The sequence below is a fragment of the Sylvia atricapilla genome, chromosome 3 (genome assembly GCF_009819655.1).
Source record: "Sylvia atricapilla isolate bSylAtr1 chromosome 3, bSylAtr1.pri, whole genome shotgun sequence".
NCBI lineage: Eukaryota > Metazoa > Chordata > Aves > Passeriformes > Sylviidae > Sylvia > Sylvia atricapilla.
Window position 1 is genome coordinate 43,031,132 of NC_089142.1, and position 129,953 is coordinate 43,161,084.

The 129,953-nt window shown below is 40.4% G+C and overlaps 1 protein-coding gene across 2 annotated transcripts; it reads left to right on the top strand.

The window, feature by feature from the left end:
* Positions 1-31,973: 31,973 nt before the first annotated feature.
* Positions 31,974-113,294, top strand: LIN28B (lin-28 homolog B). Of its 2 annotated transcripts, XM_066315190.1 has the most exons (4): positions 31,974-32,178; positions 33,178-33,365; positions 72,684-72,868; positions 110,345-113,294. In XM_066315190.1, the coding sequence occupies exons 1-4, from the start codon at positions 32,169-32,171 to the stop codon at positions 110,715-110,717; spliced, it is 756 nt and encodes a 251-aa protein (XP_066171287.1). In that variant the 5' UTR covers positions 31,974-32,168; the 3' UTR covers positions 110,718-113,294. The 2 variants fall into 2 exon arrangements, with proteins under 2 accessions (XP_066171287.1, XP_066171286.1); XM_066315189.1 differs by lacking the exon at positions 31,974-32,178 and having other exon boundaries at positions 32,965-33,365.
* Positions 113,295-129,953: the final 16,659 nt, after the last annotated feature.

Genomic DNA, 129,953 nt, shown 5'->3' on the forward strand with positions numbered 1-129,953 from the left:
ATAAATGAAGAGCAGCCAAACAAGTTCCTAGGAAAAAAGTTCACCAAAGACTGTTAAGCACCAAGTCCTGGATACAACTTTGTCTCTAAAATGCCAGTAGACCAGGAGAATATATCAAGCATCACTATATGTTTTACATTCACTTTAGCAAATCACAATGATCATTGCTTGAGACTGGGATGCTGAGCTTTGCATTCAAATTACTAAAATCTTTCTTATTTTTGTCCAGTCTATAATATAATCATCCTGGTTAATTAATGTTCATTAACTAGAGTTTAAGTATGAATGAAAACCCAAATTAGTCTTATCTGAAAAACTCTTTGGTTTGGATCTTTGGACTGTTTAAAGTGAAATAACTTTGAAGAAGAATGATAGCAACTCAGATAACTGGTCTGCCAGATATCCAAGATGTGCAAGGGAACACATGCTAGGGATAGTTTTAAAAGAACAAAGTTTCCATGCCTGTTGTTAAATGGATATAATATCATTACTGTAGCTCAGAGCTGGATTAACTTTGGATATACAAAAATAACTTCAGCAGCTATGCAAGGTGAGTTTTGACTCTGGAGATTAGTGTGTCACAGGAAGAAAAGATACTCTCTCTAATGAAGTCTCTACCCACAACCACGTCTCAGAAATTAATGAAGTCAGGCTGACTAAGCTCATGATTCTCTTCAGTAACAACACTGAAAAAGGTTGACATTATGTAGCTCTGGACCAAATTTCTGCTAAATAAGACCCTTAGTAAGTGAATTATGGAAAAATGGGAATCAATATAGCAAGTTCTAGGTACACGAAGTCACACAGATTTTACTTTATATTCTGACAGATCTTTAAGCTGAGCTATGAGGAAAAAAAAAATTGCCCTTTTTTTTTCTATCTTTTTATCATCTTCTTTTTTGTTAATATTTTCCCTTCCTTCCTTCAAACTCTCAAAGTAGATATGTTTTTGAGCCTGACAAGAAAAACACTACACTATGGAAAGCTATACATGCAAAAGGCATGGATTTAGCTTAGCCTCCTAAGAATTTGGCAAATGAGCTTGTGCAGATTGGTATTTTTTACATATTTTTGTCTCTGCAGGATATAAGTTTAAATTAATATTGCTGTCAGCACCACCATGGACCCAGTTAAAGGTCCACACCAGCTCTTGATCAGCTAGGATTTATGGCCTCAACTTTCTTTTGAAAAAATACATACAATTACTGATCCGTCAGTCCACCATGGAGCATACTGGTATACTGCATTATGATGTACATTAGTAGAAGATACCTTGACGGTATCTTGAAACAGTAATCTTATTAAAGGGAAAAAGAGCATCTTAAATATACTCCTATGAAATTTTGATTTCCAAATATCTCATTAAACCTGTCCTTGGAATGCTGGAAGCTAGTCCTGCAGTTTATTCCCTCCTTGAGCTCATTTATATATTAATACCTTAAATAATCATATTAGAAATGCATGTGTGGGCCAAATTATGTGCCCACTGGTGCTGGGGACAATGCAATTTACCATCCATGAGGTGGAAATGCTGGCCAATTCAGAGATCAGTGGAAAACAGTGCAACTGGCATCACTGCCTGAGAGGAAAACTAACAGAGATACAGAAGGGCAGCAAGACAAACACTGTCCTGCAAATATGCAGACTTCTGAGCATATTGACCTCCTAAAGACCTTCAATTCCTTTGCATCTCCCTTGAGCACATGCTGTTTCCTCTTCCATTCATGGTCCGTGCTGCATAAATCAGTAGCCAACACTACAGGCTTGTGATGAACTCAACAGCACAGCTGAATCCTCCCAAACACACAGGAAAGAGCTGTCTGTGAATAGTTTTTCACATCCTTTTTGTACCTCAAAGACCGAGGTAAGAAGCCTTTCAAGTGGTGCCTTGTAGATATATGAGTTTCTTGGAGGTGGATTGAGATGAGACAATTCAGCTGAGGAAGATAACTCATCCTATTCTTGGTATATAACACATGTTTTTCAACACTTTCCCACATAAGTCCAGCTAATTGACAGGTTTATGTGCAGAGATAATAACACAGGTTGATTTTTTTTCCTTTTATGGCTGATCTTTTTTAACTTGCTTTCCATCCAGTTCCATTAACAAAAGTTTAACTGATCAACTGCACAAGGCTAGTTTCTGGTGTAATGCAGGGAAAGATGCAAGCAGAAAACTTCAGAGTTTTGATGGTGTGAATTTGAAAGTGACATTTCACACCAAATAAAAAAAAAAATCAGTAAATTTTACCAAATCTCCAACCTTCTCTTCTAAAGTTCAAAAAAATTTTGAGGAGAGGTTTTTTGTTTGTTTTTTATGAATGGGAGCTGATGACCAGTTCCAAAAGTATGCAAAACTGTAATGCTGTGGAAAGGACAATAAAGCAATTTCACAGCTATGAAACAGATTATTGGTCACCAATTCCTTTCCTGTTGACAGTGACAGTTTGGTAGTTGAAAAACCCAATTCCTGTAGGTTTTTATGGATAGGTGAAACAGTTATTAGGCAGCAGCAGGACAAAAAAAATCTTTAACACTCCCTTTGCAGAAAAAATAATTGAAGTCCACTTTCATCTGTGTAATAAATAAAACGTTGTCTTTAGAAAGAAGGGCTGATGGAATTTTTTACTCCAGATCATCCTCTTCTCTGGAAGCTTGCTCTGTCTCTGTCTTTGATGGAGAAAGTAGAGCCCCCAGCCCTTTCTTACCTACTTCAGCCAGAGTGCTGAATTGTACTAGGGTTCAGCTTGGTGGTACTCTAAAGGTCAGGACATAATCTGCGATGTAGGTCACATTTGCCACATGAAGTCAGCGGAACAATGGTATTTTGCTCCATGAAAGTTTGCCTCTAACTATTTTGTTGTCCTTCATGCACATAGTAAACGTGTATGTCCTAAGTTTCATTTTCTTCATGCTCTATTATGATTTTGTTTTGAGGTTCCAAAAGGACAGGAGAATTGGTATGCTGCTAGATCTCTTCTGGCTACATAAAATTTTTTGGACAAAATTAATTTATTAGCAGCTTCTATGTAGTTTGCTATCATTTACATAGGGGTCTGCAGGTTTTTCAAGGAACAGACTAATTTTTTTAGTACCAGTGAAAGTTGGTAGGAGTGTCCAATTTCATTTAAAATAAAATATAAGTAGGAAAGGGATAAAAGATGATTTAATTTCTTCAAAGTATATTAAAAGATGGCTCTTCGGTTGCCTTGCCAGTTCCTGGGGTAGACATGTTGGAAGATGGAGAGAATAGCAGCATTGTTTAATGGAGTCTCTCAAGAAATGGGACAATGAGCTTTATACAAAATTTGGACGATGTCAGGAGTGCCTTGGAATGGGGGAGCAAAGAGAAACGAAAGAGCAGCTTCATTTATAGGATTTTTAGTTGCTCCCAGTCTACTTTCTTCTGTGTCAACAGGGATTCAGCAGGAGCATTCATGCAGGAGAGAGCAGGTGACAGGACAGCCAGCTCTGGGAGGGGGCAGTGCTGCCACATCTCTGACCGACATTCCACATACCGCTTCCCACTGAACTCAATTTGTGGTGATGAACTCATTCGTTAGCAAGATGTCAGTTCCTGTCTCCAATCGGTCTATTTGTTAAAATCATTACAACAAAACAAAACCACAACTTTGTGATTCTTCCTGTGCTGTTCCTTGTACTTATTGAAAGCTCTCAGCTTCTGGGCTATTCCATTATCCTTTTTCAAGTAGGTTCTTTATATTTCTTCCATAATGCCTGCAGAAAATATGACAAATTAGATTACTGGTATGCTGTGACTGCTGTTAACTCATTGACTTCTGATACCTTCTTATCAATCTTCATTATTGTTTCGAATTACAAGCTCTTTACTGAAGATTTTTTCCCTCTCTATTTCATGAATCCTTAAAAAAATATATGTCAGGTAAGAAAAAAGCTAGCAAGAAAAAGAATTCACCCCACATAATCTAATTCACCTATTCTCTGCTTACTTCACTCACTTTTTAAACTCTAGGTCCCTTTCAAATAACGACAGTTGTGTATTTGCATGGCTACGGTTCAGCTTTCACATACAGAGCCTGGAGGGTGAATCAGAGCAGGATGATGCAGGTTCAGTTGAAATTCTCTTCTGTTTTTAACAGTCTCTTTATTTCTTAACATAGAGTTAATGAAGGGATAAATGCCTTATCTCTTCCTTTCTTCATTCTTGCTATTTACCTCATCAAAGCTGCTGACTGACTATAAAAAAACCCAAAATCCTTTTTACTTCAGACTTCCAACTGTGTTAGCATATCTGTTTATTTACATGTTTCCAGGTCTGGAAGCACAATAGGATGGTTCTACAGAGCTGAATGAGGCTTGTCTCCTCTTATTAAGTGTCAGTTTATAGTTGAATGGCACAGGGATTTTTAAGGAGAATTAGTTATCCAAACCCAGAAAAGGCTATAATGTAGGCGATAAGGAAGTGTTCTGTATCTATATCATCTACATCTATATCTATATCTATATCTATATCTATATCTATAGGAGTTGCAGAAAATTCCTCGTTATGGTTTGGTTTCCCATTAATTTTCCTCTGAGGGTTCCATTATTAACTTCTAAGTAACATATGTAGCAAGTCACCAAGCTGAAGTACATGAATCCCAGCATTTGTCACCTATATTAAGAAAATGGCATACTGAGGGAGACAGTTGTCTAGGCTTTCTGACTCTTTCTCAGACTGGTGGTTATTTTTTTAGAAAGGCAGTGAGAGTTGTGGTTAACAAATTTTGTGGAAAATTCTTTTCTCTAAAGTCTTTCATTAAGAGATGTTTTCATTCTTGTGCTGTATAAAGTGAAAGTGAGGGAATTTTATTCCCATCAGAGAAAGAATTTTTAGCAGGCAGATTAGATTCCCCAAATTCCATTGTACAATTTAGTCTTAATTTCTGAATCATTAAAGCGAGGTTAATATTTTTGTAAGTACCAAAAATAACTCACTGGAAGTATGCAAAGTGACAAGCAGCACTGATACATTGCGTAACACATACAATTAAAAGAGCACTGATCTTACCTGATTATAATCTTTGTAACCAATAAATAGAAAAATACTTCTTAAGCCATCGAAATACTCTTCAGCGATTCAAAGACTCTTGAATTACTGTCATGAAACACTCCAAATGAACACTTACTTGAGATGAACTTAGGGTAATGAATTTTCTTACTATTAGTAAATAAATGTATATGTATCTATTATATATAGATACACACCTATACCTCTATAACTTTGGAAAACCTTCCTTTTTTCAAAATTACATTTTACTTCAAAACAGGTTGAATATTTGCCCAAATTTCCTTGATGTAGGATATTTATCTCATGTAGTTACGGTGGTGTTCATTCCTGTTCTAGTAAGACATCTTGTGTTTGATCTGTTTGTGTTTAGTGCATTGTAAATTTTACAATTCTTTTAAAAATATATTGTACTGTTTGGAGCATTTAACCATAAATCAGATCATAATCTGAGAGTATTGGAAATAGCTGCTGTATGTTGACTTAGTAAATCAGTGGTGTAGAATTTACAACAAAATATGTAAACATATGTACGCACATTTTTTTAACTGAAAGGTGATGAAAGCTGCAGAAACTCCTGCTTATTTTATCAGGTCAGATCTGTGATTCCCTTTGACTCAATGCAAAGCTGAACATTTCCTTAAATGTAATATTCTACACATGATGTTCTCAGATGTTTTCTCAGAGAAACTTTCAAAGTTGATGCTTTATTTACTCAGATCTCTATGATCTTATAGTAAATCTTTTAAAAGTTCAGTTGTTTCAGCTTTGCTAATGGCCTAATTAACCCTATGTTTGTATAATCTAATTCAATTTACTTAAATTTCTAAGGTTTTATTTTATAATAAAAATAGTTTAATGAATAGGCTACTAAGCTGAAATGAAAGATAGCAGCTCACTTTTCAACTCAATCATATAGCCATCAGCAATAACAAGAACATAAATTATTTTAGTCTGTTTTGCCTATCTGTAAAATTAGAAAAACACTTCTATTTCTTTCATGGTTGTCATAAGAAATAAAATTCATTAATGGCTATGAGGCTTTCAGATACTGGGATGCAAAACATACAGATGCACATACAGTAGTAAACTAAACAGCGACAGAAGATGGGTCTGAACACAGGAACTTACTCATCTACATAAATACTGAACCAATTAGGTTTTTTTCTCAGCAATGTAGGGCACAACACACAAGTTGGAAAGAGGAGGCTCCATTTCCAATTATGAGGTTGTACCTGGCCACTATTTGAAATTTAGAGAGTTTTATAATACAGACCTTGGCTACCCCAAGTCAATTGGCCAAGAGAGAGAGAAAGACATGGAGCCAATTAGTCTTTAGATGCACTTTCTCTGTGCCCATAGCGGATGAGTACATTTCCTGGTGATAAAATCAGATCTGCATGCCACAATATACAGTGCATTACTGTTTTATGTGAGCAGATTTGAGGAAGGAAACATTTTCCATTCCACAACAATCACTTTTTGGAAAACTCTCTGGTCTGCACATTGCAAATGCTCAGAAAACAAAGGATTTTCCAATTTTCCTTTATTCTTTAACTGAGAGACAGAGAACAAGATGCCACACTGGTTGCCTCTGCTCCCAAAAATATATTTAAGAGATCTGTCTAAAACCATTGCCTGGATTCAGCAGGCAATTTATTTCTTAGTTGACCAGCTCCAATTTGCATAGTACACTTATCATATTATATTCCACTGTAACAAACTCTACTTGGAATTACCCAAGTATTTGACCAGGTGCGTTCATGTCCTAAGTTAAGAAGAGCTAGAGTTTTTTTAAGTTTCCTTACTTTTGACACAGCCTTACCTGAGCACTGATCTTGCAAGCTGTTCCACCCAAGTGTACCCGTGCAGCTCTGTAGGTTTCACCTAGGTTAGCATTTTTTTACCATAACTAATGTGATATCTTTTACATGGCTTGCTGATTTCACAGATCACAGAATCAAGGAGTCGCAGAGAAAGGAACCTCTGGAGATCATCCAATACTCCTCTCTCAAAATAAAGATTGCAGGCTATTCGGGGCTGGGTCCAGTCAAAATTTAAATATCTTTAAGGATGGAGATTCCACAATCTCTCTGGAAAGCCTATGTCAGCATTTGATCATCTTCAAAGTGTGTTTAAATGGAATTCCCAGTATTTCCACTTGCGTTCATTGCCTCTTCTGTTTTCACTGAGCATCACCAAGAAGAACTTGGCTCTGTCTTCTCTGCTTCTCCCCATTAGGCATTTGTCATACTCATTGATCAGGTTCCCCTGAGCCTTCTGTTCTTCAGGCTAAACAGTTCCGGCTCTCTCAGCCTCTTCTCACACAGCAGATGCTTTAATCCCTTAATCATCTGTGTGGTCCATTGCAGGACTCACTCCAGCATATCTTTCCTGTTCAGTTTGACATCAACCAGAACCCTCATCTCATTTACTGTCATGATGCTTTCCAGATAGGCAGCCTCCCAACATTTGCTGTGGCATGGAATTATTCTTTCCTAGGTCCAAAACTTGTGTCTTCTCCTGGCTGAACTTAGAGGATGCCTCTCAACCCGTTGTTCCAGCCCATCCAGGTCCCCCTGTGACTGTCCCAGGCACTGTGACTGTCTGATCTATCAATCCCTCCTTGCAGTTTTGCACTTGAGCAAAGAAAACGCTCAAGTGCAAAACTTATTATATTAGTCATTTATGAAATTCATCTTTTAAAAGCCTCTCATTTCTCTAAGACACTTGTTAGTCTTTGTGCAGGTTCTTTCTGGGTTTTGTCTCCACAAAAGTGTCTTAGAGCATCTCAACTCTCTCCCTGCAAAAATCCACATCAAAGCTACCATGACTTTTAAAGAGAAAAGGGATATTTTTGTTGGTTTTTTTTCTTCATGTCTGTCCCTTTTTGTAGAATTCATCTCAAGTTTACAACTCCTGTCAATTCTAGGATACGCTCGTAGGATGGACTGTTCTTCAAACAAGATTGTTGCAAGCAAAAAATCTGCCTTCAAGGGTCTTTCATTGCCCAGGAAAGCTAACTGATGCAAGGAAATAAAATCTAAATAAATCCCCTTTCAAAAGTAAAACTGAATCTTTAGATAAAGTCCTGCAGGTTCAAAGGAACTTGGTAGAGACCAAGACTTTGGAAGAGGTATTTTCAGTGTTTTTTAATTTTTTCTAATGCTCTTCTCTTCAATCAGTGTTTGAAGGGAAGCTGGAAAAGGCAAAATCCTAATTCCTATATATGGCAGGTTCTGAAGCAATGAAGGATATCAGTATGTTTGAAAGGGTAAGAAGGGCACTGCAAGCTCTAAACCAGGTCACATATTTTAAATATGCAGTTAGACCAGATGAGTGTTACTTAATTTCAGAGGATTGTCAGTTTATAATCTTTCATTTGGTGTAAACCTTGATTATGCAAGGCAAAAACCAAAACGAGTATAAACCATGCATATGTTAGCAAATATCTTCTGCTTTTTTCAAGAATGACTTGCTTTGTATGCTTCCACTGAAGAGAGTTCAGTTTTCATCTCTCATGAGTGCTTTATCCCTTTACTTCTTTCCAGGCTTGTTTGTTAGCTTTTCCTCTTTCTTCTGAAGAAAGAAAGCTTGATAGGCTTTGCTAATGATCATGCCCTCTACACTAACTATAAAACACATATAATTAACGATGGAAGCAAAAGGTTAAGTAAACGAAAGGTCATGACAATTGAGGCTGATTTCATTAGACAGCATTGGTATGTTATTGTTCCCAATGCAGAAATCTAGGTTTAAAGATAATGCATTCATTAAACTGGGCCACAGGAAATGATCATCCATTTCTGTTGGGTGACCTGCAACTCTTAGTTTAATTAGGTTCACAAGAAGACACTGCTGACAAATAACCTGAAAATTATATATGAATGCGCTTTCATCAAAATTACTCACATTTTGATTCTTCCACATTTACCCATTGAGTAAAATTTCCCAGTATGAAAAATCAGTCTTATATCTAAGGGCAGGAAATTCTCCCCACTGATTTGTGTCAGTTCCATTTTCATCTCTTGGTAACAAGACAGGAACAGGACACTTGGGTCCATGTGTTTTCAAAAAATAATGAGTTAGGATTTGGAAAGAGATGCTTTATCACATGAAAACTAAAGCATGGTACTTAAAGAAGCACACAAGAAAGGTAAATTTCAGCTCCCTACATTAAGGATATGTTGCCGAAGTACAGACAAACTCCTTGGAAAATGGACAGCATTTAGAACTAGAAGGTATATGCTTGGCTACTTAATTGCATATTGGTCTATATAAATTGTAGCACTGGAGGTTGAGAATAATTTTTTGATACCTTCAGTGCCTGCAGTGGAGCTTTTCTACCAATGGATCTAGCCAATATCACAAAGCCTAGTAACTTCAGAATCTCAATCAGCTTATGCCAATGTTCTGTTCCTGAGAGAGAAAAATGTCAAACACCTAGACGTTTTTATTACATTCACAGTTCCTCACTGAACTCTTCAGCTGCTGAGTGTCAGCCCTGCCTTTCTTCTTCTGCCGTGTCCATCTAGCTCTGGCATGGAGTCTTCTCTTCAGTGGCTTCATTAACCAGCCAAATATTACTGCTACTCACATAGTTGGTCCTTCAGTGACTGTCAAATTTTTGACACCCCAGTTTCTCTGCCCTCCTTTTCATCATCAGTATTTCTTCCTGGATTGCATGGAGAATCTTTGCCTCTGCCGCCATTCTGTAGCTAACCAATTTGTTCCCTTTATTTTGAGCCTCAGACATGCCTTTTTTATTTATACTGCAGAATCTGCTGGAAAAAGTTGTGAGATCCTTCTGTCTCCACAGAAAGCTGATTTTCCACTTCCTAGCTCAGCTTTTACTTTGGCCAAGGAGACCTTCTTTTTCTCCTTTCATTCTGCAATTTTTATTTCTGTCTGTTATCCATCACATTTTTTTTTCATTTCTTGGTTTTCTACAAGAATAAATAAGTAGGATTTGTGAGGATCTCCATTCAATGCTTCCTTCCCCACTTGTATTTTAGCTTGGACTCTGCCTAATTGAAACTTTTCAAATTTCTTCTGATAGCAAGTACAATGGGACTTAAACTATACTGACTTTTAGTCAGAAAAAAACCCTCAAAATTTATTAAAAAGCCATTCTTTTATGTCCATTGTCTTATTTATTTATTTATTTAAAAGGGTATGGGAAATATGAAGGAAGACTCTCCTGTATCAAAGCAGTCTCCATTTGAATCAGTGTCACTTTCAATCAGTTCACCCTTTAGCAATGTGGTTTATTTCTGCAATTAACCTAGGGGTGAATTCTGATTGACTGAAACTGAAGTGGCAGAGGTAAGCCAGGAGTGAAACAAAACCTTTTGAGACAATATTTTTGACTAGTTTAAGCCTTGCTTATCAATTAATGTTTCATTCTTAAAATTCATGAGTAACAATAAGAGTGATGCTGCAAATGAAGGCTTGGACATTATTATTCTAGTTCCATATTATTCTAGTCCAGTGGAAATGCAAAGAAGCTCTTTCTAAACCATGTTAACTTCTCTGCTTGGTTTTACAATATTCAATAGAATAGGGAAATGCTGACCTAACTGACTGTAATTAGTTCTTGTGATTGGACCAATGGTAGATGAAGAAACAAAGTAAATGTATAAGCCAACTGTGGCTTTCCACCCACAGATGCATGAGGCAGGCACTTTCTCCCTCTACGCCCCCAACTCCAAGTAAGCATTTCCTTTCTTCACCACTGTACACTTTGAAAAACGTTCTGTAATGTTTTTCTACGAGCTAACAATTCCATTTTTTGAGCCTGCAGTTCCCAAAGGAAACTAGTTCAAACTCCTTAAATCAAGCTGCTATAAGGAGCCAAACAGTTTCAGCTGAGGAAAACCACATCCAGTGTAATGCAATAAAACCCACAGATCAGTCTCAGTCATAATGTAAAATTTATTCCTAATGTTAACCTAACATTTTCTTATTATTGTTACTCTTAAAGGCTACACATATTGATTGAAAAAGCATTAAATATTAATTGTTAATGAAGTGCATGTCCCTGAATTCCTAAACCAGTATTTGAACATGACTGTCATTGTTTTTAAGTAATTGTTTATGTGTGAAGATCTTGTACAGCTTCACCATAAATCCCTCATCCTGCCTCAGGCTCTTTGCTGTTGCTGTTGATGAGCATTATATGAAAATCTCCATATTACTCCTCCTTTTTAAAAAGTGCCATAACCTCCACTCTGTTAATTATTCTGAAGAGGAGCATGCTGAAACCTTTCTGTTTGAACTGACTCTGAATCCTGGATCAGAAATAGAACAAACATTTAATAACTTGGTCGGAACTACCACTTTGGGTAATCAGCTGGACACAAGGAGACTTGAGTCCTTATTTCCTCCCTACTAACTTTTTCTTTAATGGTAGCATAATAAAAGATACAGAAGAAATTCAGAACTGAAGCCACTCAATTATGAGTCTCATTTTTAAAGCTGGCTCTTAAAAAGGGAGCCCTCATAGTAGACACTCCCCTGCTCCCCTCCTTCTCCACTTCCCCTCCTCCCACCAAACTCATTGTGGGGTCAAGGCCACATCTCTACCAGTGAATAAAAAAGTCCAGGGCTCATTTTCAGCTTCCCTGTGGCTAACTAATCCGGCACATCTCACAACCATACAAGAGTTTTAACCAGTTGTTCCAAAAACCAGGCCAATAGGAATCTGCATATTAGGGCTTGAGTTTCTCCTCTGCTAGTTCCTCAGCCACAGCCTGGCACCTATAGTTTTGATGAAGCCTGACTGGCACTAAATTGCTTCATGGACTATGCACAACCAGTGCTCTGGCATTTGCCCTGGCCTTGTTCATTTTGCTAATTCAGATGTGGCCAGAGAGTTTCCATATCTCTGAGCAAGCAAGTCAGCAGTGAGGACTTGGGCACAGGATTTTCCATCCATGAAACAAAACATGATAGGAGGAACAGATAAACTGAGAACAGTAATCCCTTATACATGGTTTGGCAGGGGCAAAATATTTGTCCTCTGCCTTGATGTAAAACCAATATCTATGTGAGACATACATGACATGCTTATTCCCATTAATAGGAAAGGTCAAGCCAACACTTTTTTTGGAGCTGCATGTGTGGCCTTGGCCTAAAAAGCAGAATCTGTGTTCACTGCAGGGGTTCACAGCTTCCTTTTTGGTTCGGTCTTCCCAATGAATTCATCTCCAGTTGATGTTGTGGCAAGTTTTTGGATGGACATAGCTCAATTTCCGCACCAGTTTAAACAAAAATCATAAAGTCAGCTTTCATATTAGTGTATGAGTCCCTGAAAAAGGATGGAAATTACTGAGCATTTGAAGAAGGCCAAATATCTGTTGGCTTGGAATTAAGTACAGACTTGTAAAGGTGGCAAATACTGGCTTAGAAAAGGTATGGAGAGGTAACAGTTAAAGCTCAGCTTGGCAGAGCACTCTGAGTTGCCTGTGTAAAAAATTGACTTTGCTGCAACTAAATAATTGCCTAATAAGCCATTTTTGATAAAATAATTTTCTCTGATTACCATATTGAATGTTCGTGTGCTTAGATATCTGCCTAGGTTTGCAAATGGAACATTCTTGAGAATCTCACATTAAAATTTAAAGCTTCATAAAATGCTGCATAATTTTCACACGGCCACAAAATAAAGCAGAACAGCATATTTTGGCACAGCTTTTTCAAACAAACTTCTAAAGAAATTACTCCCTTTCTTTGGCCCCACTGGCAAATGCAAATAAAATAGGAAGACACATGGAAAATAAGAAACTCCTCTGTTACTAACATATTCATTGGATGATTTAAAAAATCAAAAGAAACCCAAGGGTAAAGGAGACTAATGGCTAAAAAGAGGACAGAGATGGTTCTGTAACTGCACTCAGCCATCAACAGCCAAGAAACCGTTTGGACTATGAGCATTTCTGGGGGAAAGAAAACAAGACCCTCACCAGTGTCCTTCTATAGCACATCATATCAGTTCTGCTGCCAGCATGCAGGGACCATTTAGCTTCAAAACTGCAGTAATTTCTTTTGGTTGAGTTTTATAGCAGAACTTGATGTGGTTTTAAAAAATATATCTACTAGTCAAATGGAAAAAAGACAAATGCAAGACCAGAATGAGAATAAAAAAAATAGATTATTTATTTATTTATTTATTTATTATTTTAAACATAGTCTCCTGAGATCAGAGCTGTTCCAAGGGGCAAAAAGCTAAGTCTTTAGCTTAGGAAACTGGGGAGCAGAGGCAGAGTCTCGCTGCCAAGAGCATCTCAGTCGTATCAGTGTGTCCATTGGCCAGCACAGATTAGTCCACAATATGTGAAAATGAGTTAATGAAGATTAACATTACTGTTGGCTGGAAGAGCTGTCATACATATATTCAGGAAGCAGCAGCATCTCTCCTGTTAGTTGTGAGGGGCAAGGGCAAGGGCCGATTAGAAAACCTTGAGAAAAGGTAATGGGCAAATAGGATGGGCTAAAAGAAGGAAGAGGAAAAGGGTCTGAGAATGCAGTGGAGGAGGAAAAAATATTTTGAAGCATTTAGGCAAAATGTGGATTGGGATGGCAGACCACTTTCACAGGTCACTTTAGGGAGAAATGCCATGGCTCATGAAAATGCCTAGGACTGTTTAATTTGCAGAGGAAGAAACAAATTCTCAGCAAGTTGTTAGGGGAAACCCTATGAACAAGACCAGTGGAAAAAAGCTGAAAGAAAAGAGAAAGTAATAGGAAAAAAATTAAGTGTGGTGTTTTCACAGTCTGTTTGCTGTGATTTATTGAAGGAATTCAATTCTGCTTATGTTCCATATATAATTTGTTATATGCAAACTTGCTATAAAATTAGGTTACATCATATTCCAAAGGCACAGCAAAACCAAGCATATGGGGAAGATTCTTTTTCTGAAAAAAAAAAAAAAAAAAAAAAAAAACCAAAACAAAAAAACCACCAAAAAACCAAAACAAACAAAAAACCCCCAAAAACTCAGCAGAAATAGCAGGTAGCAGGAAGGAACTCTTCCCCATCTGTAATAAATAAATAAAAATTAAGTGAAAAAACAAGTTCTGACCATGATTTGGTTCTGTTTGTTTTTCAGAAAAGATTGTGTAGACCCAAACTATTAGCCAAATACAAGTTGCATTAAGGTAATATAGCTCCGTGCTGGGCTACATTTATACATACAAATATATATATATATATATATATATATATATATATATATATATATATATACACAGAGTATGCACCAAATGTTAGGTAATAAGTAAAATATTAGGACTCTAGATAAATGCAGGTAGTTAAAATCTCATCTGTGAGACATGAAGCAGCTTTCTACGGCTCTGCCTAGGTAAGTCGAAGTGAAATGCTTTGGTCATTTGGTCACTGGAAGACCCCCTCCTGAGCCATGGAAATATCTCTCTGTTCCACACAAAACATTTCTGAACTAAGTAAGGCAGAGTATTTGAAGGCTAGAGACATTCCACAGCTGCTTTAATCACAGGCTAAGATCACATACCAAATTCTGTGTAAGGCTTTTTCTGTTGAAAGGAAGTTATAAAGCTATGGATGATAAGTAATTTAGTGCTGACTTTGCACTTATTTACACTAAAAAATGCTAATAAATTCTTGAAAGCCTAACTGTACCCTCAAAAATTAAATCTACAAAGGAAAGCTCAAGAGTGGGAAGTTCAAGGCGAGCATACTAATGCCGAATGATAGAGAATGCATGTGAACTGGGCTTACTACAGACAGCATTTTTATCTTGTTCTCTTGAGGAAATGGAATTGCATTTGCTATCCATCTCTTTGTTCTTGGGAAAATTTTGAACCCTTTTCACAGTTTCAGCTCAGTTCAACATTAAGGACCCAGAAATACTATGTGTCATGACAAAAACCAGCAGTCAGGAAAATGAGACTGCTAATCAGTGTCCTCTCCATAGGGAAAAAGATGTGACTTCACCATTTGCCTGCTGTTTGACTCACCAGTTGGTTAATCCTCAGCACATGTGCCTGGTGAGGAACCACACCACTGAGAGCCATCTCCATTTTGCTAGTGCATGTGGAAAGTGGTGACTACTGGAGCCTACGTCAAGTGGATTGGTAGGAAAAGATGTGGAACACTGGTCCATAGCTAGCCAAACCTTGTTAACTCTCCTATTTGTAGAACAACAAACAATATACCCTTGGGTAAAGTTGACACTGGCTATGTGTAAACTACCGTTGGGGTATTCAATGGATAAGTCAGGACAAGCTAGAAAAATAAAACTTTGGCATTTATAGTCTCATGTGCCAGTAAAGGAACCCAATCATGGTGCAAAACTACTGAGAATGGACAAGTTTTGGACACGCCAGTTGTACAGTGGGAATCCTGCCTGCTTTGTGGATGTGGACTGCACACCAGCACACTCCCCACCTGCAGGTGGTGGCTGCTGCTGGTTTAAGTGCTATTAAGATCGTCCACACAAGGACATTAACATTTGTTTTGATGGAATTTACACACCTTCACACATCTCTTCCTTTGCACAGAACTTTTGTTTTATTTGCATGTGCCACCCTGCATGTGCCAGCGGCAGATTTGGGGGTGAGCGACAGCGCAAGAGGACAGGTCCAGGTCCTCGGGGTGGCAGAGCCGGACGCAACCACAGGTGCCAAACGGCCTCCATGATGTGCAGCCAAGGAGGCGCTTGCGGGAGGAGGCTGTCGGCTGGATGAGGCGAGCGGGGCCCTCCGGGCTGGCCCCGAGAGAAAGAGGCCCCCGCCGTCGGCGAGTGTCGGCTCCGTGGGTGCCGTCGGGCGGCTCCCGGGGGCGCGGCCGCCCCGCCCCGCCCGCCGGCTCCCGCTGCCCTGGAGCGCCCCCGCGCGCAGCCGCCGGTGCCGCCCGCCCGCGGGGAGGGCGGCGGGGCAGGTGCGCGGCGGCTGCGGCGGCGTGAGCCAGCGCCGGGGCCGTGTCCGCCCGCCGCCGCCGCCCCTCCTCGCTGGCTGCTGCTGCCGCCGCCTTCCCGCCGGGAGCACCGGTTCCCTCTGCCGCCGCAGCTCGCTTTCTCCTCCTCCTCCTCCGTCCGTCCTCCCAGTGGCTCGGGAAGGCAAAGCCCCCCGCCGGGGGCGCCCGTCGGTGGGTGCTTGCCCCCCAGCCCCTACGCTCGCCTCGCCACCGCGGCAGCCGCCGGCACAGCCCCGCTCAGCCCGGCCACCATGGCGTGCGGGAGGTAAGCGAGTTCACTTCACCTCTTCCTTCGCGGGTCTCGCCCTCCCGCCGGCGCCGCACCTGCCGGGGCGCCGGTGGGCGGCCGCGGGGAGGGGACGGCCGGCGGATTTCTCCAGTGCCGGAGGAAAAGTTGCGCTGGGCGGAGGCGGAGCGGCGCCGCATTGTTGTGTGTGCGGGCGCGGGTGTTCCCTGCGGGCGGCGGCGGGGCGGGTGTACTTCCGGGTTCGCACCTTTCTCCCTTCGCCGCCGCCGCCGCGCCCCCTCCTCCGCCGGCCGCCGCTGCCCCCGAGCCCGCCCGCTCCGACCCCGCCTGTCCGCGCCCGAGCCGCCGGGACGGGGAATGGGGGCGCCGGGCCCCGCCGCCCGTCAAACGCGAACGACGACGGCAGCCGCGGTGGAGGAAAGGGTGAAGGGACGAAGCCGCCCCCCGCGCCGAGCGGGGCGCGGGGCGCAGCGCCCCTCCTAGAGCCGGCGGCGGCCGGGGCCGAGGCGCTGGCCGCGGGGACGGTGCGACAGCCCGACGCCAGGGGGCGGCCCGCGCCCCGCCGACAGCCGCCGCCGGATGGCGGTGACCGCCCGGCGAGCGGCCGCGGCCGGGCGGGGCGGGCAAGGACCGGCGCGGGGCGCCCGCGGCCCGGCGGAAGGGAAGGCCGGGGAGGAGAGCGGACTGACGGCGGGACGGGACCCGCCGGGCGACGCGGCCGCTCCGAGGCGGCGGGGCAGCGGAGGATGGGGCGGAGGCGGCGCGCCCCGAAGGGTGCGGGGCTCGGCCGCCCTGCGGTAACCACCGGCGGAGCGGGCGGGGGCCGCGTGTCACGCGCGGCGCCGTGTGCGCGGTGCGGGGGGTTTAACGCGAGTGGCGGCGGGGCCGCCATCTTGGATAGCTCCCGCCGCGGCGCGGGGTCGCGGCCGGGCGCTGCCCGCCCCCGGCGGCTGCGGGCACAGCGGCGGGGCCGGGGGCGCGTCCCCGCCGGCGAGGGGCCGGGCGGGCTCTGCGGGCGCCGTGACGCCTGCCCCGCGGCTGGCTCTGAGGTGTCAGCCAGGCGCGGTGCGGGACGCGGTGCGGGGGAGAACAAATAAAGTGCCGAAATGCCTCCAACACGCCTTGCTCCTCCTTATCTGGTTGCGCGCCCGCGGGACCGCGTGGCCCCTGCCTCCGCCGCGAGGGTACGGCCGCGGCGTCTCCGGGCTCCGCGGGCAGCGACCGTGTCTGAGCACCCGCAGCTCCACTCGGCTGTTGTGTTATTGTAGTACACCATACAGCGGGTCAGATAACCAGCTATCGAATGGGAACATTAATCTAAAAATATGTCAACAGTAGCAATGCACGCATTTTGTCCAAGATACAGTAAAATATGCAATTGGCGTATCTAAATAAATTGGAAAACTCTAAGTTAATTTAAGGTATCTTTTAGCTTTAGCATGAGGAATTACCCATTTTAATCTGATAAACATATTACCTAAAGAGATTTGATTCGTTTGCTTGTTTCTCTCTTACCAGTTGTTAGCTTCTTAGTGATGATGAGTAAATGATGCACGATGGTCTTGCAGTGATGGGACAAAACAGTAGTGCAGACTACACCGATGTGTTTACAGACTTGACTCCTTTTCCTTATGTAACTGGTCTTGCTGTTGTTTTTAAATAGGCCGTTCACGGGGCTGTGTTTTTTTCCCACCTGTTTTGGAATTTCCCATTTTGCATAGAAATTGCAAGTATGGAGAAGTGTCCTGTTATGGACAATTCATCAGACACTAAGAAAATAGTTGCAGCTGAATTTGGTCATAGTTAATTTAAATGTACTTGTATATACTTCTAGTGATATCTGGTTATAACATTTTACAGAAGTGCAGTAGTGCATGTTTACTCTTAGACTGATACCTGTATGCTTCACTTTGCAAAACTAAAAGTAATTTATTTTTTAAAACACGCTACTGAAAAAAAAAAAAACCCACAAAAAAAACCACACAAAAAAATCCCCTTAAAGCTTCAGAGGAGATAACAGCGACTAGCTTGTTTGGGAAATTATTTGTAAGATATGCAACTAAGCCATAATTCTTCAAAGGATGATGGTTTCTTTTCCCCTTTGGTATAAGAGTACTAAGAATCAATGTTGAATTAAATTATGCCCTAAATTATTAATACAGCAGGAAGTCAAGTTTCCTTTGCTGTAGTCAGATGAATCATGTATGTAATGGCAAAAGTAGTGATGATACTTGATGTTTGTCCCTTGCAGTAGTTAGAAAAATGCAGCTGTACTAAAAACTCTGCCTGTGTGTGTATATGACAAAAGTAACTGTTTTCTACTCGGTTCATTTAAAAATACATTCTGTAAAGGACATGTGCTCACTTTTATCGAAACTTTTTTTTTTTTTTAATCAATCTGAAAATGTATTAGCTGGCATGTACTGAGAATTTCATCAGAGGGATGACGGTGATACGTAAATGAAGAAGGAAAACCCACATGCTCTCCCTCCTAGGCCCGAACAGCTTCAGTCTAGGCCATTTGCAGGATGCAGTGGTAGGTCACACGCAGTGTTCCATGTTGCATCCCCGAGCACAGAGGTGAATTTTAAAGCCCAAGCGGTTGAGCCATTTGTTCCTCCTCTTTTTCTGGTTTGTAACCCCGCGGCAGCGTTTTGTTTCAGCGGCAGCTGAAGCGCGCAGCGCGATCCTCGGGCAGAGAGGCGAGAGGCACCTGGCGTCGCTCCGAGCAGGGCGCTGGGCCGGGAGGCAGCTCCCAGAGGAGCCGCTGTCCCCTGGGCGGGGGCCGCGCGTCCCCCGTGGGCAGCGGGGCCGAGGGCTGCGGGCGGGCGGCGCGGTGACCCGCCTGCTGGCGCGGCGCTGTCCGCGGTGCTGAACCCCGCGGCCATGTTATCCCGGCCGGGCCGCCCCGGGAGCCTGCGGGCGCTGCAGCGCGGGGGCGGCGGCGCGGGAGCGCTCTCACCCGCGGCCTGCATGTCATACGCTGTATCGCGCCCGTATCGGATGCTGACAGCAAAATCAGTGGCAAATACTACAGCTTTCTCACACGGAACACGAGCTTCTCCCAGCAGTGCAGGGGTTTTTTTGTAGCCAGCTTGGGAAGCTTAACGTTTCCTATACGAAATGGAAGTGTGCGGGTGAAACCAGCAAGTAAACAGGAACTTGGTATTCGCTATTTTTAACCACAGGTTTGGTTTATGAAAGGACATTCTGAAAGTGAATATCAAAACAGCGTGTCATCAGTGAGAACGAAATAACTGCTCATGGCGCAGGGAAGGTTCAGGAAAACGCAGGTATCTGTTAGCAGCAATGCAAACACAGGCATGGGGTATTCTCCCTTTTTCCTCTGTTTAATAAAGACAAATTTAGAAAGGTGTGCTGTATGGCAGATCTTTTTTTTCCAATGTCACTCTAAAGTGCTGTGACATCTCTACTACATGAAAAAAAAAGTTAAAAGCTTTTTTCATCTCAGAGAGAAGCATTCATTTTCTGTAATTGCACACTGGGTGTTTCGAATACAGTGGATATAATAAAAAGCAAATATGCTCCTCTGGTGTGATGTGTAGAGGCTGAAAAAAAAAAAAAAGACAAAACCAACATGGTATGTTTCATATGGAAGGATAACAATTTAAAAAATATACATTCTGCTTCTAAAAATAGAATTAATTGATATGCAGAATGAATTGACCTTCAAATTAAAGGTCAGAGGTGGCAAACCAGGACAAAGGTCATGCAGCTCATTTTCAAGCAATCAGTTTCTAGTTTTTCATAGTTGAACAAAAGCTTAATTATACAGAAGAGTAAGATCTGTAATATTTAACTAGTAATTTCTAACAGAGAAAGAGACATATTTTTACACAATTCCCTACTTTCTTTAACGTAGTGCTCTTAGGGAATTATTTGTGCTGTTACTGATGCAAAAATGGGTCTGTTTTAAAACATTTAAATGCATTTCTTAAGTTAATAATCCACCATTTGTACTTAGTATTACTGCTGCAGAGATGAGAGGCTTGTGTGCTTTTTCAGTGATTTTAGCCAAGGGAAAACAAAAATCCTGCTCGTGCTATTGTTTCAATGAAGTTAGATTGCAGGTCCATTCATTGGGGCATTCATGCGCATACTTATTATTTCTAGCAAACCATTTCCCCAAGATCCTGCTTTCAGTCTGCAGCATTCTGTATGTCCATATGCAGTAATTAGACAGACCTAATACCTGACTGTTTAACTAGTATGTGTATGTGATTATTATTTTATTATAGGCACTGTCTAAGATTCAATGTTCTAACAATTTGAAGGTGTTGGTTCAGTGTTTATATCAATAATACCACATTTAGACTAAACTGAGCTTTCATAAATATTCTGAAGGTATTTAACAAATATTCTATAGGCTGACCATATACAGGAATGTACCACCTAAGAACAACTACTAGAAATTAAACTGTTAAAATTTGTACGCTAACTCATTAATAATTTTGTATCACATAGTAGGTTTTTGCTTTTCTTTCAGATACTGTATGTTCTGTACCTACTTCAGCTACTGATGTGTACGTTGTTTTAAAAGTTTTCATCTTTTCTTTTAGAGATTGTAATTGCTTTAGTTATATATGTCACTGATGTTCTTGTTTATTTTTTTTTTTTCTGGTTTGAAGTAATGACCTATCTCCACTGAAGTTTTTAAGAAGTGACCATTGTGTTAGTATATTTGTTTGGTTGTCTTAAACAATGGCTCAGTCAGAAGCCATTTACATACATGATTGATATCCACTCCAGTTGAAATGGGAGAGATGTGCCCTGTACTATCCACTCTTCTAGGAAAGTGAATATTGGTGTTTAAAATACAGACTTTTTACCTTCTATGATGTTTGATTTGATTGTTTTAATCAACAGTATGCATATCAGTGCTTGATAAGCATATTACAAAATACAAATTGTGATAAAACCCATCATTAGTAGTGCTTTCAAGTAATAATTCAGTGATTAAAAATAAACCAAAAAAATGAAGAAAGAAGATTCTGTGATTTGTAGGTAAATAGCACATGCAAATAAGACAAAAGTTCTGTGCAAATGAAAATATATGTGAAGGGTGTGTAAATTCCAACAAAACAAGTGTTAATGTAAAACATCTTAGAAAGGAGGTATGAACAAAACATAGTAAAGTTGTTATAAAAGTAAAAATAAAAATTGTTAATAAAAAAAACAAACAAACAAAAAAAAAACTTGTCGTGCTATCAATTTTGAGGGAATGATATTAAAATCCCACTTGGGTGCAGTATTTTTATAACCTAAGTGAAAGTTGTAAGTTGTACAAATACTGAATTCAGCTTGTCATAATATTAATTTTTAATTTGACCTTTAGTAGGTATTTTATTCAGTACTTCATTTGGCGTTCTTTTGTTTGCAAATAGTTATCAAGTGGGGAAATAAAATCTTACTCTTTATATATAGTTTCTCACAGAAATAAATAAAAATCAGTGATCAAGCTCTGAAAATGTTACTACCTCTGCTTTGAGAATTAGGGCTTTTAAAGTTCTTTTCCTTACAAAGTACTGATATGAAGTAATTTAAGAAGCACAAAGAAAAATCCATCTGAAAACATGAAATAAGATCACAAGATAGTTTTCTCATTGTATCATTTGCTGTATAGCAAATCAATGTGTGGCAATTTCAAATGCCCTTGTTAGCAGTAAACCAGGAACAAAATACTTAAAATATGTAGGAAGTAGAACAGTAGTGATCTGTTTTTAAATAGTGTGTTTAAAAAAATCATCTTTGAATCACAAAATATTGTTTGAAACATACCTGGTTTACATTGGGTTTTAATTAAATAATATGATGATTATTTAGTATATGTACATTCAAATGCAGATCATAAGAAATTGCAGATTTTACTAAATCAAAAATACTAAATATGAGAATTGTATATAAGTAATTTCAGTTCTTTAACAAAAATAACCTTACTCAGCATATTCCTTTGTTATGTATTATTGTTTTAAACTATATAAATGATAAATAGTTTTTATTGTAAAAATAATTTTAAGTATAGCAGTAGCATTTATTTTTGAGGAGAAACTCTGATGCTAGAATTGTCAGGCTTTTACTGGCTCCCATTCTGATATTGTGAAATTCATTACTTTTTCTATTGCCCAAAAGAATCGTATTGCTAACAATGATGTAAGTACATTTTACCTTTCTTTGTTCCTGTTCTTACTGTAGTCAAATGACATTCTTACACATAATTAAAAGGTGCATAACTGAATGTTTGATCTTCAAAAACTTCATTTCCTGAAAACTAAGATGTGCTTACCCTCTTTTCTATCAGGAAAAAAGCATATCTGGGCTATTGCCCAGCTGTGTTATTTCCTTGAAGCTGTAGTTACCCTCTTTCAGATTAGTGATAAAAGTGAGTGAAATTAGCAAGACTTAGAAAGACTAAGTTTTAATTTGGTAGTTGTTCAATTAACTTTCTTAAATCAGCATTGTAAAAATATTTTTAAATATCTGGCACATGCTTGCTTTCATTTTCACATGCTAGAAAAATACTGTAATGGTGTACAAATAGAAGTATGGGAGAAAAGCAAAGAAAATTATAGCTAAACAAAAAATTAAATTGTGAGAGCTTTCAACTTTATCCACCCTGTAATTACATAAGAACATCAACACTTGAGTTTACCTTTTTAGGAAATCTTAGTTTTTCTTGTTTATGCATTTCAAAGTAACTATATTGAACCGAATTAAATGAAAAGGAAAAAAATTAGTTTAAACAATGAAAGCATCTCAGGAGGAAATCCATTATTTAGAATTTCACATTGAGGAATCTGTGTAAAACAAGTAAAAGTGTCAGACAACACTCATTTCTGATGTTTGAAATCAAAATACTGTGTGCATAATGCTTCTGTCAGCAGTCAAGAGCAGTAAATAAGGTTGTTTTTTACTGACTGGTTCAAATGACAGCAAAGTTTGTTAATATATCTGACTGCTGTGTGTGTCTGTGTATACAGATACATTTTTAAAGCTCATGTTTTATGCTCTCACTATGCTTGGGTTCTGTCCAGAGTTTTAAAATTTTGTGTATACTTTGCAGCATTCATCCATTTAAGTTTCCACTCCTGATGAGCTAACTAAAAGATCGTTTCAACACTGGAATGTTTTCCCTTATTCCTTTGCATCACTATTTTCTTTTTTGTTATAAAATAAAGGATTGGTGGGTTTTGTTTTCTAGTTCTACTCTGTAACCATCCTTATAGTAACTAGCATTCTTTTAATAAATACTGCTGGCTTTGCTCTGGAAGAAAACAGTCCCCTGGCTACCACTGTGGAAGAAACAAATTTAACATATTAATTTTTCTTTTTAACTTACTTTTGGAGGGAAGCGCATATCTTATTTAAGTGGAGTAACTATTTATGTCTGCTTTACTTTCTTGCAAACAAATTATGTTTCTAAATCCTTTGGCAGCAAACCTGCTTAAGGTAATGAATTCAAAACAATGCATATCTCAAGGAATTCCTTTTAAATAGATATAAACCTGCTGTTATTTTTTACAGATTGATAAGTTGTCAAAAAGCAGACTACATAAACTCTTAAATCTGTCGAATTACAGAATGTGCTACTTGTAAGGGAAGTGGATTACCTTTGCTGGGTGTCTGGCAGTGTGCCTTTAACTGATACGGCACTTTTCATTGTATTTCCTATCCAGCAATAATTCCATATGGTGTTCTCTTGCATTATTTTTCATGCTTACTGTTGCAGTATCCTTCCACATGCTGTGAATGCCTAGATAAAATAAGGATTGCTTTCAAAGCTAGTGACTTTTTCTCTGAAAGCATCTTGCTGTCTAGTACACAGTTCTGCTCAGCAGCATTTATTTACTTGCAGTTACAAACATCATGTCAATGCCAAGATAGTTTCAGAAGTAAATGCCAAAATACTTTTTTTGTTTGTATAGCGTAAGTGGGCACAGGGGAGTTCACCAGGAGCCGTTCCAGAGCCCAAACCTGCTTCCATTTAAATCAGGGGCTGATTTTGTATGTCTTTCAGTAGGATACAGTAAGATACATACAAGAATAGTTTCTCATTTAAACTACCTATTTAAATGAATTCATAGAGTTGAAATGCCCAGACTCTTCTACACTAACTCAGCTTCTGCCAAACTTTAGATGTTGCATCAGGAAGCTTTTTGTAATAACTATTTAAAAAATGGGATATCCATTTTTCTGCTTAATAATCTATTATGGGACCCTCTAGAATATGTGATTAGAAATATGTTACAAAATTACAATACTGGAAACAAGGAAAACTTGAACTTATGCTGTTTTCTGCTAGAGTTTTTAAGAACTGTACTTCCTTCCTTTGAATCCCAACACCACTCCCCCAAATACTTATTTTTAATCCCTTCATAAACTGAAGCAGGCTACATTCCAAAGCCAAGAACGGATCCTTTACTCTATGCTTGCATATTTCATTATGTTGCATAAATAATGCAAGTAAATCTGAAAGACACAAAAGCCACATAGCCACAGGTTGGCAGAACAAAGAAGCAGATACAAGAGATTGGGGTTCAGTGCTTGAAGGTGTAAAAGCAGAGTTAGGTTTAATACTAGACAAAAGTCCACACAATTCCAGTGGAAAACTTACTTAGTACAAAAGAAGAGGAACTGAATCAGCTTGCCAGTGTTGTTTTACTGAAAAGAAAGATTGTACCACCTCATTTTCCAATTTCTGGTGTTGGAAAGGATTCAGGATATTTGACTGTAAGGGAAAAGAAGTTAAAGAAAATTCAGAAAATTCTCATTCTTCGTCTAACTCGCTCACTCCTAGTAGGATATCTTTTTTTTTTTTTTTTTTTTTTTTTGGTATGATAGCAGGATAGCTGTCCACATGTTCTCTTAAATTGGAAAAAAAAAAGAAAACTCAGGTTTCTCTAAAACATAAGAGAACTGAGCTTATATCTAAACAAGTTGATACTGCAACTTGTTTCTTTTTGATGGGTTTTAGTTAACATAGATTATTCAAAGAAACAGTAGAGGGTGACAAGAGGACAAGCTTGTGACAGGTGAGTTTGTGCATGCTCCTATCTATTCATCCTTCATTTGTTAGGCAAACTGGACAACCTAAGTAACAAGAGTACTTCAAACCCAAGGTATTTTCCTTAATGCTTCATGCCATCTGCAGCAGGTTTTTTTCTGTGTGATATTTTTGTTGACATTACACAAAATCAGCCAGGCCTTTTTCAACTAGAGCAAAAGTACACCTTTCATGAAGTTTCAGTCAAGTTACGCATCTGTATTTGTATGACTGATTGATGTTTAGATTGACATCTTGAATTTAATATCATTACAGACTATGTTCTGCAGTTTTATCAGTCATAACTAAAAGCATTTTTCTATTGATAATCATAAATTGGCATTGAGTTACTATTTTGACCGTGAAAGAATCCTGGAGAATTATTTTTATTGGCTTTTCTAAAATCATATACAAGGTATGACTTGTTTGATATGTACAATTTAAGCATAGTAAAGACAACTCACTGGTTCTTAGGTTTCCTACTGCAATTAAATATTGATAAAGGAAAAAACCACGTTCCAATATTCTGCAAATCTGTGTCTTTTCCCTCTGTTATCAACTGCGTCGCTTTCATAAGAGGCTAATGAAAGGGGCAATGCTTTTACTGGTGCTGGGAGGGGGGAAGCAGCGCTTGATTTTTTTCTCTTATGCCTTGGTTATCTCACTGTGGTTCTGATGAGCTAGGTAAGTCTCAAACAGTAGGTTTACAGGTCACTTAATAGAGTCAATGCCCTGGCATTTTATGGCCTCCTAATGAGCCGTTAAACTGGAGATGAGGTAATTAAATACGGTACTCTGGGACAGTGTACTCGGTACTGACTCCAGCTCTCTGATTTTAGGTTCCTCAGAAGACGATGAGGTCATTCAAGAAGGTCTCCTCAGGCTCAGGTCAGTCTTCTCTAGAGCGTCTTACGTGGCTGACAGTGTATCTGTAAAACTGAGGTACTTCAGCACTTCTGTGCCGCTCTCATGAACGCAATCACTGGGTGGGACGGGGAAGAATCGCTAATTTTGTGCACAGGCTTCTTGTTGGATGCAGTCTTGAGTGTTCTGCTTCTGTAGTAAAAATAATAAACGATTACATAAGGAAAGTTTATTTACAATAATCATGTCATATACGTGTCGCAAATGGTGGGATCCCACGGGTTTGTATGCGCGCTGCGGGACCACCACCCCGGCAGAGGCGCCGGTGGGCGCACACACCTCAGTCACTGACCAAACTTTATACTCGTGGAGTTGTTTCCGTGCCGCTGTCACACTGCCGCGACGTACCTCCTCCGACCGCGACGCCTCAGCAGTGCCGCCCGTCCAGCCCCCTGCCCGCCCGTCCAGCCCTTCTGCCCGTCCATCCAGCCCCTCTGCCCGTCCGTCCATCCCCCTGCCCGCCTGTCCATCCCCTCTACCCCCCCGTCCATCCCCTCTACCCGCCCGTCCAGCCCTCTGTCTGTCCGTCTGTCCTGCCCGGGTGCCCGCCGGGGGCGGCGCATGTGCGGGCGGGGCCCCGGAGCTCCCCGCGGAGCGGCGCTGCGCCCCCGGGGCAGGGCCGCACGTCCCGGGGACACCGGTGACCCGCCCGGGCCGCGGGACGCGCTCCCTGCAGCAGCGGCGGACGGCCTGGGGCGGGCGATGGCAGGCGCCGGGTGTTGCCTGTGTGCTGGGGCGGGAGGAGCCGTCCGTGTCACCGGCGGGCTGCCGCAGGTCAGGGCGCCTGGGCCCTTGCCCGTCGGGGAGGATGCGCTGTCCCGCCTGAGGAGACGGGCTGGAGCGAAAGCAACCGAGGCGCGAATCCGCCCGCTCGTCGTCCTGCGCCTGCCGAGCGGGAGGCGAAGCGGTGACACCGGGCCGTGTCCCTCCGCGAGGGCCAGTCCTCCCTGCGGGCGTTAGCCCTTTCAGACGTTCTCCCGCGACGACTTCCAGAGCCTCCTTAAATCCCCCGGGGAAGCGGCCGCTATCAGTTGCAAATCCGCAGCTGAGAGACGGTTAATGTACGTGAGACCACATCCTGCATCCGAGCTCTCCGAGCGAGTGCCTCCCGCGTCCTCCCGCCCGCGGATCCCGCGCGGGATCACAGTAAATGACAGCACTTTCAGGAGTCCCCCGCCGGCACGGCCAGCAGAGATGCACGGACGGCAGGGCGGCCCCGCGCCGCGCCCACGGCCGCCGCTTCTCGTTTAACAGAAAGTGTTCATAAAACTCATGCTTGAAACCGCGCTCCGACCCCTGTTCGAGCAGCGGCTCCTGCGATCCTCTGCGAGGGCTGCCGCGGCCCCATGAGGGCATTCGGGAGCGCCCGCCTTGGGTGCGACGGCTGAGGAGCGCCGGGGAAGTTAAAAAACCGCGCTCCTGCGGCGGGCGGGAGTGCGGGGAGGGAGGCGCTTTCTGCGCCCTGGGACTGCATTTCCCGAAAAGAGCCGCGGTTCGGGACGGGCGCGGTGCGAAGGCGCCTCTATAAGGCCTGTGGCTTCGTACCCCGCAGTCGCACGTCGGGCAAACCCGGTCCGTGCTCGATCCGAGCCGCGGCAGCGCGCAGTTGGGCCGTCGCTGTGTTTTGTTTACCCATTTTTTTTTACAAAATGCATACTTTCTACTATTAATGCTCGCGATTTAAGCGAGGGTAATAAGCCCGATGGGGGAGCTGGCGGCGTCCTGAGCGCCTCCGACCCTGCTGTCCCAAAGGCTCGGGAAGGCACGCCGACACGTCCCCGCTGGGAAGGAGCCGCATTTTCGGGGAAGTGTGAAACAAAAGCCCGGGTGCAAAGCGCGGCTTTAGGGCAGGGTTGCGGGGACAGAGCCGCCGCCTCCCGGGCCCTGACGGAGCGCGGCCGCTGGACGCTCGAGCCTCCGCGCCCGGCGGGTGCCCGACTCTCGCCGTGCCCGGCGGTGGGAACCGGCCTCTCCTCCCGCCGAGCCCCCGGCCGCGCCGGGAGCGGGGCCGCCGGCCACCCCCGCCCTCGACCCGGGCGCTGCGCGGCGGCGGAAAGGGAAAGCGGCTTTGGCGCCCAAAATGTAGGTGAGAGGGTTTTGGCGGGAACAGCCCCGCATCGGCACAGCCTCCGGGCCGTAGGAGCGGCAGGAAAGGCCCCCCTCCGAGCACACATCTAGGAAGAGCCAGTTTCGGTAGAGACCGTGTAGAAAGAAACACGACGGGCATCTTACTCGGTCCAACACCGGCGGGGCGGCGCCGAGCAGCCCAGCCCGGGCAGAGGAGGAGAGGGGGCAGGGGCGCTGCGGCGCCGTGCCTGCCCCTCCTGCCTGCCCGTCGGCGAGGAGCGCTGCCTGTGCTTTGAAATGGGAAGTAGTAGCAGCACCCCGAGCTCTGCTTTCAAGTGTAAAATACGCGTTTTGTTTCAAATGCACGCGGCTCCGTCGTTTGTTTGGATTTTCGTGGTTTGGTTTTTTCCCTTTTTTTTTTTTTTTTTTCTTCTTCTTGTTTTTGTTTGGTTGTTTTTGAGGTGGGGGTCTATTTTGAGAGGGCGAGCAGTGTATTTGGGGAAGGGTTGCGCGGTTTTTGTCTTGTTTTGGTTTTGTTTAGAGAAATAGAAGAAACCGAAGTTACAACATTAAAAGCTTTAGGAAGGTGACAAATAGGAAATCCAACACCACTGGTTTTGGTTACATAGTTTCAAGAGAGCTCTTGCTGTGCATGTAGAAAGACAATGATTCCAGCTTCCTATAATTGTCTTTACCAAAATTAGCATCTGTTTAGCGAAATGTAAGGGTAGAAATAGATATTAAAAAAAAAACACTAAACTATTACAATTAAATTAATTTTTCCACAAACTGAGTTTTTCCGTAGTTTTTTTTTTTCCCCCTCTTCTTCCTTCCCTTCTTTCAAAATGAACTTTGGAAGGATGTTGGTTAGGGTTCTTTTATTTTAGTTTTTTTTTTTTTTTTTCTTTTACCCGAGAGTTCCCAGCTGGCAACAGCTCTCTACCTTCCACAAAACTTGAAAGGCTGATGTCCCTTGCAGGAAATGAATGAGTCGATAACATCTGACACCAGTGACCAGTCCAGTGACCCCAACCTTAATTCCACTAATACTGGAGGCCTGAAAATCTCAGTAAAGACACATTGCAAATCCCACCCCCCATTTTACAAAATCTGCACTTATTTTGCAATCTAAGAAAAATTTTGCAATCAATATATTTACATTCATTTATTTACGTGGTTTTGTAGTCTTTCGTTTATTCATCGAAGAACATATACTGAATTTTCTTTTCACTGAAATTTGCTAACAAGACATTTTGCCCATTTAATTAAATCAATCAAGTCGTTTGTGTCTGTTTGACCAATATTCTAACCTCTAAGGATTTTTTTATACCGAATATCGGTAAAATAAATCAGTCTTTTAAAATAAAGACTTTAAAAACTTTATTAAATGGGTATTTCCTGTCTTTTCGAGGGGAGGGGCAGAGTGATCTTGTATTTTACATATGTGCCATTCTGCCATAAGATATGTAGCCTTGGGCAGTTCAAGTAGGAGGTTTTAGGATTGTTTTCTTCCGGTAGCCTTAATTTCTTGTTAATAACTGTGGTTTCACCTGTATTAAAATCTCGTACATTTATTATATATATTAGATATCGTCCAGGTCATAAGAGCCAAGCATATAAAGTTACTGGAGATTTAATATTGTAAAATAATCGCTATTGTAAAAGGGGAAAAGGAGGTTATGAGCCAAAAGCAGTGGTATGCGTAAGGCAGGTCAGTGTAGGAAGTCGACCTCGCTGTTGAAATAACCTATAGGAAATTTACGGTTGAAGACTGCAAAGGAATTTCAGGATTTAAAGCTTCTGCTCCACTTGCCAGGGTGCTTGTATTTGTACACTCTTACCCACCCTCGCCTCTTTCTTGCAAACGATCACACGGAGCCTCCCCACCTTGGTGTTTCACACAGAAATGAGGCGCTAGCAGGGGAATTGACGCTTTCCTGAAAGGCAACAAAAGGAGTAAACAGGCCCATGGGGGCAAAGGCGTTCCCCTTAATTGGGCAGACTGATCGACGCCACTTCCCAAACAACAGCAAGTGCTTTGCAAATGCATAAGCCCCTTGCATTCAGGTTCTGCACGGATCAGTTTGTTGCCTTGGCTTTTGTTTGTGTGTCCTTGGGATAAGAGAGGATGCTGGGGGGAGGAGGGGAAAGGTTTAAAAGAAAGAGTCCAGGTTTTAACAAGGTATGGGCAACGTTTAAAACACACACACACGTATATGTATATGTATATGTATATGTATATGTATATGTATATGTATATGTATATGTATATGTATATGTATATAAAAATACCACCTGGAGAGACAGGTTAATGCGAGTAGGTGGTTGAGGACAGAATACTTCCGCCTTTACTGTAAAGGAGATGGACAGATGGAAATTAAAACTATTTGTCCCGTAATTGTTTTTCACGTTTATAAAATATCTTAAAAGGTTTTGGCCGAGCGTACAGCAGCGGGAAGGGCTGGAGGGCAGGGCCGGGGCTGTGTACCTGTGAGCGCGGAAGGGGAGTGCCTTTGCAAAGGAGCTGTTACCAAGCCCGTTACACATCACACATTTCTTCTCCGAACTGGATCCCCCCTCCCGCCGGCAGTGAAGACTTAAAACAGTAGACCCTGGTCACTGTTATTTCTCCCCTCTTTGTCCTCTTCCCCCGAGGCTTTTTTTTTTTTTTTTTTTTTCTCCCCGCCCTCTTCTCCAGTAAATCCCTCTCTCTGTCAGTCCTCTCCCAACTGCTGATTGAGGTTCACTCCAATTCTCGGCTTGAAAACTGGGCTCTTATTTAGGAAGTCATTAATCACATCCCCTCCCCCGGAAAGAGATGGCGGAGAAACCTGTGAAGTACAATTCCTCGCCCCATCCCCCTTCCAGAAATGTTGTGAAACGCTAGATCTCCGCACATTCTGGGGCATATTAAGGTGATACCGCGTTTCCGGCGCGCTTTTAATTTGAATGCGAAATTAGTAACGATCCAGTTGCGCGTCTGCCCGCGTTGTGTGCAGAGGGTGCCACAGATGCCTCCCGGCGGTCGCCCTGCCTGTGCACACACGTGTGTCCCCTGTCCATGTCTGCACACACGTGTGTCCCTTGTCCGTGTTTGCACACGTGTGTCCCCGGTCTGTGTTTGCACACACGCATGTCCCCGGTCCGTGTTTGCACACGTGTGTCCCCTGTCCATGTCTGCACACACGCGTGTCCCCGGTCCGTGTTTGCACACGTGTGTTCCCGGTCTGTGTTTGCACACACGTGTGTTCCCGGTCTGTGTTTGCACACACGTGTGTCCCCGGTCCGGGAGCATCTCGCCTTGGTGTGCGTACGCGGAGCCGCCTGCGGTGGGCACAGATACCCCCATCGTCTCCTCCGCACGGCCGCCCCTGCGTGCAGCTGTTGTTCAGTGGGCTGTATCTAGAGACACACGGACCTTCCTACGGATTTCTGCGTGCACGGGAGGGCAGAAACCCCAGAATAATACGTCATCTCGATTTCCCGTAAAGAAGCGTGCAGATTAGCTGTCCGAAAAGGAAGAGGGAAAAAAAAAAAAAAAAAAAGCGCCGTGTTGGAAATTTCTTTTTTCATTCATAAATTATTTTGGTGTGTCAGGCTACTTGAAATGGCGATTGGCTGCTCCTGCCTCCTGCCAACCCCTTAAGGATCCGATGCGAAATTAGTAGCAAGAAAGCATGTAATTGACCGAGTCACGTGTGCGCAGGGGGCCAGAAACGGAGCGAGAGAGACGGGGAAAAATCAAAAGAGGGAAAGCACATTAGACCATGCGAGCTAAATTTGCGATCGTTCAAAATCAGGATGTTAGATTAATGCAGAAGACTACTTCGATCCACAGGGAAAGTTTTCATCTCACGAGTTTGGAGCAGAGGGCCCGTGGGGCAACATGGCCGAAGGTTAATTTTCTTTTTCTATTGTTTTATTATGATTTTCGCTCGCTCGCTCGCTCTCTCCCTCTCTCCCCCCTCCCCCCACCCCTTTTTAACCCAACTATGCATTACCCTTTTTTAGCAGCTCGCGCAAGGGGGCTTTCTCCAAACCCATTGTTACCCAGCTCAGAAACTGTTCCGTACCGCCCACACCGATTCATAACTTGAAAAGCTTTCAGGGGGCTATTGTTTGAATTGTTCCTGTTTGATTAAGCACAGTTGCAGTGGTGGGATGAGAAAACGGCCGTACACCTGTCCCAACTTTAATCGAAAGTTTATTCCAAGGAGGGATGGATACACGTTGGAAAATAGTGGTTTCGGCGCTGCATGTGCAATAACCAGTTGTGCAATCTACCCAATTTTGCTTATTCTCTCTCCTCCACCCCTCCTCGGCCGGCCTCCCCCCTCGCCCCCCCGGTCCTGCGCCTTGCGAGGAGAGACTAATTGAGCTGAGAATTTCTTTTGAGAAATGGGATCGGTCTTAAACCAGCAATATTCAAGTAAAGTATCGCGTTCCGTGCTGTAATGTGGCTGAAAGATGGAGTTAAATGGAAAAATACACGTATGTACAGAAACGTGGGCTGCCCTGGGCTCAGAGAGAGGGAGAGCCTCCGTTCGCAGTGTTTCCTCTCTGTAACCTCCGGTGATTTTATTTTTTTACGTATTTTGGGGAGAAGGCTGGTTTTTTTAGGATTTAGGAAAAATACGTACTTTTCACCGCTTGATTTTCGATTTTGTTTTGTTTGCCCCCCCCCTTTTTTTTGTTGTTGTTTCTTTTTTTTTTTTTTCTTTTTTTTTTTTCTTTTTTTTTTTTTTTTTTTTTCCCTGTTCCGTTTGTAGTAACTCCTTTCTACAGCGGCAAAAGGATGTTACCAGAATTTAACTCTTGCTTTGCATCTTGTCCCTCTCTTCCTTCTTTTTCTGCCCCCTTCCCCCCCACACCCCCCGCCTTTCCCTCTTCCTCAGCAGGGGCGAGTAAAGGTGGAGACGAACCCGGGAAGTTGCCGGAGCAGGAAGAAGAAGAGGAATCCCAGGTTTTGCACGGAACCGGCCATTGCAAATGGTTCAATGTGAGAATGGGATTCGGGTTCATCTCCATGAGCAACCGAGAGGGAAGCCCCTTGGAGTCTCCAGTTGATGTCTTTGTACACCAAGTAAGACCCGTTTTTGTCTTCCATCTCAGCCTGCCACATTTGGTTGAGCTCAGTGGGACTCCGGTTTTATGTGAAGAGAAGTAACCTATTTTTTCTAGGTATTTAAGTACATCTGTAGTTAAAGAGTTGCCTTAGGTAGTGGTTTTGTTGGCAGTGTACAATTTGAGTAAATAAGGTCGTTAGATTGTGCTTAGTCTCTGTGGCTGGTGATTTGTGCAAGGGTATAATGTTTCTTCGTATCTTCATCCTTGGTTAGAAAAGTCTCCTGTGGTTTTTATTTATTTTCAAATGTCACACTTTTAAACGAGGTTTATCATTTGTCACCAGACTGATCAGGAGCAGATATGCCTTTCCTTGGAAACTGTTTAAAATTAAGCTGGGAAAAGGATAAATAAATGTCGGGTTTCATTCAGATAACATTTCAGTACAGTTTTAAACGGTTTACTTGTAAACCTCGAATTACTTTTTAAAAGCTCATCTGAGATTAGTTAGTGAAATTAAGACATAATTATAGTGTTATTTTGCAGTAATTCAGACCTGAGAGTGTCCCTGTGGTGATACTCTGAAGCGTGTATGTGGTTTGGTTGGTTGATTTTTAATTATTCCTTTCTAGGGAGAAAAAAAAAAAAAAAAAAAGTAATCATTAGGTATTCCAGCTAAAAGCAGTGTTTCTGTAAGGCTGTTGGGGAGACAAGGGGTGTATGTTCCATGGTTTTAATTTTAAGCGCAGCACACGGATGGTTTTGTGTTTTGAACGTGGAAACTGGTATGAACTCCTTCATGTAAAAGAGTTGCAGATGCAAAATAGGTACAGAATAATAAGGGAACTTTTTTCGAGATCTGTACTGTGGTTTGTGAAGGAGACCTTCCCTGGTCCTTCTGTAAGTCTCCAGTTGCAACAATGCTATTTTGAATTTCACCCATCTCCTTTGTGATCCGAGAAGAGAAGAGAGGTATCAGGTAAAGAGACCATTTTGGGGTTGGCTAGGGCCACGTTAGGGAGGCAAAAGGCATCTTTTTACGAGGTTGTCCGTTTTCTATGACGTTTGCAGTGACGGTGAAGGGGGTGTTCCGTGATTATATAGTGACTCCCTTTTCATGGTGAATTTGGTGGCCCGGCTTTATTCTGCAGGAACTTTATCAGGCTTTTTTAAAGTGTACACCTTTGATTAGCTTAGGAAAAAGGTGGCTGAAATTTCTAAAGAAACTGCTGCTGTGGCCTGTTGCATTGCAGTGCAGGGTGGACTGGATTTCTGGCCTTGCCTTATATGTGCTCTTGCACCTAAGGGCCTTGCACTTCAGTATAGCTGCTTGCATTTGAAATTATGTACAAAGCGTAGAATCCAGTAGTGAACTCAGTAAATTCCTACACTTCCTGCTTTGTACTGGCATATAAGCTGCTCCCTCTTTGCTGCTGGTTTTTCTCTTTAGAATTGAATGAATGAAACACTTATCAAAGAAGGAGCAGTCTTCCTACTTTTCCATTTTTCTTCCCCTCTTTGTATCCTAGGTCACGAAGTTGCTCACTACAGTTTTGTAAATTTACTTTTAAGATAAAGCCCCCTCTTTCTTAATGTAATTTTGTGTTAATGTATGTGAATTTTTTGCTTCTTGAATAGTAGAAGAGAAATATTTGAAACATAGCAGTACTGTTAATAAAAAACACATTTGGAAACAAAGATATTCTTAGAGCTGTGGAAATAGAGAAGTATTGAACTGCATGATAACCTGATACATTTAAGTAATACTAGACAGAGTTTTCGGTATCATAATGGAAAGTAGTCATAGAAGATAATAGAGTAGTAGTAAATTTGGAAGTCTCTATTGAGTTGTGTCCCCTAAAGGAAGGAAAGAGAAGGAAATGTTAGACAAGTTTGTCTATTACAGTTTAATAATCTACAACTTAGCCATACCCTTGGGTTTCTAAGACAATCACCGTGTAAAATGCAGTGGAAAAATACCATGTTTCATTGCATGTTAACTGTGTGCCTCAGTCATTTTAAGTTTACTTAGAGATACGTCTTACTGAGTGAAGTTACTGTCGGTATTCTGCAGTGAATTGCTCTTGCAGCAAAGAAGGTATATTTCTCATAATTTTCATTCTGATGGAATCTATGATGTGTATATATAAACTTCACCGTGACATGAATCTTCTTTCCATCAGATTTCTATATAATGTAACAGGGAGAACTACTATCTATTGTGTTTCAGAGTACATTTTAGATAATTGATATTGCTACATAGAATGCTTTGTTAGCTAACTAGCTGACAAAGTTCTATTTCTAGCTAGTTCTAGCAGTAGCAGCCAGAGCATAAAAATGTCTTTAAATCTGTAATGCTATTTAACACTGCTGCTTGTACAACAGTCTGTTGCCTGAGCAGTGAATGGACCCTATTAGTTTCATTAATTTGAAAAAAAAAATGTCCTGTGAAGAGTCCTTTTCAAGGCAAAGATGTTAGTTTCTTAATCTGTTGAAACAAAATACTACTGTTCAAAGCTGCTTTAAAAACACTTCATCATTTGAGTGTGTGCAGGTAGTGTTTCATGCATTCATTTGCTTATTCTGCAGTGTTTGTAGCTACCAGTATAATTTTATAGAAATCTGAGTCTGAGCAGGGAGAGAAGCTTCTAGTTTACTTAGTCAAAGTCCTGTCAAAGCTAGCTTGAACCCTGCAACAATATTTTTACTTTCTTATCTTACCCGTTTTTGGTGAAGTTATGCTCAGCTTATGAGATCTTGCTGTGAGCAAAAACTTACTGTATGTCGAGTCAAAATTCCTGTAATAGTTTAAGCTCATTATAGCTAGACTTTTGAGCTTGCAATAAGTTATTTTGCTTTCTTCTTGGAGTTCCCCCTTAGCTATGTGTGGATTATAGTCACATTTTTCTAAAGTCAGTGCTTTGCTAATTGTATATATTGATATATTTTTAGGGGACTGTGCTTTTGTTTGGACTTTTCTTCCCCTTCATCCAATGAGAGTCCCGTTCACAAAACAGCTGCAGTATTGAGTTTTTAACCCTGCCTTTTAAGTCCCTCCTTTGGTGTTAATCATTTTGATTGATCTTCTCTGAACTACCTTCAGACCGTTGTTAGCCTTCTAGTAATGAGGTACCTAGGGTTGGATGCATTATTTAAGGTAGAAACACGTCAGCCATTATATATGTACATCTGTGTTTCTACAGTGTAATTTGGTACACTTACACACGTCCACAGTCTTTTCCTTTTTAGCTCTATTCTGATACAGTTTATATCTTTAAGTCATGTGTTTGAGTCATTCAGGGTCATATGAAAATTATGAGTCCTAAGAACAATTTGATTTTTTTGAACAGAAGCCATGCTCAGTGCAGCAATGTGCCAAGTCAACTCTGTTTCTTCAGGAAAAAAAATGGAAGAGTAGCAGCTATAGTCCTTTGTAACATTTTTAAATCTGAGGAATGTGCACTTAACTGAATTTGGCTCAATATTGTCATATGTACTCTTTATAAGTTGCCATGGAATGAATAATACAGCTTGTTTCTCTTTTGTGATGTGAATTCTGAACCTAGTTATATGTGAGTTATGTGTGAGTGGCTCTTACTGAATTTTAGATCTATTTGTCAAAGGGTAAAGCAGACTGGAGAGGTGAAGTGAGGGAAACCTTTTGTGGTGCACATGAATAAAGGCCTTCAGTGCAAAGAACTCAGAAGAGCTGACGTTCTCATAAAACCAGAAAAGGATGATGTTCGTTACATTTTTTTTGTGCGTTCAAAATTAGACACAACTTAAATATGTACTACTTCTTTTGGATGCTGGCAATAAGGCAAAAATGCAGTATATTCTTTTTTGCACACACTTTGTACAAACTAAGGTACAAACAAGTCTCTCTTCCTTTGCTTAGCGTGAAGCACAGATGTTAAAGATGATAATGAACTGTAGGGTGCTGAATGTAAACAGATGAAATTTAATGTGTGAGTATCGAGGGTTAAAAATTCATGTCTCTTTCTCAATAATGTGTTTTTTCAGGATGGGATGGATTGTTCAGTTTAGATGGAGTTTGTTGGGACCTTGTTGGTTCTGTAGTCCAAAATTCTTACCACAGTAAGGGACTGATACAAGATTTTTGAACTGGGACCTTAAACATAATCATTCTTGGGATCCTCTTTTATGAGATGGGGAGAGGAAGGAAGGGAGGAGCAGCATGTAGGAGCTGGTGTATTTTGTCTTCTCGTTAAAAGGAATATCATTGGCTTGAAATTTTTCACTTTCATCTGAACTTTCTTACTGTTACTGTTGCTACAAAATTTAATAAAAACGGAAAACACCCTTTTTTCTTGCATTGAATCCTTCTGCACTGCACTATCATTTGTGTATTATAAAGATTGCTCTTACTGTTTCAAGAACATAAGAAAAGAAGGAGGAAAAATTACTGAGACTATTTTGACTGTAAACAGAAAAATGAATGGAAAATGAGACATATAAGCAGCATCTGAACAGGCTTTTCCTTTAATGTGACCAACTCTCCTTTTCAATGATGAATCAGATGTCTGTTGTTTGAATTCCTAGTTTTTAGGCACAGTTGAACTACTTTTCCTATGACAGAGTAGGGCATGGCATTTTGCACTCAATGCTGACTTTCTTCAGTGTTTGTTCTTTCATCTAGTGCACCTTTTTTATTTTTCTTTTTATTGGGAGCTTTGAAAAACTATTTAATTGCTCAGGATAACTGGAAGTCCTGAGCAAGCAAGTGGGATCAGTATTTCATTGCTCCTTATGTTTAGTATGACACGTTTGGAGTATAGAAGTCCCCACGCAGAATACGCTGTTACAGACTTGCGGTCTCTGACTGCTGCTGGGGACCAGGCAAGGCCAGCCCTAATCAAAACAAAAGTGGCTAGCAGGATTTAGGGAGGGAGGCTGAGGAAGGAAGCGAACAGGGAGTGAACGTGTGTCTGCAGTGAGCATGTGTGTGGAGGATCCGGCAGGGATCAGACGCGGGTGTCAAAGTCTGCTCCGCAGCCTCAGCGCGTGCGGCATCCGTAACGGGATGGAGCTGCCAGAGATCTGGAGCCAAGCTTTGGCACTCACCAGCTGGGCTGCAGCATGCAGAGCAATGATGGAGACCATTGATTGTGGTGTAGACTGCTACAGCACTGGGATTCTTCTTTTTTCTTTTTTTTTTTCTTTTTTTTTTTTCCTTTTTTTTTAATTTTTAAAAATTTGTTTTGGCTACTGATTAGTGGATAAGTTAGCATAATGTGTGGACACATAGATGGCAAAATACTTCACTGACGGCTTGATGGTTTAAGATGGTTGTCTGAAGAAACTTGTAATTTGGTTATTTGAGTTATGGAGCCACCATCTTCTTAACCTTCCGTATTTCATGTATTTACATCTAACCCCAACACTGTAATAATTTTTTATTAGTAAACCCATACAGTATTTAAGTGAATGACAACACCATTAGACCTAAGTAGTGTTGAGTCAGATCAGACTTCACTGAAGAGTTTTAAACTTTGCACATTGACAAGTAGAAATCACAAGTGGCCCAAAGGCAGAGGGACATCTTTGTCTTAAGAGGTGTTTCCCTCTTTGGCAGAACAGTAAGCTCACCCTTTCCAGAGCATGCGATCCTCCTTTTCTCCAAGACTGAGGAAGTTATGCACTGGGGTTGGGATACTGGAAGGAAGAGGATATTTTGTCTGGGGCACAAACATAAGATATCAAAGCAGATACATGAACCAAAGCTAAAAGGAAATGAATTGTCAGATTGGGAAAAATGTTGTTATTGTTGCTTGTTCTGGTTTGCAAGTACATTACTGAGGCAGTAGATACATTTAGAACTATCCAGAGTTTTGCTTCACAAAGTATACTCCTGTGTAAACATTGCTGAATTAATCTTCCTTAAGTAACCCATCGCAGTAAAGGCCTGCCATATTTCCCCACTAATTATCAACAGAAGCAAAATTAGGCCCACCAGTTTCTACAAAGGTGTACAAAAGTGACCATAAAAGTGTCATTTAAGAATGATCCTAGGAACAAGAAACTAGAGGGTAAAGACATTTATGATGCTTTTTAAAACCAGCCCAAATAAATAAGGACATACTGTTTAAATTTTTAATTCCCTAGATGTAGGAGTGCTTTTTTCCCTTTTTTAAAATCAGCTGAAAGTAACCAGGACTGTTGGAGAGGTGTTATGTGATGTTTGGCTCTTTTAAAAGGACAGTTCTTCAGAACAGATTTGGGCTGGCTTTTGCCTGATGGAAATCACCGGTGAAAGCAGTGAATCCTTAAATTGCTTTTACATCAGCAGAGTATCACTAAACACCTCTGCATGGAAGGTGGGGAAGTGCTTCTGATTGCTTAAGCCTATTCAGTTGAAGAAACTGGTGTCCATGCTTTTCCTCAGATTAGTCTGGCTGGTTCTGACTTAAAATGGAGGAGGGGTTTAACTGCTTGGGAGATGGCTAAAAAGAATTCCAGATCCTCACTCCAGAGATGGCTTTGCTGCTTGTGGAGCAGCTGTAGACTTTGCTGCAAGCTTCACAGTCTCCTGTATTATGGAAAACTGGCACTGAATTTGATTTTTTCAGAACATGCAAAGCTGTAACATGCAACAGTTCAGCAGCTGCTCTGCAAGCAGCCAAATAAGGCTTTGCAGTAGCAGTGTGGGGTGAATAGGTGGAGGCTTAAACTCCTACAGCCACCCTTCTCGGTGGGAATCCTACGGAGATGACTTGACTTTTACATTTGGCAGCAGTGCTGCTGCCTCAGTAAGTTTCAAGAGCTTTTGTATCAGCTCTTCGTGTTGGACTCGATAAGTGCTTGTGGGGCTGCATTGCAAACTCAGCTGCACTTCAGGGGAAGTGTTTGTGTTTGTATCTGATTTTTGTGTCATTTTTCACAGCAGAGAATCCCCATGATCCCTGCAAATAAGGGTGGGCAGTGTTGGCACTATGGAAGGGTGACCAAGGGTGCAAGCAAGCAGCAGCCAGGGTGAGGTGAAGTTATTGCAGCAAAGAGCTGGAAGCTACTGTCACAGAAATATGATGAATGAAACTGCAGTCTCCTGGTGCAAAATAGCAGAGTTCTCGTGTTGCCACCTTCAGCTGGGGATGGAGAGACAAGGAAAGTGATAATGACTTTGCAAGGAAAAGGGCACTTAAGGGTATTGGCATGAGTATAGGCATCTGAGCTCTCTTTGGAAGTGAAATGTTTCAGGAATCCTTCTGTCACACTTCAGTCTTTCTCTTTTTCTTATTTAGTGATTACAGTTCAGTGGTGGCACTAAAATATATTGATTGCAGTTTTTAAAAAGCACTATTTATAAGGCAGACAAAAATCAGGGAATGTTTGATTAATATAAATAATATGTGGGCTTTTTCTTCTCTAGAACAGAAATAAGCATATTTACAGGGCATGTTCTTAATAATTTGGACAGATCTTTTTAGCAGATTGGTGAGGTATAAGTGAAATTAATTGATAATCTGGGACATACAGCTCCTTAATTATTCCCTATGTATGGAATTTCAGCTTTGAAAATTAAATGCATCAACGCCTTTGAGATTGAGGGTTTTAGAATATTCTTATTCTGTTATCAGTGCAGTAGCCAAGAAAATCACACAGTTCCTATTTCAAAATTCTGATCTGGTGCTAGAATTGCATTTTTTGGAAGGAGGAGGGACGTTTGGGTTATTTTTTATCATTATATGTTAATATTTTCACTGTTAAAATTTTTTTAACAAGTAAAATGAGTAAAATTAGTAAGGGCATATGTAATAAGTATTTGGAGTGTATGAATTTGTCTACAAAATCAAAGTAATATTTCGTGACTATAGCAGATCTTGTGCATCGTCAGAAAATGCTAATGTTGTTATTACATTCATAAATGTGTAATTCTCATCAGTTTAACTGATAGTTGCTTTCTCAACAAAGATAATCTGTTCCCAGAGAGGTCTTCTTTTAATAAGCCATGCTAATTTATGGGTATGCAGTGCTGAGAGAATTTCTTTTTCTTAATTGTTTTTGTTATAGTGCCACATGAGACTACTTTAACATTTGTGTTACAACTCTCTGTTTATGGTCATATAAATATATGGACCAAAATAAACCCTGGTCTGAAACTGAATGTAAAAGTGATAGCCATTGTGTACTTGAAGGAGCCCAGAATAAGCATAATTTTTTTCTTCTCTCCAAGTACAAGTGTCTTTAAAATCCCTTAATTGTGCACATGTGCTATAATTTAAAAAATATTTTGTTTCATTTTACAACTGTGTTTTGCAAGGTAGTAATCAAAATCTTGGTTAGTTTTATGGGCCGTTTGTAATAATACAATCTTAGGGGAAATAAGGGGGTTTAAAAAGCCTCTGCTGACCATGTGTAGTAATTTCTAAAAATTCTTAGACTCATTGTACTGGAAATACTAGACATATATAAAAGTAGTAGTGTTGAACATACCTAATAGACCCAAGCTGACTTCTCTAGATGTAGGATTAGACCCCTAACTACATCCCGTATTTAAAATATATATTGTTATCTCACCCAGTTTAATTACGTGGTCTAAGTCATGCAGATCCATATATCCTGAGAATCAGCAATTTTTGACACTAAAGTGGAATAAGGTCCAAGAATTATTCATGAACTGGTTTGCTGCCCTCTTCCCCAGATATTAAACACAAAAGTACATCAGGTGAATGGAAATTTGAGAATTGTTTCAATGGTGAACAAGACCTCTTCCTTCATGCAATGAAATTATGGCGTCTCTTCCCTTTGTGTTGATTAGAGACCTGGTGGGCCAAATTCTGCTCAGTATTCTCACATGAAGTGGTCCTACTGACTTGTGAAACTTAGAAGTGGATGTTAAGACTCTTACATGACTGTTTTTACTGAAACTCTGTGGTTCACAGGCTTTTGTTTTCATAAGGCAGTAAGTGTGCATTTTGTGCTGAAAAACAATCTGACCTGTTCCATGTAGAGTGCCTAAAATGTGGGGTAGCAGACAGGGTTTGGGCCACTGTTGCTTAATTAAAAGTTGACTAGAAGTGATACAACTTGTCAAGTTCATGCATGCATACTATGTTATGTATGTAATTAGTATATACTTTTGACAGTATGCGACTTCTTTCCTACTGTGAATGTATATTTAATGTCTTACCTAAATTCACCTGGCTGCTCATCTACTAGTCTGCTCTGATGCTAAGGTATCAGGCTGACAATGTAGGGGTTTTCCATCTTCCTGTTGAAAAATTGCTCTGTCCCAAATAAGTTCCTCACAGCAGGAGAAAGTGGGAGAAGTATGTCAAATGCTCCCCGTGTGGGAAAGACCCCTTACTGTGGGCAGGTTCTGTTAGAGGTGAATGTCGTTTACCCTTACAGTGAAAGTGTCTTTGGGGTCTTGAACACTTACTGAGCCCTGTGCAGGACCTTTGATTTCTGACAGGGCTGATGGGATGCAGTAGGTATTGGGAGTTTAAAAAAAAAAAAAAAAAACCAAAAAAACCCTGTAACTTACAGTATTGCATATCTGTGCTGACAAAGGGGAAGATGGGAGCCCTACTGTCTGGATCCTTCAGGATTTTCTATCTTCTTGCCAGGCCCTGGTGTTAGGGATGTAGAGATATTACTCTGAGACAAGGGAGAGCACTGACTGGTGGGGAGGAGGAAGTAGATGAACCTTCTGCTCAGGCAGGAGCAAATGGACAGTTCACAGATTTGGAGGCATAGTATAATTCTCAAATATTTGTAAATGCAGTTAGTCAAAAGGTTTCCATTTCACCACAGTGCTCAATGGGTCTCCACTGCAGTGAATACATTCTCATTTGGCTGTGCCAAATCTGCTTTGTTTGCCTGTTTTGTTTGGTTTTGGAGGTTTGTGTGCCTGTGTGTGTCAATTAAAGAAAGCACATTACATTTGTAATAGCTGTTTTACATGAGTCAAAATCACATTTGCTCAATGTTTTCATGTAGCATGTTTTGCAGTAGCAATGTTTTCATGTAGCATGTTTATTGGGTGGGAAATGTAGGGTAGGAGTGAAGCCTGTCAGGAATGCAGGGTTTCTTGTGTAGGGGTCTGTGTGGCTCTGGTATGCAGGCTGATCTTAGGGCATCCTGTTTGTTCTGTGATTCTGGTTTAGAAACTACTGCAACCTGGAAAAAAAGATAAAACAATTTTTACAAGTGTGTTTAACTGGCTTCAGGAATTAGTAATAATTGTTAAAGACAGACATTACTTGAGGGTGATTGATCTGGATGTGAAGCAGATGCATTAATAAACAAAGAAACTCTTCATTTCTGATACTGTAGAGAACTTCACGTGTCACCATTGACTTTACAGCACTAGTCACAAAGAGAGGGGCTGTGGGATTGAACTGTAGAGGATAAGAGAGAAAAGATACTGAAGGTGCATTGTTAAGATGAAAACAATATTCAAGATTTTTAGGCAGAAATATAGTACATCTGAAGATAAAATTTTTGCTTAGACTTACAGGAATAGGATTTTGTTAGTGTTAGTTCCTGCTTTAGTGGACACTTAATGGAGCAGTGATTACCACATCTTTCACTAAGGAGTGCTTAATTATCCTGCACTATAGTCTTATTATCTTCACTAAGAAAGTAGGTAATCAGATTCTTCTCCTAGCAATGCCTTCTCTTTCTCAAGAATTAAAAAAAGTTTACAATATTCCAAAATATGATCTATTAGATTTGAAAATGTTTAAAATGATATAAGATCAAGACACTGATCAGGAAGGTTTCTTTAAATTTGATCTATGCCTACATTGTCTTTAGTAGAAATTAATAAAGACTATTATAAAAAATAAAAATGCATAATCCATGTTATATGTATTTACATTTAGTAACTACATTTTTCAAGAACGCAGATGCTTTTAAAATTAATCTGCAGTTTGCTTTGAGCAGTACCTCTTAATGTTTAATAATGTAATTGGTAGATCCAGATTCCCCAAAGAATTTTCACATTAATCTTCATTAATTTATTTTAATTGAGCAATTACACATTTTTTTCAAATGGCAGATTAATTTATTTTTGTAGTATAGTTTCTTTTTTACTGACGATAATCATCAGTAGTTTATTGGGAAATGATAGCCCATTCCATGCTTGTGTGGGTTTATTGTTAATCTTCACACAGTACTTCTTTGGATGATCATTCTTTAACTGGTGACAGCTGTAAATGGACTAAGACTAGACTGCTGAGGTGGCTACAGTTGGAGCATTTGGTGAAAGATGAATTATTTTTAGTATTCATTATTAGATATTATATTAGATCAATGTTTAAGATTTTCTGTGATCCACGTATTAATATCTTTTTAATGGAAATCGGTGTGTTTTAAAAATTTGTTTATAAAACACTACTATGTTTCTATACTTATGATTTGATTTCCTTTTATCTGAATGTCCATTACAAGGGATCTAAGCCAGCACTGACCACAGTAGGTGTCATGAAATGCATCTATAGTATATTAAAGTCTCTTGAGTGAGCTGATGGCATAAAATGGTTGATTTTGTTGCAGTATTTCTGGTTTTAGGATGATAAATATAATCTGTTTCTTAAATTCTTAAAAACTGGTAAACCTTAGCTTATTTTCTGTTTTCTCCCTCCACCTGATGTGCATTTTGAAAGTACAGGATGTTTTTTCTACATTTAAAGGACCAAATGTTACTAAGAGATGAAATGTTGAGCCAAGTGAAGTCAGTGAAATAGTTGTCAAGGAGTTTCAGTGCATATGCAGTTTGTCTCAAGGATTTTTTTTTTTAATATTTTCATTTGGGAGCTTAGATACTTAAACCAGAAGAACTTGATCAAATAAATGAAAAGGGGGGGGGTTGTGTGTATAAACTATCATTCAGTAGACTTGTTTTTTACTATCTCTGTATTAAAGCTTTGAAATCTTTAAAATGCCTCCCAAACGAATTATATAACTATTATTTGTATGAACTTACCATACACAAATGTTCATCTGAATTTCTTGACGCACATTCAGCAGGATCTTCATTAATTTAAGTGTAGCTGTGCCACTTTGTGGACAAATTTCTGGCATTTCAGGTCTGAAAGAGGACTTGGCCGATTAAATAATTATTTATTGATAGTAGGTGAGAAAATAAAAATGTATATTGATCTGCGATTTTCTCCACTTAAATGAACATGTAGACACTTTAGTACAGGGGGTTTTGTTACCGTTTAATTCCAGTGATTTAACAAAGTTAATCTGAATTTGGATGTCTTTTGAGCATATTGTTCTGGGCACACTAACATCTCACTGCCAAATTTTTAAAGACGATGGACAAAAAAGCAAATTGCTTCCTTTAATTAAATCTGTATGAAAGTAAATTATCAAACAATAAGGCACATGCTAAATACAGAAGAAAGACATTAATCCTTCCTTCCTTTAATAATCGGTTTGTTGAAAAATACTGATTACATTATTTTAACATAATTTTTACGCATTTACTAAACAACATACTTTTGTGTCAAAAGCAGCTGTTAAATTTTGAAATGTCAAGTTTCCATTAATTTGACAAATTTTATTAAAAGCTTTCTGGTAGCAATGTTGCTATAAAAAATGTTACTATTAAAAAAGCTGCATTCAAGCATTAAGAAATCAAATCAGAATAATTAATTTGGAAATTATGCAAAAAAATCCCAATGAAATATTCATTATGAATAGATGCTAATATAGGAAATACAAGATCCCTGAGATATCTGCATACAAGCCTTGTTTTCATCTTCTACAGCATTCCTGCGTGTTTCAGGAAGCAGCTTTAACAATGTAGGTCAGTTCGGATTCTGCTGCGCGGAGGAATGGCAGAGAGTGATGCAGACTTTAAGCGCGGTTTTTTTGTATTTCCGCGTTCCCTTCTGGATCAGCGCAGTGGCACCTGGAAGGGGCCAAAGGAAAATATTCTGGGCCTTAATTTTTCTGCTCGCTGGCAAGATTTGCCAGTCAGCTGTTGACTGCTCTGCCGCGCTGCAGCGGGCGCGGGTGGCGGAGAGCGTGCGGTGTGGCGAGGGATGGAGCTGCTTTTCCTGCCCTGTGGATGTTGTGCTTATGGCGCGGTCAGTCGGCAGCGCTGCCGGCAGGGCAGGTCGCTTCTGCCGCAGGAGCTGTCTGGGGCTGCTGCGGCGATGGAGGCACCGTGGGCTGGAGCGGAGAGTTTGGGTGGGCAGGGGGTGCCGCGGCGGCGCCGGGGAGGGGCCGGGGCCTCCTTTGCGGCGCCCTCCGCCCCCTCCCCTGCCCGGCTGCAGCGGGAGCGGCAGGAATTTGCCCCCTCCCGGCTCAGGTTGCAAGTCCCGACCGAACCGGGGAAGCGAGGGTCAGGGCTATTCATTGCCTATCGCTTCCTCGGGCCATTTATAACCTGGTCCTCCCCGGCTAGCTGACTGTGGTCCAAGGAAGTGATTGATATGAGAGATTCAAAGATTTTATTGCTCTCTAAATACAGTTTAAATGTTCGGTTTGTTTGTTTTATTAAAAAAAAAACAACCCACAAACAAACACCCAAAAAGCTAATTTAGCACACGGTGTAGAACTGGAAATGCTGATTAATATACTTGAGATCAAAATAATGATAGATGAGAACTGTCTAAAGGGCAGCACTGCTGGAACTAATGGGTTTAGTGCTGCGTGTGCCCCACTCCTCTGGCAGTAACACACAGCCAGGCCCTCCACTGGGGTGCTGGCATGGGGCAGGCGGGGACAATCACACTTCCTGTGCTGAAGGACCAGAATCATTGAATAGTCTGAGTTGGAGGGGATTCACCAGGATTGAGTCCAACTTTTAGCCTTGCACAGGACATCCCCAAGAGTCATGCCTGAGAGCATTATTCAAACACTTCTTGAACTCTCTGAGGCTTGGTGCTGTGACCACTTCCCCGGGGAGCCTATTCCAGTGCCCAGCCACCTTCTAGGAGAAGAGCCTTTTTCTAAAATCCAACCTAAACCTCCCCTGGCATAACTTGAGGCTGTTCCATCAGGTCCTGTCCCTGATTGCCAGAGAGGAGAGATCAGTGCCACTGGTCAGCCATGGCCAGTCCACCATCAGCCGTGGGGCACGCTGATACACAGGCAGGGTGAATAAAGGCACCGGGAAGTAAACACTTTTCCCTGGAGCTTTCCACCCTTTGTGGCAGCACTGTCCACACTGGGGAGTGGGAGAGGCCGAGCCGGGGTTCACTGAGCCCCCGCACTCTGCGCCTCTCTGCCCACAGGAGGTGCCGCACACCCGGAGTGCAGCAGGGGCGACATCGAGAGCAACTTTGAAAAGAAATGCGACCTCTCTTTAAGGAGCCATTTGTTTGCTTCACTGATGCTCAGAAGAGGAATTAAACTGAGGTAGTCACAGAGTATTCTGAGTCAGAAGGGACCCGCAGGAGTCATCAAGTCCAGCTCTTCAGTGAATGGCCCATACAGGGACCGAACCCACAACCTTTGGTCTTATCATCACCCTGCTCTGACCAACTCAGCCTGGATGATAAAAAAATTGGACACATCACAATCTTCCATGACCTCTCGGGCTTGCCCTCCTAATGATCAAGCAAATTATACTACTAAATAACGTACCACCTTGAAGCAGGCATATTTACAGAAGTATTTTAAAGGGAATAATTTTTTAGTAACAAATTATTCTTCTTGAATTATTTGGGCTTTTCAGTGGTGTTTTACTTTATATCTTACAATTTCTTTTTAATTTCTGAGTGCTGTGATGTGACAAGACAGAACTTTTGAAAAATATTCAGCAGAATTATCTGCTTTTGTTTATTTGGAAGGACAGCAAAGACCTTAATGCTAAAAAGTCCTTCAACAAGATTAATGATTGCTGGATTCCAATCTTGCAAACACTTGTTCTTTAAAGTAAGACTTGTTCGTGTAAATAAAGGTTTCAAGATTAGGACCTTAGCTATGCAGCATTTTTAACAAAATGGTCTTCTGCTTTAGTCTGTCCTTGGGTGAAGTTCCACATGGACTTGATGGGATATTTTTTCTTTGTGTTACGACTATAGCTTTACTGCTTAAAATACTTTTTTGAAAGAAGAATTGGTAGTCTGTAAGTTTTTTTCTTTATAAAAAAACCTCAAAAAGTAGAGCATATACATACTTTATATAGTATAGATGAAATAGATATCTTTCCTCACCACAACAGGTTTGCTCTAATGTAAATAAAGTCAAGCAATCTTTCCCAACACAGGTCACAATATGTCAGTTTTTCGGTGTCTGTGGGTGAGTTGTGCAAAGCTTTTACAAGTTTTCTGGCTGTAGTTTAGAACGGCATAATTAAAACCAGTATTTTTTTACATTCCTAAATATAAAATGTACTTTCAGGCTGTCAGCAGTGTTTAATGATTCACCCCTCTGGGACTGTCTTTCCTATGGGATGAGTTTGGTGTAATGATACATTTGACTATGATACATTTACTATGTATTGACTATGATGCATTTGTGTCAGTTGCTCCTTCCTCCCCCTTCAGCATCCCACTTGCTGGAATCTCTTGGTTTTTTTCCTGATAACATTTTTTACTTACAAACAATTTTTTTAGATGCATATGTTATGAAAGTTTTTACAGATGACCCTAAAGTTACTTTGATTGTTTCAAAATAGTACAGGGATTAAAGGCCGCTTTACTTTTATTGCTGCCTTCAAATAGGTAGCACGTGCTTTTTGGAAGTGTTTTTCAAGCAGAAGTTTTTAATGTTTCCAGTACAAAGTATGTCACTTTTCTGTAGTTTTAATTAATCCATGTGTGCCTTATATTTACATGTTTTCAGCTAAACACAGGGCTGTTTTACAAAATGTACAGTTCTTTAAATATACATGTTAGATAATTGGAATATTTAAATGATGTTTTGTATGAAGTTTGCCGCTTATTTTAACCTTTTTATCTAAAATGCTTTGTCTGTTTTTAACATTAGTGTTAGATACTGCTTTTACAATGCCAAATGGGAGAAATGCTTTTCACAAATCTCAAATCTTGGAGACCCCAGTAATTGTTGTTCCATACACCAGTGCATAATTTGGTTGATAGACATTAAACATTTCACTGCTGTTGCTGTGAGGGCCTGAATTATTCTGCATGGTTATTTTTAAATTAGGTAAGCATCTCTATTAATCTTGAAGAAAAAATTGTTTACTGAAGATATGATCCATGCTAGGCTTTTGCAATTGTTTGGTTTGGTTAAGTTTCTTTTTTTGCTGGTATTTTTTTTTTTGTGCTGGCTTGTTTGGTTTGGGTTTTGGTTTTTGTTTTTTCTTCTCTTGGATGAAATCCTTGCTTGTTACAACTCTGCAGTTTCATTACTGCCTTAAGCCACGTAACTGTAGACTTCTGCTAGAAGAGGCGATCCTTCCCACCCCTTCCTTCACCCTGGCCTCCTGTTCCCACCCGGACTCCTGTGTCCATTCCACTGCTTTGTAGCTGCAGGAGTTACAATACTAATACAAAATAAGCTGAAAATTAGTAATATTTTTTCCATGTTCAGGTTTAATTTGTGTAACGAAATTCATAGGACTTTGGCTTTGCTGCGTGAAAGATTGAGCTAACTTGAGGAAAGCAGTAGAGGCGTGCAGCCTGAGGAAGTGCAGAATACACCATTTCATTTGGTATAAGGGCAGTGGTGTAGTGTAATTTTTGAGGAACTGAGCCAAAATAAAATGGGAGGTCTTTGTCTCCAAACTTCTTATTGCTCTCCTTTGATTTGACGTGCTAGATAGGAAAAAAATGGCAGAGCGAGACTTTGCACAACTGCATCTCATGGAGCTGCCACCTCTGTTGGGGTGTGCTCACCGTGCCTGTACATTGTATCAGTGCTGGGCTTGGTCTGGCATTCCTTTCCTCAGAAAGAGATGTTAACAGTCCAGTCCTGCAAATAGTGGATGTATCTGCTTCTGTAACTTTAAAAAAAATTGGATGAGTTTCCTCTTGGCCACACGTAATTTGTGACTGCCCTTCTGGTGTGTAATGAGCAAGTATAATTGAGCCATCTGCTTTATTGGGCACACCTTTTCCTTATTAGTACAGGAGGATCATGTTAAGTTCCCTGGAAGTGTCTCCATGATTTGAACTTTCTTAGTAGACTCAATGTAATGTTTATTAACTGATCTCAGTGGCTACTTCAACTAAAACTCAGCCATGAACAGCTTCTTTCCTGGTCTCCAAACGAAGCATGTTGTATTTTGGCTATCTTGAGATTATTTATTGACACAAGCTGTACTGTGACTGGCTAACATGCACTGTACTACAGATAGAGAGTAGTTCTACTTACTGTATGTTAGTGTTCACCCCTGTCACCAAGGAGATTGGTGAGGAGGTAATACAGATGTAAATAAATTGAAGGAGCCTTTATTTATATACATATATTCTCTATTATATGTGTGTGATTTATATATATATATATATATAAAAATTCTGTCCAAGTGATTGTCCTCAGGCAGCTGGGATGGGCAGCATAGGAGCTGTTTTTAATTAAGAAAAATGTATGTCCTGACATTTTGAGAAACATTTTTCTTATACAGAGAGAGATACCACTGATGAATGGTTCCTGTCCAGTAGCAAATCTCTGTGTAATCGCATTTGATCAGGAAAGACAATGAGGTTGTCTTTCATCTGTAAAATTTCAGATGGTTTGAATTTGTAGCTACTTTTCTTATAAGTGCACCTAGTTATTTATTTCAGAAAGAAAAACTGCTAAACTAAAAAACATTTTGTTCAAGTGCAACATGTAAGAGAAGATCATTAGTTTTCAGTAACCTTCATTTATTGTGTGGATTAATGGTTAATTAAAGTAATTTGGCACTTTGTCTTGTAGACAATAATCTGTGCGCCTTGTGCACTGATACTACATGGGCAGTCTAAGCTGATCACAAGTTGCCTTAATATAAGACTGACCAAAGTATGTATGGATGTTTCTGGTACACAGATAAGAATCAAGAGAATATCAATATTAGGCATTATTGTAACAAATTAAATTCTTTGGCAAATGATTCTAGCAAAGAGTGAGTTAAGTGAACAAAATACCATTTATCTTTATTTGTAGGTTGTTCAAATCATTATTGATTTCCAAATTTCAGATAGTTATAATAAGTTAAAACATTGATGTGAAAAGTAAGCAATTTTTTTCCCCAGGGCTTGGGAGAGAGTATGTTGCAAACAAATGAAAAATTGAAGAAGGAATAAGCTGTTTGTGAGAAAACATTTTTAAGATGAGTATCAGTTGTAAAAGTAATACTTGAAAAGCTACTATAAAATTTAAATTTATTTTCCATTTAAAGGTATTTGCATAGCACAGTTTTTTTATTTAACAAAATGAAACAATGTCTACTCTTTCTGAGCAAGCATATATAAATCACTAATTGCACAAGGAAGCTGTATAAACTTATTTTCTTATCCCATCAGCTTAGCATTTGTGAGCCAGCATTTTTACAATAAAAGCTAGATTTCTTTACAAATAGGATATAACCCATGATAAATAAATAATTTCCAAATTGTCAGTGGAAATTTGTGGAGGTTAGCCAAAGAAGAGCTTTTCTTCTAAAAAAAATTTTTTTTGAGTTCTCAGGTAGTGATAAGGACATGCTATTTCATGAGGGCTGAGAAAAATGCTATTGTAGACTGTAGGCATTTCTGCTGGCTTTCCTTCATCTCCTGCGGGTGCCCCTCCTCCATTTTGTTTTCCTTTTTCACAAGTTTTCTGGTTGTGCTCTCTCTTGACCTCACTGTGTGAGCTTGTAGCCACACAGGACACTGGCAAGATGAGAAAACACTACTGTTGGATTAAAACAAGAGCACACAAGTCGGCAAAGGCAGCGAAAGGAGGTTTGCAGATTTTTTCTATAAAATAACACAGTAGTCTTAAAACAGGGCTTGGGTTTTGTACAGATTGTTTGACATTTAATTTTGAAAGATAGAACAGCTATTTGTGAAAAATCCATAAATAGATTTCGTTAAAATCTGTTTTTTTCTTTTGTGATTTATTACAATTCAGAAAAAATAAGACTAGAGAAATAAGAATGAGTACTCTCAGTCTAAAAAGACAAGCAAGCACCAAATAGAAGGATTATTTTCTTTATGTTTTTTTGCAATGCAAACAAATTTTCCCAAGATAAACCTTTGAAAACCATGTGACACAATTTAAATATTAATTTGTCCTTGCAAAAGAATACCTTTTATTTGTTCCTAAGATATGACATCTCTGATCTGAGTATAAATATGCTTTTTTAATTGAGAAGTTGACCTTAACTTAGTATTTGGTAGTAATGATATTTTAGAACCTTATATTAATATATTAAATCTATTTCTTGGCATTAGTATTCTAGGTTCCATATTTTGTAGAATAGTGTGTCCAAATACAGAGTGTAAGCAGAAGGTACTTGTACTTTTGTGATAAAGTGTGGTTATTCCTGCCTAGTGAGTACATGGTGAAGCTCTTCAAAACTGTTTTAAAGTGCTTCTTGAGACAAGCATAAGAAACTTTAATTCCTCTTGTCCTTATGTCTCCAAAGTCATACCCATCTTTAGTTTGATTTACATCTTCCCTATGACAGGACTTTAACACTACCATTTGTTAACCTTGTCATACACCTGGACACCAGGGAATGTGTTCTGCAGTTGGCATTTCATTTCCATGTTTATCAGTCACGGTTCTCTACACAGAGAGGAGAGGCATTCACAAGTTTTGTGAATATCTGATAACAGAATTTCCTTAATAGTGGATTCAATGGCTTTGGGCAAGTCTTTTAAGAGAAAGGACATGTGGCACTACTTTATTTTGCTGTACCTGTGGGTCTGATTTTTATGTCTGGCTACGGATTCAGTTTCTTGGCAACTGATTGCCAGTTATGTTAAAAAGTAGTGCAGAGTTTTCTCTCAGGATCCAGAGATGAGCAAAGAGCACTGCTGAGCTGTGCTGACAGATACCAGGGTACAGGTTCTTGCTTAAATAAGGCATGGGTTAGCTGTATGTAATTTCTGCAAGCACCTGCCTGACCAGTAACAGAAAATCTCCCAGTTAACAAATCAGTGTTGCTCATTCTGTGGGCTTTAAGGCTGCATCTAGTGATAACCACAGGTCAGGGGCAGGCTGAGGCAGTAGAGTGTGATCCTCCATCATGCAAGAGGTTGCACGTTGTTCCCTGCGTTGTTTTCTTTCCCCTCCCCACAGCCACTGCTGCTGCGTTTGGCCCACAGAGGAGGACATTCTCTGGCATCAGTCAGAGCACAGCCACCTTCTCTTTTGGGGCAGAAGTGGAGAAGGAAAGAATGTTGCCAGATGAATGTTAAATTATGCTGTGCTACCTTGCTTCAGAACCAGGGAATGATGCCCAAGCTGTTGATTAGAGAGGCATGTATGTAGACTGAGACTGCAGAGACTTGAGATGGGTGCACATGTGTCTGCCAGCAGATGCTGGTAGGAGGCAGTGATCACCATGTTTGTGGTAATGGTAACATCTTTGTAACTCACATAGGTTTGTTGATTTGTTGAAATTCATTTATCACTGTTAATATTCTCCCCACCTTTAAGTTTAATAACAGATTGCAAAGATGGGTATTTTTGTTCCATTTCCAAAAGGAGTAGGACATAGTAAATTTTAGAAAATGAAAGGCATTACAGTGGGTAGGTAAACCCACATAGGGGTTAGTCTGTACCTGGTTAAGGGTGGCTATGCAATAGGTCTTTCCCTGAACAGGTGGGATAGAGGCATTTGACAGCAGTGTGGTGGCTTGAACTGCAGGTGAAAGTGTCCTGAGCTGTGCCTTGTTTAATGTGATTGAGCAAAGTACTTATGCCATGTGGGAGGTAACAGCAATTCACTCAGCACACGTGCAAATGCCATGTGTGGATGCACTGACTCATGTTAATGTAATTACCTCACTGTAATTGAGTTAAGTACAATTGATTTAACAGTAGTGAAGATGAGCCCACAGTTACAGTCTAAAATGTGAGTACATATTTGATTGTCAGGTTTACTGTTTCTTGCAGGAGGTTGAAATTTTTCTTCATAATACAGTGATTGAAGAATATGCTTAACTTTAACCCCATCCACAGTCTAAGTGGAACTTAGGATGGTAGTTTTTGTTTTCTTGCATGTATTGTCCAAATACTATGTGAGCTATTGATAATACGCCTTTTGCAGAGCAGGAGGAATCAGCACAGTGTGCTCAACACCATTTTATTTATCAGGTGCTCTGTAGGCTGGGTTCTGATACTGAAGTAGAATGTCTTTTCTTGTCATTTAATTGCTTTTTGGGGGATCTCACAGCAATAATTTTTAAAACCCTGCGCCACAAACTTTTCTCTGATCTTTTCTCAGAAATGTTTTCCATTCCTTCCTTATATTAGTTCCTAGCTGCCAAGAAGCTCAACTGTTTACTCAGACTTAATCTAACAGTACTTTCCATCTCTAGTTCAGTACGTTAGCACTTATTAATCCATGATTTTAGGGGCAATAGAAATGTGAAAATGTTATGAGAAAGGAGTTGAAAAAAATTAGTGTCTTGATTGGCTCATCAGTTACTAAGTTTACCAGATCTTAATTGTATAGATTTGGTATATTATGTTAATATAAACAAATTTACTTGCCAGTGAAGTGCGAAGTAAACTTCAAAATTTTTTTAGCGGTACTGAGCTGGTCTTTGTAATTATTGATAGAAAGGTTTTGTGACAAATTCCAAATTTTCCATGAAGTTCATCTGTGTCCCTCTGAGTTCTGACCACAGTGTATGAATACCTAATGAAACATCCTGCAAAAAAATTTTTTTTGAAATTGCTTTTAATTACTAAACTTAGTATCTTTTAAAACTAAATTTAACTGATACTCTTAGGGTCTGATTTGATGTAGTTTAGCACATTTAGATTTGCTGTGTCAGAAGGAGAAGTCTTTCTTTGCTCCTTCTGTGCTGGCCTAGGATCCAGCATAAAGCAGTTTAGCATGCTAAACTTGTTTTAAGAACAAAACACACATACACTTACCTTTTTATTTATTTTTTTATTTTAAATTAAATTAGTGTGGACATTGCTACCTAAATTAGTGATGACTCAGATGATTGCCAAACCTGGCATAGTGGGTGGAGGAAAGAATCTGCATCTCCAGCAGAGAAGAGGGAAAAGGAGGAGGGAGCTTCTCCTTTTTCCTGATGAGGAAATTAAATTGTTTAAATTAAAAATTGTGTTAATGAGTTTAAGTTATGTTATAGAAACATATATAATTTAAGTTGTGTTGTTATTTCAGAAATAGTTTCTGAAAACAAGATATTCTGAAAATAGGATATTCTGTATGTACCTGCATATGGATATCCACATCCTTATCTTTGTCTACACATACTGATGGAATTTTGTAAGATACTATAAATTCAGGCTGCTGTTTAAAGAGACAACTATTTTTATGTTGTGATCAGTTTATTTGCAATGGGTTGGTTGATTTGCTTTTAAGAACTGAAATGTCATATTTGGCCAAAAGACTTGCCTGGATAGCTTCTTATATTAACTGTAATGGGGCAGAAAAATATCAGGGACAAACCCACAATATTCCATACAGCTGTGATTACAGGTTGTTACAGCATAAAATACAGTTAGTATATCTTATAAATCTGAGCACATTATTAAACATATTAACATTTCTTTATTAGAAATTCCACTTAAGCCCTGAAGTTGAAGCATGTTAAGGAAGCTAAAAATAGTCTTGGTGTTCAGATGATTGAGTCAGAAGGTTTTTAAGACTTGGGAGTAGGCTGTATCAGAAATGATGCAGTGCTACTATTTGACGTAGAAAAACCACAGAACAGGGTGCAGCAAATGTTTCTATATATATCAGGTCATTAATAACGCATTCTGGTGGGTGAGAGTTCTTCACGTTTCAGAGAAACACCATTGACAGCCATCTATCTTGTAGTGATAGTTTACATGCTGAGATTTGGTGAGTGAAGCTTCTGTTGGCTCCTGGTTTGAAGCATGGAGCCATTTTGAACAGCCAAAAGAAGATATCTTTTTCTATGAATTTAAGGGCTCTGATAGTTGTTCAAACACCATTAACTGTAATAGAGACAAAGCCCTGTATAATAATCTTTGTATAAACAAACCCAGTGTTTCTGTCTTTATGTTCTACTGGGGCACAAAGGCAGAACACCAAAGGCACCAGTGCAAGGAAAGGGACTCTGTGCGTTGAAATAAACTAATGACATTTGAAGTGAAAGCAATCCAAACTTTTAGCAGGCAAGCTCTGGGCTCTGTATTTACAGAAACTTTTAACAATACTTAAAAACCTGTCCCTTCAGCAAAATTTTTGCTCCCTAAACAGGGAAGCTTCATGTGTTAGCAAGCACTGAAGCAGGCTGCACTGGTAACCTGGTCAGCCTTTCCCAGGATCCCTCTCCCTGGATCCATGACCTGGCTGCTACCTGGCCCTGAGTCATCCTGTCTCCTGTAAAAGGATCCTGTGATGGTCCTGCTCAGCAAGTGCAAGTGGGCTTGTAACTGCCATTATTTGTCTTAAGAGCAGTGATGTGTTAATCAGTGACCAGAAATTGCCTTCAAACAGAAGTATAATTTTTATAGAACTAAAAGCAACAGAGAGAAAGGCATCTTAAAATCACAAGCCACAGAGCATGTGACTGAAGTGCCGTGCTATGTAATTTCCTGGGCTAAGTAACACCCATTTTCTCTAGATGGCTGCGATGGAGTCTCTTTGGGACAGTCCATCTTTCTAGTTTCTGAGCAGGGACCGTGCCCTTTCCTTTGAGAACGACCTTTCTCGTTCTTCAGTGTTAGTTTTTACTTTTTCCAACCAGAAGATCCATGTTGCTTTATCCAGGATCCTAGGATTTGTCCCAGTTGTTGCAAGTGGCTTTGCTGGGCTGTTTTTATGAGAGCACTGCTGGAGAGCTCTCTGTCACTGTCCTGGCCATGTGCTTACTTGACTGATCATACATAGCCAGTTCTATGTCCTTTTCACCAGCCAACAAATGGCTTTGCTACTGGTTTTGATTTTATATGTGATAAGCCTTCACTCTCTATCATATCAGGCAATGAGGAATGGATTGGATAAGAGTTATTTCCCAAGAGAGATACCTGTGACTTAACTATCTGTGAGTACATTCACAGTATGTTTTCTTTGATGAGAAAGAAGAATTTTTAGATGCCCATTTTTCTTCCACGCCCTTTGGAAGACAGGAAAGCAATATTTTTAGTTTTTGAAAGCTGCATTGATGGGAAAGCAGTCAATCCCCATTTTTACTCTCTAAGAAAGCTTCTCACTCACATTAGTTATGTCATTTGAGAAAAAATGCCTAGTCTTAAAGCTGTGCTGTGATATCACTTTAATGATTTTTATTTCATCAATTCTCTTCTAAATAGCTGAATTGAAAATACAAATATTTTACTGATATGGGACTAATTCTTGCATCTTCAGGTATTCCTAGTCTTAGTTGCTTACAGGGGGGAAACCTGAGTTCTTGAGTCTGTGAAAATTGTGTATCTTCCAGCTCTGCATCTGTTTTTATGGTGTCTCTTCTCTATGTATTTAAATGTGCTAACTGCGAGCAGCTGCCCCTCTCTCACTTTTAAAGTTTCCCATGTTTGTTGTTAGCTTCAGGGGCTTATTCCTCTGGAAACACTTGAGTGTGATTAATCAAGTTAATATGTGTTAACTGTAAAAAAACCCAACAATCAAGGCTTTCATATTTTTTGTAGTCTTGACTTTCTATTTTCCTGTAAACATGTTTTTTCAACTTCTTACCTGAAAAATATCTTGCCTGTCTATATAACAGATGTTTATGCACCTGGATACTCTGAAAAATATTCTCATGTTTACAGAACAAAGCCAGCCATAAGAAATCCCACATGCTATATGAACTGCAGAAACCTGTCAGGTGACTAATTATGTCATGGACATAATCTTATGATTTCCTTTGCTTTCTTAAAATAACTGATATTCACATGAAATAGTGGTCACACCTAAGTGGTCTGGGATGTGCAAAAGTACCATGTATCTATAAAGAAAAAAAGCTGGTTTGCTAATTTGTCCTTAAGATCAGTTGAATTGAACAGTTTAGGAAAGTGAGACAAATTATGTCAGATTGTCTCAAAATTAGTCACTATGCTAAATTTTGTATTGTTTTTGTTTGTTTTGTTTGGGATTTTTCTCCTGTGTCTCTGCCCATGAGCACATTTTGCTCACGAGTAGAGTGTTCACCAAGCCTACAGAGTCATATAGCCCTTACTGTTCTTGGAGGAGGTGATTGTTTGTCTGTGGTTCCTTTTCTGTGCTAGTTTTTTTTTGCCAGGGTGTGGAAACATATTCCAAGTACACATCATGCTCATGGTGTCCAGTCTCCTGACCAGCTGTGTCACAGTGCCTGTGGGTACATTGCTGCACAGCCTGCCTGGTCTTCATGCAGTTCTTCATGCAGCCTCATACCCACTCTTGGAGAATCATTCTGTTCTCTGAATGGAAGAGGTAGTACAAAGCTTTGTCATCTTCTTCCTGCTGTGTAAGATGGTTGTCAGCTTCTGGAATTAATGCACTACTTTTTTGTGGATACAGACATTAGTAATGTATTTTTTTAAGCCTTCAAAACACCTAAAAAGCAGATTTATCAGGTTAAATTTGTCAGCGTAGTGAACAGAATTGCAGCATGTTAGCATTTACTAATCCATTGTTTTTTGCAAGAGTTCTACCACAGAATATTTTCTTAGACTGTGCCTGCCTAATTAAACGTTTATTGTGTTATCCAAAATTGCTGAAACATTTTTTCCAGAGGAGATCATAGCATCACATTGATATCTTTTTTGGTTTTGGTTAGTGAAATTCTTACCTGCTCATGTGCCTTCTGTCCTTTATGTGTTCTAGAAGAGAGAATGAGACTCTCTGTTGTTCGTGTTCCCATCTGGCCAAGGCAGGCAGGTCTGCTCACCAGCTTATCCCTGTGCACCCTCTGTACCCCATGGCTCTCGGGCCTCCTCTTGCACCACAGGTGGGGGACTTACAGTGAGAATCTGTATTTCCTGCCTCTTATTGCATGAACCAACAACTGTTAGACCCTGATCATCCCTGTTCTTACCTGTAGTAGCTTTGAGTCCCCACCTGAAGGTGGAGATAGCTTTTGATGGAGTGTGCAAAATCTGACTTTTATTAAAAACTGTGTTCTCCAGCTATCCACGCCTGGTGGAAATAGAGCACAGCTATTTCACATAACAGTTTCACCTACCATCTTTTACCAAAGCCTAAGTCATTCCCACACATTCCCATAGGTGATTGTTCCCGATTTTCTTCCCTGCATCTTCACAGCTAGTTATAGCCGTAACTGGGAGTCAAAGACTGCACAAATGGATGTTGGCCTATGCTCAGGTGAATCTACCTGAGGATAATTTATCTCAGGATAATAATTAGAGCTAATTTAAGGAGCACTTGGTCAGAAGTGTTCTTTCTTTCCCCTCTGGTTTTCTTCAGTGATCCTGCTCACTTCCTCTCAGGATGGATCCCTCTGTGGGAGCTGCTGCTGCAAGAACTGCTGGGCACATGTATCTGGTATAGGTACTGCCTGGATTTAAAAAGCCTTTGTAGTTAAATACTGCAACTTAACTCTTCTGCCATAATGTAGTATGTACAAGAGGCATCTGCAGAACTCAAGTTACTGACAAGTCACGTTTTCTGCCAGCAGGAGCTTCCTAACTAACCTTTATTATACTCTGTAATGGACACTTTATGTGGCCTAGTGTTTAATTTGCTTGCTCTTTGCTGGATTTGATGAAGTTAGGTTATGGAGTTGGCTTTAAATTACATGTGTGTTTTCACATGCTCATACACACGTATATGAACTGTGATAAGGGAGCACTGTACAGTCAAGGAGGAGCACAGAGATGAAACTGAAGCTGAAGTCACACACCTAACAAATTTAACTCTTTTTTTATTTCTCTCACTTTAATTTTTACTCACTTGATTTTTATGATCACATACTACCTGCCCCCTTCCATTTTATAATGTGTTATGCTTTCAGCTACAAATGGCTGCATCATACATAGTAGCCAGAAAATAAATTTTGTATGGTCATATGTCACTGAAAGGAGTCTAGAAAAAGAAATAATGCACAGAATTTATTGTTTCCCACAACTTAGCTGGGTTTCTTGCGTTATAGTTACTATATGGTCTAGCTCTGATTTTAGCTTTTCTAGCTTTTATCTTTCAGACACTCTAAAAAAATGAAGCCTGGAATTTGTTTACTTCTGACATTAAAAGTTCAGGGAGCAGGCCACTTTTATTGGACCTGTAAAGGAGTAATATAGATGGTAGAGATTCCAGGCTGCATTTTGTTTATTATAAACTTCAGTTTTTTGGGGATACTGAGGTGTTGATGTGGGTAGAAAAGAGGAAGGCTGGAAGCTTTCACTGATGTTATGGCTGGCTGTGAGAACAGACCATTACAATAATGCAGCAAAAAGACTGAATGGAAACATAAATATGTTATAGTGAAAAAAAAGCAATTTTATGTAGTTCTAGGTTTTTTTCATATATGAAGTGTAGTGTTTTGAGGGAGAAAAGTCTTCAGTCAGAACTAGGAGGAATACTATAATTATAGCTGAATCTTACTACAGATGGGTACAATAGAAATAAATTTCTTAGAAATTAAGAAAACATAAATACTACAAAGGCTGGTCTTGTGATCCCTTGGCCTTCAAAGGGTATCCTCAAGAGAAAATACTCAATCATTGTTTGTGCTCCCTTTGTCAGCCAGGATCTGTGCCCCTGACAGGCAGGGGAAAACCTGAGTGTGCCACCAGTGCCCTGCAAAACAACAGGCTTCTCGTATTGAAAGAAGGACAGATACTGGAAGGATGTTACTAGGGAGGCAGATAAACCAAAAATGTGTGTTTGGAAGCATTTCTCCCATGGATTGTTTGCCTTACAACTGCATCAGAAACCCAGTCATCTGCCTGGGTTTCATAATGAGATGTGTCTGGCGTGTTTGAGGTGTAATCAACCCACAAAGCAAACACATTCAGAATTAGCAGGCTGATACTTCTGGGTCTGCTCTCCTCCATGAGTGTTGATGGGAGCTGTGTCAGCACATTGCAAGAGGAAGGACTTGTCCTTAAGGAACCCCTTTGTGTCTTTCTGCTGCAGCTGGTCTGACCCTCTTTCAGGAGGCCTCAGAAAACATTTACATTCTTTGCCAAAGCATGCTAAAATTAGGACATAAAAATGACAGATTCAATAATGGAGTCTTAAATAATATTTAAGTAGTCTTGTATTCTCTGCAATCTGAGCTGCAGGCAACATTATTGTCATTTGATTGATGCAGTTGCATGCATGATGTTCCAATTTCACAATTACTTCCTGCCTAAATAAACATAATCATAACCATAGCAATTAAACAGTATTTTAAAAGTAAAGTTTTTCAAGGATTTCTTAGTACCCCCCAATACTTATGCTAACATTAAACAGTTTATCTTTTATAATTAAAATCCTTAGTCTTCTTCCATAAAACTCACTTTAATCTGCCTTCCATTTACTTGAGAAGGGTTTTGCCTTAAATGCTGTTTTCTCATTTTTAACACTGTAAATTCAGAGATGTTTCATTGAAACACAGGTTGTGCCTTTAGTAACAGAATATAGGTTTGATAACAGAAGTGGCTCCAAACCAACAATTTCTGTCAGTTTTTAAAATCCCGCTGTTTAGGGAACTAGTTCACAGTAAAGTTAAAAATTAAATATCCTCCCAAATACTAAGTTAAAAGTGCTGCTAACTTCAAATCATTTTTTGAATTCTCAATGCTATCTCCTCCCACTGCTGTGTGTTTCTAAAATATAGTTTAAGTCAGCCAGTCATTTCTTGTTACATCCAGTTAGACAATTATTACTAGTTTCATTGCTATCTAGTACCTTGATTGTCATGTATTTAGATAATCTGCCACTCCCTTCCCTCAAAAAAAAAAGTGATTAATGTTTGAAGTATAAAATAACCTTGTGCTCATCCAAACCAAATGGGTTCTTTTGTTCAGATATCTGAATACCTAATAGATACTTGTAATCCTGATAAAATTGTATCAAGTGAAAATATAGCTGCCTGTAAGTTGGTAGAACTGACGTCATGCTAGATTATCTAGTTAAAAAAAAAAAAAGTTTAAAAATGGAGTAAATGCATATAACCTGCTGTACAAGAATAGCTACAGAGGCCATAATTAAGGAATCACAGAAGTACTAGGGACCTTGAATCATAAGTTAGGGACTGTTAATATAGTTAATTAAAATGTTCATATAAATGTTGCTGTTAATTTTGCTTTTCTTGTAAAGGGAAAAGGGTTTTCATTTTATAGTACAGATAATGTGAAAATTACTGATCATGCCCAATAAAAATTTCAGCCTTCATATTTTTCAAAAATTATTGCTTGTTTTATAAGCACCAACATTTAAACCCCACCCGATTTGTTAGATATTCTTGTTTTACTCTTGTGTGCACGGCAACTTTTGATTTTAGTAAAGAAATACCCTAACCAGTATTTTATTTGTGTCTTTTGCTTGTATATTGGCATATTAAGTAAATGGAATTAAAAACTAGATGGTAAATACAGGTTCTGACCTCAAAATGGTTTAGCAGCATTGATGTATTGCCTGTGGATGGCTTCTTTTGTGTAGGACCTAGCACAGTGCAATGTGAGTCCTTGGTGGGAAGCAAGGACACCTGTACCATAAAAGTAAAACCTGTATTTTCCCAAAAGCTGGTGAATAGTTCAAGAGAGGCGTCTGTTTACAAGAGAATGTATTTTTTACCTTGGAATTTTGGGCATTGTTACTCTCAGCAGGCTGAAATACCATGCATGTTCACTTACTCCCTCGCTCCCTGGCTCGAAGGAGCTTTCAAGCAGACGCTGTTTTTCTCTCTGAAGAGTTAGAAGAGGTCATTGAAGCATGGAGGAGCTTTGCACTAAAGCACCTGATGGTAGTTTTCAGAAAACATTCTCTGCAGCATGATCTCAGGTTTCTGAGGTGAAGTTGCAGTCACAGTGCTGGGCTGGCAGGCTCCAGTTCTCAGCCCAGGGCCTGGGGAGGGTGGAAGTGATTGATATGAGGACAGTTTTTCAGACTGCAGCCCTAGGTAGCTGAGGAGGAGGAGAAAAAGGAGGTAGGGGCAGAGGTGGACTGCCGGCATGGCCCAAGTCAGGACTGGTGTGTAAACCTTCATTCTGCTCCCAGTACTTGACTGGAAAGAGGGCACAGTTGGCTTCCTGGGGCTTTGAGAACCTGTAGATGCTGTAAGTATCCATCACTTTTTTCACAGCTTGGTTTTGGCTTCAGTTCTCAGCCAAGGCATTGCCCTAGGCCATTCCTTGTAAGGTACCAGCCCTGGTTTTTGGCATTACCTAGCCCTTCCACCACCCTGCCCCTGGCCTGCTGAGGAAATCCAGTTGCTACATTCCATAAGGATCCCACAACCATCCACTCTCTTACCTCCTTCCTTACCACCCCCGAGTCCTACCTCAATTTACTGCTCACAATTAAGATTCTCTTTATCCTGGTTATTAGCCTGTATCTACAAACATAACCTGCTACCCTCACCCTAATCTTCTGTTTCCCTCCTGGACTGCAGAATTGTTGGTTACATCTGTTACAGTACGCTTCAGGAAGAGAGGCAGGTCAGGATAATTGGGTCAGGATAATTTTGCCAAGAGAACAGGGTGAGATGAACAGGTTCAGGACTCCGTGCGTATGCTGATTTGCTGATTCATTTGTTTAAAATGCAGGGGCTTTTTAGTGTCAGCCTGTGGCTCCTGTAGTTCCCCACAGTGTTAGCCATTCTTCTGTTTACCAATGAAGTGTGAACCACCTAATGTTCTCATGTGAGTGGTTACAAAAAGGTGGATGAACTGCTTTCTCAGAATTTTCCTGGTACTATTTTGCAGCTGGTATACAATTTAAAAGTTAAGAACAGCTCCCTCAGAGATGGATGTTAAGGGTCTATAGTAAGGAAACATGACTCTCAGGCCACTTTTATGCAGAGGAAGGGAAAGGTGCATGTGCAGAGAGACATCCTGCTACATCTGAACTGGCAGATCACAATCTGGGCCTAATTAATTTTTAATTATATGCAGTGTCTCGGGATGGTGGGAGGTGGTGAGGAAGGTGGATAAGAAACCTTTATATAGCTTAAACATCTCTTGACACAGAGGGGGTGTCATTCTTGTGCATGGGGGTGTATAGAGGAGCACAGAATGAAGCTCACAGACATTGTAGGGCAGGCATGGAAAATAGAGGTGCTGCAGTGGAAACATGGTTAACGATACCAGAAAGGTGTAGTACATCTGGAGGAAACTGTGGTTTAGGTGACATAACTCTGCCATTGACTCTCTGTTTTCTACCAGAGTACATTTTCAGTACTTGGAAAATGCAGCAGCCTGTGAGTTGTACATTGCACCTTCCTGTGCTTTTGATTTCCTCCTCTGTGGAATGATGTACATTGAAGTTGGCTAATTTTTAGATCTGCTAGGAGAGAACTGTGTTTCAGTATATTCAGCGTGCTTTTTAAAATGAGTCAAGCATAGCCATGCTGTGTTCTGTCCTCACCATTAAACCATTATAGAAGAGATACCTGACAGGAGATAGCTTACCCAAATCCATCTTGCAGGTTTCACTGTATTTGTATCCATTCTGGAAAAAATTAGATAAGTGGACTTGGTGGTATTTATGGATTTTCTGATGGCCCACTCTGTTTTTCTTCTTTCCTTTTTTCTTCCCCCAAAGAGCAGGAAAAAAGGCCTAGAATTCTGTATGATACCTCATTTCTTCATGTAACAGAGGAGCTGCAGGAGTGGCTTGTTTTGACCTCTGCCTTGGAAGGCTGTGTTTTTAACATAGAGAAGATTTGAAAAATACTGTGCCTAGGTGGTCACTACAAAAGTAGGCAGCTCATTAATTACTCAGTTTATTGCACATTGTCAGGGGATGAGGTACACCAAACAATCTGATGATGGTTTTCTGCCCTCTTGGAAGCATCACTAAAATAGAATTAATATCAGGGTGCCTTGGAGAGTCTGGTCAGCTGGACATCAGGGCCTCATATCCTGGAAGAATAAAAAATGGGGGGAAAGAAAGAGCCTCATCCTAATGAAAATAGAAAGAGGATAATCTGCCCTGTTTATTGATTGCATAAAAGGTCATGTTTGTTTGTCCCTAATCTTTGCAGAAAAGAGCCTTCGGGTTTCTGCAAAACTGCTTTACAGCAGATGAGGTTTTGGAACAGAAAATTAAGGTAGTTTCAGTTGCATGAAGTGACTGCACTTGCCTGAGGGTGTGGAATAGCTCAGTGGTGAGTGAAGGAAGGAAAGGGCCCCCTCCTGGGGTGTCTGTGGGGCTCCCAAAAGCAGTACAGGCAGCTGGGTAGCAAGGGAAGGGAGCTTGGAGGTATTTGACCATTAGGAGAGCATCAAGAGAAGAAGTTGCTTCTCAGTGGGGGTCTGGGATTAATAGTGTGAGATTAAACTATCTGAGATTGATAGTGTGGTTTCAGGAGGTCACTGAGGCAATATAAGTGTTGGCGAGGTGCTGCCCAGGACAGCCTTACCTGCCATGGCTGCACATTCACGAGGCTTCTTTTGAGGTGTGCTGGTGGGTTTTTTGATTGCATAGAACAGATTCAGGGAGCAGAAACAAAGCAGAAATCTGGCATTGCCAAGAAGAGCTGAACAGTTTTCTTCCTCAGTCAATGTGAGGCTTTGGTGGGAAAAGTGGAACTTCCCTTTTGAAACTGACTGAAGTGAGTCAATTCTCTCTTGTGCATAGCGTGGCTGATGAGAAAATACTCAGTCTAAGAAATGAGAGAAGAGACTGGTTTGATTTTCATGCCTGGTATTAAAGCACAGAACGAGGAAAATTGGGTAAACGGGAATTGCATATGCAGTAACATAAATGGTCTATACAAAGGAGAAAAGGGTGAAAATTACTAGCAGAACACTAGTTGTGTAGGTGCTACACTAACACAAAATACACTTATTATATAAAGAAAAGAGGGTTAGGTCAGGGAAGAAAAGCGAAAGATACTTTTATTATCCAGGCGCTTTTTATTAGTATACAAAATCAGAACAGCCGATGTTGAATGAGTAACCAGACACAGAAACAGTGAGAACATGGTCAAATAGCATTCATGGCCTGAACACAAATACTTAAAATTATGCAGAAAATTGGTAGGGTTTCATCAATGAAGTTGGCACCTTGGAAACAAAGAGTAGCATGGATGCAGTAGAATCTATTTGGCCAGAATCATTTTGTGAAGGAGTTATGAGAGACTTGTTGTAGATCTCTTGCTTAGATTTATATCAAGACAACATGTCTAATACTATGATATATTGGTGTGTTTTTTCTGTACACAGCCATCAAGAGTTTTCTTACCAAAAGACTAATTCAGAATAGAAGTTGTGTAATTTTGGGATTGAAAGGAATTGCTGACCCTACAGAAAGCATGATTGTTTAAAAATGAAGATAAAACATGAACTGTGTTTACTTGGTTTAAGTTAAATGAGATGACAAATGTTGGTTATTTTTTAAGAGGAACATGTGTTAAATTTAAGAGAACTGTTTGGTAAACATAGGTGAGCTGAAGCACTGGAGACTTAAACAGAGAAAAGGTTCAACTTGAATCCCAAGTAAAGGAAAATTGTGGCAAATTAACTAATCATTCTAGCAGAGACCCTTTTCTTGGTAGGACTGTGGGGTTGAGAAAAGGTAATGCAAAAAAAGAACAAGAAGATTTCTTTTCTTACCAAAAGAAATCTCTTCTTGGAAGTTGTGATGGAACAGAACTGAAAGTATTAAGCTGAGTTAGAATTGATTTATATTTCTTGAAAGTTAAAGCAGTTAATAGAAGTTTCTTTAGATACATTAAATCAAGAAAGAAGAAATCCTTCTGTTGTATAGGGGAGGTGGTTCTGAATTAGAGAGAGAGAGAGCCTTTTGTTCAAAAGTTAAATAAATACCTTTGCACACTTCTCAGTAAGAAAAATAACAGTGTAGGGACAGCGACAGGATGATGAATGGAAACAAGGTTATGAACATGACTACGGTCATGGTAGAAATTCAAGACAGAAACAAATTCCAAGTAAATAAAGGTGTGAAATTGCAGTGTACCAGCTGCATGTGGTTACTGCCTACGTACCAGTTCTTTCCCTACTGTAAAATTACTTGCAGTAGCTCACCCTTTCTCATAAATGTTTTATACTTGTAGTGTACATGGCTTGCTCTTGTCTTAGAGCTGAAGTGCAAATCTTTGAGAAATAGTATTTGGTAGCTTTTTTAAAAGTTACTTTATGTTACATTACACTTTAAAAAAACCCTGTAATGCTGTAGAATTTGCTTTTTTACGTAAAATATTAAGGAGCACATTCTCATCTCAAAAAATTGCTGTTTCCACTCAGTATGCCCTGGAGCTCGTTGAACTTTTCTGTGAATAGATTTAGCTCACTGGAAAAACAAAAATCTATCTCTGTTTCCTCTTCCTCTTATCCTCCCCCCTTCTTTTTAAACTGAGTTTGTTTCCTGTCAGATTAGCGAGTTAAATTGGCTTATGGGGAAGACCAAAAGAAGTGCCAGATTTGGTGCAAGATAAGCCTGTAGGAGCAGGAAGAAGCCCTTGAGGGTCAGCAGGAGCAGTGTTGTTGAGGTGTTTTGCGAGTGCCCAGTCTTCAAATCCTGTATTAGTGCAGCAGAGCTGCACATTGCCCTTGGAGAGGCTGTTGTTCAGGGTAGTGAATTTTTTGTTTGCCTTAGCATTCTGCCTGCAAAAATACATGGCCTTCACAAGCCTCCTAATATGAAGTTTTGGTCAACAGGATAAGTCCTTGTAGCAGTACTTGTATCATGCAGCTGATCCTGTTTTGCATGGGCTTTGACCTAATGCAGGGAAGATCACTAGTATGCATCTAGTGTAAATTGTTTTAATTCTGGGTCCTCTCACTGCGTACCATTGCTTTACTCAAAGGTTGATGGCTCTTGATGGAACTGTACGAGGTTGTTTTGGAGAGGTTTTCTTACAATCTTTATTGTGGTTGGCTTTAGAATATGCTTTCCTTCATGTCTGGATTTAATTGTAGATAATTTTGGAGGGAAAACAGTTTTCTTACTTTGGGAAACTCAGCATACTGGTGGTGTCTGGTCATTGTACTGAGCAATCAATCAATCACTAGATAAAAAGGGGCAGAAATGAGAGATACAGAAAATAAACGCGGTAAGCAGAATGCTACCAAATAACTTTTTCCCTTCCTCCCTCTAAAGGATTTAATGTCTGCAACAGTGTTTGTTCACAGCCCTGGCTAGAAATGGCAAAGTTGTGATGAGGTACTGACTCCTCACACATATTAAAAGTAATGCACACATATCTGAGGCAATCGGGCCCCTGTAATGATCCTTAATTCCAAACTTCCTTTCTTTTGTAGAGCCTGGTGAAAGCTGTAAGCACTCCTTGACACTGCCCAGGAATTGATGCATTTCTTTGGGGACCATTTTACTAATACAGTTTATAGTTGTTAAGTTTTGATTTTTGCTTTGTAGTAGGAAATTTCCAGGAACTTGTGATCATGGAGTTTTCTATTAATTTTTGTTGTTGCCAATACTACTACAAGATTGCCAGCATTTTGGACCAAACCATTGCTTATTACAGAGATGTGTGAGATTTTACATTAGGATATCTATTAAAAAACAAAACAAAACAACCTGACAAAAACAAAAAGCCCCATAAATGGTCCTGTCAAATTAAAAAATTGGAAAAAAAAGCTCCAGTCTGAAACCATTGTATTGACTGCTGGTAAAATAACAGTAAAGTCTCTGACAGCTGAAAGAGAGAAACAAGGAAAAGCATGTTGCTTTTAAGTTTTTCCCTTTGTTTGTTGGCAGTGTGCCCATACACCCCATTCAGGGCTCTAGAAGTGGTTCACTGACTTGAAACTCTGGCAGCTTTTAATTGTGTCACTTTTATTTGTTTAAGTAATGTGAGGAAAATACTGAGCTAGGTCTCTCAACATTAAATTATCAACTTTACAGACATTTTTTTGTCCTGCACTTTAGACAAGGTAAGAGGGATTCAGGTTTTAGATTTGTTTTGCTGGTTGCGAAATGACATTTTTTCACAATGGCTTTGAATTGCTACTGCACCCTCAGAGAATCTCACCGTGAGCTATACATTTGCACAGTAAGTCAGACAGCACCAAATTCATCTCTAACACTGAAAAGCTGTTGAGATCTATTGAAGGAGAGAACTACATAAGTCATTTGAAGTGGGCTTTTTCAATTTTTTTGTTGTTAAAATTGCTCAAAAAGAAAGGCAAAAAAAGTACACCTGCATAACGTGATTTCTGAAAGCATGATTGTTGCTGTACTTAGGCTTTTAAAAATCTCTTGTAAATAGAGTGCTTTGTTTAAAAATCAAGTTCTATTGCTAACAGTGAAATGAGATAAATAAAAACATTCTAGAACACTAATAATGCCCTGCTTAAAGTTATGTTTTAAGCAAGTATTTATTTTGAGATAAAGTAAAAGACTATGTTATATGTATCAAACGTTAGCCTTTTGGCATTTTTTTAAATAATGGTGAAACTCGGGAAGAAAAATGCATAACTCTTACTGAGACTTAACTGTATCTTCATTATGTTGTAATTAAACAAGTCAACAAGCAGCCATGCTGTGTTCAGTATTGCAGGAAAAGAAGGGCTTGTGCCTTTGAGGTTCCCTTGTGATTAGCACCCATCTGTGTTGTACTGATTGTCTAGTTTCGGAACATTCAACTGTGTGCTTATTTTGGGACAGAATACACGTTGTTCACTTCTTTCCTTTCATCAAGATTTCCCTGGTGGCCACTGAAGAGATGTGGATGGACCTAAAGATGGACTCATGCCACAGGCAGTGTCTGTTTGTTTCAGTTGAGAAGTGGTGGTGTCTTCTTTGGGCATGTTCTGAACTTGGATGTTTCTTCATTGTGACAAAGATCCCCTTATCACTACACAGACATTTCACAGTGGAGGGCTTGCTGGAAATAATACTGCCTTCCTGGGTGGCTTGTTTCATTAGTTTATGTACAATTATTGTTCTCCAGTTGCATTAGTAAGAACATGTGCATTTTTATTTTTTCATGCCTTGAATTTTCACTTTTAAAAAATGCCAAGGTAATGATTCAGGGAACAGATACTATATATTTCTTCTTTCATGTATCCCACAGCCCTCCCATGCTATTCTCCCCACCTTTTAAATAGTACTCAACCTCTAGCCTATGAAATCAGCATTTTGTCTTGTGTTTGACAGTGTTACAACATTTGTTGAGAGACCTGAGTCTACTAGAACTGCACAACTGGATAAGCAAAACCAGCCTTTGTCCTAATGAGTGAAGCTGTGTTCTTGGTTACTTTGGCTGCTGGAAAAATTATAAGCACCTGAGCGGCTCAGTGAGACCAGTAGTGGTAGTGTCTTGTGCTGGGTACACTGAGAACTTGGGGTTTCAGGAAGCTGAGGCATATGTGCTTTCACATGATTCCATTAAAATAAATATTCAAAATGATTTTATAGTTTAGTCTATTAGTGCTGTGAAAAATAGACTTTGCAGTGGCACCCCTCTTTAGAAAAACAGGGAGAAGTTCAGTGACACAAGGTAGCTCTGCTACAGAACCAGGAATTATAATCCTGTTCTCCAGTTTTACCAGCACTGGGTTTCCAGAATCACAGGAAAGCCCAGGCTGGAAAGCTCCTCTTGATTTCGTCTGGTTGAATATCTGGCTGAAAGCAGGGCCTTGGACTGGGTTATTCAGTGCCCTGGTAAGATGAGTCTTAACTATTTCCAGCAAAGGGAACTGTTACTTTGGGCCTCTCTGCTTAATTCTTTTTATAATGAGCAATTTCTCCTTGTTTCTGAAACTAGTCTGCTCTGTAACAGCTCAGGGGGAACTGCTCTTGCTCTCAGTGCTATTCTCTGTGCATCCTTGTGAAGAAACCAACTCCTTCTTTGTGTGCTAACTATGAGCTGTGTAGGTGTCAGTTCTTGTGCTCTGCTAAAACAGTGTCTTGGTGCTGCAGACCTCCTGGGAATGGTTACAGGGAGCCCATGTCAGGGGTTGCCATCTGATTTGTATGTGTTCCTAGTTGCACTTGTCAAGTAACAGATGCGAGTTGGGTGTCACTTGGCTTTTTCTGACATGTGACTGATTTGGGATGGCACCTGCAGTGAAGATTTCCTTCTTGACTCCATGGTTCAGCCAAGTGAATGCTAAAGAATGGATTAAGAATCAGTCAGAATACATTTTTTTTTCTCTTTCCTCTGAGGAATTCATGAACAAAGGAAGAAAACATGTGTTATAACTCACCTGAAAGACCTCTAAATGTGTGTAAATTGAGGTATTTTGTAATATTCTCTGTGAGTCCAACTGATCTCATTCATGTACCATGTAATTTCTAAAATAAAAGTGTACTGCTGCCACTTTATCTCCACCACCCCAAAAGCCTCCCTGTCATTTAATTTGATGATAATTTTATTTAAGAGTTTGATTAATCAGATTTGTCCTGGAATGCTTACTTAATTGTGCATAAGCTGTTTGGAATCATGATGAAAATTTTCATTGTATCAGAATCAGTGGTAAGCTCCTGTTGACTTCAGCTTGTCCAAGATGTTTCTAGTGCAGTGTAAAATTAAAGTATTTATCAGTATTTATTTCACTTGTCCTGATGATGAAAATTCCCTTTTCTGTGAATAAAAATACAAACCCATACATAAGTCATGCTAGGTAGATAAAATTTTTGGTCTGGTCAACAGAAATTCAGCAGCTCACTAGGGATATTCGAATTGCCCATGTCATCAGACTTTGTTCAGGGTGCCTTTCTCGTGTCTCTCATTCTTGCTGTATCTTTGATTCATTTTCAGAACAGCAGACACTGTGCGTTCTTTATATCTTTATGTCTCAGATATAAAGAACACAAATTATTAAAACTTTAATCATAAATTAATTTGCTCTGAAGTGAACATTTGCTCTCTTTCCAGACCTTTTCACTTCCTGAGACTCATTAAGAATTTTTAGGAGTTTTGAGAATTCAGCATTTCTTCCGCTTTGTCTATAGCACTCATCACAGAGAATGAAAATGTTATTTCAGTTTTGCTGATACTGAAAATAGGTTCCTTTTAATTGTTTGGTGTTGGATGGAGTTTTCAGTGTATCCAGGACTGTAATTTGTAATATCATCTGCTACAGCTTACACAGAGGAAACTGTTACTCAACTTGTGTGTGTTGTAGGATGGTAAATGGAGTCATTTGTCCTGTTGATTGTAAATGTAAATACTGTTTTTAACACAATGGTAACCAAGAGTATTTTTCCTATTTACAGAGCAAGCTTTACATGGAAGGATTTAGAAGCCTAAAAGAAGGAGAACCTGTGGAATTTACTTTTAAGAAATCTTCCAAAGGCCTTGAATCAATACGGGTAACAGGCCCTGGTGGGAGCCCCTGTTTAGGAAGTGAAAGACGACCCAAAGGGAAGACAGTACAAAAAAGAAAACCAAAGGGAGATAGGTAATTACCTTACTTTGCTATTCCCTTTCTACTTCACAAGTTTTTCTTGAAATTATGTTTTCAGCACTTACTTGTTTGTGAAAGGAAACCCTTCTATGCAAATTTGGCCTTTACATGTAGCTTAGTAATTTAATTAAAGCTGTATTTATACAGCTACATCAATCACCCACTGATTAGTTTTACTTGAGAAGGTTTTATTAAATTAGAGGGAGCCTGCAAAGGAATATAATATTATTTTGAAGATACTGCTCTTTGGCTGGAGAGAAAGGTCAGTCTGAATACAGGTAAAATAATGTCATGTTTAGGTGAGAATTGTGCATGTAAACAGACTATCATGTGCAGTGGAGTTTTAAACTGCATCAGTAGTTTTATAATGAAAAAATGTAGGTGCTACAGTAAGGGTTGAGATGTATGTAATTTGATTAATTATATTTTTACTTAGTGAACAGAATATAAGGTGGTTCCAAAGGTTTTAATTACTGGTGGTCTGAGGGACTGTTGTAATAATACTTGACAAATTTCAGGTTAATTTTGATTGCTGCACTTCCCTCTACAGATGTGTAGCTTTCTGACTTGCACTGCACTGTTACACTTTATTTTGTACTTTTGATGGCTTGAAGAAATTCTGAATCCTTTTCACTACAAAACCACCTACACCTAGTTTGTGTATTTATTTGTTTGTTTGTTTAGGTGAATTTAACCCTTTTTCCTCATGCTGTTGCCCAGCCCAGTAGCTAAAATGACTAAGGCCAAGGGGAATACGTATTTTGTGAGGATCCTAGTAAGAACATCTAAACAGCAAGGTTTTGCCTGTAGTATTTAATGTATGACATGACTGAGAGGTGATGGCTCTCTTCCATTGCACATTCTGAAGCCAAGAGTAGCTTAGGAAAGACAGTTTCACCTGGAAAGGCCATGTAGCCCAGGTTTGAGAAATCTGAGATCAGAAACCTTTACTAGCTACAAATGAACTCCACTTGTCTTAACCTCTGTTAAAAGGCTCTTTTCTTTATCCCCCTGCTTTTTTAAAAAAAAAAAAAATAGTTAAGGACTGGAGACAACATGATATTTGTCCCTCTTTCACCTTCTTTGTAAAAGCTAAAGGCCGTAAACAAAATTTATTGCTGCTATAACAGATCAGAGTCCATAACCACAGCAAGGAGAGACTTTGTAAGCTGGACAAAGATTTCTTTTTGATTGCTTTCTGTATCTGGCCTTTAAGAGTCATGTTGCATGCAATGGCTGGGTTGGTTTTGGTTGATTGGTTTGCCTTTGTTTTGTTTGTTTGTTTTTTATTTCTCACTAGGCTTTCGCTATTATTCTTATTTAAATAATTGGGATTTTTCATGAGTTGTAACTGCTAATCTGCTTAGGGTATTAGAATTACCACTGCTCTTGATGTCTCATACTTTGGCAGCAAATAAATGCCACAGTCATGCTGGTGTGATCCTGTTGACCTATTTGTTGCACATGTATATGGAGGAAGACAGTCCTTGCTTCAAAAACCTTGAAATTAAATGGGCTGGTTGTAAGCAGTCAGGGAAGACTACATATTGAAAGAGGCAGGGATTTGAATAGTACCCAGTGTAGCAGATGCAGGGGGAAACAGTACCTTCCAAGTGCAATTTGTGTCATCCTAGGGAAGCATCTGAAATGTTGGGATTGAATCTTGCCTTACTGCTGTTCCTCTTCAGGGACTACAAAGAGATGCTAGCTCCAATCCTGTAGGTGCTTCCCGTAGAAGTCTCTAAAATGAAGTGAGATGAAGTCTGCTTTCAGTCATGTTTTTTCATAGCTGAAGCATAGAAAAAATTGAACAGATATACCCTGAAAAAACAGTGTGGGGAGGCTGATCTATGAGACAGTGTACTCTCTAATGTTCACTTGCCTTTAAAAAAAGGGAAAATTCAAAATTAATTTGAATTAATTTGAATGTGAAAATGTGGGCAAAAACATCTACCCACTTCTGTCTCAGAATTCTTACACTTAAGTCATAAGACACCAAAAAAGGCTGAAATTTGAAATGTTTGAAGTAGCATTGACATTATCACTCAGTGAAAAGCAGTGTCTTCGCTTGAAGGAAGATTAGTTTTGAATGCCTAGACAATAAAAAGGTGCACCTCCAACATGTCTAGTGAAAAGTTTCTTGAAGGTTGCTGTTATACTGTGAGAGCTGCCTCCATTTATGAAAGCTAATTCCAGCTTCTTGTGTTCATCTAATTTTACGTTACCAATGTTAAGAGTGTGAAAGCCCAGCCTCAGTGCATCTTTTTGTCTGGATCCCATAGGAATGGACTGTTACTCTAATTACTGAGAAAAGTTAGGGATAGCAAAGATGGGGGGAGAAAAAAGGGAAAAGCAGCAATATGTGCAGACAGGGAGGAAAAAAAAGTCATGACACTGAGGCTACCAATGTTGGTAGATTTTGTGGGGCCTCCATGATAAACTCATGGTCCCTGTAATTTGCAGTATTGTTGCTGTGGGGATCTTGCTGTGATAACATTTCCCCTTTGGCATCACTGTGGGCGACAGTAGCTTTATAACATAAGTGCGAATTCTTTGTAATTGTCATCAGTGGAATTGGCCACTTGGTCAATCTTTCTCAGTCAGCGTGTTGGTGCACACATGTGAGGAAGGGAAAATTTGTGGTCCATGTGGAATGAAGCTGTGGCTCTGAACAGCCTGCAGGCTTCAGGTTCTCAGACCTTACTTTAATCTATTGCAATACATGTATGTACTTTTTTCACAGTATTTAGAGAAATCTGGGCTAGAGAGGAGGTTTCTAAATGAAGCTCAGCTGGGATTTTCATCTGACAAGTTCTGGGTTCAGAAGAGGTATTTTATGGCAGAGATGCACAGTGGAGGGGCTAGTCTCTTCCTACCTGGCTAAACCAGGGAATGGATTTGTGAGGAGTTGCATTCTAACCAGCTGCAGCTCTCTTTGTAGGAGCTCTTTAGACATGTCAAACACAGTGACACAGTGTGCTTTGCTCAATTTTGGCAGTGAGCTGACAAAAAAATATGCTGTGCTGCTCTCTAGTAATGACCATGGGAATGCAGAAAAGATAAAGTACTCTGAAATCACACTTAGTAACTTGTAGACAAGTCTGTGACTTAGAGTAAAACAAATGAAATCAGAACCTAACCCACCATCTCAGAGTAAGGAGAAAATTACACTTTTTTTTTTTTTTTTTTTTTTTTTTTTTTAAACAAGCACTCCCAGTGTATCTATGTCATGTAAAATAAAACCAGGTAAAGGACTATTGTATGAGTTGTAATTATTTATATAGATGGGAGAATATTCTTTAGTGCAGTGTATACATTTAAATAATTTGACCCACAGACCTTTGGAGCAATACTAATAAAAGGTGCATGATGATCACAGGACTAGAAGCTGGTGTTGTCTTTGGGACCTAGAGGTATTACCCAGTATCCTGCTAGGAGCTCAAACTTGGATAGTTTTTCAGCAGAGTGTCTGTTATGCTGTCTTTGTTTAGCCTGGCGCTTGCTTCATGTGTGGAGTGTTTTGGGGGAGATGGGGAGGTTGACAGCTTTTTTTTTCCTTTTTTGGGGTTGAAATCTTTATACCAAAATGGAAGCAATAAAATAAAGCAAGAAAAAGGAACAAGGAGGAAATAATTAAGAGTATAACTCCATTGCCCAATTCTAATTCATGTCATTTCAGTCCTCTGATACCTTCTGCTAACATCACATTTGTGGCAAGGAAACTTTCTACTACAAATGACCTGTGTCAGTAAGTGGTTTAGATTTAAGCATGTAATAAATAATCAGTACATGGTGAGACTGGAGGTTGACATGAAACATTTCACTGGCTTGGTCTGTAGTGCAGCCCTACAAATAAATGGTGAGGAGGGGCTTTGGGAGCTGCTTAAAATGCTGGAGCTCAACAAACCATTGCCACTGGATAAACGGTGATGCTGAATTACACCCTGGGATATGGCTTGGTGAAACAGCCATGTATTTGTAGCTCAGTTGGCTAAACAGTAATGAGTACTGCAGCATGGATTTGAAAACTTTGAAAACCAGTGTAGATAAAGCTGAAGAAGAAGCAATTAGATAAGAAGTGGTTTTGTGTTAAGATGTTATAAATGTTATTCACCAGTAACTCTTGAATATGACCAAAACCATAATTTTCAAATGAAGAAAAAACATAGTTCTAAACTACCCACAGGGTGGAAATACAGCCACTTAGGGAAAGGGGGAGTTGTAATTAAATAATATAATTCTCCCCTGATGAACTGTCACTTAAAACTACTTTGTGTCTGAGTCAGACAGAAAATGGTTTTAATATCTGAAGACATTCTGTGGATGATCTGAAGTCAGACTATATTAAGAAAATCTTAAAGGTCTTCTTTAAAAACTCGTGATGTGCCCAAACAGCCACTAAGCTGCTGTGATGCAGGAGGGGATGACACATGGAGGACATTTGAATTAAAGTTTACTGGAGAGCTAGTTAGGACAGCAAAGTTACATGACACTAAGTTACATGATACTAAGTTACCTCAAACTTAGTATCTTCAAAATTGATATTTTATCAGTTCCATCTCTAGTGATTGAATCACACTTAAGTGTATAATCTTTCACAGAAAAGCCTCCCTAGGCTTGAACCAAGCAGATTTCTGTGGAGATACAAATAATGGGAGTGGTATGGGCTGGGGAGGAGAGCCCTGAGCTAGTACCAATGTGGCAGAAGCACGTAAGACCCATACTTATCAGATGCATGGGGAAAGCCTGCCAGTCCCTTCTCCTGAGAGTGAGCAGTTGTGAAAATTGCTGTTTGTCACCTTGCACAAAGGGGATAGATCCACTTGGCCAGCCCCAGGGATCCGCTTTGGGCAGGTCCTGAACAGCACTGGGGTGAAATGGGGAACAGGCAAACTGAGTCACCCAACCAGGGAAATAGATGACAAGTTCAGGGAGTTGTAGCCTTTGTCAGCATGTTGTTGTCAGTGAAATTTTCCTACTCCTCTTCATTGTAGATTGCATTCACAGTTCTGCCATTTTCTAAAGAGGATCTGACACACAAGGAATGCAAAAATTTCATGGTCTACACTAGTTTCTTAGAAACACAGCCTTGCAAAAGGACCTTACTTCTTGAGGGTGGTGTTTCAGCAATTAGAACACCTACATGAACACCTCCTCCCTGACTCCCTTTCACCTGGTCTTAGATGGGAAGAATATCTTCATTCCAATTTTCAGTCTTGCTTTTCCCATTGAAAAAGCATAGGGCATTTTCTTGACTGTTTGCTCTTTTCCTGCATCAAAATGATTTTGTTGGGTGTTCAGTTGCTGTTTCCAGTGATGTCTGAGACAACCTTATAAACTTAGAATTGAAAGACAGCCATAATTTTGTTCTCTTATGCGAAAATTGCCATATGAAATGAGGTCTATTTGGCCAACTATGATTTTTCCAACAAGGGCCCATTTTTAAGGCGAGACTGTAAAAAATAAGGAGGTATAACTTTCTATCTCTGGCAGTAGTGGTTTAAGCATTCCTTCAGTATTGGCGACTAATCTGCAAAAGACAATTAGATGAAGTGTTAAATTCACTGAATTTGCTGAGAGCAACTTCCTTTTGGATCCTCAAGCAAAGCTTGATATTATTTGTGCAGAGTTTTATAGAGTTACGGATTTGCATGTTTTGACAATAGGCTAGAATGGGAATAAACACCACTCTTATGGACTTAAGCTTCCTTACATCATTTTAGGATTGATATTTGCTGACTGTGCCATAATAAACCACTAACTGGCATGAACTGCTTGTAATAGAAACAGCAGAACACTGAATTTAAAAAAGGAAAAAAACAAAAAAAGAAAACAAATCACCTTGAGAGCTTTGCAATACGCCAGGTATTTTAAGAAGGTTTTATTTTTACAGGGCTACCAACATCAGGGACAAAGTTTTTCATCCTTGCTCTTTTTCTCAGAGTGGCAACTCTTTGGAAGCTTAAGCAACATTTTGGGTTTTCCAGGAGTGGGGGAAAACCAGAAAAACAGAGGGCCTTGTTGTTAGGGTTAAAAAATAGTCAACTTTTAAAAATAGCTGCCACTTGGTGCTGTGGATTGGAGGCTTGAAAGCTGGCCTGGAGATGGATCTTTAGGGCAGGAGGTTAATCTTTGCTCGTCTTTCTTTGTGCAGACCCATCCAAGTCTTAAGTCAGAAGTCTCTGAAAAGTGTTACTGCATATATTCATTAGACAGCCCTTGTTAAAATCTACACCATCCATCTGTGTTTAAAGGGAGCTCAGCAGTCACAGCCCTCCTGCATAACAAACACACAGTGTGCTTCCAGGACTTGGTCTGTCCAGTCTGATAAGAACAGAATCAGGTCTTCAAGAACAAGTATTTTTTGGTATGAAAAAAATGAAAGGAAAGTGGCTTAAGGGAGAAAAGAGAAAACTACTGCCACTACCTGGTGTGTATAGCTCCCAATACCTATGGACCACACACTATGTGTCATGATTTCTTCTCTAGCACAGGGTGTGACTAAACCAGTCTTCCTGAAATATCTGGGAGAACTATGGGTAAGTGTTCCAGAGTGAGAGCAGAAGCAGAAAAACCTCACCTCTTGGAAGATAGCAAGCCACAGCTAGGCTGGCTTCTACCCCAGATCCAGTACACAGCACTGGGAGCTGCCTTTCTCAGGAGATACTGGATTTCTCTTCCATAATTCTGTAGCTCAGACAGTCAGGAGCCAGAATGCAGAGCTGAAAGATCAGTGCTTGTGTGTTGGAGCAAAGTGTAGAAATGGTGACAGTTGTCCACAATAGCATGTAAGATATTTGAATATAAGGTTTCATCTTTCGGAAGAAATGGAAGAAGTCCCATTCAGATTTTTAGATGGAGAGAACATGGTTAGATTTGCAAAGCCAAGTGCCTATAGTTAGATGCAGACTACAAAGCTTAATTTGATCCAAAGTCAGTAAGGTATTTTGGGATGCCCTGGCACACTGTAATGTGCTGGCTATACAAGCAATTCCTCATTCATTTGAAGGGCCATTTTCTGGTTTCAGACGGTTTAACTACCAAATTTATCACAAGGCCACTTAAAATAAGATCTCTTTTCAGATCCTCGATTGCTGGTGAACTTGCATGACCATACTAGTGTTTCAGCCTGCTCACTTGGGTCCAAGCAGGAATTGGGCTTGGCACTTAGGCCTACAGATCATCAAAACATGCAAAAATATGTGCTGCCTTTCCATCATGTGTCTTCTGGTGGGGCTTTTCACGTGCTTCAAGTAAATGCAAATATCTGTGCCAAGGGAAGAGCCTGGAACCTGGTAGCCATGATACCACTAAGTAATATCCAAGTGTGATTTTCATCATTGCAGGCTTGCATTAAGAACAGAGTAGAGCCTGGAAAAAGTTTTTTGGTATCTGTTTGTATGCATGTATAGTTAAGAAGAGAGAGGTCCCAAATTTTTCACAGTGTTTATAATAAGAAATCCAAATTTGATGCTAAAGTGAGTTGATTCAATTCTGAAAACATACCAGGAACAGATGAAGTGAGTAGGAAGGTGTCGTTTTTATGCAGCCTCATGTAGAGTAAAGCTGTCCCTGCACAGCAGATGGGTTTCTTAAGTACATACACTGTTTTTGGAAGGCAGAATATTTTTCTTTAATCGGATGTCTTCTCTAGGCCTCATGTTTTCTGACTATTCCACTCTCTTTCATCAAGGGGTGAGCTCTTTCTCACTTACAGTAAACTCTCAGCATATGTTGAGGCCTTTTCCTGCACTGATATACCTAGTGATCCCACTGCATTCTTACCTGTACTGATGATTACACATACCAGAAGGAATTTAGAAGCACAAAAGAATTGAGAACTTTGCTCAATTTAACAGACATTATGCATAAATCCAATAGAGTATATGTTAAAAGTATCTCAATAAATAATTTTCAAAAAAATATTCTGTTTCTAAAAAATCTTCCTGATATAACTGGCATCTTCATCTTTAATTCAAATTTGTTTCTCACTGTTTAATTTCTTACTACTATACTATTTTCAAGTAGACAAAAATAAAAAGGTGCAAACATTTTCAGGGCCATATCAGTAAATGCAAATCTTGTGCTTTGAAAAGAGCAAGGAACAGAGTAATATTTGAAGATGTTTTCCCAGATGTGAAAATGTGTGTTTTAAGTTGATACTGTGCTGCTTTCTGCTCATGTGACATGCTATAGCTGTCGATGAACAGGTAACAGACCTGCTCACAGGATAAGCTACCTTTTAAAAAGGTGAAGACTGCCTGTGCTGTATTTTCTGACAAAAATATTCAGTGTAATTAAATTATTAAACCCCAAATGTTCTATTTTAGGAAAACAATTGCATTACCTTGCTTTTTTTTAAAAAACATATGTTGTGCTCTAGCATCACCTAGCAAACATACTCAAAACATGTAATAAATATATATATTGAACACTGAGGACAGATTATAGGGGTGATTCCAGAGGATGGAAGTAATTGTCATATATTTTGGCCTGTTGAAAAAGATACCAAAAACTTGAAAGCTGGAGAAAAGTGAATTATATCTGCTAAATCAGATATCCCTGAAACATTGCTTCTGATTTACCACTATGGATGAATCTGATGCTCTTTAGAAGGAATAAAAGTTCTGGAGCCCTTTAACTTCAAATTAATAAAGACTGTGCGGTAATGTAATTCCAAATTGCTACAGCTGTTTCTTTTATTAGCTGTGGCTTCATGTTTCTGTCCTTGACACTTAAAGATCAAACCTACTTAAATATGAATAATTTAAAATGTGAATTTACTTCAATATCTTATTTTGCCAAGAAGCTCAGCAGCTCATTATGTAAGAGGAATGTGTCACGGAGGTAGTCATCTCCGTAGTGATGGCGCAGGCACGATGCTGCTCTTCCCACTGTGCATCCCCCACCCCCAAAAGTTCTCTGTGCTGGAGCATTTATCCAGCAGGTAATGACATACAGGCTGTGTCCTGAAAGAAGTCATGGGTCTCTAAGGGCATTTTTACACAAGGAAAGGGAGGCTTATTTCAGGAAAAACAAACCAGTTGAAGCCACCCCTGCACAGCAATGTGCCATCCTCCATCCAGAAGTAGCAGGACTGAGTGGGACTTTGCAGTTGCTTCTTCTGGTTATGACAAGCTGCTCAGTGAAGAGACAGTGGAGCTCAAATAGAAATGTTCCTGTGGTGTCTATGATCCCCCAGGCAGGGTCATAGGAAGTTATTTCAAGGATAAAAGGTAGGGTGAAGATTAGGAAGAAGCAGGAATAGGAAAACAAACACAGGGAAGATGAGGAAGGAGGGAGATGAGAAAGGACTTAGGGAAGGGAGAACAGACCATTGAAGAGAGTGTCAGTGTGAGAAGCCCAGATCTTTTCCAGGCTCCAAGTGGTTACCTCAGTGCTGGTGGTTCTGCCACTCTCCAGGGACTACAGAAAAACCTGAATTTCCCCAGAGGCACAATCAGGGGTTCAACTGAATTTTCCTCCATTTTGAAAGATTGCTGCAAGTCAAGAGCTAGAGCACAGAGAGGTGAAGCACAGGTGGTTTGTGAGCTCCTGCTCTGCAACAACTATGGTGATGCCAGTGCATCTGGGAGGGTTAACCTGAAATGGGATTTTCTGCAATATTCTGTTTATTGTGTGTTCCCTGTTCACCTGGTGACAAATGTAACACATCTGAAGTTTGTTTTGCAGAACCACCAAATGCAGCCCTCACAGTTGCTCAATTTGAGCTTTGCTTTAAATGCATCAGCTGCTATAAAACAGTAAGTGCTCCATGGGCACTGGTATTTCAAATTGGGCACTTAGAATAATGGTCCTCTGGAAAATTATTTTGGCTTTTTTTCCTTGTTCTGTAGAATCCCGTGCGTTTTTCTGAGACCAAATAAACCACACAATTGCATAGAGACATTGCAAAGTAATTAATGTTTGTAATGCACTAAGAGATCTTAGTGAGAGCCCCAAAATCAGTATTTTTTGTGTTTACAATTTAGCTGCATTTAGTGGTGAGTGAAGGGTTGAATTCAGTTGGCTAAGGAAGAAGGATACAATGACTTGTATTTCATGCAGCAAATGAGAAAAGGCTGTATAGAACTCACATGTGGGTTCACAGGCTGTTACTGCAGTGTAAAATGTTTCTTTCTCTTTCCAATACTGAATCGATAGATAATGGGATTTGTAGAAATTAGCTTGCATGCTCCTCTCACTAGTTCGGGGGTTTGTACTAGTTTTTGTTTGCACTGTAGGATGAGGATGAAGAGAGTTTCAGGGAGGAAGTGGAACACTGTACAAGTGAGAGCAAAGGTGCTGTGGCCAAGCTGGAGGAATAGTGAGCTAAGTTTGGCATTATTTATTGGGAAGAGGGAGCTGGGTTTGCTCAGTAACAGTGGAATGGTTAAGGAGGAAAGAGTTGTGAAAGTTCACGATGAAATATGGGAGTGAACTAAACAATTTCTTTTCTTTGATCTCCATTAATTTATAATCTTACGACGTTGAGTCTCCTGGCACTAGAGCTTTTACAAAGAATAGCTGAAAGTACAAAAATTGATTTGAATTGTACTGGTTGTGTGTTGAATGGCTGCCCCTACTCTAGAAGTCACTTGGAGTTGTACCCTTTTAGCTGTTGGACAATTTAAATGCTAAACATTTAATTTACTTTAGACAGCTCTGCAAACAACAGCAAACTACAGACTGCTCAATTAATGTTGCAAAAGCCTTTGCATCAAAGTTTAACCAGAATGCTTTGATTTCTTTTAATGATAAATGAATATATTCTCACCAGTATAAAAGGCTGAAGTAGTTCAGTGTTTCAAATTCAATTTCTGATTTGCTGGCGTTTAAATTAGTATTTTTTGCTTTTTGTTTTGCTAAACTAATACTGTAAAACAAAACAATAGAGAGTGTGTGTCAGTGTGTCTGCCTGAGATGAGTTGCACTGCAGAATTATGCAGTGTTACTTCTTCCATCAATAGTTGCAATAGGATTAGAAGTTGTGTGTAGCTCACATATAAGCCTATTAACTTACCTTTTTAAAGGTTTTGTTTCATTTACGTTCTTTCTCCCTAGTTTTTATAAATCACTTCTTTCTAGTGAGTAAATAAAAATCCCTCTTTCCTGTTTATCCGACTAATTTTTTCAAGTTCTTACGTTTTGATATATTTTTTTAAAGAATTATGGTTAGCTGGTCTAATAATAATTGTTAGAAATACATGCCTACACCTCCTTTTAATTATTACTAAAAATGTGTGAGCACTTTAATTTTCTAAGTCAAAAAATAATCCTGAGAGTGGATTTAATTTACTTGGTAAATAATTCAATGTGATTTTATGTTATTAAATGTGGGAATATCATTACTCACTTCATTAGTGAGAAATTCTAGAATTTTTGCCCTTATGTTCATTGTGTAGCAAAGAGATTTTACTTGGATCCCAGTAATAATTTTATCAAATGGTTTCTTCTTATTATCTCTGTATTTCTAACTCCCTGGAGCCTCCTGAAGTTAACTTTCTTCTTTACAATTTTATACATTTCTCTTACACATAGAAAAGAAACATCTGGCATTTTCTTTTAATGAGAACTGTATGCTCATTGACCAAACAAGGAGCAAGGAATCTTGTATGGTTGATTATGGCAAGAAAATGAGGTAGCAGTCTCACTAATAATCACTAAAATTTGTACTAACTGGTACTGTTTCATTTTCTGAGTCAGCTAATCTCATACTTTCACCCTTCTTTCACAAGAAAACAAATCATGTTTAAAAATGCCTGGTGTGGAAAAATGGTACTTTCAAATGTAGAGATTAGAAACACTTAAAACATACATATCTGTGGTTAAAGATGCCGACTCTTAATTCCCCCTGTCTAGAGCTTTCCTTTTTTATCTTTGAGGTTCAGTCATTATTCCATGTCTATGCCATTGGTTTATTCTTGTATCCTACTGAAATTAATTCAGACTGTTTAGATCCAATCTTTTTAGAATATTTATGAATGCAACTTATCAACAAGTTTACATTTTATGCAGCCTGTGGAGTTGGATTTTGGAATTTGCTTTTTTAGTAGTTCTTTTGTGGAAGAGAAATCTTTCAGGCATGAATTGATAGTCCAGATCTTTTGAGGTCTGTCTGTGCTAACCTATGACCTCTGTTCTTAGGAGGTCAACATCTGAGGGCAGGAGATTAAGGCAGTTAAAAGATTGGAATGGGAACTGGAATGGAAAAATTAGCCAGCACATTTTGGGTGGAAAACATCAAAGTCATCAAACAATTTGCTTATTTTAAACTCAGTTTAAGGGTAACAAGCTAATTGTACTGTGTTTGTTGATGCAAGCAATTTATATTATTTGAGAACATAACCACTAAAGAATTTTTTTAATTGGAGAAAATAATGCCTCTTCGGTATAAATGTACTATGTATTTTGTATTCTAAATGCTTTTGTGCAACATTTTTTGATAATTCTAGATCTGCTCATATAGTCTGTGTGCATTTAATTAGCTGTATTGCTTACAAACAGCAATAGTAAGCGTTGTGGAATCTGAAACTTGCCTGTAGTCTGCTGAAGACCCCTTGCTGTTGTTGGAGAATACAGGTGCTCTCAGTACAGGGGAAAAATGATTCCCATATTAAAATTTTCTGACTCTGATGCTTAAAATCATTTGTAAGGATCTCTTCTCATTTCAGTTTTTGAAATGTGAATTCCTTTCCCATCCAAATTTGTGACCAAGACATGTTCTTTTATAGATTATAAATTGACTTACAAGAAAAGACACCATTGTCTCTTTGTTCTTGTCTGACATAGTTCAAAATTCATTAGTGTGTGTTTTTAGAAGAGTGACAACTTCATCTTTCATCTGTGCAGTGATTTCAAAAATGTTATTATCTAGAAGAAGACACCTTCCCACATCTGAATAATTATCCAAGTTCAAGGATTTGTGTAAGCAATCACATTTTCTTCTTGCTTGTTTAAAGTGCAAATGAAAGTGGTTTCAGTATCATAGGCAAAAGCCAGACTAGTGTTTCAGCATGCAAACCCACCTAGCAGGAAAGAGAACAAAAGTTCCAGGTGCCTCTCAGCTCAGGCTCTGACTAACAGCGTATGGATTATGGTACTTCTCCTATAGGTATGGCTGCTAATTAAATTGAAGTACTATAATACAGTTAAACTCAAGCAGACAGACATCTGTAAACCTCAGTGTAACCTCCACATGTTTTTATTGTTCTTTGGATAATGAAGGCTATGAGATTTAAATCCCTTTGCAAGCTTATAACTTTACAAACTCTTTCCTCTAACTGTGAAAACCTTCTTTTTGCAGCTTTTAGCCCCGATTTGCAGCTGAGGGGAAAATGAAGAAAATTATCACCATAATTTCTTGTTCTTTCATGGAGAGAAAGCAGGAGGAGCTGTTGTGGACTGCAGCAGCCCATGGACTGCTCCCAGGGATGCGCCACTGCTTTGTTTCCATCCTGCCATTTCACTGGGCTCTGCCAGCTGCAGGGGTGGCCACGCTGGCTGTGCTGCACCATCCCGGGGGCACTGCCCGTCCTGGATGTGTCCTGCATCCCTAGGAGTGCCACAGGCACTGGGAATCAGGGAGCATTTGAAAGGGCAGAACCAACTCTGAGGGTTATTGTATCTTGGAGAGCTGTTACCTGTTTGAATTCTCGGGATTAAATGGGGTGGCTTCTGATCAGCCATTTTGGGATTCCTGCTTGTCAGCAGTCTCTGTGGGTAAATAACTGATGGTTGGAAAGCTAATTCTGTTTTACAGAATGCTTTTGGTTACCCACTTGTGAGAACGCATGAATCCTTGCGAAGGAACAGAGGATTTGTTAATTAGTAAAGAAAAAATGTTAGCTACAAAGATAGTGTGCCTGACGTGACTTAAGATAACTTTCTTGTTTGCCTGAGCCATTTCTATACCTTCCTTCTGTTCTGTATGCTTACCAGTAAACTCTTCAGTGCAATCCTCCTTAGTCTGTATAATACCTAAAATCACTGTAGTTTTTTATTGCAATAGTAATTGTGATTCTTGGCTATTTGAATTATGGCAAGCAGTGATACACACACACGTTTTAATCTGGAAGGCCTGCTCCTCAGGATTTTTGCTGGATGGGTGTAGCCTCTTGTTTCGTGATGTTTGATGATTCAGGCACCCTGCCCACAAGCCTGCTTTTCTTAAAATCTTTTGCCCACTCTTTAGAAGTAATCTGTAGATACCTGAGATCTGCAGATTGAAAACTACTCTAGTGCACACTCTGAAGGTACTGGAGGTTTTTATCCCTTAGTAATTGTGGCATTAGTTCTAAATGTGCTAAGACCTGCCTCCAAGTTTTATGTGCAATAGCTTGCAGGGCAGAGTAGACTGCTTGCTGAGGTTGTAGAAGGGTTATTCAAGACACAAAGACGTTTTAATGCAATTTTTGAATGACTTAGAAATTAATTTGACTTACTTATGATGAAACCCTGCTTTGTTTTTGCTTGGCCTTTTTGAGAAATAGCTAGAGAATATATCCTCAGTTTCCTCACATCTTTTCACAACAAAAATTGCTGTTGAGATAGACAAAACTCTTTAGAATTACTGCAAATAGTATTTTTCGGGCTTATGTGTTTGTGAAGGTTGAAATTTCTGGTAGTGCAGCTGTGCCAGATTCCTGACTGCAGACCCTGGTGCTCTTGGAATCAGTGTCTCCAAATGGACTCTGTAATTTTCCTCAGCTGAGTCACTTCCTTACTATGAATTGCCTTAAAGAGATTATTACTTCTGCATTGCTTTCTAGGATTTAGCCTGCACTGCCCCCCTCCTTTTCAAAATAAGAACTCATCAGAAAACACCTTTTGTAGAAATGCAGTTGAGTTCAGAAGATTTCAGAAAACTGGATTATTGGTGGCCTTTTTTTTAAAGGACTATTGAGGTTTGTGTTCCTCATCTGTTTCTAGCTGCTGATTTAAATGAGAAGCCAGAAATAATGCATGTTTGTTTTGTTTCTGAGTAGTGATTGAAGTTCTTTCCAACTACCAGGAGAACATGAATGTCTATGAGATACCTCAGGTGATAACTATCCATAAAATCTTAGGAAGTATGTAGTAATAAATCTAAGATGTTACATATAAATTTTCTTCATGACCCACATTTCTTGCTTAATTCTTGCATAAAAGCCAAATTAGTCAAGCCTGAAAGCTTTTGAATTTGTCAGAATAAGTCTTTACACCAGTGTAATGTTAAGATGCATTTTATAGAATTGTCAAGAGGAAAAAAATAATTATTAAAGGTGCTGTACACAAATACAATATATACAATAGATTTATGAAAGGTTGCCTCAGTTGCAATGAAGAAAGTGGGTGCCAAAAGAAAGATAATAAGTTATTAGGTATTAGACCAAATGAAGCTATAATAATGTAGCTGTGTTATCTCACTCTCATTAGGTGAGGTAACAACAGAAGTAAAAATGTCACATGCCCTTTTATCACTACAGTCTTGCCTATGTAAGGGTCAGTTGAGAGTTTCCAAAAACCTCCAGAAAATTCTTGAATTACAGATTCTGGTTGAGGCTGTAAGTGAAAATGTATATGAAGGTGGTGTTAGTACTGGAAATTAATTGTGACACTGTATGCACACTAGTCACTGTAGTGAAAGATCCGGCTGCAGTAATGAGATGCTGTGTTGTGAACAGGATTCCACCATGTTCCTTTGCTATGGTAGCAGGTGGTAAATTTGCTTAAGCTTGCATATTTTGTTACATTGTAGAGTACTACAGTTTGTGTGTGGCATGTAAATCCATTTTCATTTAGCTTGGAAATGTTTTCTTCAAGCAGCTTCTCGTTTAATCAAAAAAGGATTCCACAGACACATGTTTATGCTTATTATTATTACTATTATTATAATTATGGAAACAAATCTGTTAGGTTTGTTGGTTTTTTTTAAGCACTGCTTTGCTAAATGATAGTTCAAGTTTGTCAGTTTTAAAATCCTTATTTCCTTGAAGTAGCCAGCCATGACCTCTGAAATGCTTCATTCCAATAAGTGTGTAAAGGGTAAACCAGTATGTAAAAGCTAAATGTGCCTGTTAGGAGCAGAATCAGGATGGAAGTGAAGGTGGGGGTGTGGAGAACTGGAGATGGGAAGGAAATGTGGTAAAAGGGCTTACTGGGTATGAACTCGGTAGTTGTGGGACTGGGGCTGACTGAATTAAGAGAAGTGGAGGGTGAGCAGTGTTCACCCCTTCAGGACAGATGGAGGCAGCGCTGCTTCTGATCTGATGCTCTCTATGAACTGATGACTTCCAGTGCTTGTAGACAGGTCTTCAGCATGCTTCTGCCTCAAACCAGGCCGTCTGCAGTGCTCACTTTCCTTTTACCCCCATTTCCCCCCGAGAAAGCTAGAGAAGCTTCTTGAAAGTGTGTATTTCACATGATTCAGAGGAAGGGGAGTACCAAACATTGGTCTGCTGCAAGCTGATCAAGAGAGAGAACAGCACAGGTTGTAGCTGAGTGCTTTGCATTCATGGTCCAGAGTGCATGGCTGGCCAGGACTCTGGGGTACAGGTATTTGCTGGGGCAGGCTGGGGGCTCACCCTCTTGGAGCCACCCAGGAGCCCCAGACACTGTGCATGGGGATGTACAGTATCTCTGAAAGCCAGTGAAAATGAAAGTGTGTGGCACAGCTGTGGCTGCACTGAAATCTGGTGAGGCACTGGTTTGGTGCTGAGAAGCAGGCTCCCTGCAGGTGTGCTGTGACTGGAGTCCCAGGGTGCTCCCTCCTGGGTGGGGATAGGCTGCACTGGGCTCTCTGTGACAAGACAGGCACTTGTAAAATTTCTCCTCTTGGTTTTCAGACAGACGGCACTCATGACACTGCCAAACACAGGCTGAGACTGCTGAGATGGTCAAGCAATGTGGCCAGGAGAGTTCTCCTGATGATGCTGTAATAGACACAGCCCTAGACACCTCTTTGGCAGAATGTGCCAAAGAATAAGGTAATTCTGGCTCTCTGAGGAATTCTAGCTCTAAGATAATTCTGCATGTGCTGCAGTCTCTTTCCACAAGGGAAAAGAGCCTCTCTGAAAGAAAAACAAAAATGGGGAAGCTACACAGGTGGCCTTGGCCCAACCCTAGGCCATACCCTTTCTCAGAGGTATTCAAGACAAATCCCTTAGATCTGGGAGTTAACTTAAAATTTCTTGCATCAATAAGTATTTTTAAGTGTGCTGTAAATTGAGTACATCTAGGTTATTGTCAGTGTAGGCACTGAACATCTTGAGATTTCTTTTTCCTTTGTGCTTGTAAATCATATATATGGAATATCTAGAGAGTAAACTTTCATCCACTGGTTCTGGATCTCATGCCTGTGTCCATTAATGCATAGCTGGGTTTTGGGACTCTCCTCATCACAGGTTGACATTCCTTGGGGATGCAGAGCTGGTGTTTAATTATGTCTGATCTAAGTTTGCCAAAACTCTCCCCAACAATTGCAGCAAAATTCTTCAGCCAAAACAGCTAGAGAGGCACCATTAAGTTGAAAATAACATATATTTCAGAAAGCAATGCTTCTTTAAGTATAAAACATACGAGTTCTTTTACCTGTTGATTTTTCTGCACTGCACTGCACAAGCTTCAGTTGTAATGGGAATCTCCCAGGTTCTGGACTGCGTTAACAGATTGAATCCCTATTTATTATTTTTTCCTGAAGGGGAACGGTGACTTTAAAAGAAAGGATGCTGCCCCTGACTCTGAAGCCAGATCTCTGCCAGGGTGCAGTTTCAAATTACCGTGGCTGGGCAGCTGCCGTGGCCCCCTGCACCCAGAGCCAGCCTTGCGGTCCTCTGCCTGCAGGGTCACCGGTGCCGATTCCTCAGAGGGCCAGTTCAGGGAGCGTAACTGAGAAAAAACTAATCTTTACCAAAAAAAAAAAAAAAAAAAAAAAAAAAAAAAAACACCACAACAACAAAACCCACCACCACAAAAACAGTACCGAGCAGCAAACGGATAGAGAAGTGACAGAGCAGGGGACGCCTCTCGGTAACAGCTCCGCGTTTGGTGGGTTTATCTGGAGTGAGAAACCCTACGGGCAGCTCGGCATGAAACGTGTTGTGCTCTCTGCTCAACGTGGCGGACACATTCCCTGCTGGCGGCAGCTTTTTGGCCTCTGCAGTAGGAGCCATAGGAAGTCTGCCCTCACTAGTGGCAGGTGGTGATTTAAGAGCCAGCGGGGTTCATGGGAGGAAAGTGTCAGGAACACAAAACCCAGCGGGGAGTTGGGTTTGGCCTCCAAAAGGCCAGAGGTATAATTAGGCATCAGCAAGACCTCGCAGAGGGTTTGGGGAGTGTCCCAGGCGAGGTCTTTTCTTTTTGAGCTTGCTCTGTCAGACCTCCGGTAGATCCCACTGCACACCGCTCCCCTCAAGAGCCATGGTCTGTGCTTTTTAGCAGGGCTGCAGCTTGTGATTTTCCTGGCCAGGGAATGAAAAGAGCATGCAAAAAGCAATCCTACCTATTTTAGATGCCATGGTGCCACCACACCATTAACTTGTCTCTGAAACTGTACAGTGCCAGGAATTTGGCAGCTGACTGGGAAGGTAAGCGGCATTCCTCAGCTCTGTGCCTGTGCCTGCCATCCCTGCGGGGCTGGAGAGCAGCCTTTAAGAGCTGCAGTGCTCAGCCTTAATTCGCTAGTCTGGCATCCTAGGCCGTATGCAGTGGTCATTTCTCAGTTCCCTTCCTGCCTTTCAGCAGCTGCTCCTCAAAACTTGCAAAATGCAAGCAGTAGGCTTGGCGGAGTCAGCGTGTGCTGTCATCATGGCTCTTCCTTCCCTGCCAGCTTCTGCTAAACAATCTGTTTAATTTTTTTTTCTGCTTCTGCTGCATTAGTTTGAAGTGCCGTGAACAATGTGAAGACAATTGGAGAGATGTACTAAAACTAGCATTTCCTGTTGTAGTGTTCTGCTATTTCACATCAATCATATTGTGTGTTACAGTTTCAGAGTTTCACTTGGGAACTTAAATTTCCTAAAATTATAGCCTGCCTTCTTCATGACAAGGAAAAAAATAACATGAATTTCACATACCAGAAACCATGCCATCTGATTTTACCACATGCACCAGTTACAGAGTGTTTGTGTTATACAGAAGAAGTTAATGTTTCAGGTTTCTTAATGACATTAATGACAGATCTTCAAAGGAAGTTTTCTCACCAAATGGGAAGGATTATATAGAATCAGCACTTAAAAGTTAGTAGTACTGTAGTGCTGAAAGTGTCGGTAAATTTGTGAAGCTCCATCTACAGTTCACTCAATGGTGTGTTTTCCAGGCTTTAAAAAATAAAAAAAAAAAAATAAAAGGAAGTATATTCTCCCTGGTATTTTGAGATATGCATATTTTCCTGGTCTTTGCTAGGAATCAGTGAGTTTTCAAAGGATTCATAAATGCTGCTCAAGTGTAACAGTAAGTTACTAAAATGCTATTTTGCAATGTTGGGATAGTAAACTAGAATTATTGTGAATCTTTCAATCACCCACAGTTACTAAGAAAGTTGAACATATCTTAAAAAAAAAAAAAAAAACCCAAACAAGCAACCAGTTAATTTAGAAACTAATTTATGGTAAAGCTCTAGAGTGATATTAATGTTATTCAAAGTTCCTTTTGTGCAAAGAATGTGGTACAGGCCACTGAAGTCATGATTTATTGATCACTTCCCTTTCTGTAAGACAGCTCATGGTTTTCTTCTTGTCATCATCAACAGAGGAAAGTTACCAGCTGAACTAATTAATTCTGCAAAACTTCATAGGAAAAATAATTTTGCAGCTATTTTTTCTAACTGATAGGCATGTGATTTAAGCTCTGGTGTCAAGAGGCATGGTAAGGTATGGAAATGCAGACAGCTGCCTCTGAAAGAAACAAAGCTTCAAGGAAGCTTAACATGCTGAAATCAAGGGAGGCACATAATCTCCATCCTAGGGTGCTAAAGTACTGAGCGTCACATCAGTCCAGGGTTATTAACAGCTTTTGCTTTGAGATATGGACTTAGGACTAAAGAATGCTCGTGAAAAAAGGACATAAGAACTGCAGGCAATGGCAATCAGTCCTGTCAATCTCAAAATATTTATGACAGCTTTGCATCCTGCTAATAGAGAAGACATGGGAAAAATTAGAAAAAGTGGATCAAGTACAATGTTAGTTTATCAGTTCCAAATTGTACCTTATTATTCATCTAGTATTTGTATTCTGTTAACTAGATAATTTTCTTAGACAATGGAAATGTACTAAATGTAGTCTGACCTTCAAAAATTTTCTGTTACAATGTGCAAAGGAAAATTATTAGTTAAAAGAAAACCTGAACTCTGAAATGGGTGAAAAACAGTTTACTGAGCTTTACTTGGTTTTGAACCTCCCATGCTCCCCTGGAATTTATTATTTAGAATTAGAAATGGTTTCAACAACGTGGTGAATATAAAAGTTCTGTGCTTTGTGCAGCATCTGCCACTGATGCCAGCACCACCATACGGATAGCTTTTAAGGACAACCATATTAAAGAAATATTCAAGTTAAGAATAGCTTTCCTAAGTTTCATCCTTCTATTTATGTAAAAGTTAAAGGGGTAAAGGACAGAATTTAAACTTGACATTTCTGGGGGAAAGCAGTTGTCATGTCCTGCTGGCGTGTCTCCTGTGGTTGCCCTTGGTCACTGGGGAACATTGGGGTACATTAGTCTTCCCCCTTTACCTGCCAGCCATGGTTGCCCCAAAGTTTTTGTGTCAGGTTACAGAAACCCTAGGAAAGAGTTTGGCTGGAGTTTTGCTGGTTTGGGGGAGCCTGTAGAACAGTGGAAGCAGCTCTTTTGACAGCATAAAGAGCAGTTTGGGGAAAGAAGATGAATGGCCAGGTCCTTGATTCTTTACTCTGGTTCATGCCTAGAGCAGGCTGAGCACTGCTGAGCTTCAGGTGCCTGCTGACTCCCTTTCCTCAAGGCACACAAACTGGGAATGGCAGGGGTATAATGTATTTCAATGAGTAGCACGTCTCCTATACCAGGTGAGCCACTGACCTGGGAATCAGGTAGTGGGATTTCCTTCCCTTCCTTACTCGGCCAGTGTTGTGCAAAAGCAAGCCATTGAACAGATCAGGGAATCTGCTCTGAAGTATTGATTATGGTTTCTCAGCTCTTTTAATAGCCTGATCAGCCCTCAGTGTTGCCAAAGCCTTTGCATAGTTTCTGTAAGAACACATAATTGTTTGCAGCATCCCTCTAGTGCCATTTACAGGTTGTGCTAACTGCACTGTCAAAGTCCTCTGCAAAGAGGGAGACACATTGTCTGGTGCTCAGTGGTGCAATTCAGCAATTCCTGGCTGCTGCCTCCTTTTCCTGAGATGCAGTTTGCTTTCCTGACAGCAGGCCCATTGGGGAGGAAGGGCTGGAGAGATGGCTTTGTGCTTTTCTCATCCTGTGCAGAACAGCATGCACCACAGCTGGAGTAGACCGGGAGAACATTACTCCCCTCTCCCAAAATTATGTTATCTTGCACAGCAGCTGGAAACCTACTAGGCAGCCAGCTGTAGTCTTGTGGGTTTTCTATTACCTTTGTTAAGTCATGTGTTGCAGCTTTTCATCAGCAAATGTTTGACAATTCTGCATCATTGCACAGGCACTGCAAGGTATCATCTTCTACATCACAAATGCTCTACAAACGGGTCTTGGCGTGTAACAATTTGCAAGCATCCCCTTATTTCTCAGGCTGAGTCATCTGCTGTGGGCTGTCTTTGCTCAAATTCCTTTTACTTCCTTTTTCATCTTAAAGGCACAAAAGAGGTCAAGACAGGGAAATTTGACCAAATTTTCAGAAGGCAATGGTCATTAACAAAAATGATGCAGTCACAGGTTACTTAGGAAAGAAATTACAACCTGACTGTTGATGAAGTCAGTGATGATTACTTGCTTGATTAAGAACTGCTGGAGCAGGGTCTGAGGCTGCAAGGGAGGGAGAATCTGAGACTTTTGATGAATATTTGGGGTAATGACCCTGAGGTAATGTATGATGTGCTATATAGGTCAGAGTTAGGGTTTGGTTTCCCTCAAGAACCGACAGATCAGGATTTTAAGAAGGGCAGAGGAAGAATAGGGGAGTAGAATGGACCTGCTGCTGCTGCTAACAACCATTAAAAAATACAAAGCCAGCTGCTCTCAGAGCAGAGCTTGATCCTTTCAGTGCCTTTAACAGCACAGTATATATTCAGAGGAGGGGAATTCATGAGGCCCTATGGACCTACACCATGGCATTACACAAAAATGCAAACCCGAACAATGGGTGGCCTCAGCGGTTCCATCTGGCTCGCCATTAACAAGGTTAAAGTAAAGTGGGTTTCCTTGGCTGTGTCACACACAATTTACACTTCAGATGCTTTAACTTTGGAGCCAGACCGAAGGGAGCACCACTCTAAACGCACGCGGCAAGAGTCGCCTGAGGTGTGTAGTAAGCACATTTGGTATTGATGCTCTTTCAAAGATATAGAGTTGGTAGCGTTTAGATCGGTTTGAAGTACTATTTCCAAATGCAGATTTTTTTTTCCTAAATAATTTTTTTAAAATCCTATCAATAAACTAGAATTGCAGTCAAATACTGTTTTTACCCCAGGTAAAACAGGCACGGCAATATCAGAGGCTGGATTCAGTAACAGCAGAAAATTATTAGAGGCCCTAAAAATGTTGCCACCAGCATTTCTGGTATGAAAACCTCAAGACTTCAATACACTTCGAAGCTGAAAGGAATATTGATACATATAAGTGTATTCTGTTGTAAAGCATTCTGCTTTCAGAGCCACCAAAGTACTTAGATAATAGCATATTAATCATGGCAGATGGTTAACATAATAACTTTTAAAAAACTTTTGCTCTAGAGAGTCAGTGGTATGTCAACAGGTATGTTGGCCTGTTAACTTCTGTGCCATTCCCATGTAATAAGATAAGGGAATTATCCCAGTATTTTGCAGAAATCAGGTTCTTTGTCTTAGCTTTGACATATTTAAGGGAACCCAAGCATTCTCTGTGGTGTCTCCTTCTTGAATAAAAATCAATTGTTATTGAACGAATATCAAAGTTGATAGTTTAATTTCAAAACTGTTTTGTCTGTAAAACAAGCATTTGTACAGGTAAATCTGTGTTAAAAAGACAAGGTAATTTACAGAGCCAGGATAGACCTGTTGTTGCTGCAGAGGTGTTCAAGGCATTCCACAGAATGGAGCGAGTATTGCCCTGGATGACAAATGAACACACTACAAGAAACCTGGCCATCTTGGCTGCCTTTGACCACGAATTGTGAGTTCAGTAGTGGAACAGAACTTAATACTGCTCCTGAAGTTAAACAATTAAATTTTCACACCATAAAACCAGCGGACATCGCTGACTCACAGTTATCCTGGCAGTGTCAGTACTCTCATGTAGGAAGGCCTTTAGCTCATGCCATAGAGAGCTTCCTCCTTGGTGAGCTGTGCAGTACTGCTGTCATGGGACACACTTCCTGTCGAGCATGCTGCTGAAAAGTTGGCATCAGCCTCACTAGGGTTGAACAGTTGCTTTGTGTCCTCAGGCTTTTCCAGCAGGTGAGACAGTGCCATTGATGATGGCCTCCCATGCCTTTAATAAGGGGCTTGGTGCTTGCTCTTCTGTTTATCCCTCTTCTTACTCTGTTGTTCAGCTTCCTGGCCCACTCTTATGGCCCCTCCGTGCTGCTTTTCCACCTCTCTTGCAAAGACAGGAATATCCTTCAATGTCACACTTGAGTTTCTGACTACATGAATCAGTCCTGTAATCATAGCCATGATTATTGTAAAATGCAGTAATTTTACAAATTTACAATACTGTAAATTTGACAGGTATGTCAGAGTTGCCAAGCTCCTCTCAAAGGTTTCCTGCTCACTGCATTTGAGGTAACTACAGGCAAAACAAGTTGAGCTGAGAAGTCATCTCATCTAATTGGTGACAAACCATTGACATTCCCTTCTCCTCTCCCTTTTTAGCTGCTGGTCTGTCCGTGAGCAGCAGCTTTTGACTCAAGCCTTACCTTAACAATAGCCTCAAAAGGAAAATAGAGAACTATTCTTGGTGAGCCGTGACAGGTGCAGTGCTTCCACATGAAGCATTGCAGTGGTAGGAAAATGAAGAAAGAATAACGCAGCAAGGCAGAACCTGTGAAGGGGCAGAAGGAAAATAGTCCAGCTGCCAGTAAAAGCATATGTCCAGCTGCAACTTGCCTGAGCATGAAGTGGAAAATGCCCCAGCTATGCTCTGCATGAGTGGAAGGACAGTTCACAAAAAAAGCATTAGTTAGCCTGAAGTAGGGGTGGTTGATTTATGAGGAATATGTAAAAGAATGGTGTAAAAATCTATTTCCTTAGAGGAGGGATATTATGCATCTCTGTGCACTATATTTAGAGTGTACTTAACTCAAAGCACACAGCTCAGCTACTTTTTGTCAGTTAAGTTCTTTTCCAGCTCATTGTCTCTAACTGAAAGGAAGTTCAGCCACAGCCACACAAGACTAAGTTGAACATCTGCATCTTCTGCCTGGATGTGGAGTGTGTGATTCTTTCATCCACTCTTCACATACACACACCTACTGTTGGGGATCAGATGGAATACTATGACATTGACAGATTCATGAATGCAGATAGAAATCCAGTTTAGATTTGTGTGAAAGCCATGTGTGTGCTGTGACCAGAGGTAAATCCTAGCCAGTGTACCCATTCCACATTGTAGTTCCTCTGCAAGAGCATCTGAGGACAATGGGAATTTCATTGCTTAATCTACTCCCTCCCACCTCCTGACAGTGTTTATCACACCCACAGTTGTGCCAATGCAATGATTTATGATTTTGTCTCAAAACTGGAGGTGTGATGTGAAGCAAGCTGAATAAATGCTACAAATTGAAAAGAAAAAAGTAAGTGAATTAACTGAAAATTTTTCCTTTGAGAATTGTCTAGCATTTTAGTGACTGCATGGATCACCACAGGGATCATCCTCAGGAGTTTTTTGAAAGCAGATCAAATGCCTTTGGAAGCATTCTTCTTGGAAAGGGGGCTGTTTACAGAGAATTATCTTCCACTTATTTTTACATTACCCAAGGAAAAGCTGTGGATACAATGCAAAACAGTTGAGCTGGAGTCTGGGTCACTTGCTGATGGTTCTGGATGGTTTGCAGCATTGGAGCGGGATTCCTGACACTCCCTGCATTCTGCCTGGCACAGCACACTGCTGCTGGCTTGTTTTGCAGTACAGAGTATGAAAACAGAAGGGCACCCGGGGAACTGCTCCTGATGGTGCCAAGACAGCAAGCAGCTGTGGCACTCGCTGTGCAGAGCTTTGCAGGAAACTGGAATGAAATCTAAGCACGGTAGTTTACTGAGGATGCTCTAGTTCAGATTTTTTCATCATTTAGAAAGTGTGTGCTTTCTTCATCTGGTTCTCAAATATGCTGCCTGCCAACAGGGAATGTGAAAGACTTGTGGAGGGGATTTCAGCATTTATGTGAAGTCCAATTAAGCTCATGATAGCCCTCATTTTCTGTGTAATGTTTCTTATGCAATTGAAATTCCTTTTCACAACCTCTCTATGACTTTTCGTGGTAATAGTTGGACAGTGGTGAAATAGCTGTAACAAAGAGAACAGTTTCAAAATCAGGTATTTTATGCATTGTTCAGGATGAGCTCGATTCCTGCACTAGTTCAGTGGATGGCAAGTTGTGTCCCAATCACCATGTTGGTTGTACTTTGTTGTACCATAACTTTCCTTGGTGTACCAGATATAATCCTGAGGAGCACAGGCTAAGATCTTCTAAGCTATGAGGACCTTGCTTACCTCTGAAGTTAGTGGGACTTAGGCATTTAAATACCTGTAAACATTTGGCTGTACCTGACAGTATCACACAGGCTGCCTGTTACAGAGAAAGAAGATTCTATCACCAGCTTCTGTCACCCTGGGAAGGATCAGACTTTTCATGAGGGAGGTTTGTGGGCTGTGCTTGAAATCCAGAGTAGCAGATACAGTCTCCCTTCACTTTGTGGGTATGTGGAATTGTGTATTTCCAGGAGTTTTGGATATTTTGAAGATAAGGTTTTTAAGGAGGAGAGCAGAAGGGATTTTGATTAAGGGCAAAGTTTTCTGTCCTTTTAGGTTTTCAAGAGGGAGGTTGGTTTAATAAACAATTGATTTGTTTCTGGAAGTATCCAGGAATATTGTAGGAAGTGACAGATTTCTAAAGGTCTGGTCCCTTGTCTTCTATTGCTAACATGTGTGACAATTTCCAACCTTACAAAAGGCATTTGGTTCCTAGATTTGATGTTTAGGTGCTGCCAAGAGACTCAAATGCCAAATTTAACTTGCTGTCTGTGTCTTGTGTCAGCTGGGTTTTTTACTGGACAGCTGCAACTCTGTGCTCTTTACAGCTGAGAATTCCCTCAAGAAGTACCAGGTTGGCTTCTGAGTTCTTCTCTTCACTTGGATGGCCCACGCCAGTGAGCACATATCTAACCTACTGTAAAGGTCCCCGAGTTCACCACATACCTCCCTCAGTGTGAAAGGCAAGTTTAGAGGCAAATCTTCTCTCCATCAGGAGGTTGCTGTAACCTTCAGATGGTTGTTCAGCCTTTTGAAGGAGGATTAGTAGATTGTAGGTAGTACACCTGGGTTTCTCATCTTCACTCTCTGAACAACCAGGGATGCATTACATCCAGTGATGGAAGCAGCAGCAGATATGGAAGAGACTGTACCTGACAAGGACAGGCAGTGATAGAGGTTCTAGGATTCCATCAGGTGCAGAGGGTGAAGAGTTCAGCTACAAAGCAGCTCTGAAGATTGGTGGTTTGGTTCTTACAGTGATGCAGTGATACAGATATCCAACACCCAGTACAATTTGTCGTTGCATGCACTAAGGATTGTGGCACCCATGTGCCACCCCTCTGGAGCAGCTGTGAGAAAAGACACTGCCAGTGGAGGACACTGACTGGATGGGACGGGCCCTGCTCCAGTCTGATGCTGAGAATCTGTGCTCCCTCACACTGCCTGCCAGTGAACTCCCTCCTTCCTCTAGCATTGAGTGCTTATCCAGGATGAAAAAAAGAATAAATTCAGTTTGCTATCTAGCTGTGAGTTCAAATCTGCTGCCCCAGCTGTGATATTTTAAGGCAGAAGGATTCTCTAAATTACTGCTGCAGAAGATCTGTCACTAAAATAATTAACTGCTCAATGAATATTAAGAATTGTCTCCATAACCTTGTAGCAGTCTGGTAAATAATCATTAAAGCAGGAAGAAACTGAGTTTCAGTCAAGGCTAATGATGTCCTATGGATTTGACATGTTATATGTTCCATTCCTAGCCCCTGCAGTATGTCTCAGTCACCTTTCTGTGTCTTCTAATGTGCCCCAGAGCCTGGGATCTGAGGAGAGCAGACAGGCTACCAGCATAACTGAGCAATCCTTTATTTTACTGGAATACAGGATTTTCCTTCCAAATTGGAAGAACTTGAATCCTCTTGTAACCATTTCCCAATTCAGTGCCTTGCCGGCCAGTGCACACTTCACTAACTGACTGCAGAGACACACATGCCTTCTTCCACCCCAACCAATAGTCTGATTTATCACTAGCAACTTCTGGGCTTGCATTAAAATATATTGCCCTTTCTGCCTCCATGCACTTCCACTCTTAATGTACAGTGTTCCTGCCTTGCACAGTGAGTGCTGCTGGATAACTGGAGGGCTGTTTGGTTCAGAGTATAAATGAATTGTTAAGACACAGACATGATGCTGGCATTAATCATTCCTCTGGTTTGTGACTGCTTTCAAAATTGTAGATTCAGGGCTTCCATAATTGAAGTTGTGGCTTGAGTATGAATTTCTGATCAAAACTACAGGAAGTTGGTTGTGCTGTGTTCAGTGAGCATATCCATTGTGTTTTCCTGTGGCAGGTTTACTCAATGCCCAGCTTGTAATCTATTCTTCCTCTGACATGATCACAACTGAAGTGCTCTTATCTGAATTGTTCTTTGCTTTCAAACGTTTTATTTAAGTGTAGGGTACCTGTTTTATCAAATCTCCTAATTCAGAGTCCATCGGTCCTGCCAGAAAAACTGATCTTTGGCCTATAAACATCCTTAATTTTGAAATAATTCATTCTTTCTCAGGCTGAAAGGCTGAAAAGTGCCTAAAAGACACATCACTCCTCTACTCATGCCATAATTCTTTGGTTTTCTTTTTTAAACTTTGTGATTTATGCTGTGTTCTGCTTTCAACTGTTACATCAACCAGCAAACACAGATTTACAGGTGGAATGAAGGAGCTTCAGCCTACATTGCTCCGTGGCCTCACAGCTTGTATCAACCTGACCTCTGCAAACAGCCTTGGCTACTGCAGGGCGACTTTTCAGAATTCATAAACAGTGGGAAATTTTCTATGTTACTAAAGATAACAGAAAATAAGCTCAGTGAAGTCATCAAAATTGCTCTGGATCTACACCCTTGTGGCTGAGATCAGAACTAAGACCATTAAGATGCTCTATTTCTGGGAACTAGCAATATTTAAGAAAACTTTTATTAACTTCATTATAATAATTTTACTGCAGTGATATCACTTAATCTACATAATCCCAGCCAAGAGGGATAAAGTGGTCTAGTTTACCACATATAGTGAAACTATTAATGTTCCATTATTTTTAATTGTACACAGAATTAACAAATTCAGAGAAAGAAGTGTTAAACATGTGCATGAGATCTGCCATCCTGAGGCCAAACAAGGAAAAAGGAAACAGCAAATTCTGAATTAACAATGATTTTTATATGCATAAATGTACTTTTTATTCTTAGGTACACAATTAATAGTGAAAATTAATGATGAGAATAAATCCTAACTATGGTGATATAGGCCAGAATAGTAGAAAATGGCATTATTTCTCTCTTAATGCTCAGGGATCAGGCAGTGTGGGACAACAAGAATACCTGCCTCAGGTGGGAATTAAAAGCTTTACACATATAAGGCTTAATCCTGTTGCAGCCTAAATCCTCTTTTCACGCTTTACTGTTGCTTCTGCATTTTAATGTAAAAAATTGCAAAATAATTTTTTTTTCTTTAAGATACTGAAAGCCTCTTAAAAACGTGTGGCAAAAAGTGCTTAGCCCAGCCATTTAGTAATAATATCAATATATGAAGCTAGTTCATTTTAGACATCTTAAGATGTGAGTTTAGAAAAGTGAATAAGGTGACTGCTTCCTCTCTCAGTCAGTGCAATCAGAATGATGCAGATTTTCCTTACCATTTAAGGGTGGCCACAGAGCATCTGAATTATTTAATTGTTCTTGTGGGTGTTGAATGTATGGACATACAGGTGCTATTTCAAGCAAAACCAAGCACCATGTTTGATGCCCTTTTGTTCCACATTTGAGATAGGAAGCCCTCCGTGTGATTCATGCAGTATGACTTTATCAGCACCATGAGCTCTGGAAAGAACCCCTATAGATTGTTGGATGGTCTCCTCATAGAGAGTGTGTCAGATACTAACCATCTCTTTGTTTCTGAATAATGAAATGAAAATGTGAGCTGCTAGTTAAATCCTGCAATCCTTAACACTTGTGAAACCTGTATTCATGCAGGTCATCATTTGGTGTATGTAATAGGAGAACACATTTCAAGGCTAGGATATAAGTCAGTCCATACTCTTGTAACTGGATATTTCTGAAACTTTGTGTGTGATACTGATTTATATGAGGGTACCTAAAGTCATACCACTCTGAACTGGTATTTGGGGAGGAAGAATAGGTTATGAACTTCCAGAGCAACCTTCTTCCTCCTCTTTCTCTACTGCTGCTTGCTTCAGTGCTCCAGCCTACTGCCAGGATGCCATTTGCTGTTTCCTGCTGTTGTGAGTTGGCGTCACTTGTATTTGCTGTATTTGTTGTATTTGCTGCTAATGTTAGTGATGAAATAAGGAACAAAATGGAAAAGGCAGTTTTTAACAACTGATTTCCAGTTACCTACTGCCTTTTATCTCATCTATGGATTAACTGATCAGTGGATGTGGAAACCCAGGAACCAGCTCTGCTGAGAGGCAGATAAGGTCAGGCATGCCTCTTAGCTCATGACCAGCACCTCACTGACCCAGAAAGAGCTGAGCCGGTTTTATGCAGCGTGCGTCCTTATCCACATGGCCAGGAGGCTCAAGCCACCACTGTGAAAGGCTTCTAGTGTTTCCGAGCTAGGCTTCTGTAAACAGGGGCACGGAGCAGGGCTTTCAGACACAGGCAGCCGGGCTCTGCTGAGCTCCGGCCACCCCCGCCCAGCCCGCAGCCCAGCCGGCTCTGGCACAGGCTGCAAATGTGGGTACACGCTGCAGCAGAGCCCAGGCAGCCTTTCCACCAGCATGGACTGTGGAAAACACTTGCTTTTTAAACAATTACTGCACACGGAGCTGTTCTTGTTGAAAAACTGGTTTCTTTTAATATTCCCACAGAAATTAAGGCTTAGAAGGGAAATTTGTGGTTGAGAGTGTTTGCGTGTGTGGTTTCATAGTGCAAAAAGATTAACAGTAGGAGACTTACTTGAAATCATGGTATAACATTTCATGTTTGAAATGTGTGATATATGACTGTTTAAAACATAACTTCCTTAAACCATCGCTGATTTTGTATCTGCTTTATCTGGATGGCTTAAAGCCATTAAAATATACGCATTCTTTCCGTGCTACATTGATACTGTAGGAGCAAAACCATCTTTCATATTATTTAGAAAAAAGACTTCACTTTGTAAATTGTTATTTCAGGACTTTTTAGCCCTTAATATAAAGAAAACCCTTTTGTTGTAATAAGTGGAAATACATCCAAATCATTCCTCCATGAGGATGCACTTCCTAAGAATTTTTGTGTGATCGTGTGAAAAATAATTTTCTTCCATGCCTGTAAAGGGAGCAGAGATAAGGTTTCATGGAAAGGAAGAATGGAAACGACGTCGTTGAAGTTATTTTTTTAAGATCTGCTGTCTCTGTAGTCCTTTCCATTTTTGTGTAGGAAAAGCTGCATTTTGTGCATTTTGCACCACCTTTCTGTTTCATTGTTGTTCTTGGTTGTAAAAAAAAAACCCCAAAAACCAAAACCAAACCCCATCACCTTCCAGTAAAATTGTATTAGCAGATTGTAAACAATTTTATTTCCTCATGAACTCAAGCTAAATTCTATCCTGACAGGCCTGATTTATCAGGCAAATGCCCCACGTTGTTTGTCAGCTTCTTTGTTGGGGGGAAGGGGGAGGGGAAAGCCGAGCAACAAAAGACCGTAACCTATTGATATTACTTCTGTGATACACTGGGGGAAATAGATTGATTTAGAACTAACCACAGAAAACTAGTCGATCTGATGAGTTTACAACAGAGCATTTTTATTTATTTATTTGTAACAAGAGTAAACATCATCAATATTCCGCCCTGTGTTATTGGAAGCCTCGCAGACAGTGTGGGTTTGTGTCAGCGTGCTGGGGCTATCTGTAAAATGAAAGAAGGCAAGCTTAAAAAAATGGAGGGACCTTGCTTTACTCACAAAATTGAAAGTCTTGGATCTCTGGTATATTATCATGAATTGTAGCATTCAAAGGACAAATAGATGGGTGAGCATTTTTATTGTATTTCATATTTTTTTTTTTTTCTTTAAGGGATTATATATTTTTGTTAATTATATTTCTGTTATGTATCTCAAAAAGCTAGTAAAGCACAGGAAATTTTCTAACTGAATTTTGCTGAAGAATGCCAGCCTGCAATTAACTTTCCCAGCATGTCGCCTCTGCACAGTGTTTTGCATGAACGAGGAGTTCAGGGTAGCAAATACTCACAAGACCAACACAAACCTAAATGTGGCACCAGTGTGCCATTTTCTGCATTGATAATATGCTGTTTTACAGCATTCTTGATTAAAAATACTTACAGTTTTAAAATTAAACTGATTTTTTCCCCCTGGATTGGTAAATGAGGGTGCTAGTGAGGTTTTCTGCCTCATCGTAAGCCTGCTTGATGGACAAGCCATAAATGCTCTGATGAAGATGGTAAATATTCCTTTCTCTGGTTTATTTAACAAGATAGTTTCTCTTGACCTTAATTATTATTTCAGTAGTATTTCAGCATTCACTACTTTGAAATCTAATAACCTTTTTTAGAGTGTTTTCAAAGTTACCTGTATTCTCTCCTGCATTTAGCTACAGCTTAAGAATTAAAGGTTGATAAGCAGAATGGTGTAAATCCCAGTAATGCACGTGTGAGCAGAAACATCCCATCCATTTCCCTGTCAGAGGGCATGAGCAGAGTGCACATTCCACTCATCTTCTGTGTGTCTTGTTAGCTCACCAAAATGCTTTGGGTTGAATGGAGCCTTAAAGACCATCCAGTTCCAACCTCCTCTGCCATGGGCAGAAGCACTTTCCACTAGACCACATTTCTCAACATTGCTTTTCAATCCAACATTGCTTTTCAAGCTGCCACAAAGACAGCTTGAAATTAGCAGATCCTTGATAGTCCAAAAGATCATTTCAGCCCTGCTGAGGTGTTAGAGGTCTTTCTCATTTGTCCCAGGTCATGCCTGAGCAAGCACACTCCAGCCCGAGCTTTTATAAGTGTCACATCCAGGTAGTGAGAAGCAACCCTTTGCAGTGTTTCATGGCTGTATTTTCAACACAAATCACTGAAGCCTTAAACTGAAAAATCTTAGTTATGTGTCTAAGACCCATTTTTCTCTTAAATCATGGATGGTTTAACTTCCCTTTACAGCCATTTACAAAATAGAATAGTTGAAATGATCTGCTGCCTGTTCCATTTGCCTTTCTTTAGGTATGTTGTGAAAGTAATGGCTAAAAAGGACCGCACATTTAGGCGGGATTTTAAATATTTCCTTTCTGTTTTAACTGCACAGTTGGATTCAGTGTATTGTAACAGCATCTCATGTGCACACGCTGCTAGAATTCCATACGGGTTTTTCAAGGCATTAACATTGCAAGATGGAGTATTGTTAGCCAAGAAATTTTTTTTTTTTCTGGGTGGTTTTTTTTTTTTGGTTGTCTGATAGCATTCAGAAAGGAAGAACAAAAGAGGAATTGGTATGGGGTATATCCTGGTGAATTATTTTAGTCTTCCTCTGACTGTACCCCCTTCCCTCCCCTTCCTATCCCTGTTAGATGTTAACCCCTTACTCCCTGCTCCCCCTCCCCCAAGTCAGTCACTATGGTAATTTTACTGTTTTTTTCCTCTCAACAGATAACAGTCTGGGGTTACACGTATTATTCTCTACTTGTCATATATATTGGATTATCATCTAAATTATATTATAAAACAGCTCAAAGAAGCAAGCAGTTGTGTCTGCTCTACCTAGTGCTGCTTAACCAATCTGAGTTGTTACTGTGGAAAACGTATTTGTAAGGCAAGGGTATTGTTGTTCTAAAAAGTTTAGGGCTGGGGTGTGCTTCCTGAGTAGGAGTATCTGATTGCTGGAACAAAGGAAAAAGGCTAAAGACTAGATGGTATTATTTGGTTGTGAAATTGAGCACTTCTAATCAATTTCAGTCATCAGCTTCTTGCAATTAGTACAGCATAGTATATGTTGGAATCTGTACACTTCTGCTTCTTCATGTTTCCTTTAATATGTGCACTTTCATGCAGTCACAAATCCGTAGTGAAGGAGAATTTAGGAGGTTTTCTTAACCTTGCTATATGCCCTCTTCTTTCTTCATTAGTAGGTATTAATGTTACAGGTTTTTTGAGAGTATTGAAATACAACGCTAGACAAGTTCCTCAAGCTGTTCTTCCATTAAGATGTTCATATTTTTTTATATAAAAAAATCACCCTGGTTCACCTTGCTGTCAGTGCTGTAGAGAAGAAAGGATTTCCCCTTAGGATAATTGCCATCTCTTTATGTTGTTGAGCCTGAAGCTAGCTAGCAAATCATGGGAGCCTACTGTGAGAAAGACAATCCTATTTTAACAAATCCTTCTTACTTTTTTTCTTTGTAAGTGCTGATTCTGTTATAATTGCACTTTTAAGGGCTTTTTGTGTTTTATTCATCTCATGATAGACTTTACATATAAACTTGTATTTAAGCTAACATACATTCATTCTGTCGCCCTTCAGAAGTGAAGGGATACTTGCTATGGTTGCACTAATCTGGAATTTCTGAGAGCAGTCAAATGAGAATTGGTCAGTTTTCATGGCAGGAGTCAGAATTAGTTGGTTTTCATGGCAGGAGTGAGCTTGTTGTGTGTTGTTCTGTATATGTAAGTAGGTAGAGATGTGAATGTGTAAGCTCCCATGTACACATGGTGCTGTCAGCTTTCATGATGTGGTAACATAAGTACAGGCAGCAGAGAGGAGCAAAGGGCTGAAGCACTCAGGATAAAAGTGTTAATGCCATACCTTAATGCCTGGGGATGATGCCATGCATCTTTTCTGAGCTCTGAGTTGGCTGACCACTTCCACTTTGGGATAAATCCCTTGGAAAGGGAAGGCGTTTCAGAGCAAGGTGTGATCTGTTCTCCTGGTGATAGACAAGAAATGAATAAATAGTTACAACATCGAATAAATATCACCCCCTTTTGTAAGTCCAGGCACACCCCTCCTGGTACATATATATTCTAGTGTGACACTTTATCCAGGTGCTTGAATTGATTTGTGATGAAAACATCCTCAAAAAGCCAGATCAGAGTTTAATCACAACTTCTTCTGACAGAGTTTTTCTTTTACAGTGACATTTCAGTGGCAATTTAAATAAATGCAAGGAATTACAATATTTTGCAAATAGGATGTATTGATTGTGTATATATGCAAAGGGTGACAGAGGCTGCTAGAGTGGAAGCAGCAGCCCTGACAGCAGGTTCTTTGCCGATTGGTGAGGTGAAACAGTGCACTGAATTGCATAGCACAGAGCATATACCATAGTGACTGATTAAATTGATTTGTCCATGGCTACTGCCTACCCTGCTACTGAGGCCCTTTACCCTGTTTTCAAACTTTGTCCTTTTTTTTTTTTTTTTTTTTTAACATTCTAAACAGATGTGATATTAAGGGAGAAAAGAAATGTGCTGACACAGTCACAGCCATAAAGTTCCATATTTTGAATTAAGCTAAAACCCACAAGTTCCAGAATGTCTGCACACTCCTGTGCTATACTGTGTTATAATGCATTTATCCCAGGAACAAGTACAATGCTAGAAAGTGATGACAAAGTAATAGTAAACATCATTCTCTAATATAACGTAAATTACAATGAGTACCACATCTGTGAATTCTTAGATGTATTTATTGAAATGGGAGAAAGCAAAAAACACTTGAAGATTTTTACTTGTTGCTGTTGTTTCATTTCTCTAATTGCAAGGCTTACTTCCTTAATACTTTTTTTCCAGAAGGTATTTAGAAAGTTTGTGGTGGGAACACAGCTGAACGCCAGTAAGGAAGACTGAATGCTGAACATACTGTCAAGTGGGGGTCACTAATTCGAAAATACCTGCAATGATTTGGCAAAAAGTAGTCTAAGGAATACTGTTCAATAACTTGAAAATTATTTTTTAACTATAAGAGAAAAAAGCTTGATGTTTTGGTCTTAGATCAGGATGTTTGGATTTTACAATGTACTTAGTATGTCATTTCCCTTCCTGTGCTAGGGAAATCAATACTGAGTGATAATGGGGCTGGTAGATGTTATTTTCTTTGTGATTCAAGGGAAGCTTTGTTAGACTGTGTGTCTCTTCATGGATTAGTCTGTAGTATATGCAGATAGAGTAGTGTAAGCATAGGCTTCAAATTCCACTGAAAAATCACATCAAACTTCAGTGCAGTGGTGACATCAAAATGGAACCAGTTCACCTAAAATATGTTACTGCAGTTGTTGTAGAAGTGCAGAGTTCATTGTACTGGGCTTGGTTTCTTCTTAACTCATTTTTAGGGAAGATAAAACAATAACTCACAATAATTTCTGAAAAAATAATGAAATTCTGTTCATTTTTTAACTTCTTTAAATTATTGGTCAGTCTGGTAAGATATGATGGCATGCAGCATGCCATGACCAACTTGTGCTATTTTTTCATTTCTCTGTGGAAATGAAGATATGGTTGGTATCTTGCTACTAGTGATAAAGAGATGTGAAGTGGGAGGTGCTAGGGATTGTTTCTCGGAGTGGAATTACAAAAGTTGATATTTGCAATATTTTTTAAAAATTACACAGGTTTCATCAATAGCATTTCTTTGCAAGGTAAAGCAAATTTAGTTTATGAGACTCCGGCTGTATATAAGCTTTGCATGGACTAAACTTCTTGATATTGTATGAACTTGTAGGGACTACTGAATGCTAGGTAAAATAATCAAACGGTGCTTTGTTACTTTCCAGGAATCTGAAAATGTAAAATACCTTTATGTGGGCTTGATCCAGAACACTTTGCAGTGTTTCATACATAGTTATAGTTACAGTCTATTTTTTAATCCTTAAGTTGACTCCACAGACCTAAGTATTTATAATGAAATATTTATTTTTTAATTAGTTGGTGGTTAAAGGAAAGAAAGGAAAAAAAAAATGGTTTAGCTCTTTCCAGTAACTTTAGATTATTATAAATGAAATGTCTATGCATTCAGTGTAGGTTTTATAAAACAAAGAAACAGAAGCCATACAAAAGCAGCCAAAATAGAAGACTCAGTGGTGCAATAAGGTCACCATGCCAAGGGCGTGTAATTATTTCTTTGTATCGTATGTTAGAATAATGTAATCCAATAACTGGTGTTCCCGGGGTGTGTTACAAAGGATTCAGTAAGAAATCGCTGGAGAGTTCTTCAGGACTCCCCCGGCTAACAAGCTAGTAGAAGAGGTTTAGTGGGTTTCAGGCATTTCTGAGAAGGGTGGGAGAAGCCGTGTCCGTGCGGCTGGAGGGGGCTCTCTGCACCCCTGGGCTCCCGGCAGCGCGTCCCATGGCAAGTGGCATCCCGGTCACAACCATGTGCCCCTGAGTTGGGAGTTTTGCGACGAAACAAACAAACACAGCTTCACGACTCTTCCCGGGGCTCTGCTAAGCTTGTTTTGAATCGAACCCCTAAATGCCATGACAGACCCTGCATCCGCGCTGTGAGGGTTCGGCCCGGGGCTGAGGCAGAGGAGCCGAAGTGCCGGGCCCTGGGACAGCGCCAGTCCTGGCTCGTGGTGCTGCACCGCGTCCCTCCTCGGGCTTGTGTTTCCCTGGCTGTAAGCGTCGCTTCCGTCGGGACGTGGCTGCGGGAGCGGCCGAGCCGGAGCATCCATCGCCGCTCGGCGCGGCGGGCGCTGGGACGGCGGGACCGGGGATGTTCTGGATGCCTGCGAGTGCCGGGCGAGCAGGGACACCGGGCGGGGATGGCTGGAGATCTGGTGCCCTCTAGTGGGGCCGGGCCCGGGCCCGCAGGAAACCTTCCCGTGGGACGCTGCATTGCATAACTCCATCTTCTGTCTCTGTTTGGTTTTAGATGCTACAACTGTGGTGGCCTGGACCACCACGCAAAAGAATGTAGTCTACCTCCGCAGCCAAAGAAGTGCCATTACTGTCAGAGCATCATGCACATGGTGGCTAACTGCCCCCATAAAACTGTCTCGCAGCAGCAGCCCACTAGTTCTCAGGGAAGACACGAAGCCGAACCACAGCCTTCCACATCTGCCTTCCTGAGAGAAGGGGGAGGAACGCACGGCTTCTCGTCTCCATCATACTCTCAGGAAGGCAGGGCGGAGATCTTGGAGCGCTCGGGCAGGTCACCACAGGAAGCTTCGTCGAGTAAGTTGTCTGCATCTCCTGAAGAACCGAACAGAAAGGGGCCTTCTGTTCAGAAAAGGAAAAAAACTTAATGCGTTTGTCATAATGTTCCGTTTTCTTTACCCTCTTGGGATGTCTACCTCATACAAGTACAGGGGAAATAATTCATTATCAGTAGCTAACCTGGAATTTTAACTACTGTTGAGGAACTGTGAATGTTTTTTTTTGTTTTGTTTTGGTTTTTTTTCCTTTGATAGACAAATCACTCCAACCAAAATACATTTGAGCAGGGTGCATTTCGTTTTACCTTCTGTGTGTATGTATGAGTGTGCATGCGTGTGTGTATGTGTACGTATCTATAAATATATATTTTTCCATCAGACCATTCTCCAAATCCCACCAGACATTACTGTGAAGCAAAAGTCACAGTACCCAATGTTCCTGAACTCATTCCTAGAACCCGTTTCCAAATGTGTTCAAAAAGCAAACACCAATTTTTTGAAATTTCACTCAGAAACAAACCAAACCTGATAAACCACACAAAGAACTGACATCAAGACTGTTACTTCTCTTATGAACCAAAGGATAGTTCCATATTTTAAAGCTGCCATAATGGTACTAAAGATACTAAGACATCCCCCGTCCCATCAATTTGAATTACTTCCTTTTTCATTTCCACAAAGTATCAAAACCCCTCCCCATGCCGGTGCAGGGCAGTTTCATGACTCAAGATGACTCTCATTGCCACCACCCTTTGTTGGTGAGGAGTTTAAAGCTCCAGAAAAGACAATGAATGTGTAATTTCTGTGATGGTTTCTTGAAACATTTTGTTAAATTAATATGATTGTAACTGTAATTTAGATGTCTGTTGTGTAGGGGAGAAAATGTGTAAGTTGTTACCAAACAGACCCTTTTGAGTGGTGTCAGGATGCCATCCTGGTTAGCCATTTGTATACTGTGAACATTTAGGGTACCTTGGTGGCAGTTGTAGCCGCAGCAGCAGCAGTTTCTCTTGGTCCCAAGTAGTGTCACTCAATTTGAAGGGTCTTCTCCCTTATTTCCTGTTGAAATACCGTGGAGAGAACTCCATAGGGATTTTTATTGTTGTTGTCTGAGTTTTAAACAAAACAAAATGCAAAGCTAATGAGATCCTGGCCTAAATAGCTTCTTAAGACTAAAGGTTGATGGGTATTTGGGGTTGCTCAGCCAGCCTCCCTAGATGATGATACAGCATGGGGTGCAGACCAGCCTGAGTGAAGGGACCTGCAAATTTGCTAGAAGCCCCAGGCATCATCTACTTCTTGTGAACTGGGGGCTGCAGCTGGCCAGCCTTGGTCCAGAGTGCCCTAGGACCACACACTTCTGTGTGAAAGAGGAGAAAGATTGGTGGCCTCAGAGTGAGACTCCCTGGGCTGCAGGCCTTGCTCGGGGTTAATAGAGTTGGAGCCTATCAAAACTTCAAGTCACTTTCCATTTGTAACTTTTGAATTACCAAGTCATACGTAAGATAACGTACTCTGACAAATCCCATTGTGGATGTAAGTTAATTAGAGAAACCTGTATAATCCTTAACATTGGCAATAAACACAGGCTGTTAAAGCTTGAAAGTGTCGGGTAGGTTTAAGCTCGGATAATCAAACTAAAGAAATAGCCTGCATGAAAGGCTGCAGCGAGCCAAAGTCCTACTGTGGTAACTCCTCTGCTGCCGATGGTTACAACAGGTATGCAGCTGGCTCCCTGCGTGGCCTTCCCCTTCCCACTTGTCCTGCCAGATGAGACTTTTACTGGTGCTGCTGCTGCTGCTTCAGTGAACAGGTAGTCGTCAAACTCCTCAGTGAAGGGCACAATTTCGAGAGAATTATTTTCTGTGAATTCCTTGCCAGTGTTTGCAAGAATCTCAAGGTTTGTACTGAAGTTCTCAGTGTGCTAATGCAAAGCTTACCTTTGACGATATTGAATGTGATGTATCTATAGAGAACGTCCTTGCCTTATGTAAGGATAGTAAACTTATTTAAATTATGTAGACAAATCAAAGTGGCGTTGCTTAACCTTCTAGTCAGTGTAAAAACCAGGTTAAGCAGCAAAGATGCAAAACTTAGGTCACTTTGAAAATTTAAACCAAAGTTCCTTATAGAAATGGGCAACTGTGGATTTGAAAACTGGTCATTCCCTGTTATACGTAAGAAGTTCAGAGCTGAGATAAGGAAATGTTTTCAACACGTGGATTTTTATTGGTGCTGTTTGAAATCACTGTGTGCACCAAAGTCAGACTGAACTGCTAAGAGCACATACCAAACCCTATCTTATTGTTGAAAGCTTAAGGTTTTATTTTTATATATTAGAATGTTATCACTGTTACAAAACATACTCAGGACAAAGAACTTTGCTCAGGGAATAAACCATGTAATGTTTTTTTTCTTTACAGAATAGTCTACAGACCTGCTTACTCAGAACAAACCAAATAGTCTTAGACCTTTTTATCTCCATATAAGTATTATGTACTGATATTAGTAACTACCTCTGAGTTGACGTAGACCTACGTTTCTGATAATCAGATCTCAGCGTTTTGTATTATAAGTTCCTGTGAAATGATGAAGTGGTATTCTGTACTGGTTGTTTATGTGAGCATTTGTGTCTTTACATTCACAGGGTCTGAGTTTTCAGAGATGCTGGGCGACCACAGCTCCCACTGACTTGCAGTCGGAGTTACTGGTGCTTAGCTTTTCTAGGAGGGGAGGGATGGGGGATGGGGGTTGAGGGAGAAGAATAAAAACACAAAAGCTTCAAGCCCACTTTGTTTACATAGGTGACAATAAAATTATTATTCTGTTTACAGCAAAAGGCTACCTCATATCTACTGCATGAACACACCTTTGTGCTGCTGTGGCCTTAAAGGTGGCTGTTGATCTATGGTACATACTTTTTATCTGTACTAAATATGTAACTGATAGTTCACCACTGCAGACATTATGGTAAATACTTGTTTAAAATGAATGATTCATTTGAAATTATGTGACCTTTCCAAAGATTTCTTTGAAAGTTTTTATTTTTCTGTCCAAAGGATTATGGGCACTGTTCACAAGAATAAATACAGCTCCAGAAGAGACAAAAATGTACATGCCTAAGTTAAATATATAGCAGCATAAGCCTGCAGCAGGGGATTACTTAGCACTGGGCTGCAGTGGGGAAAAAATCTAGTTATACTCCTTCAATTGGCTGCTCCAAATAAGCAGAGAACCTTTTAAAGGAGGAGACAGAGATTGAGTTTGGGATTCTTCCTTCATGTCTAAGGACAAAATTAACATTCGGCAGCATTCGCTCAGGCTAGATTTCCCCCTATTCACCAGCCTGTCCTTGCCGGAGTGCTCCACAATAAAACTCATTTGAGTAGAAATAGTTCAAATATCTCCTCAGACAGATGTATTTTTCTCCTAACAATAGTGGAGATAAGGTTAAACCTGAAGCAAGAATCTCTCTCCCTCCCCTTCCCCTACCCCCGAATACTCAATGTGATTTAATTGTAAGGGACGTTGTGAGATACTTTTTTACTCTTCCGCAAGGAGAGGTCACAATATTTAATTACACGCTACAAAAGATAGGCCATGAGGAAGACTTGCATTTGGAGGAAGAGCCAAGTAACTTTTTGCTGCAGTTAATGGTAGATCTGGCATTGTAATACCATTTGCAAAATTTTGCCTTTAGCCAGCTGTCAGGGAGTGCCAAACACCACATTTGGATCCTACCTCTTCTCGTCGCAGGCCACCTTTTTCAGCCATTTTATTCTGCACCAGTGTTATCCTGGAGTTCCTGCTTGGTTCCTGCTAACTTAGTTTTGTTAATAGAACCCCATTAAAAAAAAGTGCTTATAGATCTTGTACCATTCTTTGTAAGAAGAATTATAAAAGAACATGGGAAATTGCATTGAGTCTTAAATTTAATTTAATTAATTTATCTGTAAGAAATGTTTATCATAAAAAATATATATGTATTCCCCTGTGCTAGATATAAAAGTAATTGGGAAGATATGTACATGTGCAGATGCACTGATTTTAATTTCCTAGAAATCTTAATGAGATTTGAGTATTGTTTTAGAAACAAGCAGAGCCTTGTTAAATGCATCGATCTTATTTTGGTTAGTTTATCAACAGCCTCTTTAAGATCCAGTGGTTGTGTTACCCCTGTTACAACTGTTGACTGATAACAAGAGGTTGATCTATGAACACATGCTGGGTTTTTTGTTTGTTTGTTTGGGGTTTTTTTGGTATAAACCAGAGTTGTGTATCAGCAGCTGTGGCAGTATTTTTCTGAGAATGTTGAACAGTAGCAAGGTATTTGCTACCATTGTCATTGAACCAAATGTATGAACATCTTTACAAAGGACAATGGTTTTGACTACCTCTTGGATTACTAAGTTGAGCAACAACTGTCTGACAAACATCACCAGACTGGCTTTAACTAGTATGTGTTGCTTGTGATAATAATAACAATAACCATACTAGAGACCAAAGTGAACACTGATTTCTATATGTCTTTAATACTGTGTCTTATCTAGTGTTTTTAAATTATCTTCGTAGTATAGATTACCTCATTGTCCATTTTGACTTGTATGTTGTTTACAAGGTGAAATAAAAGAAAAATCACTTGAATTTTGTGTTGTAAGAAAAAAGCCTTGGGTTGAAGTTTTGAAGGTCATTTCACCTGTTTACTGTCTTGAGGGACTAAAGCACTGATTGCCTTTCTACATATCGTGTATTTTATATTCTCATTTCATGCCTAATGTCTTTTTTTTCCTGTCAGTCATGGATATTGTGAGGTTTAAAAGAATTACTTGATTAAAAATAAAACATATAACATTGGCATTTAAAGTGAGCCTTTGAGATTTGCTTTATTTGCTTGGTAAAAACACACTGCATATCACTGGGGAGTTTTCTTTTGCACCTATGTTCACTTAGTTTTGGGATATTACCTTCAGGAAAAAAAAATTGTTATATAAGCCATTGCTGGGAGGAGGGAGAAATAAATGGTTAATTCATACCTGAATCATACTTCCAGTGCTGCAGAAATTGTACCCCAAAACCTATTCAGCTATTGAAATTAAACTACAGGATTATAGCTTTTGGTAGTTACTTGCTGTGAGAATACGCTGGACATTAAAGCTATCAGACATTTAGACATTCAGGTTATTCTCTGGGCTGAAAAGCTTTTGGTATTTAAGCCTCATCCCATCTTTATTACTTCTTCCATAATCTGTAAGCTGGTATATATCTATTCCATGCTAATTTAAACCAAATTGAAGAGGGATTTCTTTTTAGAAAGAAAAGTGCTGTCATTTTTCATTACCTGGAAACTCCTTCTCTAAATTGCATAAAGTGTTGTTAGTGACTTGGATAGCATTAGCTCATCATTCTGTATTAAAAAATTTGAGGACTTGTATATGCCAGCTCCAGTGCCTTTGTTTTAACACAGGGCTCTGCATGCAGGTGATAAATAGCAAAATTTAACAACCTCTGCTAATACAGAGGCAGATTTTTTTTTTTCTATTTGTACAAACACCTGCACAAAAAGGTGACTATCTACTACTCTTAAAAAAAAAAAAAACAAAACCCTTCAGTTTACTTCCCCTCACCTCACCCCTCTAATGCATGTCCTCAAAAAAGAGTGAGCTATGAAGATGTGTCCTAATCACATGGCCAGCCACATCCAATCATGTCCCCATGTTCCCATGTCACTGGGAACAAATGAAATGGAGAAACCTCCTCTCCAGCAGTGTCTAATGCTGACTGAAACCAAAGCACCTGGAGGAACAGCAGCACCTAATTCTTCCCACCTCATCTCCCAAATAAACAGCCCTTCTTCCCAGAGCCACTAAAAGTCAGCATTTTTATCCTTTCAGCAGCTGTCCCACAACAGTTTTCTTCGTGTTACATACAGGAAGCTTTGTTTTGTGCATTAGGCAAAGGCAGATCAGCAGCAGCAGCTAAATCCACTGCTGCAAGCCAAGGTTCCCCTTCCTAACCTTGCAGAGAAGTGGTCACTGCCACACAGCATCAACAACATTGCTCTGTGCCAACAAGAAGAAATCTTTGGGTTGAAACTTCTTAATTAGTCAGTAGAGTAACATCAAAATCACAGAAGCCTTTTGAAATAACAATAAAAGTAGCATGTTTATTTTCTTCACTGTTCCGTGAGTCTTGGGACACATGCTTCCAAGCTGTCTCCAGCCTTTCTGTAACCCTAAGTGCCAAGACAAATGTAGCCATTTTTGAAAGAACTGCATTTTTCTTGCTATCTGTTGGGAGCAAGAGCTGTTTACACGAGCCATTCATTTCAAAACGACTCATAATTTATGATAGGTATGCTGAGTCTTTCTCCTTCCCTCAACACCAGTTGACTTTTCCCCAATAACAAAAATAGCCCAGATGCAAGTAATTTCACATACTTCCAAGTTGTTTACATAATTAGCCCTCCCACTTCCTATATATTTGCACAGAAAGACACTGTGTGGTGGACAGGAGGGAATTCATTTTGTGGATGTCCTCTTCCTGGTATTAGTATAATTTAGGTGATGTCCCGATTGATTAATGTAAACACCATTTTGGCAAAGCGCTCTGCTGTTTCCAGTGTTGTCTGCAATGCTGTTGACCTCCAGGGTGAGCAGTCCCCTCAAGAGCATGCTACTCTGCACCAGTTACTATTTTTTGCAGTCATTGGCCACTGCATGATTGCAGAGCAGCTGCCATTGAGCCCTGGGCACCTTTTGAGTCTGCTGATGCTCAGTTAACATGCAGCTGGTCGATTTTTTGTTTGCTGGCTGTTCAATATTTGGCCCCAGGAGCTGCTGTGCAGCTCTTAGCCTAGATAGTCAGGGCTGGAGCAGCCAAACAGTTCATACACCAACAAAGATGGGCTGGTGGTGTTTCTAATGCTGGGCCACCGAGGAGAAGGCGAACTAGGCAGAAAGAATGACAAGCACTGAGCTCCATCCAGGTAACCATCCAGGTTTAGATGCTTGCAATCCATTTACTTCCAAATAATCCAGGATTCCAGGCCAGCAAGTACCAGTTGTTTATCCAGTTTGACCTGCTAGACTGCACAGACTATTAAATTCAGGGCAGTTACTATAGCATTGAATTTTAGCACTTGACTTTAACTGGAGCCATGTTTGCTTGGGTGCTTTAAGCATATTTTCTAGCTGGGCTTCAGATCAGGCCTGAATGCTTTTAAGGAAAAAAAAAAAAAAAAAAAAGAGATGCTCTGCTCCATGACAGCTTTTTTTAATCACCTGCTGTAACAAGTAGTGCTTCATTTCCAGTTCCACTGGCTTCAACTTCCAGCTCTTTGTCCACTGTAGTAAAAAGTCCTATGTACACCAATAAGGAAATTCAATCATCTTTTTTTAGCTTTTAAAATTATAAGCAAGACCCAGTATATATATATATATTTTTGTTTTTTTTTTTTAATGTGGAGTTGCCTCCTCCTTTATCATGATTTTGAGAAACCTGCTACTTGCCTCATTCAGAATCCTTTAACTTCAATGCTGGGATAGCATATCAGCTCTGGCTTTAAAATCAGCCTCGTTGAGCTGCCAGTTTTGGTCTTCAGTCCTAGAAAACTGGTTCTTTTGTCTTCTTTCCCTTTTAGAAATGTGCTGGATTATCATGTGCTGGGTTCTTTAAAGCAATTAGCTAAAAATGCCCCACCAAAACCAAATCAAACAAAATAATAATCAAAAAAACCTGAAGAACCAAACTTCAGTTGGAGCATCCAAAATATTTGAGGCAATCAGACATCTTGGGAAATACTGGCTGAAAGTTACTAGAATAACAAATTAAATTTGGAAGTATTTTGGGAGTTGCCTATGAAAGAAAGCAGCAATGCCGTTTCTCCCCCAAGGCAGCACAGAGAGGGTGGGGGCTTGAAGCGCAGCAAGTCCCTTTCCATTCAGCCCCCATTTCTTTCATCTCTCCTTGACCTACACTGACAGCTGTGACAAAAAGTCACAGTCAAGCCTGCTGAACCGTAACTTCTCTGGAGTTTCAAGCCTGAGAGTTTCTGAAAAGCAGCTGTCTTGCACAAAGCTGTGCAGAGAGGAGCAGAGGCTGCCCCCACAGAGACCCTCTGCTCGGCTGCTGCAATGTGGGAGGGTGAAGGGGACAGGCACAAGCACCATGCCAGCAGTCCCTGAGCCCTAGGATCTGTTTGTCTGTCAGCAAAAGCCAAGGGGAATTAAAGCAAAAGAATTGCAGGAACAGACATATGGTTTCAGCACCAGGTGATTAAAAAAAAAAAATAGAAAAGAAAGGGAAAAAAAGAGGGCAAGGTTTGCTAGCCCCTCTGACCAAAGAATCTGGAAAAAATAGGATTAGTAGCAGCTCCTGGAGTTTGGGGACAGCCTATTAGGGGGCTTCAAAGAGCACCGATAGGCTCAGGTGCCCTTCCATCTGTTTCAGTAATGCTCCATTTTCAGATCAGGGATTGGGGTTGTTTCTCCTGATGGCTCATGAAGAAGTGATGGCCCTGAATTGACCTGAATACTAAAAGCTACAGCCTTGTTTCCCTGCCTGTATTGGGATTGCTGGTGAGGTTTGAGGGTGTGGGGAGCAGGGGATGGTTACAGGGAATGGTTACATGTCTTTTGTGAGGAGCTGCTGTAAGCTTTCCCCATGTCTGACAGAGCCAATGCCAGCCAGCTCCAAGGCAGACCAGCTGCTGGCCAGGGCTGAGCCCAGCAGTGATGGCAGTACCTCTGGGATACCAGGTTTAAGAACGGGAAGAATCATCTTCACAACTGCAGTTAGAGAAAGGAGTGAGAATATGAAAGAGAAAGAGCTCTGCAGACACCAGGGTAAGTGTAGAATTCTGGAGGGGGAGGTTCTCCCCGTCTGGAGTTGAGATTCTCCTGCAGCCTTTGGTGAAGACCATGGTGAAGCAGCTGTGCCTCCAGCCCGTGGAAGTCCATGGGGGAGCAGGTGGATGCCCAGAGGAGGCTGTGACCCCATGAGAAGCCCACACTGGAGCAGGTGTGCTGGCAGGACTTGTGGCCCCATAGAGGACCCACACTGGACTACGGTTTCTGAAGGTCTGCACCCCGTGGAAGGGACCCACACTGGAGCAGTTCATGAACAACTGCAGCCCATGGGACAAACTCACTTCACTGGACAAGTTTATGAAGGACTGTCTTTCATTAGAGAGACACCACTCTGGAATAGGGGAAGAGTATGAGGAGTTCTCCCCCTGAGGAGAACAGAGGAGCAGAGACAACCTGTGATGAACCTACCACAATTCACAATGCCTGTTTCCCTGTTCCCCTGCACTGCTGGCAGAAAAGAGATACTAGTTTGGGGAATAAAACTAAACCCAGAATAAACTGGGGGAGAAGAACTGGGGAAGTTGTTTTTAGATTTTATTTCTCATTACCCTACTTTGATCTGGTTGGTAATAAATCATGCTCATTTCCCCAAGTCAAGTCTGTTTTGCCCATGACAGTGACAGGAGATTGATCTCTCCTGTACTTATATCGACCTGCAAGTCTTTCCTTACATTTTCTCTCCCCTGTCCAGCTGAAGAGAGAGTAATAGAGCAGTTTTGGTGGGCATCAGCTGGTTCAACACACCACACTGCCCAAAGTCAAGAGAGGCTGAGAGTATTCCGCCTTGAGCCAGTACTACTGAGAAGCAGCTGCTTCTACAGAGCATCACTCCTCTTCCTCATGAAGGCCATGAACCACAAAGAAGAAGGTAAAAACTTTTTCCTAGACACCTCATATATCTTCCGAGAAACAGCAATAGAGGGGCTGAAGTTCCAGCTGTTTGACCAGACAGGATCATCTCTACAGGCAGTGGTGTAAAACCTCCTGTATTTTGTCTGCTCATGATTTCCTGCTCTTCAAAGCTTGACAAAGTGGCAAATGTAGGCCTAGGGCTCTTCACAGTTTTTCTGCAAGATGAACATTTTCAGAGCACCCGGTAGGTTTTTGGGATTGGGAATGATAATATCCTTATCTATCTATCTGAGGTTTAAAACAGGTATTTTCCCCTACAAACAAGAAATTCTTCAAATCAACAGCACTGACAGTGTTTTCCACAGCAGGAATTAGGACCGATTTCCAGGTGAACTTTTTCAGTGCAAACAGCCCACCTGCCTCTTTTTACATGGATTTGAAGCACTACAGCGAGACACAGACAGAAGTGGAGCAGGGAAGGTAATGGAAGAAAACACACCAATCAGCCCAGATCTTGAGCCCCTAAGCAGCACGAGGTATTTGTTAGCTTGCAGCTAAGAACTACAAGCAGTTACCAGAAAAACCTCGTCACCCTCATGAGTCACACAGGGACATGCTATACCCACTCCAAATCAAAACAAAATCATCCATTTCCTGGAATGCTTCCAGCACAAAGCCCAAGTGAAGTGACAGGATACAAGAAGAAAGGGCTGGGAGAAGAATAAAGAAGGTCAAGAGTCTCTTTCAATTGGTTTCCTCTGGCTGCAGAGAGACTCTGGCAGGTCCCAAGAGCAGCAGGGCTCCTGGGGTCACCCGGAGCCCCCAGCTGAGCTTCCCGGGCCCGTGCCGGCACTGCCAGGGTCCCGCCGCACTCATCACCCGCTGCCTCTAAAGTGTCCATCCACCCTATTGCTGCTGAGCCTGCCTTTGTCCCCACTGAGTCAAAGGGGGAAGGATTTGGGTCACTGTGAGCTTTTGTTAGGAAGGTTCCCTAAATTAGCTCCTCTATTTGAGATAAAAGAAGAAAGGGGTCCATCTTTATTTTCCCCATTCACCCACTGTAATTACTCCATCTCATCCCTGTCTGCTATTCACTGGCTCGCAGCAAGGCCCCGGCAGCCAGGTCACAGGTCAGCAGGGAGGACAAGCCCCTGCTTCCCTGAAAAGGATTGAAATGTCTTAAGTGCAGCTTCAGCAGCTTCCAGAACGTGCCCATCCCTTCTGAAAAAGTGGCCTTGGTGAACCACACCTGCAGTGACACGGTGAGGAGACCACAGGTCTGGAAATCCCTGCTCCTGCACTTCGTTCTCTTGGTTTGCTCAGGTTCTGAGGAAAACAGTCTATTTTAATATATATATTAATATACCCCAAGTCTCTCTATGGTGCACTGCTTTATTTCTCCAGATTACGCAGCAAGGTACTTGCCTTGCAAATTTTCAGATCTGCTCAGCTGCCTTCTTTGTATCTTTATTTTTAATTCAACATGTAATTTTGCTGTTGTTGTTAGAGGGGCTCTTAACTCTGTATATGTCAAGTACTAGCTCTAATGTGAAATGTACAGGAAAGATCTTCTCCCAAGCCTTAGAGAAAAAGTGCAATTGCCCTGTGACTGTTTGTTTGAAAAGATACACATCAAAACATCATAAACAAAAGCTGGGGGAATTTGCTCTGTTCCAGCATCAGCGCCAAGGACCCGACTGGAGCCGCTTCTCTAGTTGAAGGTACCACACACCATAAGGTGACAGCTTCTGGTACAAGTAAAAAAATGCAGCTGTGGCAGTGGGCTGAGAGAAGAAAATGTCTCTCTTTAAGCAGTTTCCTTTTACAGAGAGGGCTGGCTCAAAGAGAGTAACAAACTGTTGTTCTCCAAGTCCAAAGGAAAGGGAAAAGATTTTTCCCGGAGCACTAAACCCAGTTTCCTTTAACAACAGCTTTAAACAGGTGAGCACTGAACACCCACCTCTCTGACCTTACAAAAGGGGAACCCTGGGTGGGGCCAGACAAGACCGGGAGAAGGGCTTTTATCTTTCCATGTTCCACTCTGAAGGGGTAGGGACCATCGGGGAGGAGAAGAGCTGCCTGGAGTCTTGAATGCCTTAGGACTGTCAGGGCAGCAGCTGAAAAAAAAAAAAAAAAAAAAAAAAAAAAAAAAAAAAAAAAAAAAATCTGCTGCCTCCCTGCTATACTGCATGATATACAAAATCCTAATGAGGCAGATTTTGATGAAAAATATCCCATTTACCTGGCCATGAGAGTAGCACTCACTCTGCAAGAACCATACTGCAGATGCCAAAATTTTCTCAAATAACAGCTTAGTAGATGTTATCAGTTTCTTTCCACAGCACAGCCCAGAGCTGGGCTTGCATATCAATGCATTACAGCTGATGTACGTATCATTCAGTCAACAGAACTGGTAAGCAGAACAAAAGGAGGGTAAGGAAGCACATAAGAGGCTTAGTTTTTCCAAACTGAAGTGCTTGGAAGTGCCAGATGACAGTGGAAATTCTCCCTAAACATTTCCCCCTTTGGAAAAGAAGAATATTTTTTTTCCTCACTGCAGGAGCCATTAAAATATTTATGTACAGCATCTCCCTTTCATTCAGGCTGCCTCTAATGGGGATTTCCATTAATTTCAGTAGTCAGCACTTTTTAGTGCTTCTAATTGCACTGTATAGCATGATAGCGTGCTGCTGGACAAGAGCAGAACTCAGATCAGCTGCTTTAAGACACAAACAGCTGAGTGATCATTCTTTCCATGACATGATTATGCTAGTACACAACTGATTTTTCTCCTTGTCTTTCCTCAGTAGACTTTACTGCACCTATCTCAGAAAGACAGAGAAAACATCTCCAAGATGAAGACAAGAATCAGGATAGGAACATCTGTCTGGGAAAGCTGTATAGGGGCAGCTCACAGATCTGCCATCTATCAGCACAATTCTATTCACCTTTGCAGTTTCACCCAAAAGTCTGTTATCACAACTATACTGAAGCACCCCAGCCTGGAGCAATGTTGCCTCCATTGCTTACTTTGGCACCAGAAGACATACTCTAAGCTCATCTGGCTCATCCCCAATCCTGGAGCTTGCATACACTACCACAGTCTCTGCCAAATCCATGTCTTTCCAATTAAGTGGGCTGGTTTTCTTTCCTTTTGGCTTTCCCACTGATACTGACAGCTTTTGCAAAAAGCACGGGAAGTTTCTCCCCAGCAGGGGCTGCTCTTTGTCTGCATTCTTGTGTTCCAACACGAGCATTTTTTAAGATTTCTCCTCTGATAAGCAAAACACCACAAATTCCAGGGTGCTCTGGCACACAGCTAATTTCTGTTTCAGTGACTGACACAGTCAGTCAGAGCTCATCTGCGTTCCTGCTGGAAGAAACACTTGTGCTGGCTGAGTGCACTCTAGAAGCAGTTCAGGGACAGGCTTGGCCACAATACAGCCTCCCAACTTCACCTCCCCTGACCCTGACAAGGTAACTACAGCAGAGAAAAGGTACCAATTCAGTCCTCTTTGCTGCTTCCATTTTTAAGGCAACATTCAGAAAGCAATTAGTTTGCTGAGAGGTTCGTGATGAGTAGAGATACAATTTAAAAGCAGGCTCCATCCATTAAAGATAGGCAATGTAAAAAGCAGCTGGTTTGAGCTGAATGAAATGAAGACAACTTGTGGACAAACTGTAATTAGCTCCAACTGCCTGATTTTAGGTATTAAATGAATGTTACAGAAAAATTCGTGGTAATAACACAGGGGTAGATACCACCTGTGTATTCAGGTGCCATTTAGGATACAAACTAAATACGCTGAAGCCAAAACATTGTTTGTTCTGCAAAGAAAACCACGGTTCCCAGCCCACTAAAACAAAACATGTAAACAAACCCCACTCATTTTTTTACAGATTTGCTATCACAGGTTATTTTAGGGGCCTTTATTTGTCTCTTGTTTTTTCACCTGCAAAATTTCAGATACCCTTTTCTAGGAAAAGGCAGCAGAGGGAGCAAACAGTCACTGCAGTGTTAAGAATCCAAATTTCTCCCCAAATCACACATTAGAAGTGTATTTTCTTGGCCTTTTACTTATCCTTCTTCAAACAGTACTACAGCTCATATTACTAGGTTTAAGCAATTAAAGGATGTCCAAGACACACCAGGAGAGGAGTCTTTCCACCTACCGCCCCCAAAAAAAGCTCACAACTTTTTAATAAACTTTACTTTTGTTTTCTTTTTCTGCACAAATACTGTGATTTCCTCTTTGATATTTAAATAAGGATTTGTATTTAAACTTTCAGATTCTGTAGGATGTTTTACAACATACCCTGTGCAAATAAAAAACCATTTTCTATTTAATACAATCCAAGTCAAAGAAACAGTAATCTGTTAGGCACTTAGTCCTCCAAATATAACGAGGAGGACTATATAATTATGTCAGTACAAGCCTTTTTTCCTCTTGCTAATTTTATATGTTAGTGGTGAGCACATAAAAGCTACAAATGAACATAATGAAGTTTCCTTTGATAACTGTTTTTACTGCCAGATGTGTGCAAAGAAGGAAATAAGGAAGGCAGCAGGAAAGACATAGGGAGCCAAATAATCCCCACAATGCTTGTATGAGCTTCATTTCTTTATGGGATTTCCAGAAGAGCAATTCCAGTTTTGCAGCCTCACCATAAGCACCTTTGTATTTTGGACAAAATTGTGTCATTTCTCTATATGCTTACAGAGATGAAATACCAGCTGGTATTCAAGACTAAACCTGCCTTAATTCTCAGAAGAACAAACCCCTATGGAGGTACAAGGTGCAGGGAACATGCAGACTCTTTGCCGTACACTTACAGCCTCTTACCTTTCAGCCAGCAGATGACAACCACACACACCACTGCAGCAGCTTGGGCACATGCCAGAAATGCATTTCAGTGGATTTTCCCAACCACAGAGAACAATCTCACTCAACTCCAAGAAAACAAAGATTGTGTCCTACACACCTGTATGCTGTTTTTATCCTGCTCTCACTCCTCTTTTCTCACACCCAGCCAAATGAACCAGCGGCTTCCACCTGGGTTGCCACTGGTCCTAATAAAATCCCAATGCTGAGACAGAAGCCTGTTTCCCAGCCCACCTCAGAGCTCAGTCCTGACCGTGCTTTGGCACAGGCCAATGATGTGCTCCAGGAAAGGGAAATGGTGGAGGTGTGATGGGAAATGTCCACAAAGCAGTAATGCTGTGATCTTAACATTTATTTTTAAAAAGATGCCTCTGAAGTCCTGCCTCTGAGCAGGTTTCTGTCTCTCTCCCCTGAAAGTGACTGCATGCCTCATGCCCCACACTCATCCCAAAGCCCTTAGAGATCAGGACAAGTCCAGTTTAGCCAGGAGCAGGTATGTTACCTGCCCTTTCTAAGGGGCAGGTAACATATTTTCTGCTGACTTAAGCCAGCAACCCAGCCAAAGAACAGTGTCACTGCCAGCTTTCCTGAGCACACCTGCACAGAGAAGTAGCCTAAGGAACCAAGTTGTGGACTTGACTGGAAGATGAAAAAAGGAGGCCTTTTGAAAAGGATTCCTTCCTCTCTTGTCTCTTTGTGGGTCTATGGCAGCTTTTGAAAAATTAAACAACAAGGAAATGCAGAGAGAAACATAGATGGCTGTTTGGTTTTCCAAGTAAGTTGCAGTCATCACAAAGCGTCCCTGAAGCCTAACAAAGTACTTGCAGACATGAGTGATGAAACCCTGGAAATGTTTGGCCAGAAAGAGTTTTTATAGAAAAAGCTTTTTGTAGAGATTTGGAGTAAAGCCCAAGTACACTGCAAGATAAAAAAATTTACAAAGTAAAATTCCAGAGGGTGGTGTGATCAGGGAAATTATTTGGGAAAAAAAAAAAAAAACAAACCCAACTGCAGAACAGGCATTTAAAAGCTTAGAAGATTCATATTTCTTCACATTGTATTTTGGCAGACAATGTCTATACTCTTATTAAATTCCTAAGTTTTCTGGAACAGGATGGAGCACTGAGTGACAGTGAACACAAGAGTGTTGACGGAATAGCGTACAAGTGGATGCATGTCAAGAGGCACTGCCTTTGATCTGTTCTTTGCTATGAAGGATGACAGGGAGTTGTTATCCCAAAAGCACTTTGCACAGGAAATCAGGATGTAGCTGTAACAGATATTAATCCCCCAGGAGAAAGCTAAGGAGCAATTCAAGCACGGTAAATTGTAGTGACTGAACAGTATTCAGCTACAGTAGGTGAAATGCTGGAGGTTATAGTGATACTTGCACTCATCCCTGTGCAAAGTCCTAATATCTACTTTATCTCTGACTTAGGACTCCTAAGTAATTCTCTGGGAAAAAAAAGCTCTCAAGGTTTCTAGAGGTTTTGAGCAAACACACAGGCATGACATGACACTGCTGTAACTTACATTTGTGACTTATTTTATATACATTAAATGCTAAGTAAAATCCAGTTAATATTTAGGCTCACTGAAAATGCTTTGTTCTACCTGCAGTCATAATAACTTTATCAACTGAAAATCATTTTGTTCTGTTAAATGGCCCAAAAAGAGCCCATCAACTTTTGCAGTGTTGTTGAGGCACGCCCTATTGCCCTCCTTACTGAAAAAGCAGTACAGAGACCATATTGCAATCAATACCGAGTGATCCCATAACTTTTGCTTTGTATTGCATCTCTGCACCCTCTAATGACTTTCATATTATCATCAGCATGCTCTCAGGAAGTTTACATGTCAGGGTTAATTAAGTAGGATGGTTTGTCTTCCCTTATTAATCCCCTAAGTACTGAAAACCCATTCCCCCTTTGAGCAGGAGCAGCTGTGACCAACATGGCATCAGAGATGCAAAACCCAGCATTTTACTCAGAAGCACTTGCTACAACATTTCTGAGAGAATAATTAAAGTAGCTGTTCTTGTAATTCCAGTAATAAGGTTAAAATGTGTCTTTAAAATTTGACTTCCCAAAACTCCATCCAAACCATTTGTGAATGTGTGTGTGATAACCTGTATGTGATAATGTTGCTCTAAAAATTGCTGTGTGCAAAATACTTTCCAAGTCTGCACTTTTGCAATTAGGCTCTACTTAAATGCCAAAAATTTATTGAAGAACCAAACACTTGCCTTTTATTGTATCAGTATTGCTATTTTTTTTACTAAATCACTTCTGTTGCTAATCTTTGTTTTGCTTACTAATGCATATACCAAATAAAGTAGCCTATTTTCCATAAGGAGATTATAATTCTGTTGTCCTCATTTCTTGAAGGGAAATAGTATAAGAAAAAAAGAAGACATTTCGCATTTGCATACTAGTTCAACACATTATATTTTTAAAATTTAAATACATTGGCTTGTTTGTAAAATGACTGTTTCAAAACAAGAGTTGTGTAAAATACATTCATATTATTGAAAGAGTTTTGGTTGTTGAATTAACCTTTTCAACACTTGCCATTTACTGAAATATCCATCATGGACTAGAATCAGAGAGCTGTTTTCCAGCCTGTAGAAACACCATGTGGATCATGGCTACCGAGTTTCTTTACATTAATTGAGGTCCACTGGTTCACCAGCTCTGCCACTACATGCCTGACTTCCTGAGTACTGTTGATTTTCTGAATCCTCTCTAAATGCTCAAATTAATCTTTTCCAGCTTTGGCGAGCTTCTCTACAGCAGATTTACCTCCTGGGGTAGGAGCACACAGGCTCCTGTGCATGAGAGTTACAGCTCAGTCAGCTCCACGTGAAGTTCATTCCACAAAATTTAAGATTGAGACAAACGGTGCTTTGCTATGGGAATGGGACAGAGCCTTGAGTGTATCTCTAAGACAATCCTTGATAGAGCCAAGGTTTTAGTTCAGTCTCCCTGACACACATGGTACTCAATATGCATTTTTATACCAACAAATTCACTGAAATTACAGAATTAAAAAAAAAAAAAAAAAAAAAAAGTGAAGTACCTTTCATTTTTCTCCTCAGGCATTCTGGTTAGCAAAGCCAACAATCTGCTAGTATAGTTCACATTTGCTACTCAGTTACAGTTATGACCAACAGAACATGATGTTCTGATTTAAAAATATGTGTTATTTTATGTTTGATTTACTAATTGAAATTAGTATTACCTTGAAATGAGTGATCCATGTGTTTCCAGCACATCTACCCCTGTACACAAGCCTTCCTTTAAATCTGAATTATTAAATGATGCTTTTCCTTACCTTCTGCAACAGCAATGACAAGGGGTACCTCATTCTACATAGAAAATCAGTTTACAGTCTGTTTTAACTTCTATTGTCTGAGAACAACTCTACTTGAAACAGAGGGACAGAATCAAACAGGCTCTGCAAGTTATATTTGTCAAGTAATCTTATTTCATATTAACTTTACCTATTTATCAGGAATTTAAAATTTTCAGTTATGCATTTTCAGGTAATAAAATGTATCACTTTTGGTAAACTGACATAGCTATTTATCAGAATTTACAGTGTTACTGGTGTAGCATCCTTAGCTTTGGTGATAACTTGGTTCATGCTCCCAGGCACCAGACAAGGGAGCGAGCTCACAGTCCTGAGCCAGAGGTGTGCAGTAGGTATGCAGAGCTCAGCTCTCCCGGCCCTCCCGGCTTAAGACAAATTCTATGATATGCAGGAGATGCAGTCTCTTCAGGCATTGCACATTGATTGATTTGGTAACAAAACACAAAAAAAATTGTTCTGGTGGAGAAGGAGATGTAGGAATTATTACTTTTACTTTAGACTGTCTGCATCTTCTTGTTATTGCTAAACTGCAGAAGTTCTAGTCCACCAGCTTGGTTTTCCTCCTTAAAGGAGTTTGAATGCTAGCAGAAGCTTGGGAAAATGACTTAGGGCAAGTCTCACTACTCCTTGTATCTCCTCAAAAGTAAACCAGTTCCCATTTCCTCTCTTACTCTCCCAGCAGCCAAGGGACAACCTCAGAGATATGGCCATTGTCCCCAAGTGTCCCATACCTACTGATGCTCTTAGACTACTCCATCCCCTCCACAAGGAGTCACTCCATTGCCTTCTGAATGCATGTGGCCTAAAGATATTTTGCATCTACCTGTATATGCCTCAGATCTGTGTGCCATTTATAATAATGCAAAGCTGTCAGAAGGACAAGACACAATGATGTAATATTAAACCCTAGATATAAATTCCCAGAAGCAGGGATGCTGACAACACAGGTCAAACTTCCAATTGCTTAACATGTGTCTTGATATTGCATGAGGTTTTAAGGAGGGAAGAAGTGGGTAGCATAACTTGGATGCACACTTATTCAAGGAAGCACTGTCAGGATAAATTTTAGAAATAATACAGAATGACATCAACAACAACAAAAAACCCAGACCACCACACTTCTAATTGCTAGAGCGTTGACAACAATCTTCTATTATTCTATGTATCAGTTTTGTGTAATTCAATAAATGGAGGAGTAGCTATTTTCTGTTATATTTAGTTAAATAGATACTGTTTGTTCCATGATTTTCAAGAGTTGTCAAAGCTGAGTAGTACAGCTACCATCTACATGTCTCCACATAGCACAGGCAGGACTGCTGTAAGTGCCTCTTATAAAAGCTTCCCACTGTCTC

Bases quoted from the DNA above. Each gene is read 5' to 3' on its own strand.
- LIN28B (XM_066315189.1), top strand. From the start codon at position 33,078: ATGTTACCAGAATTTAACTCTTGCTTTGCATCTTGTCCCTCTCTTCCT. The intron at 33,366-72,683 runs GTAAGACCCGTT...TCCTATTTACAG, and splicing joins TTGATGTCTTTGTACACCAA to AGCAAGCTTTACATGGAAGG. The intron at 72,869-110,344 runs GTAATTACCTTA...GTTTGGTTTTAG, and splicing joins AGAAAACCAAAGGGAGATAG to ATGCTACAACTGTGGTGGCC.